This window comes from Schistocerca americana, chromosome 3, assembly GCF_021461395.2.
Source record: "Schistocerca americana isolate TAMUIC-IGC-003095 chromosome 3, iqSchAmer2.1, whole genome shotgun sequence".
Lineage (NCBI taxonomy): Eukaryota > Metazoa > Arthropoda > Insecta > Orthoptera > Acrididae > Schistocerca > Schistocerca americana.
Genome location: NC_060121.1, coordinates 768,280,453 through 768,392,009, shown reverse-complemented (window position 1 = coordinate 768,392,009; position 111,557 = coordinate 768,280,453). Strand labels below are relative to the sequence as shown.

Genomic DNA, 111,557 nt, shown 5'->3' with positions numbered 1-111,557 from the left:
TCGCAAACGACGCAGCTGCTGCTCCCCCAGCCAGAATAATCCAGTAAAGAAACCATTGTACAAATCTTTCAATAAAAGTTATCTTATGTAAAATGCCGTTTCATTCTACCTCATACCTGAGCCAAGGAAGAACCCACCCTGCCCACATTTTGTTAAGAGAGAAAAAGTAATTTATTTAGAGTTTTTCACCCTGTCATTATGCTTTAGAATCAAACGCCCTTTGCAGTAATGCTCATCCCGACAACTGACTAGCATCAAAAGAGAAAACCCAGTTACAATTTGGTGTCAGAGAAGAAACCCTTGGCTCAGTATGAGGTGCGAATGACAGTCACTAAAGATCCACAGTTTGTGTTGTTTAATTTGTGAAAGGATAGAGGTTTGCACAGCAGTCGTAATATTTTCTTTATTTATAAGTGTATTTTCTCTCATAATTTTAAGAGTTTGTTGAAAATATTTAAACATCTTTTTAATTCAGTGTAGTAAAATTGTGTAACTAATAGTTTGTAAAATGATGACACGAAATCGTACAAAGTCAGAGTCAGCACCACAAGCGGTTTCTACTGAGGAAGCTATTCAGAGCTTAGTTCATCAAATAGCACAGCTTAAAAATGATAATATTGCATTATTATTTACACAGTTGTGTGAGGTTAGGCAAACCGGTTCAATTCCCCCCACCCTAGATTCGTCAGCAGCAGCCTTGGTAACTCCTTTTTCAGGTAAACCTGGCGAGGACATAACAGCCTTTTTTGATGATTTAGTAGCAGCTGCAAAGTTAGGATCATGGTCAGATGAACAGCTCTTACAAATGACAAAGTTAAGACTGATAGGAGAGGTTAAAGCACACGTATTATACCATGAAGAATTACGGAATGCTCCAACATTTGAGGAATTGAAGAAAGAATTACTTAAGCGTTTTCAATAACAGAACAGCTGTAGATTTTATAGGGAAAAATTAAACACTATCATTCAGAGGCAAAACGAGTCGTTAGAAAGCTTTGTAGATAGGATTAGAAAAGTTAATATTAACACCTATCAGTTGACAACTAGTGATGAAGCAAATAAAGTTATTTTACAAGAGGCAGAAGATAGAGCTCTGGATACATTATTATGTGGGTTAGTTCCTGAAACGTCCCGTCGTGTCAGGGCAGAGTTTCCTAAAAATTTTGCGGAAGCTGTATCCGTGGCGACGACTTTCAAAGAAATAGACATTGCCACCAGATACAAGGAGAAGCGAAATGTATTGTCAGCAGGAGTACTATGTTTTAGGTGCGATCGACAGGGACATATAGCAAAAAACTGCAGACAACTTCAATGCACTAATTGTCAAACAACAGGTCACACATTCAAGGAATGCAGGTCTAAGAAAGTTTTTGGGAATAGAAATCAGTTAAACTCAAACGGGAACGTCGGAGCCGCCGCCAGGCGTTCCCAATAAAATTTCATGCCATTAAGGCGAATGTGAAGGCGGAATGCTGGTTATCTGATACCATACAGAATAAAGAGGCAAGGATACTGGTGGATACAGGCGCAAACGTATCAATAGCGAGTAATGAATGCATTGGAGAAAAGAAATATGACCCTCCAAGGTATAGATTGAGTGGGGTAGGAGAAGGTACAGTGAAGTCATTAGGATGTACATCAGTGATTTTCTATATTCACGGTGTACAATTTCAAGAAGATGTAGAAGTGGTAACAAAGGTAACTGACGGGTATGACGCGATCCTAGGGCTGGATTTCCTGAATAAACATCACGCTAAAGTCGTCCTCAGAACTTAGCGGAATAGTGTTTCAGCTAGGTGACACCGCTGCAAAGGGCCCGCTGCCGCAAGATTTCCCCAACCGGAAGGCGAAATCAACTACACTGCGTGCAACGTTCTTGAAGGTTGATTCGCGGGATAAGATACCATTTGGCTCAGGAAAACTTTTCTTGATGACCATTAACCCCGAGGTACCTACAGATACAGTGTGTCTAATAGAGCCATTAGAGGAAAATGAGGAATTAGATGTATCCCATTGTTTTGTACGCAGAAGTGCTGCACAGGTTCAAGACGTTGAGGGAGAAAGAAAAGTACCGGTACATATTGACAATTTTAGACTGGAGGACAAAGAGTTGCATGAGGGAATATTAGTAGCTACAGTCAGTACTTTTGAAGATTTCATTTGGTCAGGTATTACTGACGGTCAGAAACCAGACGCCTATAAAACCGCGTTATGCCAGAAGATTGAGCATTTGAAAGGAAATGATAGAGACACGATAGAAGCAGTTTTAGTTGAGTTCCAAGATTTATTTAATGCAGAAGGTCCACTGCCAGCAGCAGATATCACACAGCATAGGATCCCAACAGGAAACAGCTCCCCAGTTTATAGGAAGCCTTATAGAGTTCCGCATCACTTACAGCCAGTACTGGATGAATTTTTAGAACAGCATCTAAAAGATGGAATTATAGAATATTCTGATTCGCCTTATAATTCAAATATTGTAATTACTCCAAAGAAGTCTCCCGATGGTACGAAACGATATAGACTTTGTTGTGACTACAGACATCTTAACAAACAAACTATCTCAGATGTTTATCCTCTTTCAAACATTACTCAAACATTACAGATATCATTGACAGTTTGGGTAACAGTAAATACTTTTCAACAATCGATTTACGTAGCGGATATCAACAGTTGGTAGTTGCACCTGAAGATAGGCATAAAACAGCATTTTCTACCCCTGGAGGTCACTGGCAATTTAAAAGAATGCCTTTCGGTTTGAAAAATGCACCAGCAACTTTTCAAAGACTACTCGATGGAGTATTGCGAGGACTCAAAGCTCAGCAATGTTGCGTATATCTAGACGATATTATTGTATTCTTCAAAGACATTAATGAACATGCTGTGCATCTGCATAACGTTTTTCAGAGATTTAGAAAAGCTAAATTAACATTAAATATGGAAAAACGTAGTTTTGCATTGACAGAGGTTACATCCCTAGCGCATGTCATTAGTGAAAAAGGAATTAAAACAGATCCTAGATTAATTTCGGCAGTTGAGGACTTCCCAGCATCACAACGCGTTAAGGAAGTACAAAGTTTCATTGGTTTCGCAGCGTATTACCGAAAATATGTTCAAAATTTTGCTGAAATTGCCCAACCCTTAATCCAATTATTGAAAAAGGGTGCAAAATTTCGTTGGTCTGAAGATTGTGAATCAGCATTTCAAACCCTTAAAGATAAGTTAACACACAGTCCAGTATTATCCTACCCAGATTATAATAAAGAATTTACTTTATCCCGTGACGCAAGTGGTCATTCAGTAGGAGTTGTTTTGAGTCAGAATATTAATGGCGTGGAACACCCCATAGCCTACACTTCGAGACAACTAATAACGGCAGAAAGAAATTATTCCACAACGGAGAAAGAATTGTTAAGTGTTATTTATGGCATCAAATACTTTAAATGCTACTTGTATCATAGGAAATTCAAGGTTATTACAGACCACGCAGCTTTAAAATGGTTGCTTTGGTTAAAGGATCCATCTAGTCGTCTCACCTGTTGGGCCCTATGTCTTCCCGAAATTGATTCAGAAGAAACCAGGCAAAAAACACACGAATGCAGATTGCCTAAGTCGGAAAATAGCACTTTGGAAGCAACATGGCGAGATATTGAGTACTGGAGAAAGGCACAAGATGAGGATACAGTATGCAAAAAATACGCAACTCAAAAACAATTTTGCTTTGAAGATGGTGTATTATGCTGTAAAACAAAACTTGGACTGCGAATTGAAATAATGGCAGAGGCCCACGACCATATCATTGCAGGACACGGTGGACAGCGGACAACCGAAAGACACGTAGCAGAGCGATTTTGGTGGGAAACCAGAAAGCAGGATGTTGCGCAGTACGTTCGTAATTGCATTGCGTGCGCACAACGAGCTGAACTTTCTCGTTTAAAAATACCCTTACAGACGCTTCCCGAGGCTTCATGTCCATTTCAAATCAGCGGAGTAGGTATCTACGGGCCATTTCATAATACACCTGCTGGTAATAAGTATGTTCTTACGATTATAGGTCACTTTTCACGCTATCTAGCTATGGTGAGTCTCCCAGATCAGCAAGCAAGTACAGTTGCCCAAGCTTTATTTAACAACTGGAAACTTAAATTTGGCGTGCCTGAAGCTATTATCACAGATCAGGGATCTAATTTTAATCTGAATTAATGAAACAGCTATGTCACTTACTAAGAATATGCAAATTACGCACAACTCCGTTAAACCCTCAGTGCAAATGACGCACAGAAAGAGTTCATCGTACAATTGGCAAGATGCTTAGTTATTATATTAACGAACAACATTCTAATTGGGATACGTATTTACCAATAATCGTGTCGGTATACAACGCCAAAACGCATGAAGCAACTGGCATGTCACATTATGAAGTGGTCTATGGGAGAAAAATGCCGTCCCATTTTGATGTAATCAGGCAGAAAAATGGAAAAGTCGGAGAAACCGTAAAAGATTTCTGTCGAACGATGAAGGATGTATGGAAAAAGGTTCAAAAATCTAACACAAAGGATTTGGAACGACAGGAAAGATTAGGTAATGCCCAAGCTAAATATCCAAATTACAAAATCGGCCAGTGGGTGATGCTGTCAACCCCATACATTGCGAAACGAAAGTAACAAACTTCAGAGGTCCTTATCAAATTATTGAGATCACATCACCGGTCAACATTAAACTGCAACTGCCCACCCGAACTACTATTGTCCATGCAAGTCGTTTAAAACATTTTAAGGGCGCTCCAGTTGTAATTCCTTCAACAATAGTGTCTGTTTTTCCGAAGGGTGGAGGAAGTTCTCAGAGAGGAAAAAGAGTGGCCATGTCAGCACAACATACAGACATGGCACCATACAATCTTCGACCAAGGGTGCGAATGTCTTAGTTGAATCATAGTAGACTGTGGATTGTATACAAATGTAAATAATTAATAAATGATAATGATTTATTTTTTAAAAAAAAATGTTGAACGTAGATCACTGGTACAACTAACGTTAATTCATCCTTCCCTCTAAATTATTGGCCAGAAAACGCCATGCAAGCATTTCCTACACAAAACCTATCCTACCTCAATGACTCCCTGGACAGTTCCCTTCTGAAGTCATTAGATATGTTCATAAACTCACAGCAAGGCAAAATTGATGCCAATGTTATGATGCAACATGTCTTAAATTTAAAAAGTAAACACAAAACTAAAATTATAATGCTAGGAACGGGTATATCTGGAACCTTTGTGTTGCTGTTTCTGCTTTGTACAGTTTTCTTTTATTTAAGATGAAAACGTAAGCCAAATAATAATATACCACTTCATCAAATCTCTGTTAACTGGATACCACACTCTTAACTGGTGTACTTCAGTGGTTACTTTTGAGCATTAGTGTATTAATTCTGTTTATCGTACTTCAGTCTTTATTAAACATTCTCATGTTAAAATAAACAATACTGTAGAATATTCTTGCATTAATATAGTGTAAACAGGTATTGCTATGTAATTTTCTAAGTGAAAAATATAGTTTTGTTAATTCATTGTCATCAAGATTTGTTACACTTATTGTAACGATTTATGTGTGAACTATGTGATTCATGAGCGTACAATGCTTTAGTAAAGTGATAACGTACTTTCAACATACTTAATGTGAAGCGTGTGTACTCATCTAAGTCGAGAGTTTTCATTGCTTGTGTTAGTGATTTTGCCGTGTGCAGAGGGGAGGAATGTCGAGTGGTAAACTCGAGGGTGAAATTCTCTGAAGAGTGGAGGAATGTTGAGTGGTACTTAAGATAGGTAAATAAATTAGTGAAATCAATGTGAAGTGAAGTAGAAATTAGAAAATAAATGAAAAACTTAGTTTAGTTTAGAAGAATTGTACAATGGCAATGACCGTGAAGCAGTTCACCTCCAGTGAACTGAAGTGAATAAATACGCGAGATGCAGTGGTCCTGACAGGAGTAGTTTTCAGTTCAGTTTCGGTGCTGAAGACCATCATGCAGGAAGAGACTACATCGTACACAGAAGCACCAAGTCCGCCGCTGTAATGGAATAGCAAGCAGCAGCCACGCCGCCTGAAGACATAAGTTAGAAGGTATTTGAAGTCTGATTTTAACGTACCCGGGCGACGTGAGGACGAGAAGGAGACGGCCTCACATCAGCAGTCACCTGTGAGCTGGGATGAAGATCTGACAGCAGAAGACTAACAAGCTGCAGTCCGTTGTTCGAGTCCGGGACACTGGCCTTGCCCTGACGCGCCGCTCCACTGGCCGACGCACAACACTCTCACACGTGGCCGCATAGAGAGAGCAACACTGGGGCGCCACATCCAAGGTATCACCATCCGATTCACGACTTCGTTCTTAACAATTGAATGGGCCACAGCACGACGCGCGTCTCCAGTCAACTGGGAGAAACGGCGACACGAGATACACACCGCCTGACGCAAACAGACGCCGCCGCTCATGCAAGCAGAAGGCTTCGCAAACGACGCAGCTGCTGCTCCCCCAGCCAGAATAATCCAGTAAGGAAACCATTGTACAAATCTTTCAATAAAAGTTATCTTATGTAAAATGCTGTTTCATTCTACCTTATACCCGAGCCAAGGAAGAACCCAGCCTGCCCACATGTTGTTAAGAGAGAAAAGGTAATATATTTAGTGTTTTTCACCCTGTCATAATGCTTTAGAATCTAACGCCATTTGCAGTAATGCTCATCCTGACAACTAGCATCAAAAGAGAAAATCCCGTTACAGAATCGAGGTATGCAAAACTTTTTTATGTGTACATACCGTCAATAAAAAGGACTGGTTATGACGAATTCACTCTCTGGGACAGTAGCGGATATACTCATCTGCTACAGGGTGAACTAAAACTCTGCCGATAAACCCTCAGAGGTGGTAGTAAACATGTATACTCTAAGAAGCATGAGCGCTTCATTAGCAGAAGAGATGTGTTTCGCACTACCGAAGAAGAACTGGTGATCATAGCTCTTAGGGTATGCACTTCAAGGCCCTTGACAAATTGAACACGTTTTCTTGTTTTGGTCCATAGTACCGTACCTCTGAATAGAGAGCTTGCTATAGAAGGGATATAGCTCTTTGCACCGAAAATGAACGAGTAGACAAAGCTCTTAAAATATGCATCTTAGAGCCCAAATTTGCTGATTTTTTTGTTGTTGTTTTGGTCCATACTGCTACCTTTGAAGGATTGTTGGCTGGTTCATTCTCTATGTCGAATGCAAATTTTCTAGAAAGACGTAAATTTGAGCCAAAACCGTTTAGTATAAAAGATAATTTGATGATACTATAATACCTTACATGAGGACTAAAGATGAAATCGATAACACGTGATTGCGTGGTGTCTGTTCTTCTAGACATGACCAAAAATACAATTCACTGTAATCATAAAGAAGATAAACTAATAAATGTTGACATCAGTTCATCATATTTAGAAAACGTACAAATAAAGGTACGTTTATTAATATAAAACCATTTTATCGGTGTTGTTGTTGTTGTGGTCTTCAGTCCTGAGACTGGTTTGATGCAGCTCTCCATGTTACTCTATCCTGTGCAAGCTGCTTCATCTCTCGGTACTTACTGCAGCCTACACTTCTCAATCTGCTTAGTGTATTCATCTCTTGGTCTCCCTCTACGATTTTTACCCTCCACGTTGCCCTCCAATGCTAAGTTTGTGACCCCTTGATGCCTCAGAACATGTAATACTAACCGGTCCCTTCTTTTTGTCAAGTTGTGCCACATACTCCTCTTCTCCCCAATTCTATTCAATACTTCATCATTAGTTATGTGATCTACCCATCTAATCTTCAGCATTCTTCTGTAGCACCACATTTCGAAAGCTTCTATTCTCTTCTTGTCCAAACTATTTATCGTCCATGTTTGACTTCCATACATGGCTACATTCCATACAAATACTTTCAATACTTGATGTTAACAAATTTCTCTTCTTCAGAAAAGCTTTCCTTGCCATTGCCAGTCTACATTTTATATCCTCTCTATTTCGACCATCATCAGTTATTTTGCTTCCCAAATAGTAAAACTCCTTTACTACTTTAAGTGCCTCGTTTCCTAATCTAATTCCCTCAGCATCACCCGACTTAATTCGACTACATTCCATTATCCTCGTTTTGCTTTTGTTGATGTTCATCTTATATCCTCCTTTTAAGACACTGTCCATTCCGCTCAACTGCTCTTCCAAGTCCTTTGCTGTCTCTGATAGAATTACAATGTCATCGGCGAACCTCAAAGTTTTTATTTCTTCTCCATGGATTTTAATACCTACTCCGAATTTCTCTTTTGTTTCCTTCACTGCTTGCTCAATATACAGATTGAATAACATCGGGGAGAGGCTACAACCCTGTCTCACTACCTTCCCAATCACTGCTTCCCTTTCATGCCCCTTGACTCTTATAACTGCCATCTGGTTTCTGTACAAATTGTAAATATCCTTTCGCTCACTGTATTTTACCCCTGCCATCTTTAGAATTTGAAAGAGAGTATTCCAGTCAACATCGTCAAAAGCTTTCTCTAAGTCTACAATTGCTAGAATCGTAGGTTCGCCTTTTCTTAATCTTTCTTCTAAGATAAGTCGTAGGGTCAGTATTGCCTCACGTGTTCCAGTATTTCTACGGAATCCAAACTGATCTTCCCCAAGGTCGGCTTCTACCAGATTTTCCATTCGTCTGCAAAGAATTCGCGTTAGTATTTTGCAGCTGCGACTTATTAAACTGATAGTTTGGTAATTTTCACATCTGTCAACACCTGCTTTCTTTGGGATTGGAATTATTATATTCTTCTTGAAGTCTGAGGGTATTTCGCCTGTCTCATACATCTTGCTCACCAGTTGGTAGAGTTTTGTCAGGACTGGCTCTCCCAAGGCCATCAGTAGTTCTAATGGAATGTTGTCTACTCCCGGGGCCTTGTTTCGACTCAGGTCTTTCAGTGCTCTGTCAAACTCTTCACGCAGTATCGTATCTCCCATTTCATCTTCATCTACGTCCTCTTCCATTTTCATAACATTGTCCTCAAGTAAATCGCCCTTGTATAGACCCTCTATATACTCCTTCCACATTTCTGCTTTCACTTCTTTGCTTGGAACTGGGTTTACATCTGAGCTCTTGATATTCGTACAAGTGGTTCTCTTTTCTCCAAAGGTCACTTTAATTTTCCTGTAGGCAGTATCTATCTTACCCCTAGTGAGATAAGCCTCTACATCCTTACGTTTGTCCTCTACCCATCCCTGCTTAGCCATTTTGCACTTCCTGACGATCTCATTTTTGAGACGTCTGTATTCCTTTTTGCCTGCTTCATTTACTGCATTTTTATATTTTCTCCTTTCGTCAATTAAGTTCAATATCTCTTCTGTTACCCAAGGACTTCTACTAGCCCTCGAATATTTTACCCAAGAGGACGCCATCGTCATTTATCCATACAGTAAAGCTGCGTGCCCTCGGGAAAAATTACGGCCGTAGTTTCCCCTTGCTTTCAGCCGTTCGCAGTACCAGCACAGCAAGGCCGATTTGGTTAATGTTGCAAGGCCAGGTCAGTCATTTATCCAGACTGTTGCCCCTGCAACTACTGAAAAGGCTGCTGCCCCTCTTCAGGAACCACACGTTTGTCTGGCCTCTCAACAGATACCCCTCCGTTGTGGTTGCACCTACGGTACGGCCATCTGTATCCCTGAGGCACGCAAGCCTCCCCACCAATGGCGAGGTCCATGGTTCATGGGGAAGGTATAAGGCTCCATTTATCGGTATAAATATAAAAAAGTATTCCTTATTTCTATGTTCCACAGAACTTCGCAACTATCTTTATGTCCTTGAGATATTGAGAAGGATATCGTAATTTTGGAACAAACTACGAGAGCCAGTGACTACAATACTGGAGTAGTGGGCACCATTCCTAATAAGATAAAACAAAGACAGGTTAGATAAAACAAAGGTAGGTAAGTATATCAGCCATAGAAACATTCAGCATGGTCACTGTGGTGTGTATGGGCAATATTTCAGACAAGATACATAGTTTATTTCGAAGTACACATATTAATATAAGTTATGTTACCAGGATGTCCTCAGAGATGGAACTGAAACAAACTATAGATAACCAGCAGAATGGTATTGACAATATTAAATATAACATCTGTGGAGAATAATACATGGAATGGATGGGTCACAATATGTGTATCCGATTCAAAGAATATACCACAGAAGTAGCAAGCAGTAAATCTACAGGTATTTTTGGTGAGCATCTGTTAGTGAGTACTCAGTAGGTGCCATAAATGAGAGTTCAAATAATTCCGTAAAGCTCCATAAAGATTATGAGGAGATGCATTAGAAGAAATAGAAATTTATAGCCACCATAAGAGATCGTCTGAAAATTTGTTAAACGAACAGACTGACTGCATGGAAAAACATTTCTATGACTTGCTAGCCAAAACATTGTATTTTTGATGAACTGCTCTTCTGTTTTTACATTTTACAGTTTTAACGTCCTTTTCAACGTAAATAGTTCGGCCTACTTACAAGAACATGGTTTTAACCAAACTCTTCATGACAGATATGCATACACAAAAGTTTGGTTTCATAACGAGTTAGCATTTTATTAGATTTGTGGGAACAGATAGAAACAGATAATATTACATCATTTTTTAGTTTTGCTCTTGCGACTAAGTTTAAAAAGTGGTTTAGTTTTTTGAATTTTACTGTCTATCAGTTTTTAAATAAAGATTGTCATGGAGCCCCTGTATTTGTGTGGCATGATTCTTTTAAAGTCATTATTCTCGTTGTAAGTTCTAAATGAGTTCAGGCGGTACTAATGAAGGAGGCTGTCAACATAGCAAGTACGATGTTTGTGATTAGACACTGCAGTGCAACGACGTCTCCGAACATCGAGTACTGGGCGTTGTACGGCGCTACATTGGCCCACCATTGAGAGGAGCTGCTCCTACCACGACACTAAATTATTAGTGTCTCCATGCAATAGGTTTATGTTCTGTTTAACATATTCGTTGCTCACGAGCAAGGTCACCATGACAATCAAAGTAGGATAACCCAGCGGGTTCAAGCTCAGATAACGATCTTATCAGATCTGGTGAAATACTTTGAATTATTTCCGTTTCTATTAAGAGTCGTACAGTGACGTCACATAAGGAGTATTGCGACAGTCACGGTTTTTTTTTTTTTTTAATTTTGCCTTGTAGCCCTGGCGGATCTCGTCCATGGTCAGTGTTCTTACAGGGCTCCATTTATGAGCCTTGAAGCATCACCACAAACTAACAATATTACGGAGTTAATTTTTTCGGGTATCGTAATTATGATGACTTGTCTTCATTTCATTTTGGAGTGCTACTGGGCTGGAAATGCCCATGCATATACGAAAGTTGTAAAAGCATGATAGTTCGGTGAGAAAGAGTATCTTGTTTATTATTGGTCTAGTGAGGAAGAGGGGTGGGGAAGGGATTACTTGGCGCTTAGACTGTTATCAACATTTATCTGCAAAGGTGTCCTCAGATTTCCTCTGGTGAACGTGTAGGTGTCTGCGGGTTGTGACTGGTTTGCCTAGGTGGAATGCTTCCGTCTTGAATGCTTGATTTGGTAGCAGTGCCTTTGACACAAGTCACCATGCTGGAGGTGATGACATAAACAGTGTGCAAATGTCGCGGTCATTGGTGATGACCATTCTCTAAGCATCATTGTTCGCAGTCGGTATTCACATACAAACATTAGACTTGTTGGCTACTTACAGGTGACATGCTTTGGTGTGGGTTGTTGCAGATACTGGTGCTTATTTTGTAGCGCTATGCTACACTTACAGTACCTTTTGTTAGAAGCATCACAATTTTACTACGATGTCACATAATCTAGTAGTGTAGTGGTAACTTGGCAGGTTGTTTATCTATTTCATTCTGGTATTATACAAATAGGATTTTAGCGATTGCAGTCTTTCTCGGTGTATTCCACTGATGAATTCTTCTTGGGTTATCAGCCACCACTCGGTTGATAACCCGGGAAGAATTCATCCAATAGGATCTTTGTTTCGAAATCCTCAGAATTTTTGTTATAACATCACACAATCTAATGTGGTACAGCGGTTTGGCAGGAGGCTAAACTATCGTGGTGTGGTATTTCTTATACAAACAGTATGTTTTGCTGGAATTTACCACGGAATCATTATTTCGATAACTGTGTACGTTTCTAACACTTACACTGTGGCATCACACCCACTAATAATGAAGTGGTGGCCCAGCAATGATAAATAAATCGGGCCGCTGCTGCATTTTGATTGGCTGTGAGCATCGTGGGCTAGAACTCCCGTAATTGGGAAAAATACGAAAAACTGAGGAAAGTGAGTGAAGAGCAGAATAAAAGTATTTACATATCCGTCTGGATGTTATCTCTACTGGTGCCTTAACTGACATAATATTGAATTGTTATTGACAAATAGACCTCTGGTAATGTCACTTAACATATTTTGTTATTAACAAGTGCACGTAACTTACAACTTTTCCCTGTGGCGCCCACTCAGGTGCTCCAGTTATAAAAGATGAAGGAGGGAAGTCAGTGCTTCAATAGCAATGATAAACAATTCGGACACATGCGGCGTTGTGATTCGCTGAGAGCTCCATGAGGTCGACGCGATGTCTCGAACAGTGGTGTGGATCTTACATGATTGGATAACTTACGATAAATGTGGAAAAATTCGTATGATTATGGAAAACTACGTAAAAATATGAGAATGAATGAAAAGACGTAAAATTGAATAAAATTCGAAAAGATGTGGAAAAATTGCTTAAATACCTAGAATCGAAGACGGATGAGAATAGTTACAAATCTGCCACGGTGTGGTCTCTGTTGATGCCTCGACTGAAGTAATATGCACTCAATTCACTATACAGTGTTCAAATGGTTCAGCTGGCTCTAAGCACTATGGGACTTAACATCTGAACTACTTAAACCTAACTAACCTAAGGACATCACACACATCCACACTCGAGGCAGGATTCGAACCTGCAACCGTAGCAGCAGCGCTATTCCGGACTGAAGCCCCTAGAACCGCTCGGCCACAGAGGACGGCTCACTATACAGTGTCTAATATGTTACAAGTTCTGGGATTATGGATCTGAAGATGGCCATTAACTGGTTGAATATCCTTATATATGTAGAAAACGTGAGCTAGGCAACAATGTGTTCTAAAAGGATACTAGACTCTCAAATATAGAAGACTGCCTCCCACTTCCAGTAATGATGTCAGGTAATGATAACATTATTTTATATCGTAACTTAATTTTCTACTATGTTTCTTGTAAGGTGGATAATTATATGTCGTATACAGTCCACTGTAAATGGTATATATTTCAGAGCCTTGGTCTAGGATCTTATAGACCGAAGTCAGTAATCAAAAATAAATATTTGTTGAAATCTTGACTGTTGAAATCTGGACTGCTTTTTATAGAAATATTATATACGATCACCGTTTGCTGAACGATACCGCAAACAACCGTACAGTCATCAGCTTACTTTTATTTGCTTACAGCATATCACAGGCGTTATTTCAGCCCGGTCAACGTAGACCAAAAAAGGTCAAATGGGGGAAAAATTATTGTAGTCGTAAATTTTTGTACAGTGGTAGGCGGCATGCAACACACACTAAAAATTCTGTCCAGTGGGGTGTGACCAAGTGGTTGGGTGGAGGGTTCGGACTTTTAACTGTATTTTTTATATTTTTCTGTTCTTTTATTTTCTTGAGTAGCTAGAAAACCTTTTGTCTTGGCGAAAATGTTTCTAGTTATGAGTTAAACTACTTTGAATTTTGTACAAAAATTGCTGTTAATTTTTTCTCTATTAATAATATTTTCCACATTGCAGGGATGGAAAAATCGCAGATTAATAAAAATATTATTTGAATAAAATGCAATGATGTTACCCGTTAAATCAAATGCGTTAATAACAAATATTTAATGTGTGTACTAAATCCAAGTGCAGTAGAGCTATATTAAGGGATAAATTGTGCTCTGGGGAAGTGACATCCTGGAGAATACTGGGTGGTGCGTCGGGGTATTAAACACCCGTGAGGAAAGGCCGTCAGCCGGATTGTGGTCATGCACTGCCCTCCTTCATGTCTGTAAATCCCCATTAGTTTTACCCCTATACGTCACAAGAAGTAGCTACAGGGCGTTTCATAAAGTTATATCGACTTTCAACAGGTCGCCTCGCCATGACGGCGCAGAGTGCAGACACGCTTCGGTGGGGTTTATTTTCCAGAAATGTTTTAACACAACATCGAATACAGATATGACTGAATGATAAAGCAAGAAACGCACGTTTGCAGATTCTACGTAAATCTCTGCGCTTTGTTCAACATAGTCATTTTTTAAATTTTCTTCTCGTTATTCTTTGTTTTACTAAATTCAATTTACAAGGATTTCACGCAACAGGAAAGAAAAATATGTTAATTATCAGAACTAAAATACGTAACAAACTGCTTATCACATTTTCATTTATTCAAAAAATTTTAAATGAACAATATTTACAATTAGAAAACAAGGATGGCAAGAGCATCAACAATTTAAATTACAAAATTCAGTGTGGCAGATGAGCTAGCTTTTGGAAAGAAAGTTTCCCAAGATGTGGTGTAATAGCAGAAACCATCACCCGAAATGTTTTGCTTGGATGTAGCTTTGGACGGTGTAGTTTGAGATGCCAAAGCTGAAAAGCCAGTCTCGCACATGCATGTTGTTGCAAAATTAATCAGGATATTAATTGCGTTTTTGATCATCCTTGCTAATATGTATCCACATCTTCAACAAAGACACTTCATTAAATGTACTCTTCAGTGAAGCATCAGACATCAGATCTATAAGTTTTTTCCCTCTTTTTCATTCCAGGAGCATTTATGGATGGATTCTTAATTAAATTAAATGTATCAAAGTCGTTGCTGAATTTTTAGTGTTGCAAGATGATGAAAAAGGCAACCTTTAATCTCCATTGTAACTTTTTCATTCAAAGATAGTACAGTTGCTTGAAACCATGAAGTAAAATGTTGAGAATATTTAGTTTCTCAAAAACGTCTGTGAGATAAGCCGTTTTAAACAGGAAGTCTCCAGTGCTGAAACGTTCTGCCACAGAGTGACTTTTCCCTTTAAGAATCAGATTACCTCATTCCTCAGTTTATAACTTTATTTCTAGTATGCCACTTGAAAGCCATCGAGAATTGCTAAAGAAAGAGCAGTTGAGTGTGTTCACTTCCCATCTCCTTACATAGTACTTTAAAAAGCCTTGAATTTATAAAATTTGTCGTAATAATATTTATTGTTTCCCTAACCGTTTGCAGCACTCAATGAAGTGGTGTGGTAAATTTTACAGCGGTCATAGCCTCCCAATGTACACTCACGTTCAGAAAAAGTAGAACATTGTCAATGGCTAGAGATAGGACGTTCATATTCACAGGACATGCACATTAGTATTTTCTGCAGAAATGATTAGCATCTGAAGTATATCGACCTGCGGGTCCAAGGTCAACATCGATAGCGCGGCACAGCACCACCTGCGGGTAAAATGTGTCTGCGGCTCTGTCGGTATAAACCGAAGGTGATGGAACAGTTTGACTTGAGCAGAAGTGCAGGATGCCTCGCAGACGTATGCGCGAACCGTACCGTCAAATCAGTGAGTTTGAAGGCGTGAGAGAATGTGATGCATCCATCCGGAAAACTGCTGCTCGCGTAGGACGAAGTGTTTGGGCAGTGCAAAGGCTGTGTGCCAAGTTGTTCACGGAAGGCCGTAGAACACGACGAGATGGGTCAGGTCCCAGACCAACCACCGAGAACAGTGACACCTCATCCGAAAGGCTTGCAGGACAGATCTGCGTCCTCCTCGGCTCTGGCTCAACCGTGGAACAGTGGAACACATCGTACACCATCAGGGGTGACAGCCCGTCGCCGTTTGTTACGGCATGTAATACGTGCTCGTCGTCCACTTCTCCGCCTACAATTGACGAATGTGCAGAAATATGCTAGACGGCAATGGTGTAAGGAACGACGTCACTGGGGGCAGAAATGGCTTCAGATAGTGTTTTCGGACGAATCCAGGTTTTGTTTGTTTGAAAATGCCAGGCGCATTTTGTTTCTCCGCAGAAGGGGAAGCAGCATCGAAGCTACTACACTAGCACAAGACATACAGTGCCAGGGGTGTGGCGTGCTGTTGGGTACAACCACAAATCAGAGTTGATGCGTGTCTACGGCACTGTGACCAGTGTGACCTACGCCAAATCCATAGCCACACCTTTTCTGCACGACACCCCAGACGCCATTTTTCAGCAAGACGACCCGCGACCACATGTTGCTGCACGAACATATGCCTTCTTGGTGCAATAGGATGTCAGTCTTTTGCCCTGGTCTGTCAGGTAACCACACTTATCGACAACAGAAACTATGTGGGATATTGTGAAACGACGGATGCAGTGTTGTGACCCAGTGCAAAACCACCAGAGATGAACTTTGGAATCAGGTGAATGCAGGTGTGTGACGTATATAATACGCGAATGGCGTCCTGTGCTATAGCCACAGCACAGGACATCATTCGCGCATTATATACGTCGATACCATCAGGAACGGAACAAGGTATCAGGGTCCACGGCGGACCCTTGCCTACTAGGAAACAGGTCACGTGTTGAAACGAGGTGATTGGAATGCTAATCGTTTCTGCAGAACAGACTAATGTGCTCGTATATATCCTGTGAATATGAACGTCCTATCTCTAGTCATTCAAGATGCCCTGTTTTTTTTTCTGAACATGAGTGTATCAAGCAAAGAGTCCATACTACATATGGAGTAAGGACTTCAAGTCTGGCTTTCAGTCTTGATCATGTCAGAAATGCTTTGGGCTGTAGCTTTTTTCAGTATCGGCTCACAGAAAAGCAATTGCTCTCGAATGTTAAACTCATCGCAGAAATGAACATATGCAATCATAGAGCATCTTTATGAATATGAGTCGCTCCATCCACTTGCAGTGCAAACAGTGGTTACAAAATTTATCGATTAACTGCTCGTGCAAATCGTTAGGAATGTCTTTCTTCTATGCGGTGTGTCATTAGAGACTAGAATACTTTTCAACTGTTGAGCAAATGAGTCGTGAAATATTTTTGATATTATATTAATCGCTGCTTGTAAAACTGTGTGTGATTTTTTGCATTTACGGGTCACATCTTAAAACTGGTAAGAGGCTAAAAGAGTCTTATAACTTATATTCGTTGTTTCAGAAAAGTGTTTTGGGTAGTTAATAAAACATGGACGGTGGGAAACCGGAACAGATCGGCTGATAAGGTAAGAAATGAGCAGGTTCTGCATAGAATCGGAGAGGAAAGGAATACGTGGAAAACACTGACAAGGAGAAAGGACAGGATGATAGGACATCTGTTAAAACGTCAACGACTGACTTCCATGGTACTAGAGGGAGCTGTGGAGAGCAAAAACTAAAGGGGAAGACAGGGATGAAGAGGTTGGCACAGGAGAGGAACTCGTGGCAGGCTGCGTCAAACCAGTCAGAAGACCGATCACTCAAAAAAAAAAAAAGTAAAATAAATAAATAAAACATTTACTTTCATGAAAGAATTCTTCCAGTTTTTACGTTGATTCGGGATGTTTACTTTCAAGATGTACTTTTAACTTGTTAAGCTTCATGCTATCAGCAGCTAAAATGATTAAACAAATTACACACTGCAGATGGTCTTCATAATTGACTGTAGTTTTCGTGAAGCCCAGCAATAAATACTCGTAGTTCTCAACAAACCTTCTCGTTTTCGCCTTTTGAGTATCTCCCACCCCTATGGCCGTAGATCGACCAGTGGTGTCTTCATGTCTGTTACCAGCCAGGAACTGCTTCATAATGTGGTCAAGTCTCCCTCGCGAAGACTGAAAGTCTGTAAGGAGGCGTCGAGATACAAGAGCTAAAGCTTCCACTGCCCAGTAGTTACGGACACAGTCACTGTGCAGCCAACAACTGGCGATTCCGCTGACGACTACGTTGCCCAGTACGCCCGATCATCTGGAATAATGCTAAAAATATCACCGTGGTTTCATTGTTGCTACCTTGTATGGCGTAACATTGACGTCGTGCGAAACTCAGTCCAGATCAAGGACAGATTTTTTGTTCGAAGGAAACGATAAACGTAATTGTTTGTCACTTATATACATATATACCACGTCCCTCTCCCCCCCCCCCCCGCCCCCCACCCTTTGTACACCATTCGCGCCCCCACTTTCTACCTGGAGATCACGCTACACAGTCTGGCAACCACTGCTCCACACTGTTGTTAGAGGTGAAGTTGATTCTCAGTCTTACTACACGGCAGTTGTAGCGTTCTTCCGGGAAAGGTGAATTCCTTTATCGCAAAAACTGTTCGCTATTCAGTTTTCAGGTAGAACTATACCTCACAAGCATTTCTGTCTAAATTCTCTTATGCGAGTGGACAAAATAATTTCACTGAGGTCATTTTTACGCAATGGAGCTACTTTCAGTTTAAGTATGTACTTCTTTTCAGTTGTTAAGTGGTGTAGTGGAGACTTGTCAACAACGGGGGATGTGTACCAAATATTACTGCGCCCGTGCCCCAGGAATACCCTGGAAAAGAGGTACCCAGACAAGAACTGGCGCCATATATGCCGCATTGTACGGAACGTTTACCTCCCAACGTCGGTACGCTCAACATGGTATGTGGTGGTAAATAGGAAGTTCTCAACGAACCAACGGCGGCACGCGATTTATTTGGCAGACGCTCCATTATTTTTAAGCTGTGCAACAGTGGACAGTGATGAACATCGTTTAGCATGTAGTGGGGCGGCTCCGGTGTGGCACTTGGCACGACAGTTATTGGCGTTCCTGTTACGCACCACCCCTCACACAATTTCACCGGACACACTCATTTCCCCCAAGAATGTTATTTTCCCTTCCATAAAACAAATGCAGTGACATGGGTACGAGGAATGGTTGTGGGCTACGTCTGCAACGAATCGGAAAAGGACCAGATGGATTTTTGGCATTTTCTTCTGGATGTACACGCGAAGCTGCAGTAGAATAAGAAATATAGCCAAGACTTCGCTAATTATCTGCGGCGGACATTTACCGACCCCAGATGGGGTGTGACTGGTGAGAGATGGGAAAGACGAAGTAAACCAAGACAGACATCGATCACACTTAACGGAACCTTAGTTAATTTTTGAAAAAAACGACCCAGTCTTACGCCAACGTCTGGAGAACGGGTCGATAGATGGCTGTATTGTTCTATCGAAGGTCGGGCGTTGATCAGGTAACGCCCCCGACTTGAATTTCATTCCGTTGCTAGAGGAGCATGTTTCTTTTGTATTTGTACTATCAGCAATGTCGTTATGTCATTTTCATTTGGAAATTTTCAATTTTATTCATTCCCTTATTTAATTAATTTGTAAAAAAATATGCACATCAGTGGCATAAGCACTTCAATGGCATAAATTTTTTTTCCCCAAACAATAAAAGTTTTTGTGAATGACTTACAACCAACAGTTGAGACAGCGATGGTGGACAATAATTATTAATCAGATGACTCAATCACTTTTACTTCGTATTTATTTTTGTATTTTGTATCTTTCTATGTAATATAACTGTAAGATTTTTGGAATAAATGAATAAGATCACTTAAAAAAATGTTGGTGGAGCACTTGCCTGAGAAAGGCAAAGGTCCCGAGTCTCGGTCTGGCACACAGTATTACAAAAAAAATAGCGGTAACGTCTTTGACTCATAAACAAAAAAGTCTTCGGTCCCGCGTTCGCATCCCGCATCTGCTTAAATTTTGATCATTAATCAGCAATGGCGGCCGAAGACTTCCGGCATAAGAAGTCACCCTCATCCTGTCAACGGCCTTGTCAAAGAGGGCGGAGGAGCGGACAGAGGATCAGGGCACTCTTGTCCTACAGTTGGGAATCTGCCCATAAAGGCGGAAGAATCAGCAATGATCAGCGGTATAATGATGCAGAAGATGAAGAGAGAGAGAAAGTCTATGAGGATATTGAAAGCGTAATGCAGTATGTAAAGGGGGATGAAAATCTAATATAGTCTCGGGGAAGTTGTAGGGGAAGGAGTAGAAGAGAAGGTTACAGGAGAATATGGGCTTCGGACAAGGAATGAGAGAGGAGAAAGACTAACTGAGTTCTGTGACAATTTTCAGCTAGTAATGGCGAATACCCTGTTAAAGAGTCACAAGAGGAGGAGGTGTAATTGGAAAAGGCCGGGTGATAAGGGAATATTTCAGTTAGATTACATCATGGTCAGACAGAGATTCCGAAATCAGATACTGGATCGTAAGGCGTACCCAGGAGCAGATATAGACTCAGAGCACAATTTAGCAGTGATAAAGAGTAGGCTAAAGCTTACGACATTAGTCAGGAAGAATCAAAACGCAAAGAAGTGGGATACGGAAGTACTAAGGAATGACGAGATACGCTTGAATACAGCAATGTGGAATAGATCAGTAGGCAGTACAGTTCAAGAGGAATGGACATCTCTAAAAAGGGCCATCACAGAAGTTGGGAAGGAAAACATACGTACGAAGAAGGTAACTGCGAAGAAACCATGGATAACAGAAGAAATACTTAAGGTCACATAAGGCAAAGGGATAGATAACATTCCATCAGAATTTCTAAAATCATTGGGGGAAGTGGCAACAAAACGACTATTCACGTTGGTGTGTAGAATGTATGAGCCTGGCGACATACCATCTGACTTTCGGAAAAGCTCATCCACACAATTCCGAAGACACAAAGAGCCGGCAAGTGCAAGAATTATTGCACAATCAGCTTTAAAGCTCATGCATCCAAGTTGCATACAAGAATGATATACAGAAGAATGGAAAAAAAATGAGGATGCGCTAGTTGACGATCAGTTTGGATTTAGGAAATGTAAAGGCACGAGAGGCAATTCTGACGTTGCGGTTAATAATGGAAGCAAGACTAAAGAAAAATCGAGACACGTTATAGGATTTGTCGACCTGGAAAAAGTGTTCGACAATGTAAAATGGTGGAAGATGTTCGAAATTCTGGAAAATGTAGGGATAAGCTATAGTGAGAGACGGGTCATATACAATATGTAAAACAGCCAAGAGGGAATAATGAGAGTGGACGACCAAGAACGAAGTGCTCGTATTAAAAAGGGCGTAAGACATGGATGTAGACTTTCGCCCATACTGTTCAGTCTGTACATCGAGGAAGCAATGATGGAAATAAAAGAAAGTTGAGGACAGGAATTAAAATTCAAGTTTAAAGTATATCAATGACACGATTCGCTGATGATATTGCTATCCCGAGTGAAAGTGAAGAAGAATTACATGATCTTCTGAACAGAATGAACAGTCTAATGAGTACACAGTATGGACTGAGAGTAAATCGAAGAAACAAGAAGGTAATGAGTTGAAATGTGTTCAAATGTGTGTGAATTCGTAAGGGACCAAACTGCTAAGGTCATCGGTCCCTATGCTTACATTCTACTTAAACTAACTTATGGTAAGAACAACACACACACACCCAGGCCAGAGGGAGGACTCGAACCTCCGGCGGTAGGGGCCACGCAATCCGTGGAGGGTAATGAGAAGTAGTAGAAATGAGAACAGTAAAGAACTTGTCATCAGGACTGATGATGAAGAAGTAGATTAAGATAATGAATTCTGCTACCTAGGCAGTAAAATAACCAATGACGCACGGATCAAGGAGGACGTCAAAAGGAGACTAGTTATGGCAAAAAAGGCATTCCTGGCCAGGAGAAGTCTACTAATATCAAGTATCGGAATTAATCTGGGGAAGAAATTTATGAGAATGTACGTCTGGAGTACAGCTTTGTATGGTAGTGATACATGCACTGTGGAAAAACCAGAACAGAAGAGAATCGAAGCATTTGAGGTGTGGTACTAGAGACGAATGTTGAAAATTAGGTGGACTGATAAGATGAGGAATGAGGAGGTTCAACGCAGAATCGGAAAGGGATATGTGGAAAACACTGATAAGGAGAAGGGACAGGATGATAGTGCATCTGTTAAGATATGAGGGAATGACTTCCGTGGTACTAGAGGGAGCTGTAGAGGGCAAAAACTCAATAGGAAGACAGAGATTGGAATACATCCAGCAAATAATTGAGGACCTAGGTTGCAAGTGCTACTCTGACATTAAGAGGTTAGCACAGGAGAGGAATTCGTAGCAGGCCGCATCAGAGCAGTCGGAAGACAGCTGACAAAATGAAGTGATCTTTTATATAAAACACGTTCCCACAAATAATGGTTGAGGAGCATTTAATATGGAAGTGTAATGTTGTCAGTTATTGGGTGATAAAGGGATTGAGTTGATAAACGTGACATTTAGTTGCTGTCTGTTGTCGACAGTGTGCAGTAAAGCTGTGTAAGCTTGTTGTAAACACTTAGTGGTGAATTAATGAAGGGCCAGAAAGCTACTGCGCTTCTCTCACCATTAACTGTGTTACTGCTAGACTGCATAAATATCTTCCATCGAGGAACTGCTGGCACTTGTAGAGTGGGCTGCACTTAGCGCAGCCACTCAACATATATCCGCAGTATATCTTGCAAGTTGCTTGTGAAAACGCCTGCTGGGATAGTACTGATCATGTTCAAGTCTAGAGCGGTATTCTACTGTAATGCGTTGCCTGACTTATTAAAACACCTACGTGACCTGCTTCTGTTGCAGAGAGGGCCAGTTTCAGTCTCTGGGCCTCTTCAGATGATGCAAGAATTGAGACTGAGATGATGCAAGTGATACTACTCATGCTGTGAAATATACTCATGCTCATAAATTAAGGATAGTGCTGATTTATGGTGAAACAATACTTTGGTGGGCGATTTGCGGGTTTAAATCCCCTCGGGGTATGAATAAAAATCTCTCGGTGTACATGCCGCGTCAATTCAGGATAAAACTCCAAGCTTTCGACCACTACCTCCATGATCGTCGTCAGGGCTAAAACGGACTGTCATGAGCTAGCGAGGCTCCCACTTTTATATGCAAAGGACGGCTTCTGATTGGCTGGAATACGTCATAGCAACAGCGATATGGCGCGTAGTGAAGGCCACGGCCCATGCTCAACTTTCCCCTTCGCCCTCTTCATCTTCTTCATCATCGCCATTGCCATCGCCCTCATCATCTCTGGCGCCGACTCCAGCACCGGGACCTGCGCCTCCACGCCACCTTCCAGTTGATTCTATCCCCACACCTCCTCCGCTGCCGTCAAACGCCCCAGTGCCACTCCTGCCTCCTCTGCATCTAAAAAGGCTCCGCCTTGTCCCCCTTCCACTGTCCAGGATGCCATGGATGTCTCGCCACCTGTCCGTGCCTCCTCCTTCTCCTCCTCCCCCTCCTCCTACCGCTACCTCCTCTCCTGTCCTGATCCCTCCCTTCTTGAGGCCCGGAACCTCACTGTCTTCGTTCGCCAGCATTTTCCCAGTGCCCCCATCTCCCTCCTCACTCCTTGCCATGATTTGGTCCTCATCTCCTCCACCAGCCCTACCCTTCACACAGATCTCCTTTCCCGCATCCCTGTCACCCGCTTTGGCCCTAATGCCTCCCTCACCCCTGCCCCTTCCCCGCCTCCCTCCCACCAACTCCAACCCCTGCTTCGCCCGCCGACCCTCACCGCCGTGATCACTCAGCTTAGTCCGACGATCATGGAGGAGGAGGTGTTGGTGGAGCTCAAGGTGCAGCCCCATCTGGAGGTGCGTGCAGTTCGCCATATCCACAACTCAGCTGGCCCCACCCGCTTTACGCGGGTCTTTTCCGAACATGCCCCCTCCATAGAATGTCTCCTGAAGGAGGGTGCCCTTCTCTTTCACCAATGCTACCAAATTGACCCTTCCCGTTCCCCTCCTCAATCCCTCCGCTGCCAGAGGTGCTTGCGGTATAATGCACACCTGACGTCTGAGTGCCGCAAGGCCCCCACCTGCCCGGACTGTAGGTAAGCCCACTTCTTATGGCAGTGCCCCAATCTCCAGTCCCCCCCTCCTGTAATACCTGTAACCTCCCTCATCCTACTTACTCCCAGAAATGTAAGGCCCGACCCCCTCCTACCACTCCTGAACTCACCGTTCCTGTCTGCCCTCTGGACGCTCCCAGCCCCTCCCGGCAATTCCCTTCACCCACCCCCTACCGCTGAGGACATCATCAGATTCCTCACCATCGTCCTTCAGAATGTTCACCCTTTCCAGCGCCCCCACACCCTCCAACAGATATCCCTCGCCGCCTGTTCCGTTTTCCACCTAAAAATGTATCCCACCTACTCCAGCAACCAGGCCCATTTTACCTTCTCCCGTCTTGAAACCCTCGTCTAAATCCCTGTCGTGGCGCGACAGCACCATATCCTTTTCAACAACATCCGCTCCCTTCCCGCCGACAAGAACCTCTTCCTGCACATCCTTGCCACCCACCGCGTGGATGCCTTCCTTCTCAATGAAACCTTTCTCCAACCCCACCACACCATCCACACTTCGCTCTATCTCCTTCACCGTTCCAATAATCCCCTCCCGATTGCGCGTGGCGGAGTTGCCATTGGTCACCACCGCCAGATCCCAGTTCAGCTCCAACATCTCCTTTCCGACCCTACCGAACACCTGATCCTTAGTCTTTTCTTCCCTGGCCTTACCGTCACCTGCACCACCATCTATGTCCGCCCTAACGCCCCTATTCCCTTCGATTTCCTCTCCCACATTGACCGTACCTTCTCCTCCTACGTCATCGCCGCCGACCTCAACATCCATAGTCGTCCTGCCGCCCAGTTACGGCGGTGGCATCGGTTCCTCTCCTCCCTTCAAGGAGACCTCATCCCCATCCTCCAGCACACCCATCCCAAATCCAACCCCACTCCTGATGTTATCCTTTCCTCCCCTCTCCTCCTTGGCCGCATAACAGTGGATGCCCTGGAGCCTATTGGTAGTGAACATCTCCCTGTCCTCCTCACCGTTTCAGATGGTCGTAGCCTCTGCCCCGACCCTCGTGATGACCCTTCACCTACCACCACCCTGACGATGTTACCCATGCCGCCTCCTTTCTCCAGCAGACCTTTTCTGAGGCCGTCGAGGCCCATGTCCCTACTGTCGCCATCCACCCCCACCATCTTACCTTACCCCCACAGGCCGTCCTCCTCCTCCGTTAATCCCGTTGTCTCTACCGTGCCTTCCTCCACACGCATGACCCGAACACACTACGATGCCACCGGCAACTCCAGCGACACATTCGAAATTTGCTCGATGCCACAGGCAACTCCAGCGACACATTCGAAATTTGCTCACGGCTAAGAAAAGCCGGGACTGGCGACAGACATGCACCTGTTTAAATGCTACCCTACCTATAAACTCGTCCAAGTTCTGGTCAGCCTTCCGTCGCCTTACTGGAACTAAACCCTCCCCCTACTATCCTCTTCTCCATGATGATCACCCCTTCCCTGACACCTTTAGTAAGGCCAATCACTTTGCCTCCTACCTCTCTGATGTCTTTTCCATCCCCAATGATCCCCAGTTCGATTACTCCCTCTTCCCGGACGTCTGCGATCGAACTGACACCTGTGTCCCTCCCCTTGCACCTGGTTTTCAGTACTTCGACAACATTGCACACATGGAACTCAATGCCCCTATCACTACACAGGATCTCATTACTACACTCCGCACAAAACGCAACACCGCTCCTGGTCACGATCGTATCACCTACCATCACCTCCGTGAAGCTCCTGAATCTTTCCTCTCCACCCTGTCCAGGTTCTACAATGTAGTCCTGTCCACCGGCTACTACCCCGACCTGTGGAAAACCTCCCATATCCTGATGTTCCTTAAACCTGGTAAACCGCCGTCTGCTGTCTCCTCCTACCGACCCATCAGCCTTACCTCGGTCTTCAGCAAGGTCCTGGAATCTATCTTCACCCGATGCATCCACCAGCATCTCCGCCAGCACTGCCTCCTTCCCGTTACCCAGTGTGGCTTTCGGCCGTCCTTCTCTTCCGCTGACCTTCTCCTTCCCCTCATGCATCTCCTTTCCGAACAGCTTAATTCCTGTTGCTCCACCATCTTCCTCTCCCTGGACCTCGAACGTGTTTACGACTGCGTATGGCATTCCGGTCACCTCTTCAAGCTCCAAACCTTCGCCCTTCCCATTAACTACGTCCGTCTGATCGGCTCCTTTCTCTCCCACTGTCCTTCCTACGTCACCATCCATAACACGGATTCCGACACCTTTTTTCCCTCCACTGGTGTGCCCCAAGGCTCCATCCTCTCCCACCTTCTGTAGCTTTTGTATATGGCTGACATGCCGCGGCCGTCACCCCCGTCCACCTTCTGCAGTTTGCCAATGACACATCCTTCCTTGCCCTTGCCCCCACCCTGCAGCGTTCCCAACACCTTCTCCAATCCCATCTTGACCAGTTCACCGCTTGGTGCAACCAGTGGTTGCTCAAGGTCAATCTCTCCAAAACCCAGGTGATCATTGTAGGCAAAACCACCCCTTCCTTCCACCTACTTGATTTCTATCTCACCATCTATGGCTGTCCTATCGCCCTCACCCCCACCCTTAAGTACCTTGGCGTTACCCTCGACCGTCGCCTCTCCTGGACCCCCCCATCTCCGGACAATCTGAGCCAAGGCACGCTCCCGACTCCATCTCCTCCAGCTCCTTTCCGATGGTACATGGGGTCTGGACCCCTCCACCATACTCCACACCTATAAATCCCTCATCCGCCCTATCCTTTGTTACGCCCATCTGGCCTGGATCTCCGCCCCCCCTACCTTTTATAAATCCCTTCAAATCCTGGAACGCTTAGCTCTCCGCTTCACCTACTGCATCCGTCTCCCCTCCCCCACGCGGGTCCTGTATGACCTCATTCTGTTCCCCCACCTCCTCCTTTGCCTTGAAAGGATACGGATCCTGTACACCTCCCATAAACTCAATCCTCCTCACCCGCTTGTCTCGCCCATCCTCTCCCTCTCCCGCCCGCTGCTGCACCTGTATTCCCATGTCCCACCCGGTCTCCATCTCTCCACCCTCCTTACCCTCTCCCAAGGTGGCTTCCGCCAGCTCCCCCTCCCTGATGATGTCCTCCTCCCCTCCATCTACCCCTCCTATCAACTTTGATCCTCCCCCCCCCACTTCCTGTGTCTTTTCCTTTAGGCACCCTCCCTCCCTTCTCTCTCCTTTTCCCCCATCCCCCTTCCTCCACCCCTCTTCCCCCAGGCTTCCCCTCCCCCTTCCTCCCTTCCCCCTATCTCCCCTGCCTGTGGCATCTCTGCTCTCCCCTCTCCCTCTCCCACCCCCCCCTCCTCCTCTCTTGGCAGGTCCCCAGACTCGTACACGCTCAGTGGACATTCGCGCGCCTGATATTATCGCCATCAGTGTCTCGTGTGTGTGCCTTCGTTTTGTGTTTAGTGTTCTTTCACCGTCACGCCACCACTGTTCACGTGTGACGTCGCAGTCATCCGTGTTATGTGCGCCGTGTCAACCAGTGTTAGTGTTTTTTCTCATCCAGTGTGAACGGCTTCATGTTTATTGTTTTTCGTGTCTTCAGTTTTTGCCCACCGTTTTTATTGTATTATCTGTGCCACCTATATGTCATATTATTGTACCACTCACGGCTGAAGAGCAGCGTAATATGCTGCTGACAGCCCGCCTTGTATAAGGTGATTAAAATAACAATAAAGAAAACAAAACAGCCACCTCAGATTTTTCCAAATACCTGTATTTCAGGTGGCACTGGTGCTCGATGCAGTGGTCGGCAACGCTTCTTGCAGACTGGCCAACGTAATTCTTGCCGCATTCGCAAGGAATAGTATAAATTCCCAGCACTCTTAAGCCGAGACTATCTTGGACTGGTCTCAACATTTCCTTAATTTTCCTAGGTGGTCGGAAAACTGGTTTTATTCCTTGCCTCTTTAGGACTCCGCCTATCTTGCTTGTTGTAGCACCGCAAAAGGGAAGCCGCGCTATGTTTGGTCCTCTTCTTGTATATGGCCGGCATCGTGTCTTACTTTCTTGGACAATACTGATTTAATTTCACCGGCAGAATAACCATTCCTCTTGAAAACAGTCGTCAAATGGTTAATCTCGGGACCGACATGGTCCTTGTCGGAAATAGTCCTGGCTCTGTGTACTAAAGTATTCAGCATAGCTCTCTTCTGAGACGGATAATGGACGCTGTGGCTATGCAGATATAAGTCTGTAGGGGTTGGCTTCCTGTACACAGAATGGCCCAGTCGTCCATCTGGCTTTCGCTCCACCAACAAGCCGTATGAACGACTGGGCCATTCTGTGTGGAGGAAGCCAACCCATATAGACTTATATCTGCATAGCCACAGCTTCTATCATACGTCTCAGAAGAGAGCTATGCTGAATACTTTAGTACACAGAGCCAGGACTATTTCCGACAAGGACCATGTCGGTCCCGAGATTAACCGTTTGACGACTGTTTTCAAGAGGAATGGTTATTCTGCCGGTGAAATTAAATCAGTATTGTCCAAGAAAGTAAGACACAATGCCGGCCATATACAAGAAGAGGACCAACACATAGCGCAGCTTCCTTTTTGCGGTGCTACAACAAGCAAGATAGTCAGAGTCCTAAAGAGGCAAGGAATAAAACCAGTTTTCCGACCACCTAGGAAAATTAAGGAAATGTTGAGACCAGTCCAAGACAGTCTCGGCCTAAGAGTGCCGGAAATTTATACACAGTACATGGTCATTGGAACAGTGGTCCCAGGTTAAGGTCACGGACGAGTTCAGGTATAGTTTGACCAATCAGTGATTTTCGCCGGGTTTTCATCTGATGTGAACCAGGAACCAGTTACCAACCCCTTAATGCCATTGAAAGGGACCTGTGTGGAGGTCGTGGTTTGATGGTGTGGGGTGGGATTTTGATTGGTGCACGCATACCCCTACATGTCTTTGACAGAGGAACTGTAACAGGCCAGGTATATCGGGACGTCATTTTGCCTTTTCAGGGATGCAGTGGGTCCCGCCTTCCTCCTGATGCATGATAACGCACGGCCCCACCGAGCTGCCATCGTGGAGGAGTACCTTGAAACAGAAGATATCAGGCGAAAGGAGTGGCCTGCCTGTTCTCCTGACCTAAACCCCATCGAGCACGTCTAGGATGCTCTCGGTCGACGTATCGCTGCACGTCTTCAAACCTCTACGACACTTCAGGAGCTCCGACAGGCACTGGTGCAAGAATGGGAGGCTATACCCCAGCAGCTGCTCGACCACCTGATCCAAAGTATGCCAACCCGTTGTGCGGCCTGTGTACGTGTGCATGGTCATCATATCCCAAATTGATGTCGGGTACATGCGCAGGAAACAGTGCAGTTTTGTAGCACATGTGTTTCGGGACGGTTTCCTCAACTTATCACCAATACCGTGGACTTACAGATCTGTGTCGTGTGTCTTCCCTATGTGCATAAGCTATTAGCGCCAGTTTTGTGTAGTGCCACGTTGTGTGGCACAACATTCTGCAATTATCCATAATTTATGAGGTTGAGTGTATATTCCAGCCATGGGCTGCACACACAGTGAAATCAACATTGTCGAATACATATTGACAACATGTTATACTTGGGGCAGGCTCTTCAGTGTGGCAGACTGTCGACAACTCCAGCTGTTGAGCTGTTCTGATCGCACATAACACTGCCGTTAACAACTGCAAATAAGTATCAACTTCGGTCAGTCAAACTATCTGCTCACATAACAAAAATGGACAAGAAATCCGGCGCCAGTATTGTTCGTCTGCAAAGTGAACATCGAGTAGCACACTTGGGGGGGGGGGGGGGGGAGGGAGCACAGTTGGCTTTCCTGGAAGAATGGTACTGCTGTCGTTGTGCTATTGGTGAGTCATATCTGTGTTCCACTTCACTTCCTGTGACGTAGTGGAGCAGAGAGAGTGCTTGGTCTTCAGTTTTTCGGCCTCAGAGAGCGCCAGTAAGCGCAGTCACTTACTGCTATGGTGAGTTAACAATACTAGAGATTCACTACTGGTACCAGGAGTTACGGACAACAAAGGATGGAATATAAAAGAAATATGACTTGAATTCTAAGGCAGAGACATTTTAGACTACTCCAGTGACAGTAAGGGTAGTAGTATTTGCTTCTTGAATATACGAGGAGCTAATGAGATTTGGTTCATTCAGTGACAGCATTCAGGGTGACCCAAAATCTGCTATCATTTGAAAACGCATTATTTCACGGAAAAATGCAAGTAGAGAGGTAAAACTTGAATCACGGGCTTGAAATGACATGGGGTTTTATTAAAACCAAACACGAGTGCGAAATCCGGCTTTGACCAACAACACGTCAGTGACACCACTTGAGCGTTTGACGTATGCAGATGTGTCACAGAATCGCATTATTCCTATCCTGGCTGATAAAGAGCTGCCGAAGGGTATGACTTTTATGCAGAATGGCGCAGCAAACCATACTGTTACATTTGTGCAAGATCTCTTGCTCACATTGTTTGGCGACCACCATGTGCTGTGCCACGCTTCCTTCAAGCTTGGCCTCCAATGTCGCCAGGCCACAGTCCATGTGACTAATTATTGTTTATTTACCTGAAGTCACAAGTACAGTACATCGTGATCACCCGACCTCATTAGGGATGTTAAAAGACATCCAATAGCAATTTATCACCATATATACTGATATACTGTACAGTGTGCTTCACAACATCGTTCCTCGGCTACAGGTATTGTTGATGAATGACAGTCAACATGCTGAGCATTTGGCATAAAGAACATTATATTTGATATAAACCAATTTTTATGCTAATTATTGCCTTTGTATCATATACAGTGTCATCTATTGGTCATTTTATGCCTTTTTTGTTTCAATAAATCTACATTATTACGTCAAGTACTGAATTTCCCAACTTTAACAGACTTTTGAGACAGTCTGTATTTTGGCATGGTATGCGAAACATTGATTTATGTTATCCTAACCGAATATGTAATCACAAGATTCACATGTCTGCCAGCACACACGTTTCAGTCATTCAAAACTACAGCGATATACTTCATACAGCAGCACACAACCAGTTAGTTTTTTAGCAAATCTGTTTATAACTGTGTGTAATTAAGATGTCATTTATGAACTCTTAAAGGTCCTGATGAAGTATCATCAATGGTTTCACGATTTCGATAGTCGCTCCCTTACATGGAATATACCAGTTTGCACAAAACAAACGCACAGAAAATAGTGACTGTCGAGACAGAGGTACGCCACGCCGCAAGTCTCATTGATTCTTTAGTTTACTGGGTCGAGTGAGCCACGTGAACAGCCATCGAGTCAGCTTGTAGAGGACAAACGCCACCGTGGCCGCCACAGCCAGTATGAAGGCTATGACGTCGAGCAGCAGCAGCTGCCACCAGTGCAGGTCGAGGGCTGCGCTGCGCAGGTGGGGGGCCCCCTGGTGGCGGATCACGTACTCCACCCACCACACCGCCCTCTCCAGGGACGTGCTCTGGTGCTCCCGGTAGATGGCAGAGAAGCGCTTCATGTTCTCCTGGTAGCTGCAAATGGAAAGGGAATTGCATTTGGACAAGTCATACAGCTGTGGCTGTGCCAAACAGAACTTTTTAAGAGTGATCTGTATAGAATATTTTATCAGATAGAATCAATGAATGTTTATAAAAACTGAGTGTGACTTTTTTGAAAATGTCTGCCTATGTCAGTAACACAATGACGACATCAAAACACCATTTGGAGCGAATGGTCAGTGAAATTTCGCGCATATAATAGTTTACACAGAACAAAAACGCAAAATACCAGAAATTTTGGGGGCTTTTGACAGGTATCTGCATGAGAGGGTTTCTTGACGGTATCGCTTTCAGGATACTGAGCAGGAACTGACTAGCGATAAATTTGCCTTAAGAATAATCAACTATACCGCAGAAACTGAAACACAAAAGCCAGTTTATTTAGCACCCTTACACTTTATTACACGTTTGGGTAACCTGCACACTCACAAAAAGAATCAGAATGCTGTGGAGTGGCACTACATGATATTCATGGAGGCCATTGTTATTGTATTGCACAATTCATCAGTGCCCTTTGGGTACATATAAATCTTGTCGCATTTGTGGTAAATAATCGTGGACTCAGTCAGAAAGAACTGTCCCACAAACTCAGTGAACACTAATCGGTAATAACAATTTTCATTAGGATAACACTTCTTTAACCATTGCACATAATGGTGTTCACTATTTTGTAGGTTCCACATTTAAAATATTTCCTGGAGAACTGAAGATATACAAACCCAACACAGATTTTCAAGTCAAAATCGAAAGACTTCGTTCTGCGTCAGTCCATTTATTCTGTATACGTATTCCTCACAATAGCTTACAACTTAGTACTGTCAAGTGTTATTCATTGTGTATACTATTGTATATATTTATTGTTGTCATATTCATCATTTCTGATTTCTGAATTTGCATATCGCCCCTCTCCATATTATGCTATGGTTGGTTCCATGATGTATTATGTTATGGTTGGTTCTGTGATGAAGTAACATGGACACTTTAGCCCATAGAATCTGATGAATTAAATTTGCGTGATGTGCGTGATTTGCGTACGTATTAAGTTACCAAATATAAAAATCAGCACTTGTACATAATACATTGATGATAGTATCCATCACTTCTACCTCTCTAGAGCAACTAAATCGACAAAAATATTAACTACATTTTTCATCATTAAAACTGTATGAAACTGCTTTGTCATAAGCAGGTTTTTGAATAGAAAGATGCGAAATAACACTAATGACATAACCGGAGCCTACCCTTGTTGCCCTAGAGTGCTCATCATATAATCTACATATCAGAGGTTGAAAGATTGCGGATATTGCTGCTGTCATGTTGACTTAAAAATCTGATTCCACATCGGTTGCTCACCAGAAGTCCAAGAAGTTAAAGAACGTGACGGATTAAGATTTAGTAGTAACAGTTTATGAGTGCAATGGCTGGATCTAAAGTTATAAAACTACCGTAGGCTAATGCAGATTATCAAAAGTAAGTATAGACTACGGTAGTTTTCATACTAGGCTTGGGCAGTTAAGGTCCTACCTACCTGTAAGTAAATGTGTGTTGCGTGCATATCGGACGTTACCTCCTTTCGACCGCTCTCTTAACGTATTCGATCGGTGAGTTTTTAGATTCCCCTGAAAAATCGGAAGTGGTGATCAGTCTAGAGACTGAGTGGGAGCATACACTGAGGTGGTAATAGTCATACGATACCTCCTAATTTCGTGTCTGACCTTCTTTTCCCCGCGTGGTGCGGCAGCTCCACATGGAATAGGGTCAGCAAGGTGCTGCAGGTCCTCTGCAGGAATACTAAGCGATGCTGCTGTGTAGTAGTTCCTAATTGCGAAAGTGATCCCAGTGCAGGGTTTAGTACACGAAATGACCTCTCGATTATGTTCCATAAATGTTCGACGGGATTCATGGAGAACGATCTGGGGGGCAGGGTCATTCGCTCGACCTGTCTAGAATGTCCTTCGAACCAGTCGTAAACAATTGTGGCCTAGTGACAAGGTGTGTTGTCATCCATAAGAATTCCATCGTTGATTGGGGACATTAAGGCGACGAATGGCTGCAAATGGTCTCCAGGTAGCCGAACATAACGATTTCCGCACAACAATCGGTTCATTTTGATAAGAGGTCCCATTCCATGCCACGTAAACACAGCCCGCACCATTACAGAGCCACCACCAAGTTGCACTGTGCATTGTTGACAACTTGGATCTACGGCTTCGTGGGGTCCGCGCTACACTCCAAACCTACTATCAGCTCTTCCCAAAGGAAATCGGGACTCGTCATACCAGGTCATGGTTTTCCAGTCCTCTAGGCCCACCCGACAGCGTCACGTGCCCAAGAGAGGCGCTGCAGGCGAGACCGTACTGTTAGCACCGACACTCTTATTGGTCGTCTAGTACCATAGCCCATTAACGCCAAATTTCACTTCACTGTCCTAACGCATACGTTTGTCAGATGCCCCAAATTGATTTCTGTGTTTATCTCAAACAGTTATGATTGTCTATTAGCACTGACAATTCCTCACAAACTACTCTCGGTCGTTAAGTGCAGGTTGCCGGCCACTGTTCTGTCCCTGGTGAGAAGTAATGCCTGGTCTTTGGTATATTCGGCACACTCTTGACACTGGGAATCACAGAATACTGAATTCTCTAATAATTTACAAAATGGAATATAGCATGCGTCTTCCTACAGCTACATTTCGCTTTCAGAATCTGTTAATTCCTGTTGTGCGGTTAGAATCATGTCGGGAACATTATCACGTGAATCACGTGAGTACAAATGACAGCTCCGCGAGTATACTGCCTCTTTATACCTTCTGTACTAGATACTACCGCCATTTGTGTACTTGCATACCGCTGTCCCATGAATTCTGTCTTCATGATGTACAAAGGACAGCATAATCTTCTTTTTTTTCTCTTTGAATCATCAGTATTCTGACTGATTTGATGTAACCAGTCACGAATTCCTCTCCTGTGCTAACCTCTTCACCTCAGAGTAGCACTTACAACCTCTGATGCCCTGGAACTTACACTGTCTGCCAAAAGAGAACTCTTACTATTCTGTCTCTTCTTCTTGTCAGTGTTTTTCCTCATATTCCTTTTCCCGCCGATTCTGTGGAGACCCTCCTGATTCCTTACCTTATCAGTCCAACTAATTTACTTACGCAGCATCAGAACTCAAATGGGTCGATTCTCTTGTGTTCTCGTTTTCCCATAGTCCATGCTTCAGTACCATAGAATGCTGTGCTCCAAACGTACATTCTCAGAAATTTCTTTCTCAGTTTAAGACCTATGTTTGATACTTGTATACTTCTCTTGATCTGGAACGCCCTTTTTGCCACTGCTACTATGTTTTGATGTCCTCCTTGCTCTGTCTATCGAAGGTTACTTTGTTGCCTAAGTCGCAGAATTCCTTAACTTCATCTACTTCGTGATCACCAAACCTGATATTATGTGTCTCGCTGTTCTCATTTCTGCTACTTCTCATTCCCTTTGAAACGTCACAGGTTTACGCTTCATTTAACTAACTGATTAATTTCTACATGTTTAATAATTCATTTTACGCCGAAAGTGTCCTTTCAATGTTTCGCCTAGTTAATTAACCTCTGGATTCAAGAATGCTTCCGTGTATATTTTTTCTTCTGTTGGTATTGTAGTGGGACGCGAAATTGAAGCGTCACCCATCCACCAGTGTCAGCCCAGTTTGCAGGTGAATATAAGTTTAATTTAGTGTTTTGTTTATGTATTTTGTAATATTTGTAACGGTTGTGAATTATCTAAACGTTTGTATTTATTTTTATGTTTTATGTACGGAGAGGGCGGCGCAACGAACGGAGACAGAATCTTCACTGCCGAGGCCAGAGAGAAAATTGCTGGCCACTATACGTCGCGGGTCGACAGCCAAAGAGCAACAGAAGATCCTGAAACCGAGTTGTTGCATCGTGCTTCTAAAAACTGAAAAAATAAGAATTTGTAATGTTTCTACAACAATGACGTCATAGAAAGTTTAATTATGTTGTAAATGTTCAGTCCTATCTTGTCAAGGCTCAGGTTCACGTCTATATGTAGTATATATGAAGATAATAAACTAGTGTGTACTACAAAAGTTTAAATACGTGTTCCGATAATTTATTTATGAAGAATTATATTAAGGAAGGATTACTGATTTATTTGACGAGATTATTACTTTTTGACAACATTCATCGCGAGTTTGAGTCTTAAAAGTTTATTCGATGTGGTCTTAATATTTATTAAAGCAGATAACTTGCTTTAATATAATTTCTGAGAAGAAACAAACGACATCTAAATTGAAAAAAGTTTGCGCAAACCAATTGGACTGAGTGACGTAATTCTGCGCATACGACTCAAAGGATGATGTTTTAATTACAGTTTCGTTCAAGAACCATTCAGAGACAACTTTAAAAAGAGTTTAAATAATTTTGAAGTGTTTTGTAACTGACGTTGGTGACGATGTCTGCGCATGGTCATATGTCAAAAAAAAAAAAAAAAATCGTTTATACAAAACTGACGTCGTTACACTACAGTATCACACCTCCTCTCTCATCCTTTCATCCCGTGATGTATGTGGACGGATAAACGTAATTATGTATGGAATATATAATAATCTGGGTTAGTCAAAGATGGTAGTAGTAGGGTAGTTTAGCACCAACATAACAACGTGAGCAGATTCGGCAATAGTTCGCGATTCCAAAGATAGTGGGGATGAACAAGGCAGAGTTTGTGAGGTTCTCACTGAGGTCCTACCCCCACCACCAGTTTTTTTGAACTATTGGCGGTTGGTCCTGCAACGCGCCATGTGAGGACACTCTAGGGCCGCCGATTGAACGAGACGGACGCAGGGGTGCGGCGCTCGTAATGGATGGTGAGAAAAGTTATTCATAATGTAGGCCTTTTGGGGTAACATTGATTATGAAACATGTTCAGGTGTGAATTAATACCGGGAAACGTTTAGCGATATTGTATTTGTAGAAATTTTTCAGATTAATGTTTTTCAACTAGCGGACTTGGGCGCGAGGTGATTGAGGGCATGAACCAACGGTTCTTGTTCTTAGGTCAATAGCACATAGGTTCATTAATGTTTCATTTGTTGCATAGTTTAGTTCCAGATACTAGCAATATAAATTTCCCATGATTCAACGATTTATTTTACTCGTTTCTTTGTTGTCGAACTTGGCCACGTGTTGCCAGCATTCATAACGGTAGTCACTAGATTTGCCTTTCGTTAATCATAGTATGAATAATGGAGTCATGAAGCCTGGGCTGGCTTGCTCACGTTGCATTGCGGTTGCATAATATGCGGTTTCAACATGAACTTATCCGCATGGTACTGCATGTGAAGTAACACAAGTAATGTTTGAGAGTGTGAAAGGTGGTATCCTTCCCTTCTCCGCGCGTTAAATAGGTGTGACAATAACTAAATAGTGTTAAGAGGCCACCATTCAGTAACATTCATTTTTACCCATTTCAATCATTAGTGGATGTAATTGACAACGAAGTGTTGTCTATGTTTCCGGTACGACGAGATGCAAGAGATAGTGAGTGCTTCATGAAGGTTTTGTCACTGAGAGTGGTAGTTTTCTTAAAATATAATAGACTTCATGTATGTTTTGTCACAGAGAGTAATAGTTTTATTAAATATTATCGAAGTAAATCAGAATGATAATTGAAATTCTCTCTCAGCGTTATTTAGTATCCTTCATCCATACCACTGAGATAATGATCATATTCTATGAATTTTCAATCCAGGCATATCCATTGTTTGGATTATGCACTTCATGCGACTAACTGAAATCATAGTATCAAAAAAAAAAAAAAAAAAAAAAAAAAGTCTTACAGTCCCTAATGTGCACGTATTGTTCCATCTCAATTCACCGTTGTTGCGTTATCCGTTGCTTCATTTTTAAATGAGAATACTATCTTTCCTAGCGGGTTCGATTACCCACATCTCAATTTATCGGGCCTAATTGAAAGAATTAGACACATAGCGGTAGAAATGGGAACCATGGAGCAGTGCGTCCGCTTGTATTAAAGGGAGACACTTCTCACATGAAAATTAATCAGCTTAATAAACGAGGGGTAAACTTTCACTTTCGTCTTTTTTTTATTTACTCTCAGTCCAGAATCTGCACTCATTAGACCATTCATTCCATTCAACAGATCCTGTAATTCTTCTTCACTTTCGCTGAGGATAGCAATGTCATCAGGGAATCATATCATTGATATCCTTACACCTTGTATTTTAATTCCACACTTGATCCTTCTTTTATTTCAATTATTTATTTTTCGATGTATAGGTTGAACAGTAGGGGAAAAGACTACAGACCTGTCTTACATCCTTTTCAATCCAAGCACTGCGTTCTTGGTCTTCCAATCTTGTTATTCCCTCTTGGCTCTTGTACATTTTGTATATTGCCCATCTTTCCCTACAGCTTACCCTGAATTTTGCCAGAATTTCGAACATCTTGCACCATTTGACAATGACGAACGATTTTTCCACATCGACAAATCCCATGATCGTGTCTTAACTTTTCTTTAGTCTTGCTTCCATTATCATCCGTAACGTCAGAACTGCCTCTCATGCCTTTAACTTTCCTAGAACCAAACTGATCGTCATGTAACTGATCCTCAGTTTTCTTTTCCATCATTCTGTATATTATTCTTACCAACAACTTGGATTCATGAGCCGTCAAATTGATTGTGTGATAGTTCTCGCACTTATCAGCTCTTACTATCTTGGGAACTGTGTGGATGACGCTTTTCTGAAAGTCTGATGGTATTTAGCCAAGCTCATACATTCTACACACCAATGTGAATACTCGTTTTGTTTCCACTTCCCCCAGTGGTTTTAGAAATTCTCATGAAATGTTATCTATCTCTTTCGCTTTATTTCATATTAAGTCTTCCAAAGCTCTTTTAAATTCCAACACTGGATCCCCTATCTCTTCTATATTAACTCCTGTTTGTTCTTCAATCACGTCATCAGGTAAGTCTTCCCCCTGATAAAGGCCTCCCACTTATCTCTTCTGTCTTTTGCATTTAACAGTGAAATTCCCATTTCACTATTAATCTTACCACCCTTGCTTTTAATTTCACCGAATGTTGTTTTGATTTTCCAATACGCTGAGTCCGTCCTGGCGACAATCATTTCTTATTCGCTTTCTTCATGTCTTTGATGCAGCCATTTCACTTAGCTTTCCTCCAATTTCTATTTATTTCATTGCTAAATGACTTATGTTACTGTATTCCTTAATTTCCCTGAAAATTTTTGTACTTCCTTCTTCCATCGATCAAGTGAAGAATTTCTTCTGCTACTCAGGGCTTCTTATCAGTTGCCACCGTTGTATCTATGTTTCTCTTTCCAACTTCTGTGATTGTGTCGGCGCGGTTAGAGGTACCATATCACGGACTGCGCAGCCCCTCCCGCCGGAGGTTCGAGTCCTCCCTCGGGCATATGTGTGTGTGTGTGTGTGTGTGTGTGTTGTTCTTAGCATAAATTAGTTTAAGTTACTTTAAAGTAGTGTGCAAGTCTTGGGACCGATGACCTGAGCAGTTTGTTCCTTTAGGAATTCACACACATCTGAACGCTCTTTTGATTGCATTTTTTAGAGATCTCTATTCTTCTTCAACAGAAAATCCTACTGAGCTACTCCTTACCGCATTATCTACAGCCTCAGAGAATTTCAAGCGTATCTCTTCATTCCCTAGTACTTCTATATCCCACTTCTTTACGTACTGATTCACCCTGCCTAATCTCTTAAACTTCAATCTAATCTTCATCACTACCAAATTGTAATCTGAGTCTACATCTGCTCCTACGAACGCCTTACAATACAGTATTTGCTTGCGAAATCTTTGCTGACCATGATGTAATCTAAGTGAAATCTTCCCGTATCTGCCAGCCTTCTTCAAGAATACTTCTTCCTCTTGCGATTCTTGAACAGAGTGTTCGCTGTTACTAACTGAAATTTATTGCAGAACTCTATTAGTCTATCATTTCTCTCATTTCTAATACCAAACCCATATTCTCCTGTAAATCTTTCTTCTACTCCTTCCCCTACACCTAATTCCAGTCACTCATTACTATTAGATATTCATCTCCTTTTACGTAGTGAATTACCCGTTATGTATCCTCATATACTCTCTATCTCTCCAGCTTCAGCTTCCGACGTCGGCATGTATACCTAAACTACTGTTGTCGGTGTTGGTTTGCTGTCGACTCTGCAGAGAACAAGCTCACTCTCCGCCCTACCTTCCTAGTCATGACGAATCTTGCTTCCGAGATACGATTTTCTGCATTTGTTGGTGTCACCCTAAACTCAGCTGGTAAGGAATTATTGTTTTCTTTCCATTTCACTTCACTGACTCCATTATTTCTAGATTGAGCCTTAGTGTTTCCCTTTACAGATTTTCTAGCTTCTGTACCACGTTCAGGCTTGTGATATTCCACGTCCAGACTCGTAGACCGTTATCCTTTCGTTGGCTACTTAATCTGTTTCCCATGGTCACCTCCCCTTGGCATTCCCCTCCTGGATATCCCAAAGGGTGACTAGCCGGAATCTTTTGCCACGATCATGATACTAGTTCAATTACAGGCCGTATATCCTGTGGATACATATTATGTGTCTTTAATGCAGTAGTTTCCATTGACTTCTGCATACTCATACAATTATCATTGCTGATTCTTCCTCCTTTAGGGGCAGTTTCCCATCCAAAGGGCAAGATAGTGCGCTGAAACCCTGTCCGCTCCTCCCTTCGCTTCTACAAGGCCGTTGGTAGAATGATGATGAAGTCTTCGACAACCATTGGTGATGATTTTTAATTTACGGAACGTGAGAATCCATCGGAACTCTTCAGCATACGCCACCGTTCGGAGGTTTGGAAACTGTACAATACAGCGGCCATCGAAAACACGACAGAAGCCACGTGAACTTCTTAGGAATCACTATATCGTAACGCAGTGAGATCACCTTCACAAGTGTAGGCTCTGTCCAGAACCCATAAAAAGTGTGACACAGGAACCTATACAGAGATAAGAAAAAAATTGGAGGACAGCATCTGAAACACGTAATGAAACGACCATGTCCGTATCTGCGACCTCACCTCATAACGAGTCTAGTCTCTCGAACACCACATCATCAGTTTCACGGCGCACTCCTACAACCATTTCTGAGGGAGATGAAGTCGTCCCTAGAGCTGTTTATGATTTTGGATCCTCCTTATCAATGCTAGAGATGCAATGCTGGATGAAAGCTTTTCATTTAATTGATCCTGCCTACGAGCCACCTAATCGTCAATGTATGAGTACAACATTGGTACCGCTTAATATCAAAGTGTTCATGCTGTTGTCGCAGATAAGATTAAGCGATCAAATGCTATCGTTTTAAATAATGATGTATGAATACATGTCCCTGACACCAAGTGATTAATTTCATTGCCACGACACATGAAACGACTTTTTTCAGGAGTACTCGCTCTGTTGAGTGCGGAGAAAGAGTACAACATAGCATCACAGGCCTTAGGACAGTATTTCAAGACATACGGGACGAAAAGTCCATAGCAATGATCACCGACAATGAGAGAAATATACAGGGTGACTACAGAATAGTGGAAGAACAGTACATGCGTATAACATGTGTAGGATGTTCTGCTAATAGCATCAGTCTCCTCATCATAGACATAATGTTTGCACCTGTCAATCAAACAATAATCAAAGCATTCAGATTCAGTCATGTATCACATGCTCTGCTGGAATCGAAGCAGACAGAAAAGTACAGGATTTCGGCTCTAACTTTGAAACTTTCGCCACCAACATGCTGGAGCTTTAATAGGTTTTGAGAGCTTGATAAAGAACAAAGACGCTACTTTAGAATCCATTGTTTCCCCTTCAATTTGTTTAGATAACACTGTAAGAAGTGCTGTGTCAAAAGAGGAGACATGGGGGAAACTTGATCAAGCGACTCGCTTACTGCGACCAGCTTCTACTGCCACCACTCAGATTCAGCCTAACAATGCCCTGTTGTCAGATATGCATCGTCTCTTTACAAAAGTTGCAGTAGAGATGGACCTTATAAAAGAAAATTGGTCAATGCTATCTCCAAATGACTAGCTATGTATGATTCCTGAAATTATAAACACAAAACAACACCCACTTGCCAGCCTATACATGCAGCGGAAAATCTGTTAGATCCATAGCATAAAGTGACTAATGTCTATAAAAGGCTTGCATTACAGTTCATCAGCTCTGTGTGCGATTGTATGAAAATGAAAGATGGCGTGTGCTAGCTAATGCCCTCAATTTAGAGCTTGAGATTCTTTCTTCTCCTTAGATGGTGTGCGATCAGCTGGTGAGTTTGGCTCACGTTGTACCTGGTGGAAAGGATTGTGTATATGTCAGCCACTGATCCGTTTTAACATGCAAACTTCTCAGTGTACCACCCTCCACAGCTGCAAGCGAGCGCAGTTGGTCGTCCCGTCGGAGGATCCATAGTACAATTAGAAACAGGTCTTCTCCCGCAGCAACCGAAAAGTTAGTTTCTGTGCAGCTGAGCTTACGTTATATGGAAGAAAGTCAAACTGTGTCTTCAAAAAATTTGGGAATCTCCACTGAGTATCCTAGAATTTATATCGAAGACACTGATAGTAAGACGAAATAATGTTATTTTGAACCGAAAATTGTAAGTTTTATTGGGTGCCAGTGACCCATGTCATGATCACAAGCAGCTGTGTTTGGTGATCATTATTTTTGAGTTTCTGATTAATTTGTTTAAGTTGTTGTATTTTGTGTTGAAAAGTATTCTGCAAATTTGAATTACTATCTCTAAAATTTCGGGAAACCTACTTTTATATGATTTGAAAGAAACAATGTTAGTTACGTTATGTACACAGGTACATAAAGTAACATTCATGAGTGCTTTTCACTGTGTTTGCTCATATATATTTCACTTCATATCATGAAATGTGTATACATATATGAAAAAAAGGCGAGGTTGGAGTAGGGCCCACCCACTGTGGGTTCCGTATAAACTTAATTCAGCCTGGGAATCGAGAATCTTGACGATATTTGCCTATTATCGACATTGATACTGGCAAGACATCGGTCGCAAGGATTCCAAGTGTTCCCAGAATGTTTCAATTTTAAGTTTGAATTCGGATGACAAAGGAATATTTTTTGTGTGATATTATCACAAATTCACAATTTTCGGGTTTTTCGTTTGATTGCACCGTGAAACTTTGCTTCTTAGTAAATTTCGTGATTCTAGGTCACAGGGAAGTAAATGTAGGTCTTAATGAGTGACTTTATATCAATACATGTGATATAAATGGCCATATTGGTTTGGTAAACTAACTTAGAAGTCAAGTGACCATAGACCTTACATATGCCACAAATTTCGAGTTCATACGTCTCCCCGTTCCTGAGAGAAATGAGAGTTAATAGATGGACTGACGGACAGACAGTCTGATAACAAATGACAAAAAATTATTTTTTACTGTGATATAATTATAAATTAACAATTTTCAGATGTTTTCCTTTGGTTTTAGTGTGAAACTCTGCTTCCTCCAAAATTTAGTGACTGTAGGTAGACGACAGTACTCTGCAGGTTTCGATGGGTGAGTTTGCGAGTATCAAATATGTGGCAGACATGGCGGTATCCTTTGATTGCACTGACTTAGAAGCTTCACATTGTTACACCGACAAGGGACCGTAGACTTTAATGTGTGATATATTTCAGCTTGGTTTGTCTGCCTGTTGCTGAGGAAAAGCGTTTTTAACAGCCGGACAGACAGACTGACAAAAGAGTGATCCTGTAAGGGTTCCATTTTTACTAACTGAGATACGAAACTCTAAAATTGTAACATTTTAGTTCTACGTAGTTATCCTATAATGGTACGATACAGCACTACTCTAGCTGTAGCCCGTTCAACAAAAGACTAGAAAGTAAAGAGACGAATACTGTAGGTTATCAAGTTGTTCTATGTTATAGTGGTTCTCGTGTCCTTCGCTTCCTCACTACATTACACATTTTATTGTGATCTACACACTTCTATACTGCAACGCCCTAAAACAAAACTTTTGTAGGCATTACAGACATTTGTTTACTCTTGCAAGCTAACATCCTACTGCCAAAAGCAAAATATATTATTTGCATTCTTATAGTTTTGTTTACACAAAATAGTTACATGCACAGTATTTATGTGGTCGAAAATATGATCAAGATCAGCAAGCAAAATACACCTAAGTAGTTATCTAGTATGACTACGCAGCTATAAAATAAAATTGAAACATTTAACGTTAAGAGGTGCGATTTTTCGTTGAAGGGATATTTTTGTAACAATTGCAGAAACTTATAGAACTGTCTGATACGATGCACAATTTCAGTTTTTATATTGTCTATACGCCCATACAGAGAGAGAATACGGAGAGAGTTAAGAAAAATTCAGATTAAGATTACTAATAGACACTTTCGATACGGCACTAGAAGTATCGTTTTTTCATTAGATATTGCTAAATCCGTCACATGTCACAATGAACGGTCTCTGAAGCACTTGCAACTGAAGCTAACTAATGCTTTTCTTAGTAACGTGACAAATACGTCACGATAACTTTGTTAATAACACAGCTCAAAAACGTCGTTTTGGCATATGAATACGGGGCTAAACGAGGATTCATATAGAACTTTATGTGGTTTGGGAGCTGTGTGATGTGATGAGGACAATACTTCAAACATATTCAACTGGAATCACAAACGAAATGTCTTACTAATACACTGTTACAAATTGAAGCTAACGGCCTGGTAGTTACAGGAGGGGTGCTGATGACCACGCCGACGGCAAGCGTATGGCCCACTGTCACCATATCTTTGTCTAGCGACAAAATATTGCTCTCAAGTATTATACAGAAAAATTTTCCGATTGCAATGGACATACATAACAAAAAGCTATCACTTTGCGTCTGGACGCCACAAGTTCAGTGCAACATAGCATGGTGCTGCGTAAACACTTGCTTTTAATTTTAATTTTATATGCAGTGATTACAAAACCACTTTGACAACACTACTGGTAAACAAAAGGTGCTACAAACATCAACAAGACGTCGAACAGTAGCGGAACTACACAATGAATACAGTCTGATGCAGGAAGACCATACCGTAAACGTATCAAGAACGTTGATGCTTGGATAAAGGACTCAGTCAAATTAATCAGAAATGAAAGTATTTCAAACTTAAATGTATTTTGACATGAATATGCAATATCCTATACCCTTATCCATCTCTTAAGAGTATTTGTGTTTAGATACGTAAGCTATTTCTGTGCTAAATTAAACATTATTTGCAGAATGAAAGAGAGGAGGTACTGGCGGAAGTAGAACTGTGAGGATAGGTCGTGAGTCGTGCTTCGTTAGCGCAGTTGATAGAGCACTTGCTCGCACAAACAAGGGTTCCGAGTTCGAGGCTCGGTCCGGCACACAGATTTAATCTGTCAGGAAGTTTTTTAAACACTATTATTTCCCACAGAAACAAATCTCCAATTGAGACGGTAGTATTGTAAACTACGTAAGTGCGGCGTAAAAGTCGATAGCACCACTCAAACGAGCAGGAAAAATAAACTTATAAACTTTGATTTGATACACAAGACATATGTATGCGGAAGTATCTACTTAGTTATCTTATTTTTTTATTTTAACAAATGTTCATGATGATAGTAAGTCATCAGCTGATTAATGTTTATCGTATTATATGACAATGTTTTGTAAGGTCGGAAATGCCGTAGGGTGACGCTCATTTCAATATGTGTAATATAAGAAAACCCTTGTAATTTGAAGAATGGTCATTTCAACGTAAATCTGCACGAAGTTTGTGAACATAGCTAATGTGACGCGGGTTCCCGACTTCTGAAATAGGCAGCACGTCTGAAGAATCTTGCCATTACAAATATGAACCATATTTTCAAGTGTTCAAGTAATCAGGACACTATAGTACTATTACCAAATACGAGGAGCTGGAAGGGAGATCAACATCCTTGTGCTACGAACTACTGGAGAACTAAAAAACAAATTTCCTCACCTCTTGTCTTCCAGAACTGTCTGCACCGCTTCCAGAACACTGTCCTTGGTGATGTCTTTTAAATCCAGCCTTCGTCCAACGCCTAAACTGACCATCTTTTCAATATTGTAAACCTGGTCTCCTAGGAAAGGAATCCCAACGACGGGCACAGAGAAATAAGCTGCCTCGTTCCAACTCTGTAGTCCTCCCTGAGTGATGAAGAGACGTACGTTCGGATGAGCTGCAACAGTACAATGACGTCACTTATCCACAGTAGTCTCTACGCTCGGCAACCTCGCTGGCCGTTACAGTGGAGGGCGTCCGCACACTCACCCAGCACGTCCTGCTGCGGCAGCCACTTGGCGGTCATCACGTTGCCGGGCTGACCGGGCAATCGATCTGCTTCCCATTTCCAGAGCACACGCTGCGGGATTCCAGCGAAAGCGTCCAGGAAGGCGCGGACTGTCTCTGAAGGCATGGCACTGCTCTGCACGTTGGAGCCCAGGCTGAAGTAAACCACGCCGTCCCTGGCACCGTCCAGAAAGTCCCTCACGTCCTGATACACAGATGCGCTTCACATGTGACACTAACATTTAACATTTCAAAAGCCATAAAGCTATCCTATATGATGCCAAAAGTCTCCAGAAAAATATTGTTGTACATTTCAAGAAATCCAACGGTGTATGACGCCGCTAATACAGCGTCCAATCTTCAGTGATGTGTTTCTACTAGCGAATTGTCCGCCCCCAGTAGCTGAGTGGTCAGCGTCACAGAATGTCAATCCTAAGGGCCCGGGTTCGCTTCCCGGCTGGATCGAAGATTTTCTCCGCTCAGGGACTGCGTGTTGTATTGTCCTCATCATCGTCATTTCATCCCTATCGACGCGCAAGTCGCAGAAGTGGCGTCAAATCGAAAGACTTGCACCCGGCGAACAGTCTACCCGGCGGGAGGCTCTAGTCACACATTAGCGAATTGCGCATTGAAGAAGGAGTGTTCTGTTTCATCCAAATCATGGCAAATATAGGCAGTTGACACCCAGCGGTCAGGTCTAAGAATGTTGTTGCTGCAGTAACAAAGTACCAGGAGGTTATAATTAAAGTCCAGCTGCTCACAGAGGTCCAGCTGGGCTGTAATTATCGAACTGCAGCGAAACTTTGTAGATAGTCTAACGCGTTAATGCGTAACCGATTTACTATTGAAAACATAATTTCCAATTTTGTCAACCAGGGGAAATCAGGCGCTGTGAACTGAAGAAACATGCATAGAAATGTTTCCGTACGTAATGGGTTAACAAAGGGACGTGGACAGGAAAGGTCAGACAAGAGTGAGTGGCATAATGTTGATTTTATTATTAACTGCTGTTTACACAGTTTGCTGAGAGATGTTAACGAGAAGCTGTATCCGTAAAAAGCGTAACAATAGCTGCTCGCAGCAGTTACGGCGGAATCTGAGTGACGTGTCGCTCCTGTGAACTGCTTTTCAGATCAAGTAGAGATAGAAGGCGTCCCCGGCAAATGGGTTCTTTTGGATATCCCAGAGCGAAAAGTCACAGGTATTGACACCAGGTGATGTTCCAGGCCCTGCATCTGGGAATCTTCTGGAAAAGCCACGTTTGTGGAAGGCTGCATTAAGCAGATGTTCCACTGGACGAGCGACATAACGTGCAGATGTCACGGTACACCTGGCTGGCCCTACGTGTGTATTCTCTTCAAAGAAGAACGGGCCTAGAATAAACCTCTTTGTAAATCCACACCACACAATCACATACAGCAAATGAAGTGGCTCTTCGTGACCAACACGACGTTCAACAGCAAACCAAATTCGCCAATTTTGTGTGTTAGTACTGTCCTGTACAGTGAAATGTGCCTCTTCACTCCACAGAATATTGCCTGGCCACACGTCATCAACTTCGATCCATGACAGAAACCAAAGAGCAAATTCAGAACGTTGTTGCGGATCTTGAGGTATCATTTACTGCACCATCTGGATCTTGTATGGGTATCAGTGTAAAATAGACTGAAAAGCAGGAGAGCTTCTGTGAAGTTTGGAAGGTAGGAGACGAGGTACTGGTGGATTTAAAGCTGTGAGGACGCAGCATGAGTCGTGCTTGGGTAGCTCAGTTAGTAGAGCACTTGACCACGAAAGGCAAAAGTCCCGAGTTCGAGTCTCGGCCCAGCACACAGTTTTAATCTTCCAGGTAGTTTCATATCAGCGCACACTCCACTGTAGAGTGAAAATTTCATTCTAGAGACTGAAAAAGATTCTGTACTGTTGTCCATTGGATGGACAACTCTCGTGACACTGCACGAGCAGTAACACTACCCGGGACGTATAGCATGGTCAGTTACAGAAACAGCAACCTGGTAAATAACTTCCACCGGGATAGGACGTCTTCCTCTTCCAGATACCACACCAAGCTTCCCCGTATTTTCGAATGTTTCTATCACCTTCTTCAAACCATTTAATGGCATCGGGCCTCTATTCAGACCTTTCAGTCGGCGAATATCAATGTAGCGATGTAATAGCTGCCGTTCACGTAAAACAGTTTCACTAATAGTTCATGGCCTCTCTTCTCAATAGCCATACCATTCACTTATGCTATGACTGCCTAATGGCAGCGTGGATGTCGTACTATCATCTGATGGCCACAACTGAAACTAATTTGTTTTACAGCGTTAATCGGTTCCACGTTAACGCATTGGCATACCTACCCAGTTTCGCTGCCATACGATTATTACGGCCTACACTGGGCCTCCAGGAGTAACTTCACTTTAATTATAACCAACCGGTGTGAACGATGATCTTCACTGATGGTTAACCACGGCTAAATATGTATAAACGATTAAGCGGACAGGATCAGGAACATTACAAGATTCTTTACTTGACGGAGTTGTTATGTAGAGCATTATTTAGTCATTGGACAACTGCAAGAAATATCAGAATGACGTCAAAACTTTCACTCGATGAACAGCATGGCAGCTCTCTCGAAACACTGATAAACGTGATATAACGCGTACAACAAAGAGGAGGAACCGACAGTATCTGCTTACAAGACTAGTGACAAACATCTGGAGCACATCTCATGGTTATAAGTCTTTAGGGGTAATACTAACAAGTGATATCAATTGAGAGACTCAAGTAAAATCCGTATTAAAGAAAGTGAGTGAAAGATTTAGATCTGCTTGAAGGGTTAGTAAATTATGTATAGGACGCAAGTGCGACCTATTTTACAGCGTTGTTCCAGCGTTTGGATTTCATATAAAGCAGGCATGGCAACAGGCACGAAACGAATTCAGAGACGTTCTGATACGATAGTATCAGATCGTTACAGCTCATATGAAAGAGAAACAGAAATGCTAGGGTAACTTAAATAGGAAACGCCGGAAAAAAAGACGTCATATTTCTCACGTTGGACAAATGTAAAATAATCTCTTTCCAAAGAAGAATATGCGACTATTAGGCTGCCAACGTCATACAATTGATGCAGAGATCATGAGACTAAGTTAAGTAAGATTGGGACACTTACAGAGATCATTTTTTCATCGCTCAGTACATGAATGGAATAAAAAATCGATACTATTGGCAATACGTGAATACGTGGCCTCTGCCATGTGCTGTACAGTGCCTCAAGGAGTATATATGCAGATGTGGGATATATCACTGGAGCTCGTTATATGGCTCCGATTCAGATCAAAGAACATTTTCACGAAACAATTCTTCCCATATCATACGATGGTGACTAGACTTGTCAAAACGATGGGTAAACATCTAAACATACCACAGTATGCAGGAAATCTTTGTCTTTTCTAAATGTAATTTAATAAAAAAATTGATAACTATTATCACGACACAAATAGTAAGCCTCACACAACGCAATCTAGGCATGAATGTCTGAGCAAGATACACTATGTGATCAAAAGTATCGGGACACTCCCGAAAACAAACGTTTTTCATGTAAGGTGCATTGTGCTGTCACCTACTGCCAGGTACTACCTATCAGCGACCTCAGTAGTCATTAGACATCGTGAGAAAGCAGAATGGTTCGATCCGCGGAACCCACGGACTTCTCTGTTTCTGAAGTGATAGAGGAATGGAAACGGGAAGGGACACGTACAGCACAAAAGTGTACAGGCCGACCTCGTCTGTTGACTGACAGAGACTGCCGACAGTTGAAGAGGGTTGTAATGTGTAATAGGCAGACATCTATTCAGACCGTCACACAGGAATTCCAAACTGCATCAAGATCCACTGCAACTACTATGACAGTTAGGCGGGAGGTAAGAAAACCTGGATTTCATGGTCGAGCGGCTGCTCATAAGCCACACATCACGCTGGTAAATGCCAAACGACGCCTCTCTTGGTGTGAGGAGCGTAAACATTGGACGACTGAACAGTGGAAAAACATCGTGTGGGGTGACGAATCACGGTACACAATGTGGTGATCCGATGGCAGGGTGTGGGTATGGCGAATGCCCGGTGAACTTCACCTGCCAGTGTGTGTACCGACAACAGTAAAATTTGGAGGCGGTGGTGTTATGGTGTGGTCATGTTTTTCATCGAGGGGGCTTACACACCTTGTTGTTTTGCGTGGCACTATCAAAGCACAGGCCTACTTTGAAGAAAAGGAAAGGGGTGGAACCGACGATTCAGCTGCATCAGGGCTTTATGCAGAATAGGTGACGACGATTGAAAATTTGTGCTGGGTCAGAAGACAAACTTGGGATCCCTGACTTACTAGGGCGTTGCGTTAACCACTGCTCCACACTGACACAGTGCTCATCGTAAATGAATGCTGCCTGATTCACTTCCACACCCATTGTGTGCCACCTGTCCACAGTCGCCATCCATGTTCTACACAGTCAGTAATTTTTAGATTCCCACTGGATGTCGAACAATATTGTGCGTCCGCATTGAAGATTGTGGTTTCATTGGCGACCGAGGAAAATCAGTTATATGAATGCATAATGTGTTTTCTTTCTGACATGTCGAAAGAACAGACACCGCATGAAACCTGCAGCTATTAGTTCAGATAATATGTATTACACCTGCAGATTCTCCAAGGTGTCTATTCATTCAGACATTTCCAAAAGTACAGACACCACGAATTCATATAACTGAATCGTTTTGATGGTCAGTCAATCGACAACCTTCAGTGTGGAAGCACAATATCATTCGATCTCCAGTGAGAATCTAAGAAAGCGACGATGGAGGACTGTGGATATGTGGCTCTCGGTAGGAGTGGGCGTCACCTGGGGAGCATGAAGAGATAGTTCATACATTTACAATAAGGACTGTGTGGACGTCTAGTAAGCTGGAGATGCCTGGTTTGGCTCCCCATTCGGCACAATTTTCACTCATTTCTGCCGATTCAGCATAAAATCTCGATACTAATGATATCATCAGTTCCTTCTTTTCCTTTTTTTCTTCCACCTTCTCTTTCAGTACACATAATTTGTATCATAGTTACAGATTCCGCGTGGTGTCTGTTGTTTAAGTTATGTCCAAAAGAACAGACATTCACATAATTGTGTCACCTCGATGTTCAGTGAATCCACAACTTGCAGTGCAGGTGCACAGTATCGTTCGACCTCCAGTGGGAATCCTAAAATTAGCAAGCACGGATGACATGGATGGGGACGGCGGACAGGTAACCATCAGTCGGAAAATGTGCCGAGATACTCCGTGCATTTGTGACAGACACTGTGTCTCGATAATGTGGTTAAAGCATCTGCCTAATGAGCCGAAGATCCTGGTCCAGACCACATTTTCACTCGTCGCCCCCGATTCCGCATAAAGTCCCGATGCAGCTGATATCATCAGTTCCTTCCCTTTCCTTTGCTTTCTCCCCCTCCACTTTCGAGTTGCATAATATGTATCACAGCTGCGTATTCTGCACTTTCGGACATGTTCGAAAGAACAGACACCATGCATTCATACAAATGATTCGCCTCGATGGGAAATTAATCCACAACCTTCAATGTTGATTCACAATATCATTCGACCACCAGCGGGAATCTAAAAATTAGCGAGTATAGAGGACATGGATGGGGACTGTTACACAGGTGGCACTCGGGATTGTGACTGAGCTGGGGAGCTTGGCGAGGTGGTTCGTGCATTTGCAGTAAACACTGTTCCCGGATGGCGCTGTGGTTAACGCTACTGCTCAGTGTGCAGGAGATCCCAGGTTCGAGTCACGGTCTGGCACACATTATTGACTCGTCGAGGCAGATTCTTCATAAAGTTCTGTTGCAGCTGATATCATTAGTTGCTTCCCTTTCTTTTCCTTTGTCCCCCCTCCCCCTTAAACTAACATTTCATTTTTTTCCAGTGTCCAAACAAGGAACGGTATTAAATATTTTATTTGAATAGATTTAAAAAAGCTATAAAGGTTCTTTCATTGAATTAAACTACACTTCCTTACATTTCGCTGACCTGTTATCTGCTAGTGACAATTACAAGTACAGTAACAGTGAAAACGTGTAATTAATTTAATATAATTGTATTTATGGCTGACGTTAATTGTAAGAAATTTAAGAAAGACATATGCAGTGATTAGACAAAGAAGTTATGGGCACAAAAATTTGTTGCAAATACAAATAATTATTTAAGAAAATAATGTTCAATGGATTGACTAAAGTCCCAGTTTATAAAATACGTTAACTAAGGGATATTATTATTGTTAAAGCTATAGCATGAACCGAACGTTTTAATACCTCTTATACTGGCAAACATTACATCAAAGCAAATTCAAGAAATAACTCGCCACCCAGCTTCACTTTCCACTTGTCAATTCCTGTGTCACCAAAAGAGCTCGATAAATCTACCACAAATGATGTAGCCAAGTCCTTGTTATGGAAACTTTATCACAAACCTGCCAAACATTTTAGAAGTTTCCTACAAAAATAAGTTTTACAGCAAGTGTAAGCTTTATCAAAAACCATAACATCTCCCCACAAGGAACCTGCAGTACAGAAGAACAAATGTGAGTCCTCTCAACTTCCATACAGAATATACAAGTAGGATCTCTGAGAGCAGATTTGGAGAGAATATTTTTGAACTTTGGCCAAACTAAGTTTGCTTTGAGTTCTAATATTGACTTTGAGAAATATCGAAGAGAACTTAGAGATAATTCAAAGTAACGATAATGGTTTTGCAGTAGGAAATAGCGGTCTAGAATGAAAATTTTCATACTAGAAACATCCCCCAGGCTGTGGCTAAGCCATGTCTCCGCCATATCCTTTCTTTCAGGAGTGCTAGTTCTCCAAGGTTCGCAGGAGAGCTTCTGTAAAGTTTGGAAGGTAGGAGGCGAGATACTGGCAGAAGTAAAGCTGTGAGTACCGGGCATGAGTCGTGCATGGTTAGCTCAGTTGGTAGAGCACTTACCCGCGAAAGGCAAAGGTCCCGAGTTCGAGTCTCGGTCCGGCACACAGTTTTAATCTGCCAGGAAGTTTCAGGAAATAGTGGTATTTGCCAACAATTCCCTACCTACCCTTTTTTATGATGTTTGCACCCATGCTAACGTTGAATTCATATTACTACTGACCTGTACTACTGAGCTTGTATTGTCACCTATAAAATATTTACATCTAATTCATTATTCACAGACCCAGTGCTCTATGTGATAAATACTATCTAGCAATTAATTTAATACCATAAGAGACGTATTAAACTTTACATATTTAGTAACTTCATTTTTACTATGTAAATATTATTGACACACTGCACATTAATACATAACTTTTATTCTTCATTACCCTGCACTTCTTATTTTAAGCTAACATTCCTCGAATTCACATGTACTGGTTCATTTCTTTATCTGTGTCACAACACACAAATTGCAGTACAATTCCTGTCATTATACATCTGGTTCCTCATGTCAGTGGTGATTATCTTTGCTCTGTAGCATCTTCATCTGCAATCTTTATACGTTGTCAATTCTTTCTCATGTGTAAATAAGTCCATGAATTTGCGTGTCTATATTTTAGCTCATCATTTTGTCCTGGTGCTATTGAAAGAAGAAAGTAAGATGAAACCTAGTTCTGCAATACAACTTATTGCTTTAGCGCTATACCTATAGAAGAAACTTCAAAAGTAAAAAAAGTAGAACAACGTCACGATATGTGCATGAGTCGTACATTTATTCTGTGTTTTTACTTTCTGGACAGAAGTGACGTACGTTTTCACTTACAGTTACTGTCATTTAAAATACTCTTTCATATTGGATCATCATGTAGGAAAAAATTATTACAAAAAATGAACCTTGCTCTTTCATAAGTGTTTTAGATCATACCTCGCGTACGACCATTCGAAAACCATATCTCGCCTTTCATGACCGCTAATGACTGTTTGTAATGAAACGATTTAAATATATCATCAGTGGTCCACAGATCTGCCGTTTTCTCATACAGATCCGGTTGCCCTCAATTTAATATCTCTTGAGGCACTTGCTTTCTAAGTATATAGTTTTTCAAGAACGTAGCAGTTCGAAAGTGTGCAAAAATGGAGAGATGGAAAGCCGTAGAAAGAAATGGATGACATTATCAAAGCGTTTACTGGGTATATGTCAGGACATTTGTTGTGCAGAATGTGCTTATGGATGTTAGATTTGAAGCAACGCCTTTCCCGAGTTGCAAAAAAGAATGAAACTGTTAGGTCTTCTACGGTCTCACGCCGTTTTCTTCCTTTTTGAGACCTAAGTAAAGGCATTAGAAGATATGCGGATGACTTTGCTACTGTTATATGGAAATTGAAATAACATACATTTTATAACACAGAAGTGAGTTGCGAGAACTAAATAAATATGTAATATTTTCCCAGTAAGCCGTTAACGTTTCTTTAGCACATTATTTTACGGCTCTCAGCCATTTCTAACGTTAACACCTGACTCCGACGAGCAGCATCTCACATTTTTTGTATTACATTTGTAAATACCTTTGGCAGCGGCTTCCTCTCCTTCTGGATGTGGATTCCAGTTAATTCGACGATATTTGGCGTGTTCGGCACAGGGTAGCTCACGCTGAAGTGATTGTTGACCAACATGAGGCTGAAATTGTAATCCATTTCCTTCACGGTAGGTGGGTTGGGACCGGAATACTTCTTCAGTTCCTCTTCCTCTTTCCCATACAGAACTGTCTCTTCAACATCCAGCGATCGAATTAAGATGTAAGCGTTGTACATTCTCTGCCAGAAGGTCATGTGGTCCGTGTATCCGAGATTATAGTCGGGGATGTAGGAAGGATTAATTGGACTGCCGAAAGTCTTCCGATTAAGTGACGTAATTCCAAGAGAAGTGTATCCAATTAACGGTGGAGACCCCATTTTGTGCGCTAAGCCATAATAGCAAGTGAATCCGAATTTCTCTATGATGAAAACATCGTACTTCTGCTCCAATCTGAAAGATAAAACATAATTTTCATGACATCTTAACAGGAAATGTTCAACGAAGAAATCAGTTTATACGTATAATATAAAAAGAAGTAATAGCATGGAACTCAAATATTAAGTAGGAACATCGTTCCCACACATGTCTAAAACTGAGGAAAGTAAAATTTTAATGTTCAGGGTCACTAGAATCATCGGTAGTGTTGTTGACTTCTTTTAACTTCATGCATCAACAATGGTAGTTAACTAAGCGACGATGCGAAAGAATGACGTCTTCCTGCATTTGAAAATCTATACTGTGAAATTAAATCAATTAATTAAATAAATAAAGGAAACACATTGTGGACGATGCTATACACATGACGAACAAATAATTGGCGTGTAGTAAAGGTGTGAGATTCGATGTGTGGTGCACACAGCTGCCGATGTTTATCTCGTTGTATGGTATACACTATAAGCTGTTACAAACATGTTTCCTACTTCGTCAAAGAATATACATGAGACGAGAATACATTACCGTAGCATTTATGTTGCATGCATAACGATCGTGATCCATTAGGTATCATCTTCTCGATAAAAGCATCCTCTACACTTTCCGGTTCGTTATCTCCAGCTGCATACATGCATGTTTCTTTTGCGTGTTTTATAATGTTGAAGACTTCCTTTAGCATTTCGTCTGTTTGCAGAGCTACAGATGAAATTCATTTCCTTTTTTATTTTATCATTGTTAGAATAAGATCTACTTTTCTCATTTATTTTCTGAACCATCGTTTGTTTTCTAGCTTTTCCTAGCAACTCTCAACATTCACCTCTTGATTTTCCACCACCAGCAGCAGAAGGGCTATATGTCTTCAGGCACAGTTTGTTTAGATTTGCGACATCAAGTCAGCAGCTCAGTGCTCTGCAGATGGTGTCACAAGCGATGCTCACTTTTCGATGACATCATCATAAACGCTTATCAGTGACGTCTCACGCCATGCCCCTATTTCAGACACGTCATATTGCGGCAAATTCGTAAAATACAAACAACATAGGTAACTTGTATGTATGTAACATGTTAACTCTCGAGCGGGCGCGCCTATGTATAAAGTGCACTAAACAAGATAAAATAGTTTTCCAGCGTACCATTGTTGTTTCACAATGGCGAGCTGTACCTGATCTTTGGTTATTGCTTCAGCTAACACAATGACATATTGTGTTATCGTACATCCAATACAAAATAAACAGCAACCTAGCTCGGGAAAAATTTATGATTGGTGAAAGAAAATGACACACGTTACGAGCTAATACGACAATCCCAAAATGATGCAATTGTCTACGGGATAATGAGTAATCGAATAAGCTGTTGGCTGGGATCCGACGCAGCAGTGCTGTTTATTGCTTTGAATGGGTCATTAATGTGGGGAAACGCCTGTCCCTGGCAACACAGTAGTACAGCTGAAGTTCGTTTCATTATTGTTTAATGAAACACTGCTTTAGTGAAAGTTTTTTGTCGTTGTTTAATTAAACTGACATTAAACTATGATTTGGCTCTTACAGGATTGCGTTGATAACATTAAGACAGTTATTCTTTACATATGTTCAAAGCACACCATACACACACTCATGTTATGAAAATCATTGTGCAGACTTGAGGGTTAAATGTGGAAGACTAATTAAGAAAAAGTAAGCATCACCTGAATTACGTAGAAATGGAGCCAAGTTAAAAGATATTTGCATGTCGAAAAAAACCGTTTTCTTCACGTTAACTGCATAAGCTAGTGCCAATGAGCAGAAAGTGAAACACGTACAAAACACTTGAGGCATGCAATGAATAATCCTATAATAACAAATTTATTGCAACCAAATAGTCATAAAAGTTCAAAGTACAATTATAATTATACAAGAAATTAGAAATTTCACTTATTGTGGTTTGCATAGTGAATTATTGGCCATGTCCTTTTGGTACAGAGCTCTACATGGTAACGTTTGCATATTTGATGACTCAGTTTACACTCACACGTTGCGTTTGGTTCATGATATGATGTATTGTTGCAAATACGGTGGTGGAAACCTTGGACTGCCATTCTGGTGATCACATGTTTCATTTCGAACTTTTACTTTGCCCATGTTTGGTCAATCATGGCACCTGTGCTGTAAAATTCTGGAGGTACGTCTTCGGTTTTTTCCTTCAATGTTTTTTTGTAGGCACTCGAAGCACTGGTGTTGGGTAGCATCATGTTTGTCCATGGACCTTCAAAGACGGATGGTTCTCCCACCAGTAGGTCTGGAAGTGTTGTTTTGGACACTCCAGTTGCTGTCCTTATATAGATCGCCTTTACTCTTTCTAGTGTAGTTAGGTTTTTCACTGTAAGATGCGGTCCTATAATTTCTATGCTGTTCGTCAGTATTGGGGAGATTTTGGCTCTGAATAACGCCACAGCTGTCTGTAGGCTGATGGACCTAATGTAGTCTGTTTCATGGATTGCCATTATTGCTTGCAGTGCCTTCTTTGTTACGTGTTTTGAGAAACTCTTTGCAGTTGTTTGTACTATAATCCCTAAGTACTTTATGTCTAATACGATTTTCAGTTTTCTCTTCTGTATGAAGATCTCAGCTGATACAGGTGCTCTTCCTCCATTTCGGAGCACCATCGTTTCTGTTTATGTCACATTTATTTCAAAGCCATGTTCGATTCACCAAGCTTCCGTATCGTTTGTTGTAACTTTGCAATGTCTTTTGCGTCTATGACAACGTCGTCTGCATATGCATATGAGATTACACACTCCCTTTGGCGTATGCATTAAATTTCCTCAGCTGCAAGTATACATAACAGAGGAGTCAGTGGATCTCCCTGAATTTACGCCGTTTGATTCGAGTGTCGGCTCCGAGAGGGAGGGGTTGACCGAGGTCCACAGCAGTACTGCACTTATGGTTCCTTTCCATATGTTGCTTTCACTTAGAGTTTCCTCCAGTAATTTGGTCACTAATTTTCTGTTTATAAAGTCAAAGGCTTTTGTGAAGTCTATAAATACTACACAAAACTTTTCGGCTTCAAGGGCTTCCCAAATTCTCTTTAGCAGGAGTTCTATTACAGTCAGAGTTAATCTTCGTTTCCTGAATCCCATTTGGCTTTCGGGGATGCGTTCGTCGATTGTTTGCTTTATTCATTCTGTTATTATTGTTGTGAACACTTTCAAAGGTAAGTTTTCTAGGGCCATGTCTCTTTGTTTCCTAAGTTCCTTAGGGTCTCTTTTCCCATTATATGGCTGTCTCCACTGTTCTGGAATGGAGGCTGTTTCTATTCATTTATTGTACAGTTTTGTCCACATTGGCGTTAGTAGCTGAGTAGTGTCTATTAAATATTCGCCATAAAGTCTGTCAGGGCTGCAGCTTTTTCGTTCTTGGTGCAGTTAATGGCATCTTTGATCTCTTCCGTGGCCAATGGGACACATTCCGTAGTTATTTGGGTCATTGTATCCTGTATGCCCTCTGGTCTCGCTTCCAGTCCTTTCTTGTTCAGTATGTTGTTGATGTGTGTCCCCCATTCTTTCATATCGATGTAATGTTTGAACTTTGTTTCTATTCCTAAAAAGGCTTTGTACAAAACGAACTGGAAAAACCCATGACTGTACAAAACACATATTGACCATAATACTACATTAAGCAGGCAAGTACATTAACGAATAGTTACCTGGTATTACTGTTCTGTGAGTGTCAGCTACTGGAAGATATAAGTGTCACAATGTTAGTATCATGTTTCAACTGACACCTAAAATATGACTGAAATTGAGTACTACAATGATAACTGCACATCTGAATGCATGAAGATACTGGTGTTTCAATAGTACATCTACTTGAGGCTGTGTTACTGGTGGTACATAGAAGGACCCTTCATCACCTCATGTTTTTAAAAAATTTCGCTACTGCTTCATGTCGTAAGTTATCATTTTATGGTTAACGAAGATACTATACCATTTTCTACACTAGAAACAAATAATTGATGTTACTGACAAGCTAATATTTCTTATTATTACATTTAATCTAGGAGTACTGGAGATTATGTACAATATCAACTTTTGATGAAGGCTGTAACATTTAGCGATGAAAACTGTCTTTCCAAAACACTCTGAAACGTTTATGAATGTATTTCCCTTCCTTTCTGTAATCAACAGTAGTAATCAGTACCACATTCGGAACTAAATGACACTTCACCCCACCATACTGTGTCACACTAAAATTGTAACAAATTTCCCTATACATCGTCAGGTTACAGCAGAATTGTGACGAAATATTCCATGCATTGCTGTATTTACATATCACATGTAGATGCCATATACTGACCTTAAAGTGATTTATGAGCCTGACTTATTCCCTTTCCATGGGGAAATAGGAAGCGAATACAAGCTTTGTTGTAGGAATGGTTTACCAACATATTTTGAATCTCTGTCTTATCCCACCACTGTCTTTGTCAATATTATTTTGTATCTAAATATTTGGTATTGTAAAGTTCTCCTTATACATTATAAAAATATGCAGCTTAAGTAATACATTGCTATCAACATAAAGTTGAAACACATTCTTCCCATTCTATAATGGCGCTTGATAAGTTCCTTTACCTGTGACTATGTTGTGTGCTTACATATTTCACATATTTGGTGTAATTTATTAGTTAGTTACCGGTATATGAAATACAGACTTTAAATCATTTAGTGAGGCTTGGCATCATACTTCGGGTAGGTATCAAGCCTTTCTAGAAATTTGTTTATGTACATTACCTTGAGTAACACTAAACCATTTGTAATGAAAAGCAATAATTGCCAATCACTAATAATTATTACATATTTCTAGTGTGTAACATGATACATTATCTTGCTTGTTAATATGGAGCATAACAGGAAAACTAGAAAAATCGTCAGTTCATGTTAGTTAATTGTACAACCCATCAATAACATAGCCTTAGATGAAACTGAATTTTAGATGCGGGTGTACCATTGTAACGCTTGGAATAATCATAATGGTGTGTGTGTGTGTGTGTGTGTGTGTGTGAGAGAGAGAGAGAGAGAGAGAGAGAGAGAGAGAGAGAGAGAGAGAGAGATGGGGGGGAGAAAGAAAGAGCTACTGATCTATACTTGTGACAAAAGTGGAAATAACATTGACATAAACATGTGGCTTACGTATTTTTGCAGTTGTTTTAGACTTCGAAAGAACATTGTGACACTTGACAAGCATTATAGAATAATTTAGATGATGAACGTATTTGAATGTCTGTTCTGCCTTACACCATGTATGGTACTGAGATCGATCTTCGTATGTTCACAAATGTTGGTCAGCCTGTAAGTTCATGACGTAAAAGTAATGTGCACTTGTGCGTTCATATACGTGTGTGTGTATGTTTTGCTGACGTACTTTCCATGTGCGAATTATACTTTTATGTAATTCCTTGAATAAATACTTTTGAATATAACGCAGAAAATTACATATTTCAGATACCTTTTGGCTTGGCTGCTGCGGGTTACATTACAAATGGCTGTTTCGTTTTAATGATACGTAAAGTACTGGTATGACTGGCGCTTTGTCTTTACATACCAGGTAAGAAACTACACTGTTGTTAGCTGGAAACAGGAGGTCATGTGAGTGCAGAATTACAAATATTAACTGGGATAATGTCAGTGTCTGGTATTTCTCGAATTTTTTTAGATTTTTTAGAAATTTGTTTTTGCTTCCCCACCATCTTGCGTTTTTGAAATTTTACATCAGCACAATCTTCGATTCCACAATTACCGTGCCGCCCAAAAAAGACATCTTGAACTTGATGTAGTTCCAAACGACTGTTGCACCAACATGTGTAGACTGCAGATTGCCTTAACTCGTTGTTTACTTCGGAGTCGCTATAGCATTGCTGCTGAAGCGTTATTTTTTCTGTTACTTTTGGACCATGACTGGCAATATCCAGCTGTGTGATTGATTCTAAGTCTGATGCAGGTAATAACTGATGTCGTTTTGCAGAGATAAAACTTTAGGCATCCACTGAAACGTCATACAACAGAAGAAAACCAAGTTCATTCCCACATATAAAGGAGAATTTCACGGATATTTTAACACTAACATTTAGCAATACTTATAAAATATTTTTTTATTTTTTATAGCACAACAAACAAGTCTAGGCTGAACTTACTTCATGAACTCTTTCATCGGTTCCAAACCAAACTGAAATTCGCACCCATATATTCTCATACCAAGAATAAATTTAAGTAAAGCCACAGGAGACGATGCATCAGGGAAGTCATTGAAATCTATCATATCTCTGAATGCTTTAAGGCTTGGTGAAATGTCTATTTCAGAGTAGTTTGCAGTAGGAACCTGAAACAAGTAGGGAAATGTTAGTTGAGTTAAGGGGATGAGAAAATAACAGTCCTCTATAGCCCGACAGCATAATGAACATAAAATGTTTTGTAAAGTTTTATTCAATAGAAACAAAAACGTAACTTATTCACTATATTTGTTTCCGGATTTATTCCTTTAATACAAAGACTAATATTTCTTTGCATTATAGCAGGAGAACGTCGTTTCTTAATATATCTAGATTTCCTCATTTAGTGTCATTCACAATGTCTAATGTGAACTTGATGTAGTTCCAAACGACTGTTGCACCAACATGTGTAGATTGCAGATTGCCTTAACTCGTTGTTTACTTCGGAGTCGCTATAGCATTGCTGCTGAAGCTTCAGATGCTGTGAAGCTATGACCGATGTGACCACTAAGGTCATTTTCACGTATTTAGAAAATTTTATTTTTGAAACTACAGAAGAAAATTCGTGATGCATAATGATGGGTGGGCAAGGAGGCGAGAGAATTGAGTCTTGCCTGCAACTTCAAATTCTGGGAATATGTGGTGCATCGTGTGTAGAAGTGTTTGCCCAGGGTGATGCTGCTACATCTTGTGGGAAACAACTGCTGGTTTATTGTCAGCTAATTGTAGCTAAGCATACAGTGGCATTAAATTAAGATAACTGATAAAACATATACTTTTTTCCAAAACAATGGAATCCATCCATGTTATAGGCAATCAAACTACATTCACTGTATGGCTGCAAAGTACCACTTTACTTACAATATTTGGATCTTACTTTAATGTAGTTTGATGAAATTTCTCAATCAAGTATAGTCAACCACAGTGTGGTTAGACAGTGGGCTCAGCCTGCACAGAGCACAGTACAAGGCAGCTGACTGGATGTTCAGATGCCCCGAGTTGAACTCAGAGTTCTCAGAGACTGGCTGGAGCTTCAGGCAGTGGCACCCAATGGGTGGCCTTGTCTCAGCATGTCCAGTTCCAAGTCTCGAAGCTTCAGGACCAGCTGATGGCTGAGTCTGTAATGACAAAAGTCAGCCCACCCCCATGTCATTAACTGAGGAAACGCCGTGTTGAGCTGCAGCGTGTACTGGATCAGTGTTGTAGAATTCTGTGGTAGTACAGCTACAGAATTTTATAGGTGGCTGGCCTGCATACCGCTTGACAGTTTGCGATGGCCTTCCTCAGGCCAACGTCACAATATAGCCTCCCTCATGCCGAGCATTCCGTCCTCCGAATTTCTAGGCTACTGCTGAACCTGTTGACTACTGTAGCCACCTAGCACCACAATGTCTAAATTTTTTCACTCTCTCTCATATCACTATTTACTATTCTTACACTAGAGCGCTGCATCTGCTTGGAGAAACCGCGTTTGTAGGGCTCGCCGCTTGTGACTCGGTTCACCTGCATTTGCAGCGTTCGGCAGTTCAAACCCAACTACGGCAACCCTGATTAAGGGTTTCTGTGATTTCCCTAAATCGCTTCAGGCAAATGCCAGGATGGTTCCTTTTAAGGGGCACGGCAGATTACCTTTCCCATCCTTCCCTCATCCAATGGGACCGGTGACCTCGCTGTTTGGTCCCCTCCCCCAAATCAACCAACCAGCCAACTCCCTTCTTGCAGTGAAGAACCTTGCCCACATACGTCTGAAATAATACAGTAGCAGTCAGAAGTTCGATACTTGCTGCAATATCCGTAAAGCCTCATTCCCCAATATCTTGACTGGGTAAATATTCTGGCTAGTAAAAAGAATTTGCTAAAAAAAAGGATTTCGTAAAATATGTTAAATACTGCTATAATGCGCACTTCAGCAACAAAGTCCAGTGTACTTTTCGGACTGAGGGAGCCCAGCTTCCTTTCTCTGTACCTCCCTCCCGACTTAGTTGTTCTCAGAATTGTTATCTCGCCATTAACAAGCAACGTACTTCAGTTTTTTTTAAATATAAGTAGAAATGTCAAGCCAGTTTTGTTGAAATATTCTTGATAAGATAATGTTTTAACTCTGTTTGCGATTCGTGACTTCTATAATGCTGTATGGGTAGCATTTTTATTTCCACTTGCTACACAAGTTAACGACGTCATATTCCAAGATAGGATGAAAAGCGTATATCAGTGTACAGGTCAGGCCTGAAGGAAATAGTATAATTTCACTCTATTAGATATTGAAGTTAGGTGATGTGCTGGCTGTCACTAAACATCCCTAGACAAAGGAGGGGATGAAAATGTTGACATTGTATTTGCCAGTATACACACAATTAGTGTATTACAGTCTACAGACACACTACGTCGACTGACATTAAACTTGTACCTTCTTTGCGATACATTACAAGGACAATAATAATTTTAAGTCATCAGAATATAATTGTTAGCAAATGGAACTGGTCATCAGGGTTAATGATAATGTTTGGCAGACATACATTAATTCTTAAACAAAACAAAAAGATGCTCCACGAAGGAATTATCCGAATGGGGTGGGAACAGAAAGATGTGATGTACCTGCACAGTAAAACAATTGATTACAATTTCAGAAAAAAGGACTATGCACTCCGAATGAATCATCTGACTGTGATGGAAATCGTTAGATGTTAAGTTACATGTACATACAAACAAATGATCACAAATTTATAAAAACTGGATGACTTATTCAAGAGAAAGAGCTCAAATAACGGATTGATCCACCTCTAGCACTTAAGCAAACTGTTATTCGCCTTGGTATGGAATATCATTGACTGGAGTAGACCAGTGTTCAGTGGTGAGTCCTGATGACTAGTGAAGACGAGTCTGGAGAGGACACAGACAGGGTTGGGGTACCAGCACGCCTGTTACCCGTATTGTGGTCCTATGGTATGACGTGCCACTTCTTTTTATAGCAGGACACCTCTGACTGTCATCTACAGCACTCTTACAGCACAATGGTACGTCGGCAATATTGTGTTCCATTCTGTTGCTCTTCATGGCAAGCCGTCCTGGGCTTACTTTTCAGAAAGATAATTCCCAAGGCACATGGAGATACTGCGACTTGTCTTTGTACTTGCCAAATCCTACCTCGCCTGTAAGTTCGCCGGAACTCTCCCTACTTTAGAACATTTGAAGCATTATGGATGGGGCCGTCCAACCAGCTCGGATTTTTGACAATAAAGCACGCCAGTTGTAGAGAATTTGGGACTATATCCCTCACCTGGACATCCAACAACTGTATTAATGAATACCAAGCCACATAACGGCTTGTGTATGGCCGAGAGGTGGACCAATGTGTTACTGACCAGCTCAGCTTGTGAAGATCCTCATTTAAAATTATTATCTAACTTTCTTTGAACTGTATAAATCTTCAAAATACTTCAAACGGCCTGGGTGAGGTCCTTCGGTCATTCTCGGTTAAACTGAGCGTGTTTTAATTAAAATTGTGTGATTAACATAATACAATGCAAATGGATAGTTGGCATTCATTCATCAGTTGAATTTCGGTATTCACGGCGCCAATCACCATGAAATATCTCTCAGTCTATCTCAGGAAGACTGAGGAAGTCTTGAATGTTTATAAAAATTAAGGCAGAGAGTGCTGATTGACTTACCCGTATGGGGTGGGTGGTGATGAAGGTGACCTGGTGACCACGCCTGGCCAATTCCAGCAGTACAGTCCTCAACGGCAACTGGTGGCTGATGGATGGGGTCGGCACAGCTGCCAGGATCCTGGCACCCAGACACCTGTCACCCAGCGTCAGCAGGTAGGCAGCTGCCAGCAGCAATGTTGTCCTCATAGTCACCACCTAGCAGTGGTGGTTTAAAAGAAAGCGCTATGTACATCACCAGTGACGAACATATAGTAAGCTCACATAACAAAATATATGTTTCTAAAAGCACTGGGGATGGCTTGGAGACTTGTTGATAGTATAGAACCAGTAGCATGTGCCCATGTGATCCTGTCGGCTGACGTAAATCGTGGCATTGAAGAGTTATGTGTCTGCTAGTTGCTTGTATGTAATCAATATAATAAGATGAGTCAATGCTGTAAGAGATGATCATTCGCTCACATACGCCACAAGGAGGTAAACTATCGATTATAAAGATCTAGAGTGCAGGGGCAGTGAGACTGTGGCCCTAAATTAGCAGCGAGTGGTTGTTGTGATGGCGTAGCAAAGGATAGTAGACTAGGAGTAATATTGGCTGAGTTTGTCCCTTTCACCGTGGGTTGACTATTAGTAAATTGTTAATTATACCAATTAGCGATATAAAGTATTTGTTTTTACCAAAAATTGAATGTAAAAGTATGGAGTGCCGATTGTACATGCTCACGTGAATTGCACCAATCAATGGATTACAGTGTGGATTGCATGTCCAAATTACTACAATAAGGTGTGACAATATTTTGACGTATTAGACCTGTGATGAGCTTAGATGTGAATTAAATGTGGTACATGAAAGTGATGTCTCCCAGTGTGTTAATTCTCCTTAACTACCAGGTCACCATCATAAAGGTCAAAGGCCACGCTGCTAGAATATTCCAGATTTCAACAATCAGGATTTAAATGGTGGTGTTATATCCATATTGCAGGCGTGCTGAAGATTATTACGCCAGCGGGCGCTTGCGACACCCAGTAACGCCTAACATCAAATACCGTTTAACTGACAATTGTTTTAGTTTTCTGGCAGGATTTATAGAAGAGGTTTTGAGCTACAGGTAAGATCGATATATTCGTAACCACATGTTTCAGTGCTGTTACAGGCCTTTATTAAAGCAAGTGTTACAAAAATGTATAGTGAGGAGAAATGGAAATACTGTATACTCATAGCAAAGAACAAGACATCCAATTAACAAAAAAAATGTCGTGAACACATATCAAGAATCATACACTTGGTTCCTCTGGAGAAACTCTTCAGTCATTACAAGTCACAATGTTGTGACCGTATTCCTGCAAACTACAGCCAAGGGGATTTCACAACCATAGACCGCTGTTGCAAGTCGTTGTAGTTTTTTTTTTTTTTTTTTTTTTTTTTTACCACCACAAAGGTAGCACCTTCCACACCTTCTAGCAACTTCATCGTTACTTGTGAGGATTAATCGATAGGGTGATAGAAATTTTGGATGTCCCTTGGTAAAGTAAAGATTTAAGCCCTTTCTTTCAACTGACTCTCCATTAGGGAGACGGCGACGTCTGTGAGGTATGTTCTTCTTATGAACCATTTATCTGGGTTACTTGCGAAGAACACCACTTGGGAATTAATTCCAGCAATATCCAAGTATCGGTACCGGAAAGATAAGGCCAAGGGCGATCTTTTTCTTGTCTTCTGAGTGGAGTTGGATGTACACATGTAATCAACAGTATCTACGCCACCTTTCGCTGCATTTTAGTCCGTATTTACAACAAACTATGCTGCAGAACTGTCTGTTTCATCAGTTTCCTGCACTGACGACAGAAAAAGCGCAGGATTGTTTCTTTTCGTTTGGGACGAAACAAGACAGATCTTGAAATCTGAAAAGACAGTTTCTAGTTTCTTGCCACCCGTTTGGCAAAAATGCGGAGGAATTTCCTTCTTTTTCTTTTTCCGTGTCCCTATGAAGGTTAGCATATTTTCTAGAAGATACTGCCGTAAAGGATAACTTCTATAACACTTGTCAGTAGGTGCATTCCTGTGAGTGCCCTTGATTGGTTTATCTAATCTTTTCACAATATGCATATACTGGTTAGATGCAAAATACGGTCCAGCAATCTGTCTGCATCAGTATACTTCAAAGCTACAAATGTAAAAAGATTTGCTATCACACATTGCGTAAAACTTCAAACCATACTTGATAGGGTTATTGGGCACGTACTGCACACAACCACAATGTCTAGAAAACGAACAAACATTTCGTCTATGGTTGTGAAATCCCCTTGGCTGTAGTTATTTCTGTAGTTGTTCAAAAATGCAGAGTGGAGATCGCAGATGGCAGCAGTTTTGTTAATTGCAAGCAGCTCTTGTCTCGTTGAATTATCATCAAACCTCAGTGACTGGAGCAAGAACAGAAAGCGCTTGTAGCTTAATGCAGTCCTGACAAGAATCATTCCTGTGCACTTGACGTTTGTGTGTCCTTCTTTTTGTACAGCAATGAGAAACAGTTCTCCTAAGAGAGCCATTATTTCAGAAGCAGAAGTATTTCTGCAGTCTCACTCTCTCGCATAATTCACAGACGATCTCTTGTTGGTTGTATTGGTGTTCGCAACAACACAATCAATTATCTCCAGATCAAAAAAATTGTCAAAACTTCGTAGATAAAGACGAGTGGAGTGAGTGAAAAGGTTTTCCCTTTTTTTGTCTTCTGGCTGGTTTCATGCGACCCGCCACATTCAATTCCTGTGCTAAGATTTTCATCTTAGACTTGCAACACACATCCTCAACTGTTTACTTATTTATTTTACACGTCTAGTTTCGTAGGACCAAATTGAGGAGCAAATCTCCTACCTCAAGGAACGTGTTAGTACATGAAATTACAACATAAAAGTTATAACATATTAAATAAATGTTTATAAACCCAAAACAAGACAAGCCATAAGTTTAAGTAAACACAATCAACAATATAACATAAGAATCAGCTTAATTTTCCAAAGAACTCCTTTACATAATAGAAGGAGTGGCCCACAAGTAAAACCATCAGTTTCGATTTGAAAGTGCGTGGCTCACTGCGAAGATTTTTGAAGTCTTGTGGTTGTTGTTGTTGTGGTCTTCAGTCCTGAGACCGGTTTGATGCAGCTCTCCATGCTACTCTATCCTGTGCAAGCTTCTTCATCTCCCAGTACCTACTGCAACCTACATCCTTCTGAATCTGCTTAGTGTATTCATCTCTTGGTCTCCCTCTACGATTTTTACCCTCCACGCTGCCCTCCAATACTAAATAGGTGATCCCTTGATGCCTCAAAACATGTCCTACCAACCCATCCCTTCTTCTAGTCAAGTTGTGCCACAAACTTCTCTTCTCCCCAATCCTATTCAATACCTCCTCATTAGTTATGTGATCTACTCACCTTATCTTCAGCATTCTTCTGTAGCACCACATTTCGAAAGCTTCTATTCTCTTCATGTCCAAACTAGTTATCGTCCATGTTTCACTTCCATACATGGCTACACTCCATACAAATACTTTCAGAAACGACTTCCTGACACTTAAATCTATACTCGATGTTAACAAATTTCTCTTCCTCAGAAATGATTTCCTTGCCATTGCCAGTCTACATTTTATATCCTCTCTACTTCGACCATCATCAGTTATTTTACTCCCTAAATAGCAAAACTCCTTTACTACTTTAAGTGTCTCATTTCCTAATCTAATTCCCTCAGCATCCCCCGATTTAATTTGACTACATTCCATAATCCTCGTTTTGCTTTTGTTGATGTTCATCTTATATCCTCCTTTCAAGACACTGTCCATTCCGTTCAACTGTTCTTCCAAGTCCTTTGCTGCCTCTGACAGATTTACAATGTCATCGGCGAACCTCAAAGTTTTTATTTCTTCTCCATAAATTTTAATACCTACTCCGAATTTTTCTTTTGTTTCCGTTACTGCTTGCTCAATATACAGATTGAATAACATCGGGGAGAGGCTACAACCCTGTCTCACTCCTTTCCCAACCACTGCTTCCCTTTTGTGCCCCTCGACTCTTATAACCGCCATCTGGTTTCTGTACAAATTGTAAATAGCCTTTCGCTCCCTGTATTTTACCCCTGCCACCTTCAGAATTTGAAAGAGAGTATTCCAGTCAACATCGTCAAAAGCTTTCTCTAAGTCTACAATTGCTAGAATCGTAGGTTTGCCTTTTCTTAATCTTTCTTCTAAGATAAGTCGTAAGGTTAGTATTGCCTCACGTGTTCCAACATTTCTACGGAATCCAAACTGATCTTGCCCGAGGTCCGCTTCTACCAGTTTTTCCATTCGTCTGTAAGGAATTCGCGTTAGTATTTTGCAGCTGTGACTTATTAAACTAATAGTTCGGTAATTTTCACATCTGTCAACACCTGCTTTCTTTGGGATTGGAATTACTATATTCTTCTTGAAGTCTGAAGGTATTTCGCTTGTCTCATACATCTTGCTCACCAGATGGTAGAGTTTTGTCATGACTGGCTCTCCCAAGGCCACCAGTAGTTCTAATGGAATGTTGTCTACTCCCGGGGCCTTGTTTCAACTCAGGTCTTTCAGCGCTCTGTCAAACTCTTCACGCAGTATCATATCTCCCATTTCATCTTCATCCTCTTCCATTTCCATAATATTGTCCTCAAGTACATCGCCCTTGTATAAACCCTCTGTATACTCCTTCCTCCTTTCTGCCTTCCCTTCTTTGCTTAGAACTGGGTTGCCATCCGAGCTCTTGATATTCATACAAGTGGTTCTCTTCTCTCCAAAGGTCTCTATAATTTTCCTGTAGGCAGTATCTATCTTACCCCTAGTGAGACAAGCCTCTACATCCTTACATTTGTCCTCTAGCCATCCTTGCTTAGCCATTTTGCACTTCCTGTCGATCTCATTTTTGAGACGTTTGTATTCCTTTTTGCCTGCTTCATTCACTGGATTTTTATATTTTCTCCTTTCATCAATTAAATTCAATATTTCTTCTGTTACCCAAGGATTTCTACTAGCCCTCGTCTTTTTGCCTACTTGATCGTCTGCTTCCTTCACGACTTCATCCCTCAGAGCTACCCATTCTTCTTCTACTGTATTTCTTTCCCCCATTCCTGTCAATTGTTCCCTTACGCTCTCCCTGAAACTCTCTACAACCTCTGGTTCTTTCAGTTTATCCAGGTCCCATCTCATTAAATTCCCACCTTTCTTCAGTTTCTTCAGTTTCAATCTGCAGTTCATAGCCAATAGATTGTGGTCAGAATCCACATCTGCCCCTGGAAATGTCTTACAATTTAAAACCTGGTTCCTAAATCTCTGTCTTACCATTATATAATCTATCTGATACCTTTTAGTATCTCCAGGATTCCTCCAGGTATACAACCTTCTTTTATGATTCGTGAACCAAGTGTTAGCTATGATTAAGTTATGCTATGTGCAAAATTCTAAAAGGTGGCTTCCTCTTTCATTTCTTCCCCCCAATCCATATTCATCTACTATGTTTCCTTCTCTCCCTTTTCCTACTGACGAATTCCAGTCATCCATGACTATTAAATTTTCGTCTCCCTTCACTACCTGAATAATTTCTTTTATCTCGTCATACATTTCATCAATTTCCTCATCATCTGAAGAGTTAGTTGGCATATAAACTTGTACTACTATAGTAGGCATGGGCTTCGTGTCCATCTTGGCCACAATAATGCGTTCACTATGCTGTTTGTAGTAGCTAACCCGCACTCCTATATTTTTTATTCATTATTAAACCTATCCCTGCATTGCCTCTATTTGATTTTGTATTTATAACCCTATAATGACCTGACCAAAAGTCTTGTTCCTCCTGCCACCTGTCTTTTGGTAGCTTATTGAAAATGGATGTAGCAGTATAGTGTACATATTTCTGCACAAGAATCAAGAACTGCGATCCAAGTGCAGATTCGGCTTCTGTTTAGTATTATATCCTTATTCTTGGGAAGAAGTTGGCATTGTTAATAAGAAACGACACTAAAGAATATATATATTGGGAGGCCAGTGTCAGGATACCCAAACTAGCGAACAGTAGTCGACACAACTTTTGCCCGAACTGCCCATTTCTCAACCGAAAATATTCTTTGAGATGGGAAGAGTTACCCCAAAATATAATATCATACTACATAAGGGAATGAAAATAACCAAAGTAGCCTAATTTTCGTGTAGAACGATCACTTACTTCAAATATAGTTCGAATAGTAAAAATGGTGGCATTAAGTCTTTGAACAAGATCCTGAACGTGGGCTTTCCATGACAGTTTACTATATATCTGAACACCTAGAAATGTGAACTGTTCAGTTTCACTAATCATATGCCCATTCTGTGAAACTGAAACGTTATCTTTTGATGAATTGTATTTTGGAAACTGTAAAAACTTAGTCCAACTGTGATTTAGCCTTAATTTATTTTCTACAAGCCACGAACTTATATCACGAACCGCACAATTTCAAACAGAACCAAATTTACACAACATCCTCTATTACCAAGCTAGTGTCATCACCAAACAAAAATATTTTAGAATTACCTATAATGCTAGAGGGCGTATCGTTTATATAAATAAGGAACAGGACTGTCCCCAACACTGATCTCTTGGATACCTCCATTTGACCGTGCACCATTCAGATCTCATGTCATAGCCAGCCTCAACACTGTGAATAATGACCTTTTGCTGTCTGTTGTTAAAGCATGAGGTGAACCAGTTGTGAGCTACTCACCATTTTCCATAGTGGCCCAACTTCTGGAGCAATATTTTGTGATCAACACCATCAAACGCCTTAGTTCAATCAAAAAATATGCCTAACGTTCGAAACCTTTTGTTTAATTCATGCAGAACCTCACAGAGAAAAGAGAATACAGTATTGTCAGTTGTTAAACCGCTTCTAAAGCCGAACTGTGCACTTGATAGCAAATTATGTGATATAAAATGATCAACTGTCCTTAGTTCACAGCCTTTTCCATATCTTTAGCAAACAATGATTGCATATAAATAGGTCTAAAATTATCTGCCTTACCACTTTATCCCTTTTTATAAAGCGGCTTCACTAATGAATACTTTTATCGTTCAGGAAACTGAGAATTCTTAAAGGAAAAATTACAAATATGGCTAAGTACAGGCCTAACATGCTCAGCACAGTACTTAAATATTCTGATAGCCACCCCATCACATCCACGAGGTTACTTGGTCTTCAGTGATATAATTATTGACTCAGTCTCCCCCTTGCCAGTATCACAGAGAAGTATTTCAGACGTCAGTCTTGGAAATGCATTTTCCAAGAGAATAACCTGCAGAAACTAAGTTTTTATTTAATTCACCAACAATGCTCAGAAAATGATTGTTAAATACTGGAAACATATCCGACATATCAGTAACAGAAATAATTTTAGTACGAACTGACTTTATGGCATTGACCTTGTGCAGTTGACCAGACACTTCCTTCACAACTGAACATATGGTTTTAATTATATCCTGTGAATTAGCTGTTCTATTTGCATACTACATACTCTTTGCCTTCGTAACAACATTTTGAAGCACCTCACAATACTGTTTGTAATGGGCTAATGTAGCCTGATTCTCACTGCTTCTGACATTCTGATATAATACCCACTTTGTTGTACATGATACCCTTATCCTATTAATCAGCCACACAGGCCGCCTTTTACTGCTAGTACCCTGTATAGACCATTCTAATGGAAAGAAACTCTCAAATAGCTTGAGAAATGTGTTATGGAAAGCATTATATTTGTTATCTATGTTACCGACACTATAAACATCCTGCCATTCTTCTTCCTTAACGACGTTTAAAAATCTCTCTGTTGCCATTGGATTAGTTTTACTACATAGTTTGTAATTATATATAACGTTTGTTTGAGTACAAACGCCTTTTAGTGTTAGAATTTGAGCATCATGATCTGAAAGGCCATTTACCCTTTTACTGACAGGATTCCCATCTAGTAATGAAGAATGAATTAAAATATTGTCTATGGCTGTTGCACCGTGGTTGGAAAAACACAGTCTGAATCAGATCATATGAATTTAGGGAATCTTCGAACATCCTTTTTCTTGCACAGTCACAGAAAAAATCAATAGTGATGCCATCACATATAACTAATTTTTGGTACTTCGTATAAGCTAACCACAAATCCTCTCTAGCTTGAGCAGAAGTATTCTGAAGTCAGAGTTAGGGGACCTATAAATAAGTACAGGTAGATGTTTGGTTTCACTAAATTCAACTGCTCTGCACATCATTGAAATACCTATTCAGTGCAGTGCCATTTTACATCAATGGAATAAAAATAAACACTGTTTTTTACATACATGGGCACTTCCTCACTCTGCAAAGAACTTATTGAAAAACAGCCAGTGTGTATCATGGTAAAGGAAGCCTCTGAATTGTCAAATTATTTATGTGGTGTTCCGATGTACCAGTAATGTCAGTCTCAAGACGTATAAGCAGTTCACTAACTTTACCTATAGTATGTCTTATATTTTGATGAAATATGATAATTCCTCCTCTGAAAGCAATCCTTTGTTAGAGGGACTTCCTTTAAGCAAATATACCTTTCACCTGACTTCAATTCAAAAAAGGTGCAGCTCTAACAGCAACTACTACAGGAATTTTCCCATGAGTGATCCCACCACCACCCACTACACTGCTACCTATAACCTTTGCCAGCCTCCCCTTCCAATACCAACTCAGGTGCAGGCCACGCATAATCGAAACTGATCTATTGATAGACACAACTGAAACCACTGCAATGTGAGTTATGCCCTCCACCATCAGTGCCTTCTCCAGCCCCACGTTAACACGCCTGACAGCAGCATTAAGATGAGGCCGATCAAGACGCTGAAATAGCTGCATGAAATGCACATTAGTGGACTTCTTTACCAGGTCACCACCTACATCATATTCCCTGTCCCTATCAAGACTGTTCCCAGCTTCACCTACGATCACTACCTGATCCTCTTTGGTAAAATTCCTACATAACTCCGCTATGCTGTCAGTCACCTGAGCCAAACACGCACTAGGCTTCACATTTCTGGTGACCTGGTATTCACTACTCAACACTTCTTGCAACTACTGGCCCACACCTCTAACATCCGAACTACCTATCAGCAGAACCTTCTTCTTTCTGTTAGAGTTTGCAGCTGACTTAGGTGTCATAACTGCTGAGGACTGCTGCATGATTCCTATACCTGCATCTACGAGAGGCTCCTGTGACAGTTGGTCAAATATTATGCACATGCGCCAAGAACAATTGTCTGAATATCTCCTCCTCCTAGCTGCCTTCTTACTAAATGCCAGTTCCTATTCCCCAGCATCTTTCACACTCCTCAACCTATCTAGTTCCCCCATTGCGTCTTGTAACTGCATTTGAGGGGCACAGATCTCACGCTCATCCTCCTCTTTTTGCTCCAACGTCTCTCATCCTGTACAATGGTACCATCTACGGCTCCCTCTAACACTGTGGAAGTCATTCCCTTATGTTGTAACAGATATCCTGTCAATCCGTCCCTTCTTCTTGTCAATGTTCCTCATAAATTCATTTCCTCGCCGATTCTGCAGAAAACCTCCTCATTCCTTAACTTACCAGTGCACCTAATTTTCAACATTCTTCAGTAGCAGCACATCTCGGGTGCTTCTATTTCCATCTGTTCCGATTTTCTCACAGTCCATATTTCACTACCATACAATTCTGTGTTCCAAACGTACATCGTAGCAAATTTTTCCTCAAATTAAGGCCTATATTTTATATCAGTATACTTCTCTCGGTCAGATGTGCCCTTTTTGCCAGTGATAGTCTGCTTTTATGCCCTCCGTGATCCATCCATCACGGATTATTTTGCTGCCTAGACAGCAAAATTCCTGAATTTCGTCTACTTAATGATCACCAAACTTGATATTAAGTTTCTTACTGTTCTCATTTCTGCTACATCTCATTACTTTCTTCTTTCTTCGCTTTACTCTGAATCGAAATTCTCTTTTCATCTGACTGTTCATTCCGTTCAGCAGATCCTGCAATTATGCTTCACTTTAACTGCGGACGATTACGTCATCAGCGAACTTTATCATTGCTGTCCTTTCATCTTGAATTTTAATTCCACTCTTGAATGTTTCTTTAATTTTCATCACTGCTTCTTCTAGTACCGACTGAACAGTAGGGGCGAAAGATTACATATCTGTCTTGCACCCTTTTTCATCCGAGCACTGCGTCTTGAGTTCCAGTCTTACCGTCCGCTTAGTCCTCGTATATATTGTACATCACCCATCCTTCTTTCTTGCTTACCCCTACTTTTCTAAGAATTTCGAACGTTTTGCAGCACTTCATACTGTCGAATACATATTCAAGGTCGATAAATACCATGAACATTGTCTTGTTTTCCCTTCAGTCATTCTTTACTACTAACAACAATAATGAGGCACAGGTAGCAAATGTGTTTAATACTCATTTCGTAGATGTAGAAGGAAGCCTAGGGATAAACAGTTCAAGAGAAAAAAGTCACAGCAGTATGATGGAAATGTAGTTCCCATAAAATTGAATCATACGAATGTGTCATGAACTTCTCCTTTTGAAATTAAGGAAATTATACATTTTTTTTATTTTGAGCTTTTCCTCATTACAGAGGCTTATCTCCAACATAATAATTTACCTGGAAATGACAATACAAACAATAAACGTTCTTAAACTATACTCTCAAAATATTTCTCCAGGTGTTTCGATCTTGCGTGTCCTCTTCCTCTGCGCCCATTCTCCTCATTGTGTGCTGTACATTTTGGAGCCAGGTGGTCACAGGTCGTCCTCTTCTTCTTCTCCCCTCCGGTTCCCACTCCAGTATCAATTTTGGTATTCTGGCTTCCTCCATTCGTCGTACATGCCCGTACCACTGTAATTTCTTCCTATCCACTACGTCATATATTCTTTCTTTTATTTCCATTCTCCTTATTACTTCGGTGTTCCTTATCTTTTCTTTCCTGGAGATTCTTGCCGATCTTCTCCAAAAGTCCATCTCTAGAGCTTGTAATTTTTTAATGTGCTTCATGTTAATTGTCAAGGTCTCCGTTCCATACAGAACCACACTCTCTAATATGGATTTGTATATTAATTTTTTAGTTCTGCTCATTACATTCCTGCTCCATAAGACTGAGTTAAGCATCAATGACCCTCCGTCCGCTACTAATTCTTTTATTGATTTCTGAGTCTGATTTTCCCTCGATTTCTAAAATGGATCCCAAATAACAAAAAGTGTTTATCTTTTTGATTTTCTTTCCTTCAATGTAAAGCTCATCTGAATCATTAGTCAAGTATTCTGTTTTTTGGTAATTAATCTTCAAACCCCAAGTTTTGTATGCAACTGCTAGTTGATTGCACATATACACTCCTGGAAATTGAAATAAGAACACCGTGAATTCATTGTCCCAGGAAGGGGAAACTTTATTGACACATTCCTGGGGTCAGATACATCACATGATCACACTGACAGAACCACAGGCACATAGACACAGGCAACAGAGCATGCACAATGTCGGCACTAGTACAGTGTATATCCACCTTTCGCAGCAATGCAGGCTGCTATTCTCCCATGGAGACGATCGTAGAGATGCTGGATGTAGTCCTGTGGAACGGCTTGCCATGCCATTTCCACCTGGCGCCTCAGTTGGACCAGCGTTCGTGCTGGACGTGCAGACCGCGTGAGACGACGCTTCATCCAGTCCCAAACATGCTCAATGGGGGACAGATGCGGAGATCTTGCTGGCCAGGGTAGTTGACTTACACCTTCTAGAGCACGTTGGGTGGCACGGGATACATGCGGACGTGCATTGTCCTGTTGGAACAGCAAGTTCCCTTGCCGGTCTAGGAATGGTAGAACGATGGGTTCGATGACGGTTTGGATGTACCGTGCACTATTCAGTGTCCCCTCGACGATCACCAGTGGTGTACGGCCAGTGTAGGAGATCGCTCCCCACACCATGATGCCGGGTGTTGGCCCTGTGTGCCTCGGTCGTATGCAGTCCTGATTGTGGCGCTCACCTGCACGGCGCCAAACACGCATACGACCATCATTGGCACCAAGGCAGAAGCGACTCTCATCGCTGAAGACGACACGTCTCCATTCGTCCCTCCATTCACGCCTGTCGCGACGCCACTGGAGGCGGGCTGCACGATGTTGGGGCTTGAGCGGAAGACGGCCTATCGGTGTGCGGGGCCGTAGCCCCTCTTCATGGAGACGGTTGCGAATGGTCCTCGCCGATACCCCAGGAGCAACAGTGTCCCTAATTTGCTGGGAAGTGGCGGTGCGGTCCCCTACTGCACTGCGTAGGATCCTACGGTCTTGGCGTGCATCCGTGCGTCGCTGCGGTCCGGTCCCAGGTCGACGGGCACGTGCACCTTCCGCCGACCACTGGCGACAACATCGATGTACTGTGGAGACCTCACGCCCCACGTGTTGAGCAATTCGGCGGTACGTCCACCCGGCCTCCCGCATGCCCACTATACGCCCTCGCTCAAAGTCCGTCAACTGCATATACGGTTCACGTCCACGCTGTCGCGGCATGCTACCAGTGTTAAAGACTGCGATGGAGCTCCGTATGCCACGCCAAACTGGCTGACACTGACGGCGGCGGTGCACAAATGCTGCGCAGCTAGCGCCATTCGACGGCCAACACCGCGGTTCCTGGTGTGTCCGCTGTGCCGTGCGTGTGATCATTGCTTGTACAGCCCTCTCGCAGTGTCCGGAGCAAGTATGGTGGGTCTGACACACCGGTGTCAATGTGTTCTTTTTTCCATTTCCAGGAGTGTAGTTAGCATCCTCCCCATCTTGTGCTACGACTACTTGATCATCAGCAAATAATAAATGATGTAGGTAAACTCCATCTCTTATTTCTAATCCCATACTATTACATTTACGAGACCATGTTCTAAGGCTAATATCTATATAGATTTTAAATAATGATGGTGACATGGGACAGCCCTGTAAAAGGCCTTTGCTTGTTCTAAATTTCTGTGAAAGTTTATTACCAACTTTCACTTGGCAAATGTTATCTTTATACATCTGTCGTATTATTTTAATCAAGGAAGGGTTTATGTTTGCCATATGTAGTGCTCTCCAAAGTAATTTTCTTGGAACAGTATCATACGCTTTTTCTAGATCTACGAAAATTAATCCTATACTTTTTGATTTTTCCCTATGTTTCTCCAAAATCTGTCGTAATGTGAAAATATGGTCTACACATGATCTCCCAGCCGTGAATCCACATTGTTCTTCTTGGGTTCTAAAATTTTTTTCCAGTTTGTTTTTAATTACTTTCGCAAAAATTCTCATTAATGTGTTTGTAACACAAATTCCTCGATAGTTTGAACAAATTTTGCGATCCCCTTTCTTAAATATTGTATTAATGTAACCTAGCTTCATTTCGTTGGGTATTGAATCTCCATGTATCATTTTGTTGAAGAGCTGTGTTATCAGTTTCACAATTTTGTCACCACCATATTTCAGACACTCCAGATTGATATTGCCTGGTCCCGGTGATTTACCATTCTTTCCTGTTCTCAACGCCTGAAGTACTTCACTTTCTAAAATATGGATCTCATCATCTTCATGTCCTTTATCTTCCCCTGTTCCTTCTTCTAGATATTCTTCTCTGTCCTCATTTAATAATTTTTGGAAATACTCTTCCCATTCCTTTTGTGTTATCAGTTGAAGATTAGTTTTGCTTTTTGTATCCTGTCGAAGCCCTTTCAATACTGACCATGCTTCTTTTGCTCTCCCAAATCCTAATTTGCTATTCACCTTGGCACATGTTCTTTCCCATGCTTCATTTTTTGCCATCCTTATTTTTTTCGTCACTTCATTCTTCTTGTCCTTGTATATTGACCTTGTTTCTTCTGATTTATCATTCAACCACTGAAGGAACGCATTTCGTTTTTCTCTAATGAGGACCTCTAGTTCCTCTGACCACCACTCTGCTGCACGGTTGTGGTAGCTATCTTTTTTACCCAACACCTCTGTTGCTATGATTTTCACATTAGCTTTTATATAGTCTTATATTTCCTCTGTACTTCCTTCAAATGATTCAACCAGTTTCCTTTCCATCCTCGCCGCAAAGAGTGTTCTGATACTTTCGTCTTGTAGGCTGTCAATATTAAAAGGTAAATTTTCATCTTTCTCAGTCTGGTTCGTTTTATTTATGTTACTTGCATCACTCCTTGCATTCTTCCATGGCCAGAAAGACTTCATTTTACCTAGATAGTGGTCTGATCCACACTGGGCTCCTCTATAAGATCTGGCGTCTACTGCCTTGAAACTACTTGTTTGCCTAATGATAATATAATCTATTATAGAACGAAGTTCTTTGGTGTTCTGTTGCCAAGTATATTTATGAATGTCCTTATGTTTGAAAAATGTGTTGGTAATTTTTAGATCAAATTGTTCACAAATTGCAATCAATCGTTCTCCATTGTCATTATATTCGTCCTCTCCATGTTTTCCTACTATTCTACAAGATTCTCTAATTCCTACCCTTCCATTCAGATCTCCCATGATAATCAGTTCGTTTCTTCTTGGGATTTTTTCAATAGTCTCCCTGAGGGAGTCCCAAAATGTATCTTTCTCCTTATCTTTTGTGTCGTTCGTGGGTGCTTATACGCCAATAATCACAACTTCCCTAGCAAATAATGTCATTTCAACAGTTATTATACGTTGATTGATGAATGTCCAATTTGTGATTCTTTCTTTCCATGATTTTTTTATCATAATGGAGACTCCTGATTTGGCTCTTACTGCTTTTGATACCCCACTCCAGATATGTACATAATTATCCAGTTCTTCTTCTTTTTTGCCTTTCTTCTTTGTTTCAGAGAGTACGGCAACATCCATGTTGAACATGTCAAGTTCTGCGGGGAGTAAATTTATTTTAGTGGAAATACCTTGCACATTCCAGCATCCAAACATAATTTTCCGTTTCTCATTGCCAGTTCGTCGTCCAAAGTTCCAATTTTTCCGAGGCATATTATTAGGTTTTTTAACATTTTTGTGTTTTTATGTGAGTGAGGAGCTGGCCCACTGCACAACCCTCAACCTGGGGGACCAGGTAATTTTTACTCAAGGTTTTCTTCCTTTAGCCTTTGATAAGCCAATATCATACTACAAGGCAGCAGTTGCTAGTTTTGATCCACCCCGGGTATTTTATTTCCCCGGTTCCCACCATATCTGGTGAGCACTCCCCTATCCGCCACCTGGGGAGGCGCCCGATGGGAGACCAGCAAACTCCACACGGAAAATTACACATTCCAGCATTAAAAAAAATCTTCTAATTGTGATAGAGTTTCCAATAGAGTAATAAAATTTGTTCCAGTCTTATCTAAATACGTAATGCATCACTAACTCAAGGCATTTTTACAGACAAACAGAAAGATGCCGTTGTTAAAATCCTCTTAAAGAAAGGTGATAGTCGCGAGGGGTAGCTGCGCGGTGTGCAGTCTAGGGCGTCTTGTCACGGTCCACGCGACTCTCCCCGTCGAAGGTTCCAGTCCACCCTTGGGCACGGATGTGTCTACTGTCATTAGCTTAAGTTAGTTTAAGCTAGCTTAAGTAGTGCGTAAACTTAGGGACTGATGACCTCAGCAGTTTGGTCCCATAAGACCTTACCACAAATTTCCAAATTTGCAAAAGGTGATAAGAGAGATGACAATTACTACCAATTTGATTCACTGCTGCCGTCATTCTCCAAAATTTTTGAGCAGTTGATGTATTCTACGATAGTATCTTACCTTAGCAACAATAGTATCCTTAGCAAAACACAGTTTGGGTTTCAGAAAAGTTGGTCTACTGAGAATGCCATTTACACATAACCAACCAAATTTTACGAGAGCATTAAATAATAAAATAACACTTGATGGTATTTTCTGCGACATCTCTAAGTCATTCGACGGTAGTCTCCTAGACAAATTGACGTTATATGGGATTGATGGTATAGTCAACAAAAAGAACGCAAAAAGTTGTGCTTAGTAATGGAAGCAATGTAGTCCAAGGACATAATTTTGGCTGGGGAGTAATTACATATGAGGTTCCCCAAGGTTCAATCATAAGTCCACTACTGTTCCTCGTATATGAAAACGATCTTCTAATATATAGCAAACAGAATAAGTTCTTCTTGCAGATGACACTAGTATGGTAATCAATTCAAGCAGACACCCAGAAACAGAAGAAATGGTAAACAAATTTCCTAAAAATATCTGGTTTTCTGCAAATGGTCCCACGGTCAATTCCAGAAAGACACAACATATACAGTTCTGCACATCTAGAGTGGTAAGTGTACCACATGGCGAGGAAATAATAAATACGATGGAAATTTCAAAATTCTTAGAGATCCATATCGATGAGTATTTCAACAGAAAAATAAAACACATTTTGTAACTCGTAAAACAACTTAGTTCATCCAGATTTGCGTTTAGAATCATTCGAAATCTTAGTGAGAGACAAATCAGTTAGTAAATATATATTTAACATATTTTCATTCAATAATGTCATATGGAATTATGTTCTTGGGTAATTCATCTTTAAGAAATAAAGTCTTCACTGCGGAAAAACTTGCTGTAAGAATAATATGTCGTGAGCACCCACGATCGTCTTGCAGCCATCTGTTTAAGGAGTTGGGCATTTTCACTACTTCTTCACAGTATATCTATTCCCTCACGAAATTTGTTGTAAATAATCCACTACAGTTCAAGACGAACAATGAGGTACATAATTACAATAATATTGAACTTCAACTTCAGCCTACTCTATATCATTACTAAACTGGGATCTGAGTCTATATCTGCTTCTGCGTAGCCCTTAAAATCCAGTATTGGATTTCGCAATCTCTGCCTGACCATCAAGTAATCTAACTGCAATCATCTCATATTTCCCGGCTCCTTCCGAGTATAATTCCTTCTGTTTTGATTCTTGAACAGTGTTCGCTATTACTAGCTGAGATGCGTTGCAAATCTCAAATAGCATTTCTCCTCTCTCATTTCTACTACCAAGCACATGTTCTCCAATAGCACTTTCTTCTACTCCGTCTGCATCCTCATTCCAGTCTCTCATGTTCATTTAAGTTTTCATCTCCCTTTACATCTTGAATCACCCGCTCGATATCATCATATGCTTTCACTATCTCTTTATCCTCTGCTTGAGACATCGACATGTATACTTGAACTATTGCTCTCGGTGCTGGTTTGCTGTCGATTCAGATAGAGCAATTCAATCAATGGACTGCTCACAGTGACTCACTCTCTACCGTAACTTCCTAATTACAACAAAAGCTAACTCGGCTAGAATATTTACTACTACTGTTGATATCACCCTACAGTCTTCACCATGGTATCATTCCAATCTCAACTACTACTTCAGTTCTTAGAATCTTTTAGTGGCAGGCTGATTTCTGTACAAACTGCGTATAACCATTCTCTCCCTGTACTTTATTTATGTTATCTTGAAATTTTCAACGACAGTAGCCTAGTCCACACTGCTGAAAGATTTCCCCAAGTCTGCAAATGCTATAAACCTAAATCTGCCTTTCGTCAACGTGTCTGCTTTGACATTTAAGAAATGAAATAGACAGTAAGTACAAAATGGTTGACCAGAATTGATTCGAAGACAAATGCAGGGCTGCAGAAGGAAGCTTAACTAACCTATAAGTAAAAGAGGCCCATGGTGAAAAGAATAGCACATGTAAGAATATCAAGAGTTCAGACAGCATGCAAGTTCTTAGGAAAGAAAAGAAAACTAAAAGAGGAAGATAGAGTATACAAGGAAAATGAACTTCATGTCAAGGGTACAGAACTTTTCTCTGTTTTTACGCTTTTCATTCGTTTTCCCAATCAATAGAATGGGCAACTTAACATCCGGCACACGACAGAGTCGCGCTTCGTTTAGGCTAAGGATTCCAGCAGTTTGACAGGGAGGCAGAGGGAAACCCAACTGAAAACATTTGGGAGGGGTGTTCCAGTTTTGGCTTTTGTCCTATGACTGAGGATACCTTGCGAAAGCCTTGATCAGAACCAGAGGGAAATACCTATTTCAGATTTATTTCTCAGGTAATGCACACCATTCTCAGAGACAAAAATGTGTCTGTGTGTGTGTGTGTGTGTGTGTGTGTGTGTGTCTTATGAAGAAGGGCCACCAATACTGTAGAAGGTGAAAGAGAAGTAAATGAAAATGAGGTGGTAGATATAGTGCTGTGAGAAGGACCTGACAGAGCATTGAATTTCTTAAGTCGAAACTATGCCCCTGTAGTACACCACATCTCCTCAGAATTAATGTATTTCTTGGGAGAGCCATCCATATCAAACTTTTTCCGTGATGCGACACTCAGTCTTAAAAATAAGTTAATAATTTCAATCCAAATATGGTAGCTGCATTGCTGACAGGTGTGAATACTACCGCACCATCAGATTAACAAATCGCAATTGAGAAATAATGATGCCGATTATTTGCAGCAGAGCTGAAAAATTGGTAGATGCCGATCTTAGGGTGGATTAGTTTGGGTTTCAGGAAAATGTAGGGCAAAAAAGCAAAACTGAGGACGATGCAGTGTTCGACGAGGGCGCAGGCTCGTTGCATCGAACTTCTTAACAACACAGGCACTGCAATACCATATTTCACAGCCGATGCCAGGCAGAGAATTTCAATGAAATTGTCCCGACCCTGTACAGGAATTACGTAATGTGTATGAGAGCGGGTTGTGACGTATGAACGACGATGTATGGAAGTGTGTGTCTGGTCCTGAGTTGTACACAGGTAGCCAAAGTGATTAAAAAAGGTGACTACTAGCGTATATTGGGAAATTTGGGTTCGAGTCCCAGTCTGGAATAAATTTTCATTACCTTAATTCCATTGTATAGCTGATGGTTTTTCTTATTCGCAACTGCGAATACATTTCATGCAGAAAGTAATGTAGTCCTGAAAATGGGAATTCTGCTAAGATCAAATGAAGGTTTAAATTATACGCGTGGAAGTGTGTCTGGATAGCAGAAGTCATTCACCCTGCCTTTGGCAAGGGAGCAGCACAGATGTCCTGTCTGCATCCCTGCTGAGATAACGTGCATGTGGTGGTGTTGTGGTTTACGGTTGTCAACATGCAATTTACTTCTTTGTCGCAGCATGACATTATCATAACGAAAATCGTCGTTAGAGTTTAGTATTACGACCGAGTATGCGTGACCAAAAGTGTTGGAAACTGACCAGTTCTTATGAGGTGACATTTGTGGCAGTCATTAACATGGCCTGGTAGGGATTGACTTCTGCATCGTGAGTGGAGCATTCTATGCGAAATTGGTGGACAATGCGGCTTTCTTCAATAAGATGAGCTACCTTCAATTTAGACATTCAGCTTGACACACTGGCATGTCTCGGTCAGAGGACGGTCCCTGTGTCTGAGGTGTCAGCAGAGATGTTGATCACGGCTTTGATACCCAATGACTCCACGATAGCCCATAAGGCGGAAAAATTGGCGTACGTTCCAATGTACTCTGTTGAACACATGCAGATGCCATGCCATCATAATTTACGATCGTATAAGGCAAAGACATGTTTGGACTGAGGGCAAGAGGGACATCTCTGATTTAGCTGTTTGCAATGTTGTATCGTGCAGCCGCTGCTAGGGCAGAAGAAGATGTCGCCTGATCTGACAGCGTTTCTGTTAATGTACATGAGGGCCCTGCAATCTGTACCATCTGATATATGACCAACTATACTTGCTCCAACGGCAGGGAAAACATGTGTGATTCTGCTGGGTGCCAGGGCATGTAGGAATATGGGGAAATGAACAGGCCAGTCGGGCTGCCAGTGAGGCCTGCAGAGTGTGGCACAGTGTCCTATTTCCATTCAGGCTGTCGTTTCTGCACTACATAGGAAGTTCATGCAGTTGTGGGATGAGGAATGGCTGGTGGTAACGGACAATAAGCTGCGGTTGGGGAAGTCAACTATCCAGCCGTGGCGTTCCTCCTGCATGTTGTTCAGGTGGGTGAAGTTATCCTCACACGTCTTAGAATTGGGCGCTGCCCTCTTACACACGGTTTTTTACTACGGCAAGAGCATCCTCCATTTTGTGTGGGTTGTGGCGTGCAAATCTGTGTGTGACATATTTTAACAAAGTGTATTTTATACCGTGATGCAAGGGTAGACGCAAATATCAGTGGGGACCTGGCCTCTGTTTTACCTGATGATGAGACGAGTGTGACTAAAGGTTTTTGATGGAGGTTTTAGTGTATTGCAGTGTGGCTGGCTCATTCCGATTTTATTCTTGCCGTCAGTCAGCCAAGTCCATCTGCTATTTTGTTTTAACACCACTTTCTTCCTGTTTAGTTAATGTTTTAATATTGGCGTCCCGTGTTTCTGTGCGGATATGCACATACTTTTCCAACTTTTGTTAAATTTATTTTCCGTGCTGTTTTACACTCTTGTATGGTGCATTTCACCGACACTCGTCACAAACTGTTCTTGCGCCGGAGCTGAAGACATTGCTGTCGTGCGCCCATTTCAAAATATTCTCTCCTATCCTTTCGAAATGACGATTGAAGAAGAGAAAGATGGTGCCTTGCCTCTCCTTGAAGCCGTAAAGCAAACGGATGTCTCAGACATACTGTTTAATGGAAACCCACCCACACGGATTGATACCTGCACGCCTACAGTTATCACCATCCGTAGCAGAAACGTTCTGTTTTGAGGATCCTGGTGCATCTAGCGGAAGCCGTCTCAGTCACTGAAAAACTGCTGAAGCAACGGATCCGTTTTCGTAAAATATGCAAGGAAAACGGCTAAAACAACCGCCAGATTTCACAAGCCATCTTTCCGAAAACACGTAAGCAGAAGGACCACGAGGAAGATTCTAAGAATCCTGCGTTTTTGCCTTCTGTGTCTCAGTAAAAGGAAATGTTAGCCATCTCCTAAAGACGCATAAAATACATTTGTTCTTCAGCGCTCCAACAAAAATTCGACAACTCATGAGCCTGTGAAAGACGTCGTTGGCCTCATAACGCCAGGAATATATAAAATACCGCTTGGGTGTGGACAGTTTTATGTCGAAGAGACCGTGCGTACTATCGAACAGCGCTGTTTTAATCACCGGAGATGTCTGCATCTTTGGTACCCCGAGAAATCAACGGTTGCAGAGCATGCTCTAGAAAACGGACGTTGTATTGCATTCGAAGAGACATGTTACCACACGGATTAACAGTTTATGGGATAGCATGATAAAAGTGAGATAAAAATTTGTGACAACATCCTCAATAAAGACGGCGGTCTTGCAGCTAAGCACGGCTTGGGACCCGGTCATTGGAAGGTTGAAGCGGGCGTGGCTGGCGCTCGACGAAAACAGTACGTTATATGGTGCTGGAACTAGCGCCAGTGACGTTACAGAAGGTGAAGAGTACTCGGACGAAAACTCGTCGATTTAGAACCACTTGACCCGACTGGAAGCTCGAGAGAATTGGTTAAGAAGCAGTTAAAACGACCGCTCGAGCAAAGCGGCAAATGTGAGTGCGTGTCCCGGTTCAGCACAAATTTTCACTTGTCAGCACGGAATTTTATTCAGTGTCCAATCGCTTAAAAGAAAGTTTATATGTTAAGAAGTATTTTCGGAAGGTGTTATGCGTCGAGTGTGATCTTTTACAAGACAAGAAGGGGAGCTTTTGAAACGCGACAGAAGAATGTTTATGATTAGCAGGGTAGTTCGAATAACTAACTGAATCTTAAACTTCACCTCAGCATTACTCCAGTGAAAACGAGGTCCTCAGGTCTGCATGGATAGCATTGTTTAATTTTCACAATTTTTGTTCCGTGTAACTGCTCGGGAACTTGAGCTGGTGGTTGCTGCTGACTGCTGACAAGTTTGAACCACCGGTGATGGTGGCCAAGGCGGACTTACGACGGACACGACGCCTGGAACTGAGCACTTTCCACACTGTGAGTTTGGCGTACTGAGGGTCCCAATTTGGAATCGATGTGAAGCCTTCCGCACAGAACCCAAGTCACATTTGCTGCCGCTTGGCATTGCTATGGCTGGCAGACCAAAAATGTTGGGCTGTTATATGGACTCTCCACTGTTACATTGTCTTCGTGCCAAAAACTTGTGTTCGATATCTGATTAACCACTGAAGCACCAAATAAACTGGTATAGACATGCGTATTCAAATACGGATATATGTAAACAGGCAGAATACGGTGCTGCGGTCGGCAACGCCTTCGTAATACAACATGTGTCTGGCGCAGTTGTTATATTATCGGTTACTGCTCCTACAATGGCACATTATCAAGATTTTAGTGAGTTTGAGCGTGGTGTTATGGTCGGTGCACGAGCGATGGGACAAAACATCTCCGAGGTGGCGATGAAGTGGGGATTTCACGAGTGTACCGTAAATATCGGGAATCCGGTAAAACATCAGATCTCCCAACGTTGCTGCGGCCGGGAAAAAGATCGTGCAAGAACGGGACCAACGACGACTGAAGAGAATCGTTCAACGTGACAGAAGTGCAAATCTTCCGCAAATTGCTGCAGATTTCAATGCTAGGCTATTACCAAGCATCAGCGTGAGAACCATTCAACGAAACATCATCGATATAGGCTTTAGGAGTCGAAGGCCCCCTCGTGTAGCCTTGATGACTCCACGAGCTCGTCAGCGCCGACTTTGGACTGCTGATGACTGGAAACATGTTGCGTGGTCGGACGAGTCTCGTTTCAAATAGTAGCGAGCGGATGGACGTGTACAGGTATGGAGACAACGTCATGAATCCATGGATCCTACCTGTCAGCAGGGGACTGTTGAAGCTGGTGGCGGCTTTGTAATGTTGTGGGGCGCGTGCAACTGAAGTGATATTGGGCCCCAAGACGTCTACATACCACTCTCTGATAGATGACCCGCCAGATTAGCCGAGAGCGCTAATGCGCTGCTTCCTGGACTCGGGTAGGCGCACCGGCCCCGGATCGAATCCGCCCGGCGGATTTACGACGACGGCCTGGATGTGGTTTTTAGGCGCTTTTCCACATCACCCTAGGTGAATACCGGGCTGGTCCTCACATCCCGCCTCATTTACACGGCTCGCAGACATTTGAACACTTTCGTACTATTCCATGGATTACACTCGTTGCAGACAGTTTGGGTACGCGGTGGCGGCAGGAAGGGCATTGCCAAATCCCATTAACCATGCCGACCCTGCTTAACTGCGGGAAAAGTAAAAAGCGAACGAAACGACTCTCTGATCGATGAGATGACACGTATGTAAGCATCTAGTCTGATCGCCTGCATCCATTCATGTTCATTGTGCATTCCGATGGACTTGGGCAATTTCAGAAGGACAACGCGACCCACCTCACATTCAGAATTGCTACATAGTGGCTCCAGGAACAGGAACACTCTTCTGATCTTAAACACTTCCGATGGCCACCAAACTTCCCAGACATGAACATTATTTAGCATATCTGGGATGCCTTGAAACGTACTGTTCGGAAGAGATCTCCACCCCTCGTACTCTTAGGGATTTATGGAGAGCTCTGTAGCATTCATGGTGCCAGTTCACTCCAGCACTATTTCAGACGAGTCTATTCTGAGGCACTACTGCGTGCTCGCGGGGGCCCTATACGATATTAGGCACGTGTACTTGTTTCTTTGGCTCTTCAGTGTAGAAAGATCTGAGCTCCAAGCTGTAATGTGTCGCAATTCCGAATTCCTTGGCGAAGGGATTTTCAGTCGTGTACACAGATATCGCTTTCTTTAAGTTGAGGGTATAATTTTGTGTATGTAATCATGTGATAATACGTACTAATAGAGTACACTGCCACTGGACACTGGAGTTATCCTGTTAGCCAAGGCGTGTGTGTCACGATAATTCTCGTGAGAGTTGTCTTGCACGAAAGTGATACATCTGCCCAGTATACGTCATTCGACACTGAGTTGGAATTTCGTGTGCAGTTTGTTACCAGTGACAGAGATCATCCTTGACTGGTTCGGCAGTGATCGTTCTTGACCAGTCCAAGCAAGTTCTTTAGCTTCGCCGGTGGACGAGAGACCCATTTCCAGGGACGAAATAGTTCCGATTCTTGACGAATTTCCTCTAAAGTACGTCAAAATGTCTGTGATAGTGCCATCGCCTTTTCGTGGTATTACAAAGACGGGATCCGCCTTGGCTGCAGTGCACGATGAATTCTCTAAATACCTGTTCTGTTGGAAAACTACCATGAGACGATGCAGTTGTTTCGTTATTATGTAATACATGGTAAGTAGAGAGCACAATGTACTCCCATGTTGTTAGAGGGTTAGCCGGCCGGAGTGGCCGAGCGGTTAAAGGCACTACAGTCTGGAACCGCACGACCGCTACGGTCGCAGGTTCGAATCCTGGCTCGGGCATGGATGTGTGTGATGTCCTTAGGTTAGTTAGGTTTAAGTAGTTCTACGTTCTAGGGGACTTATGACCACAGCAGTTGAGTCCCATAGTGCTCAGAGCCATTTGTTAGAGGGTTACCAACTGTAGCATGCAAACGAAGATCGGTGTGAGTTGGCATATGGCAGGAGCATCGGTGACCTTATACAAGTGCAGAAGACAATAATTAAGTTCCTAGTGGGGAGTGTGTTAGGAATCATGTTTGGACCAAAGACTATGGTGTATCAGACGGTTTTCGATACAAAACTGTGTTTTGCCGGTACATTGTGCAGCAGCAGTTATTATTAACTATTTAACTACCAGACTTTAATGTGAGAAATTAGGTATATTTCCACCTGCGTAAGGACGAGGGGAGCTACTAACACAATCTCTACGTTCTATAGTATCTGGGTACCAAAATTCTCGGGAATAGATATTATCATTTGTTAAATAGAACTTTAATAAGAAATGACTGCCGGACCTTACTACTGCAATTTAATTCAAAACGATATTCTTGTCAGTTTTTGACGGATTGGTACATTACTGAGAACTGCTTAGGGCATGACGTGGCACAGGGAAGCGCAAGTTAATAGAAGAAAGACAAACATGCGGTCACTGTCGTTTTCGGTGACTTTCCCAGGGACACGTTTCATAGTATCAAGTGCTCCTTCCATGTCGTGAACACTTCTTGCTTTCAGCGCTGGACCTCAGCAACGCCTCTACTCGTCTCCGATCTTTAGAAGTAGCAACGAGCAATTAGTGGCTAGTTAGACTACTGTTCGGCGTTGTCGAACGGGTCGAGACACGGAATGAAGGGGCGCTTCAGCGAAACATGCCAAAGCCAACGAAGCTGATAAACGCGCAGCACCGACCCTTTGTTGCCTGTATCAAATCATCGGTCGATTGCTCTCAAGAGATTGTAGAGTCCCTAAGTGAATCTACTTTCCTTAGAATTCCAACGGTCGTTTTCGGACTCTGGCAAATACGTCAGAGACATGCTTTGCACCTTTTCCTATATTCAGTTGGCTGAAATGGTCGTATTTATGTCACTGAAATGGATGTATTTGTTTTTATTTATCCAATATCAATTCTTCGTGCTGGCTATTTCTATCTGAATGTGGTAAATAACTTGTCGTCCCAAAATAAAATCGCTTCCCAGTAGGAGATGTGTTGATTTTGTGGCAACACTGTGAGGCTTCATTTTATGATTATTATTTTTTTCTTGAACTGCTAATCTGTCTTCGTTCCATGAATATTTTTATGAATTATGTTAACTGCCCTGAGCGTATATTTCATATATGAGCCAACCGGAATTCCTCCTTCAGCCGGTACTACATTTACTGCTGCAGCTGTAAGCAGCCGAGGAGCTCATGGTGACGCACTCGGCCTAACTTGAAGAAAGCAAGAAGGACGACCAGCAATAAAAACCTCTGTCATTAAACCTGCCGCCACATCCTATGCGCCATTCGAACGAAAAGTTCAGACGTGTAACAACCTTATCCAGCGTCTGGAGCAGCATTATCTCAAGCTTAAGGTAACTGATGGTGTAGAATGACAACCATTTTTGTTAGCATATGCAGGTCCAACTGTATTTAAACCCCTTCAGAAATTGTCGCCTATTTGTGAACCAGTGGCTCCCTCTTACCCTGACCTTAAAGAAATATTTTGAGAAGTCAGATCGCAGCTATGAAGAGTGGATTACTTGATTACAGGGTGTGATTCGGGAACGTAAATTTTATTGTGAAAGTGATCAGCGTAAGAAATCTTTTGCAGAATCACTTATCTGCAAACATGCGTGTCGTGGACTCCGCTGACTAATTAAAGAAGAAATTGCGTAGTCTAACAAACCCGTCCTTCCAAGATTGTTTGTCTATGATTTGCGCATATTAGGAAATGCACGTACCTGCTGAAGCAGTATAGTGTGCCTACGCTCACTATCCATCATTTGTAAACAGCCGGCACGGCAAAGCAGGCTGCAGAGCCAGACCCGGAAAACACAGCCCGTGCACGCTACAGTCAGAAAACAAGTTTAAATAATCCCGAATAAGAATACTGTTCACAGTGTGGTGCAAACCACAAATGAGACGATTGTTTCTATAGCAACGCTCTTTATAATTACTGTACCAAGACTGGACATACGGCAAAGGTGTGCAAAATGAACAAGAGACAACAGCAGCAGAATCTCAAGTATTTGACAATGCTTAGTAGTGAAAAGTCAGTTACTGTTTATAATGTACATATGAAAATGCAAAAACTTTCACAGACGAAAAGTGAATGCCATCTTTGCTCGCCATAAAAAGGTGTTCAATGTAATTCTTCGACTTAAGAAAATGCCGATCAGTTTTGAAACTGACAGGGGATCGTTAATTTCAATCGTTAAGCTCCAGGCGTGCCAAAAATTAGCAATGCCAAAGTTCACAGTTGGAGTTACAGCAACCTGGAGATTCCGGTGAAAGATCAGTTTTCAAGGGTAAACAATTTACGACACATGTGAATTTGTAGGTGTAAATTTAAATAAAGCAACGAATTTATTCGAACTGGATTTCGTCAATGCTTCCGACTTCACCATCGATGAGGGAGCGAATCTGCTACAAACTGACGCCCCGCCTGGAAAGTTGAATAATCTGTTGCAAAAATTTGATGACATTTTTCCGAAGCAACAGGGAGCATCAAAAGTTATAAAGCACTCTTTACGCTGAAGCAGAATGCGGTGCCGATATTTTCCAAAGCACGCATTCCTTTTATCGATTCACGGTTAAACAAGTACACAAAAACTCTAATTTAATTGCCCAACTTTTGCCTCAAGGTCCCACTTCTTCTAAGAGCAAATGCATCTGGTCACGTCTGCATACTGATTTTGCAGGACAGTTTCTCGGAAGCTGATGGTTCATCGACGGTTCCTCCAAACTCCCATTTGTGATCCAAATGTTATCGATATCCTGTGCAAGGTCTATTCAGGCTTTGTCAAATTCTTTCTCTATTGAAGGAATGCCGAAATTTATTGCTACTGATACCAGCAGACAATTTTATTCTCAGAGACTTAAACAATCTGCGAAATTACTCCCGGATTCCACAATTTCATTCCGAGGCCAACAGACTCGCTGAAAGATTCATATGCTCTTTCAAGGAGCACCTGATGAACTTGGCACAACAATACAATAAAGAGAATGCTTTAATCACTTTTCTATCGCAGTACACAACCACTCAAAAGACACACAATCTCCAACGGACAAACTCCACGGACATCTGCATTGAACTTTAACATAAATTTTAAAACCACTCCTGCATCCACTTGCCAAGCCTCGACAAGACTCGATGCAATTTTTTCCCAACTGATTCATCAGGTTCTCACACTACTATAGTGTAAGACAATGGGAAAAAGAAAGGGGGACGAGGCAAAATATCCGGCAGTTCGGCACTGTTATGTTTGAGATTCAGTGTTCACATGGAATCATAATGTGCCATAAAAATTAAATCAGGCCACACTACTCTCGCATGCATTTAGGCAGAACCAACAGGCTTTTTTCTTCTTCTGAGTCAGACTTACTTGTATATACAACCTCCACCTGAGGGACCTTCCGATTGAGCCAGCAACCATCCCTGCCAGTGCCTCCAGCATGGGGCCTCAGATGCATCCAGTCTGGGCAAACCAGTGGAAGCAGACATGACGCCTCCCACTTCATACCAGTCAGTGGACGTCTAAGTAGCGAAAACTTGTCTGGCCACACCTTCACCACGATTTTCTTGCGTTACCCGCGGAGCCCTAGATAAATGCGAGGGGAGTAACATATGTACACATGCTGACAAGTAAGGAAGCAGGAGGCTAATGAAGCTAGTCAGCTTCAACACTTTATCTCTCTCCCCAGGGAAGAGGTGTTGTGTACCAAGCAAGAGGTACATAACCAATACTGTGAGAGATCGCCACCACAGAGGTACAACCACTCCCCTGGTGCCCCTCGGTTCTATGTAGCAGCCTCCAGATGGCACTCACATACGTGGACACCTTCCTGCTTCCACCCTCCTACCTTCTGTGAGTTGAATATGTACAGTGATGCGGACAGCTGATCTAGGGATCACTGTCAACCACAGACCACTAATTCCACCTTGCACTAGTGAATATGGAAATTCTTCTTCCGACAGACCTCAAAACACGACACTCCAAGACACACAGTTCAAAACCAGCAGATAGACAGTTCAGTTCAGAGCTGACAGCCAGCTCAGCACAGTACTAAAAAAGCTAGCTTCCGATTTAGCAGTCGCTATTTACAGAGAGCTGGGACCACCCACACAGTGTCTGCAACCCTGCTATCACTGCAGTGACACTGTCACAGACAGCGAAGTCATGTAAATATCATTGTATTAGGCATGTTACATCCAACTGTACTAAACGTAAGTACTATATTGCAACTCTTAATAAATTTTATCGGTTATTTTCTTATTGTGTTTCCCCATTTGTTATAGTGCCACCCTGTCAGTCAAGTGTTTAACTAATAAGCGTACAATCAGCCACCTTTAAGAAACAATTGAAGAGAAAGTCTTTTCTACTACTGTGAATGTTTGGGGTAAATTAATACTAGCATTTAGTTACTACAACCAAAGCATTGCCATACGAGCTCTGTTGTTGCCGTATAAAGAAATGACTGTATATAAGTGAACTCTACCCATGGTTGTCGCAAGAAACCGTTGTTCATGAAGGGACTGACAGAGAACTGTGAGTTTCTTCTGTCTTTTGTTTTAACTATGCCACAGTTACGACATGTTCATTTTTTTAGTAGTAAATTTTTCTTTGTTTGATGTCAACACAGTCCTAGTTAATGTTGACTGGGATGTTTAATTCTAATAGTCTAAGTGTTGGGGTGTACGGAGAACAACTCTGGAAATATAGCTTCTTGAGAATACTTTTTACGTAAAATATAAACGTGTCCAAAGACACTTGAATTTGCTCTCGTATACTAACACACAGCATAGGACTTACAGCAAGCATAATGTATAAAGACGTCAGGAAGGTAATGCCTCTGAACATCTTAACGTCAAAACTCTTAAAGACTTTTTAAGTAAAACAAACGTTATTTACGCCCTACATCTATATTCTTCACGTCTACATGTTTATTTCTCAACACAGTCCCCTGGTTGAACACATTTCCCTAAACGGGAGAGCAATTTGCTGATAGCGTCATTAGAGACTGTTTATTGACGAAGCCAGAACCTCACCTTTGCTTGCACCGCTTCACCTCTATGAAAGAGAAGACCTTGAAGGTGTAGTTTAGGTTAAAGAAAGAGATGAAAATCAGATAGGGCAAAGTCGGAACGGTATGGTGAATGATCGACAATGGTGAACCCATGGCATCAGATTGTTGCACATGTCGCAGCGGCTGTGTGTATTCTGATATTTTCATGCTTAAGGAAAGGAAGCACCGTGTGGGGACGAACTGTTCGAATTCGAACCCTCAATTACAGCATACGGTTTCTTACGCATCGACATAGTTACGTTACGTAGCGCTGTACTACATACTACAAATCGGACCCCTTAGCGGCAGATGGCTGCTGGTACGTGGAAACAGCAATGTGATTGTGAACAACAATAAGTCACTTGGGATAGCCAGTTATAAAGATGTTTAACAAATTTTTATGTCAAATCACAAATTCTGGAGTGACCAACAACATTGGTACATCTCAACGATTTTATAAAGGGTCCTTGAATTTTAACGTTTTTCTTGGGTAAAGAACATGGTATTATGAGAAAGGAAGCTATGATTTATAACTGTTGGATGGATGGCTTTTGACCTATGGAAGACTGTATAAGTTTACTGAATGCCCGTATCCACTGTGCGACATCATGTGTTAGAATGATCAGCAGAGGATGATAAACGATTTGTACTGCAAGATTAAGTTAATACGGTAGCATAACGATCACTATGATGACTGGATGAAAAGTAGTTGCCTCGCGTGATTAGCCGAGCGGTCTAAGGCGCTGCAGTCATGGACTGCGCGGCTGGTCCCAGTGGAGGTTCGAGTCCTCCCTCAGGCATGGGTGTGTGAGTTTGTCCTTAGGATAATTTAGGTTGAGTGGTGTGTAAGCTTAGGGACTGATGACCTTAGCAGTTAAGTCCAATAAGATTTCACACACATTTGAACATTTGAAAAGTAGTTGAAAGAGGCTAGATGAAACCATAGCAAAAGTGTATTACAATCAGATGTTAAAACTAATATACAGTGCGTTCTTTAATCAAAGACACATGCAGTATCCATTTTGCAACAGCAAAAGTTAGCATTATCACCATGAGGTGATAAATGATCTGTATTACAAGATAAAGTTAAGAACCTAGCGTAAGGTCACTACAGTTTTAGTGTGACATTGAAAGGCAGTTGAAAGTGGATAGCTGGAAGCACAGCAACCCTCATTTCTTACTGCATGAATGTGCATTAAATTCAGATGTGATAATTACTGTTTAATATGTTATTTCAGCGAAGTGTTAAGCAGTTTCAGCTGCGTGACAACATACATAAATCATCACCAAGTGGACAGCTATCTGTAAGTTAGATGAATAGGACCAATGAGCCAGTTACATGTGTTTTTTACTGTTACAGAAAAATAATATAGACAGTGTTTTTGTCCCTTTAAAGTGATATTTTACTTTGGTACAAAGATTGAACTGTATTCGCCGCCAAGTGTATCTAAATCTGGAGCTTTTAGTGGTAGTGCCAGTGAGTTTCGTAAAGTTTTAGAAAAAAAATTATTTACACACATCAAAAATTGTTTTGCATCACCCCAGTTCCCAGAAATCCTGAAGATAGACGTTCACTTTGGATATTGTATCAGTGACACAGTCCCTTTGACTGTTCAAAGATGTCACTAAACCAGCGCAAAGATGTAAACAACCCTGCATCAGCAGCGCCTATTAGTCGGAAGGGGTCCTACAGCCGATCAGTTCCACTCATTCCACCAGGAAGTAGGTACACGGTCCGTGTTATCTGTAGTTCAACCATGCCTAGACGGTCAATACCGCCGTTCGATCGCGTCCGCATTGTTACTTTGTTGCCAGGAAGGGCTCTCAACAAGGAAAGTTCCCAGGCGTTTCGGAGTGAACCAAAGCGATGTTCTTCGAACATGGAGAATATACAGAGAGACAGGCAGGAACTGTCGATGACATGCCTCGCTCAGGCCGCCCAAGGGATAATATTGCAGTGGATGAGCTCTACCTACTGATTATGGCTCTAAGGAATCCGACATCAACACCACCATGCTGAATAATGCCTTTCGTGTAGGGCGTCGTGTTACGACTCAAACTGTGCCTAATAGGCTGTATGATGCACAACTTCACTCCCGACGTCCATGGCGAGGTCCATCTTCGCAACAACGACACCAAGCAGCGCGGTACAGTTTGGCCCAACAACATGCCTAATGGACCGGTCAGGAATGCCATCCTCTGACCAATAGTGCAGCCATATCGGCAGCATATTGGCAAGGCATTCGTCTTCATGGACGACAAATCGCTACCCCATCGCGCGCGTCTTCTGAATGACTTCCTTCAGGATAAAGACATCGCTTGACTAGACTGTTCATCATGTTCTCCACATATGAACCCTATCGATACATTGAAAACGGCTGTTTATGGGCGACGTGACCCACCAACCACTCTAAGGGATCTACGCCGAAATGCTGTTAAGTAATGGGACAATCCGGACCAACATTGCCTTGATGAACTTGTGGATAGTATGCCACGACGAATACAGGCATGTACCAATGCAAGAGGACGTGCTACTGAGTATTAGAGGTACTGGTGTGTACAACAATCTGGACCACCACCTCTGAATGTCTCTCTGTATCGTGGTACAACAAGAAATGTGTGTTTTTCATGAGCAATAAAAAGGGCGGAACTGATGTTTATGTTGATATCTATTCCAATTTTTCGTACAGGTTCCGGAACTCTCGGAACCGAGGTGATGCAAAACCTTTTTGATGTGTATATTTTGAAAATAATGCAGACAATTTTTGATTTCTTTAAACTGTTATTTTACTTTGGTGCTAAATCGAAATTTCCTCTGCGAGCAGAGATAAAACTTATCTCTGCGAGGAACTTTTCCAACTTCTGAGACTCATAGAAGCATAGCATGACTTTTGTTACAATCAAGCAGCTACCGTGTTAATGTAAGTGTCATTTAAGTTAACATGTCGTTCATACTGTTTTTGGTAGCTACACTTGCGTATTACGAAAATCAGCAGCTTAAGTTAATTATACACAGCATCAAAGATCACTCAAATTACATGTCATTTTTAGTATTGGTTGTTGTGCTAAAGTGTTGGTTCATGTGACGCCAATGGTTAAAGATGCCATAGCCCTTTTCTTGGACCTAGCTCTTGTTATTATTTAGTAATTATAAGGAAGGGTGGTATAATCTGCAGGCCTTTTAGAGATCTTTGGTTAGCACACCTCCGATTGGTAAATGTCATAGTCTTCCTCAGTATGGTAACCACAGTCCATGCCTGTTCAGATATGAAGTACACCGGACCATGCACGAAGTGCAGCAGATATAAAGCCAGTCAGCAGAGTCAATTATGTCTTCCTCGTGTAGCACATCTTGCATAATTTTCTACCCCTCTTTGTACGGCTGACAGCGAGATAAAAATGTATTGGAAAACTTCTAAAAACTTGTCAAGAAGTCAACGTTCTTTTTTGTCTCACAGGTGGAACATATCCTTAAGTAGGTCTAAAACTGAGGGTAATATAAAGCTATTAACACTGTCACTAACATGAATTATGTACGCGGTCATCTGGCCATTAATCTGTGAATTGTTTTTCCATGATGTGTTACGTTTTTCCCCCATGAAATGGTGCATGGCAAAGTGATACATCACTGAAAAAAGTTGTTCAAATGTGTGTGAAATCTTATGGGACTTAACTGCTAAGGTCATCAGTCTATAAACTTACACACTACTTAACCTAAATTATCCTAAGGACAAATACACACACACCCATGCCCGATGGAGGACTCGAACCTCCGCCGGGATCAGCCGCTCAGTCCATGACTGCAGCGCCTGAGGACGCTCGGCTAATCCCGCGTGGCAGCCCCGAAAAGTTTCTACAAACTTCGGGTGATGAAAGTTCGAACATTTTACCACCAGTAACGTAGCGTCAAGTGGATCTAAGACTAAAATACTAATATCATTATATATTTAAACAAATACTACAGACAATTTAGACGTGCAAAGAACACTGTGGCAACTAAATTGAGGGTCTGGTGTCGTGTCTTAGGCATCATTGATATCCTAAACTGTGATTAACACAATTAATGTCAATAAAGTGAGCCATGTATGTTCTGTACCGTGACAGAACTAATCTTTACGTGTTTTGATAAGTATTACAGACAGTTTTTGGTTTCAGTAAAGTGCTATTAAACTTTGGTACAAAGATCGAACTATAGTTGCTGAGTAATACACCTTAACCTGTAAGTTACACCGGTTGTGCTAATAGGGAAGTCACATATAAGGTGAACATTAATAAAACCGACAAACTGCAGGGACGGATTGCTGACTGGAAATGGACGAAGAAAAGTCCTACGAACATGTGTCTGGAAATGCATCGTTGCAGGATAGATAGCGCTGACGAATGAAAGTTCCTATGACCATATGCCGTGTGTTTCTTGCTTGTTGCAGGCTGTGTGTTTGACGCAGCATGCTGTAAGCAGCAGAAAGGCTCTGCATTCACGACGGAAACAAGCCGAGGTGGTGTCTGTGTGTGGCCAAGCAGATGGAAACGGTCGAGGCATCACGGCAATACCAAAACAAGTACACTCACAGACACCAGTCGCATCACACAACATTTCAAGCCCGTTTTGGTCGTTTGTGTGATCATGGGCACTTTCAAACAGACGAACGTGCAGTGAGACGGCGGACTGTGGGTCACCCGATCTGGAGAACCGGTTACTACAGGATATTTGTACTTTCATAGAACAATATTACAGACAATTTAGATGTGAAAATAACGTTGTGATATGTAATTTGAGGGTCCATTGTATCTTAACACCAAGTGGGAAGTACAGATCGAATTATAGTCGTATCTGAGTGCTAATTGAGGATACAAGGAAACAATACGACCGACATTGGACTATACACTGTTTCGTTTTAATCGCTATTAAAATACTGGGCTGTGATTGAGAAAGCAAAATGTGTGCGTATGTGTGTGTGTGTGTGTGTGTGTGTGTGTTTGTGTGTATTGAATTACGAGTTCTCTGATTGGCCTAGTCCCAAGAAAGTGGCATAACTTATGACTGGTGAGTGGAGAGGAGGGCAACAGGTGCGTTTGAAGGTGGAAGAAGGATGGAAGCAATGAAGTGGAGACGTAACATATTTTGCCCTTGGCTTCGTATGTAGGCAACTGAAAGCTCAAATGGAAAGTTATATCCCGAATTGCAAATGCATTTTTACTCTTCTTTTCCTCAACTTTCCGTGAGTTTTCTTGTAGCCTTAAGGCAGGTAGGTGAAAGCTCATATGCTGATAGGTAGAGCTGTATCCCAAGTAATTCGTTTAGAACTCTTAATGTTGTTACAAGATTAGTAAGAACATCTGTTTAAAGGTAAGGAAGAAATCTCAACTTTATGAAGTCGTGAGTTGAACAGTCCGAGAGATATTAATATATTCTATCATTAATTCAAATAGAACTTTCATTCATGTTCATGCAGTTAACAAAACCAATGTTTTATAAACTGTCCTCAGTCAGGAAAAGACGATAAGATTTAGTTAATCGCCTAGGAAAAGTATTTAACGAGAAGAAACGATTTTTGTGTCTTGATTTTCATTTCAGATTTACTGTACACGTCGATTAGTTAATGTTTACAGTTTATTTGAAAGGACACATATAACTAGTCTTGACTTTTAAAGCAGGAGGACATTGAACTCAGGCACTTAATTTCGGATTCAAGCGCTTTTTTTTCAAATATTTTCAAGAACGGCACATGACATCCTGAAAAGGTAATGGTACAACGTGAGTTGAATGAATGGAGTCCCTACTTCGATGTAGTTCTGAGGTAAGTAAGTGATTTATCTTTTACTCAGTTTCCTTAAAGCACCTGGAGGTATTATATATTCAGTGATGAAAGATTTTGGAGCCAGAGCTGTATCCTTAATTTAGTCCTCGAGACAGTGCTGCTTGTGACTGACCATATTTCTTGCGTTGGTTTCGATGTATTGCTAATGGGACTGAGTGATTCAGTTGTTAGATCGGGAGCCGGCCGCTGTGACCGAGCGGTTCTAGGCTTTTCAGTCCGGAACGACGCCGCTGCTACGGTCGCAGCTTCGAATCCTGCCTCGGGCATGGATGTGTGTGATGTACTTAGGTTAGTTAGGTTTACGTAGCTCTAAGTCCAGGGGACTGATGACCTCAAATGTTAAGTCCCATGGTGCTTAGAGCCATTTGAACCATTTGTTAGATCGGGGTACAAAACATAAGCAAATTTCAGATTAATTTTAGCTTATTGTTAACCATAAGTCTTCATTTAGGTGACTGGGAATATTTGTCGTTCACAAAAACAACTGTCTGGTGGAGCTTTTAGTTTGTGTTGAGCAGACGGTTCGATTACTTGTACAGTGTTCGCAAAGCCAGTCTCTATTCGAACATCCGCCTACTTTTGACAAGGAGCACTCTCATTCATAAGACAAAAATGATAATAAACAGCCCTATAGCATTACTCATTACTGTTAGTTCATGAATCACATTCATGTGCTCACCCAGTTTACAACAGAACAAAGTCACCCGGTCAACGACCTATTTACGTATTCCAGTTGCATAGCAATTTCTTATATTATTGTTATTCGCCTCTTCTCTCGTGTCACTCAGTGAATGGAGCGAGAAGAATTGATCGTCCCTGTGAGCCTCTACACAAGCTGATATGTTGCTCCACAGCCAGAATGTATGATGCAAGCAGCAGAAATATCTTGCCATCTGTCTCAACTACTGAGCCTATAAACACTAGCTACAGGCAGAAGGAAGATTTAGATCACCTGTGTAAATGTGCACTTGTTTCTGTATCATAATCGTGTTGATTAAGAGAACCGGTTACACATGTAACAAGCACGCCTTTAGCCTTCTTCGTATCTTGTGTCAGGCCAATCCGATGGAGATTCAAAACATGATTTCGCAACAGTTCACACAACAGTGTTTTATGAAGTTTCCTTAACATACACGATTTTATATATTGAAGATTGTTTCGCTTTGACTTTACCAGCCATTGATTTCGCATGGGCGTTTCACTGACACTATGACCGAATATTATATGTCATTTCATCAATATGTAATATATACTGCACATCCTCATTCACGACGAGTTACAATCAAGATCGCAGAGAGCAATTTGTTCTAAATTTCCTCACTATTATCTAAAAAAAACTCGTGTTCCTGTCTTCCTTGATCCCGACCGCAAAAATCTCGCGTAAAATTTAGTCGTTAGGCTACTGTGTGGTAGTAGCTTGATGCCAGGACGAGCGGAGGTACACCGGGGACGCTAGAACCCGAACTCCAGAATCATTACAAATCGAAAAATGGTGTTAGCAGCATCGCTGCTAGCCGCGGACCAGGTCTGTCGCCTTCTGGTGCCGCTGCACTGAGCCTTGATATTGCACCGAGTTCTAACAATTGTGCAGATTCTTAACTGCTCTGCTACCAGCCTCAAACCTTCTATAGTTCTGCATAAATTCACAGGAATTACGCCTAATAGCAAACACTGAAAACAGTCCACTACGTTTTATGTTCAGGAATCACTTTGTAGTCTCAGTTATCCCTTGCCGTATGCGAAAATTGTCTCATTACTGACACTATAGTATTCTAAGTCATTCATCGCAAACAGAGCGTCTTCCTTCACCGTTAACTCAAAACTGCTTCTCCCGGATAGGAAGTCGCCGAGTCCCGCTTTCCATTCCTAACTAACATTTTCTGTGTAGGATTATCACTTTAGTTGTGTTATCTACGCGATGTACCAGCTATTAACGAAACTTCAACCGTTACAGAAGTTCAGTTAAAACCGTCCCCTACACATCTAAAAGGAACAGACTTCATGTTTAGGCAACACAAACTTAAAATACAGAAAAAAATACAGAATAGACAAGCAAAACTGCACCACACGTTTTGGAAACTCAAATGGGACTAAGCAAACAAACTACCTGTTACAGCCTAAGTATCTGTCTTACCTGCTTACGAGCGTCCGACGAAATCGTGCTACACGCTTACTAGGTCCCCTGCGGCCAAGTCTTGCTCGTGGTATCGCTTCCCAGCCTCGCTACTGGCTTGGGCAGGTAGCGAGCACATGTGGACAGAGCTGCCTCTCTTACTATCACTTATCTAGATAGCGCGTTACATCACGGTGCCGCGTATACGTAGAACAGCTTTCGGTTTAATCATGCCGCCAACAGCCTTTGTGTCAACAGTGACTCTCTCGGAGAATTCCTTGAAACATTGTCTCACTACCCAAACAGAAATTTAATACTTGTCCTGGGATACTTCTTGAAAAACCAAGTGTAGCTTTACGACGAAACAACCAAACTCAAAGAAGCGACGTGGAAATCAGATCTTCAGGTTTCCAATAAAATGAGGACGAATGGAAACATAATATTATAGCTTTAATTTTTTTCCAAGTAACCTCCATCAGAAGCGACTTCATCATGGCATCACTGAGGCGAACAATTCAATGCATGGTGGTTGAAAACAGATGAAAACAGATATTTCACTTTCAAACTCGTGTCAGCTGATAACATTCATAAACCAGATACTTGAACTTTATTGATAAAAATGTCAGTTGACATTGAGGAGTGTGTGTAGTCTTAATGTATTGCACCTCCTTTATTACGCAGAAATTCACGTACATACAAACCATAACTGAAACTATTTTCAAACAACCCGCGTGATGGGACTGCAGGTGCAGTAATTTGATATTTACACAGTGTTTTGGCTTCAGGCATAGGGGAGTTGTCACTCTGAATGTTTTATGAGGATTTTTCAGAGCAAATTTGTGTTGCTACATTTGATGAGGTGGAATATGTAACCACATATGCAGAAGAACTCTGCTGCTTGAAAGTAGTCCTTCACATTCCTGACGACTGAATAACTTTCTGTAATAGTATTGACGAAACGTAGGCCAATTATCAATAACACTGCAGTCCCAAGCAAGTTAATACCTGTGGATCACAAATAGCGTGCTTAAGTGATTTCTTATGCCAGATTCTTGTTGAGTAAATAATGTTATAAACAATACTGTAACAGATTAATAAAAGTCGCAAAAAATCTAAGAGTGTGAACATATTGTCCGAAAGTGACACATCAGATCACAAAATAAAGTCATCACTGAATATTGTAAAAATAAAACATGGAAAGACGCCATAAAACATTACTTTATGTGTGTTAAAGAAAGTGGGTGCACTGCAAAACGTTCATGTGTAGCAAATATTTTCAGTAATTACTTTTTAAAAATACGATGTAAAATTATGCTAATAGTTCAGAGAAGAGATCAAAAAAGTACACTGTACAGACGAACCAAAACCGAGGACATTTCGTGAATTAAAAATTAAACTCTCATCCTGGTTTGGAATAAAGAAAATCATTATGACTCTTCATTGGGTGAATAATATCTCTAACAAGACACTGAAAATTTGTGGACTTATATTATGTAATGTTCTTAGTCACGATGCATTCTTAAGTCAGGGTGTCTTCCCACACAGAACAGGCCTTTATGAAAATGGCGATTCCCCAGATTATGGCAAATACCGCCCACTGTCACTTCTTATTTCACTTTGTACTGTTTTTGAGAAGGTAATGTACTCCAGGGCGGTCACCCACTAGTATAGTAATGACATACTTAACTATTCATAGTACGGATTTCAGATGGGGTCATTCTATTGAGTCAGCTATTTATATATTTACTGAGCTTATAAGAAAATCTTTAAATGATAATATATAACCAACTGGGATCTTATGTGGACTACCAATGGCATTTGGTAGTGTCACTCATTATATTCCATTAGGGAAGTTAAGTTTATTTGTTTAAGTAGTTCAGCAAATGCCTGGTTTAGTTCTTATTTAAGAAACAAAAGGCAGGAAAGTACCTTACACTATCCGAGTAATGCAAACAGGGAAGCCACATCATCTGCATGGTACACTGTGTGAGATCGTTGGCCAACTACTACGTTAATAATCTTTCTTTTTTTTTTTTGCAGATGATACAACTATTGTTGTGAAGCTAAGCAAATAAAAATCAACAGAGAATGTACTTAATGACGCTTTTTGGAAGTTACTAAATGGTTTCGCACATATGGACCAGGTTGAAACTTTGAAAAAAACGGTATCCATTCGGATTTGTAGTGTCAAAAAATAAAAAAATAAATAAAAAAATACCTCCTACTAAACTAGTACACCAACAAGAAGTAACAAACAACGTAGGAAACAGACTATCCTTAGGTGCATATGGCTGAAAGCTTAAACTGGAAAAACCCCATAGTAGACCTGCTAAACTGGTAGTTTGCTCCTTTTTCCATAAAAATAATAGTTATTTTCAATGATGTAGACATCAGTAAATTTACTTATTTTGCATACTTTGAGTCGTTGGCGTCTTGTCGGCTAATATTCTGGGATAACTCTTCGCTTGAGCAAAAAGTATTCATTCTCCAAAACAAACTAATTAGAATCATGTTTGCAGTTCACACATGTACACCTTTCAAGTATCTCTTTAGGCAGCTGAGAATATCAACTGCAACCTCGCAGTTCATTTGTTCACTTGTGAAATTCGCTATTAATAACCCATCTAAGTTGGAGAGTAGTAGAGTTATAACCAACAGCAAAAGCAAAAATTATCTGCATTACCCTTTAATGAATCTCACTGTGGCACAGAAAGCGATGAAATAAGCAATAATAAAACTTAATAGTGTACGGATGACAACGGGTACCAAAGTATTTTGGTATGTAGATTAAAGGGGTTTCCAATTAAAAAAGCCATTTACACCATAGAGGAATTCTTGAACAGAGACAATAAGTTATTTAAAAAAGTTGCAATTGACCAGCATTTAGCCACATAAAATTATTTTTACTTATTCTTTTTCTGTCATATATAAGCGTTCTATATTTGTTAAGTTGATGTGTGTCAACATCAAAATGTTTATCGTGACGTCAATCTATAAAACAAGGAAATACCTGTCATCAACAAACAGATTTCAACGTATGGGGGGAAAACTTATTTGCGACTATTAATTGGATTTTTATTTTCTAGAAAGTAGGTCAGCTATGAATAGCATAGGGGAAACCACGTTATAGCAGTCTGCCTGCAGGAGAAAAGCTTGGTTGTCTTAGCTATGAAAATCTTCCCAATTATTTTGAATCCGGGCAGCTCTGTGACTGTGATTTCACGTGCAAATATCTGTGTGACGCGTCACTTCAGGTAGCCGCAGGAAATCGGCGCGGCAGCGGGGATGCTCCAGCAATCAATGCAATGGCGACGGAGGGCCAGCAGGCTGGTGCGACCTCCTATCTGACGTCAGTTTAGTTTAGTTATGTCACGTTCCGTTGATCATTTTCACGATTATTTTATCGATATGATGTGGAACAAGTCAGATTACAGTATATAATATTACTGAAATTTTTGGATTTACACATGCAACTACCCACGACAAAGACAGGCCGTGGCGCGTACGTCACACCACGTGACACTTTAGGCCTTATGAGAGCTGGCAGACGTCTTCGGCGTGGAGCTAGCAGTAGTAGTAGTAGTAGCTTTATTCATCCGTAGATCTCTTTTTACAAGAGTATAGGACATGCAAAGTATTTACAAGTTTAGATCAATTTAAAATAAGCCAAATCGTATACACATACATTTACAGACTTCTAGTTAATCATTAGATTTACTGCTGGTGCAAAATAAGTTTTTTTTACAAATAAATTATTAAATAATGTAATGCCACACTGTTCACTCATATCTCACTATCAATCACTGCACACACTATACACACATTGTTTCATAACACTTCACTCACTACACTCACAAACACACACACACACACACACACAAACACACACACACACACACACACACACACAGATACTGGTGATCTCTGTGCCATTTTCTGTACCGCAACTTCCCATTTGCTATCCCGAAAATACAGAGTCAGCATCCCTCCAAAATGAGTGACATGTTGAGCTCGCCGGCCGAAGTGACCATGCGGTTCTAGGCGCTGCAGTCTGGAACCGCGAGACCGCTACAGTTGCAGGTTCGAATCCTGCCTCGGGCATGGATGTGTGTGATGTCCTTAGGTTGGTTAGGTTTAACTAGTTCTATGTTCTAGGGGACTAATGACCTCAGTAGTTGAGTCCCATAGTGCTCAGAGCCAAGCTCAGAAAGAGGAAGAGGTGTTAGTTTTGTGCTATGCATAGCTTGGGGGTAAATATTTCTTGAAAGGAAAAAAGAAGGAAAAAATAACTTAAGGTGAAGGTGTTACGTGGAATGTTGGAAGTTTTATAATCATTATTATTATTATTATTTATTTGTATAACATTTCTTTATGAAACCCTTACTCTGTTTTATCTAAGTAATCCTTCAACATATAACATGTATTGCATAACAGATACTTTTTAGCTGCCTTTTTAAATAAGTGTATTTTTGCAAATCCTTTAATCTTTTTCAGTAATTTATTGTACAGTTTTATTCCTTGGTAGAAAATGCTGTTTTGAGTTTCACATTTATTTTTTCTTGGTAAATGTAAGTTAAGTCTATCTCTTGTTGCATGGTCATGGACAGAGCTGTTTGTGCAGAAATTACCAACGTTATTTTTGATGTGTACGACTGACTGATAAATGTATTCACATCGAGCAGTTAAAAGCTCCAGTGTTTAGAACAGATCTTTACAATGAGCTCGTCTAGTATTTTTGGTTATTATTCTTAAGGCTCTTTTCTGGAGTATGAAAATTGTGTTCATATTTTGTGCATTTGTTCCCCAAAAAAGGATGCCATAGCTTATAATTGAGTGTACATATGAATAATATGTAACTAAAAGTCACTGCATGTTACACACTGATGATGGGACTTTAAGGGCATAAAATGCTGATGACATTCTGTCTGCAAGTACCTTTGTGTGTTCACACCACTTCAACTGAGAATCAATATTCATTCCTAGAAATTTTTGTTACACAGTCTATAGATGTGCCATCTACATTTAATTTAACATTGTCATTTTCCCTCTTCAAACTGAAATTCATGGCATTAGTTTTCTTTATGTTCAAAGTCACTTTATTGCTTATTGACCAATCAAAAACTTCGAGAGTTTCATTTGCTTTCTCGGCAAGGAGTTCACTTGTTTTCTCAGTGACTATAATATTGCTATCATTAGCGAAGAGAATTTTTTCACCATGAGTAACGCTACTGGGAAAGTTATTGATGTATAACATGAATAATATCGGTCCTAATATGCTACCTTGCGGAACCCCTATCTTAATGAATTTTGATTCTGATAAGGGTTTTACTAAATGTTTTGAGCTATTTGAAGCATGTGTTATCTCTACTCTTTATAACCTATCTGTTAGGTATGATCGCAACCAATCATTTTGTACCCCTTTTATTCCTAATGCTTCTAATTCATTTAATAGAATCTTGTGGTCGACTGTATCAAAGGCCTTAGAAAGATCCAAAAATATGCCTGTGACACATTCCTTTTTATCAAGAGCTTCAAGTACAACTTTTGTGAATTCTACTATGGCTGACTTCGTATTTTTGCCACTTTGGAAACCAAACTGTGATTTGCTTAAAAGATTGTATTTATTCAGGTAACTCACTAATCTCTTTTTCATAATTGCTTTGTCTTCTCCATTACCTTTCTTAAGCAAAGGTACAACTCTTGCCTGTTTTAACTGCTCTGGAAATGACCCTGATGTGAAGGATTCATTTATTATTATATTTGTATAATCCCTGTGCATTCTTTCAGTACACACATCGGTACTTCATCTAAGCCTACTGGCTTTTTATTTTTTAGTTTTTGAACAGTTCTGTTGACTTCATTCTCTGTGGTTGGAAGTAACATCATTGTGTTTAGTGCAACATTATTTACAGGTGTTATATTTGTTTTGGGGAATTTTTGCTGTAACTTCTCTGCAATACTTGAAATATGCTAGTTTACACAGTTTGCTAAGTGTTGTGGATCATTTATTACCTTATCCTCCTCCCATAGCAGTATATTATTCTGCATTTGTTTGCCTCTCCCCGTTTCCTTTTTTATAACATCCCTGGCTGCTTTGCTTTTATTCTTTGCATTTTATATTGTTTTGTCATTAAATGACTTTTTTGGACCAATCTACATTTCTTATAGATCTTTTTGTATCTATGATTGAAATTTAAGGATACTGGATCATTGCAAATCTTTTTCACGAAACTGAGATGTTTAAGTGTTTGGGAGGACTGCTTAATACCTGCTGTTCTCCATCTGTATTTGTGAGATGTTGATACAGACATGCATACCTTTAGGAGAGGCCTTTTCAAAGTTCAATTTAAAGAATGTGGAGGATTTTGAGAATTTCATATTCACATTGTTTTCCTTATACACTTCATCCCAGCTTTATTTTTCTAGTTCTTTTGAAAAATCTTTTATTTTCATTTCTGATAGATGTCGTTTGAAGGCTTGTAGTTTAGGGAATGATTTTACTGCCAGCCGGTGTGGCCGTGCGGTTCTAGGCACTTCAGTCTGGAACCGCGTGACCGCTACAGTCGCAGGTTCGAATCCTGCCTCGGGCATGGATGCGTCTGATGTCCTTAGGTTAGTTAGGTATAAGTAGTTCTAAGTTCTAGGGGACTGACGACCATAGATGTTAAGTCCCATAGTGCTCAGAGCCATTTGAACCATTTTTTGAACCTGATTTTACTGTTGTTATTTGATAGAGATGGTCTGATAGTCCGAGGTCTTTTATAGCTACATCACGTTTTTCCTTGTCCATATTTGTGGCCACATGGTCAATTACTGATGTTTAGTAACCCTTGTTGCAATATTGACCAATAGGGGCATGCCAAAACTTCGAAAGATGTTTATGAAGGTGCTGCTGGTTTCATTTGTGATATTAGTGTTGATGTTAATGTCCCCACACAGATTTATGTTGACCTTTGTACTTGAGACTTTATCTACAACTTCTGTTAACTTATTCAAGAAAGTGTTCACAGTACCACTGGGATATCTATATACACACAAAATGATTAATTTTGGTGCTATCAAGCCCTATTAATTCAATAGCTGATATTTCAAACTGTTTGTCTTCATTTACTGTACTGAGGTCATGTCTGGATTTGAACTGTGTTCCTTTTCTGATATAAATGCATGATCCTCCACCCCTTGAAGTAGTTCTGCAGTAAGAGTTTGTCTTTTCATAGAATGATAATACTACATGTTGAATTTCTGTAGCTCTAAACCAGTGCTAAGTAATACAAACTACTGTGAAGTTCTAAGATTGGAGCTCAACTTCTAATAGTTGTATTTTATTTTTTTATTGATTGCATGTTTTGATGTAGGATTGTTGAGTCAGTGAAATGCCCCATGTTACTCTTTCCAATGGTTTGTTTTTCTATGTAACATCTGGTATATTGATATTTGAAGTGTTAAAATCTGTTTTTTTAGTGATTTTTTCAGTATTTTTTAAACTGCTGGAGATACTCTTTAGGCAGGGAAACCTGTTGTCTGGAAGTATCCTAAAAAAGACCTACTTTTCCTACTTATGACAGCAGGTTATTTAACCATGTGTAACCCGAGAACCACCCCCTATACTTTCATGAATCAGCTGTATCAATCTTCCCTTCACAGTCCTAAACAGGTGTAGACCACGCCTAGTGAAATCCCATCTTTTGATAGTCCTGACGGGCACCAGAGAAAACAAAGTTGGCTGTCCTCAGAACCATCCCTAACCCACACTGATTTGTCTCACAGCTCCATCAAGGTGTGGTCGATCATGACGCCAGAACAGCTCAACAATGTGTACTTTGGTGCCATGAGTCAGTGAAGCTATCTTGACCAGGTCACCACCTATGTCATATGCCCTATTACTGTCCAAACTGTTTCCCGCCCCACCCACTATCAATACGTGGTTCTCTTTTGTAAAGTCCTTATATAAAAACCCTAGGTCCTATATCACATGACGTAGCCCTGCATTCGCTTGAAAATACTGGTGGCCTGGTACGCTGTCCCTAAACTTTCTTGTAACTGATGGCCTACACCTCGCCCACCGCTACAACCTAGTAGCAGCACTTTGTACGTTCCTAGGCTTCTTGGCCTTGGTTGAAGTGTACTGCATTATGAGTTTTTTTCTCTGCTTCCTCCAACTGTGGCTGAAGGGCACAGATTTTCCTTTCCTGTTCCCCAATCAAAATGTTCCTATTGAATATTCTGCAGTTCCGGGAGAGAGCCTCTTCTGTTCTCCAAACATTCTCCCCACTGCATCCCCCCCAGCGAAAATATTTCCTACAAGATTGGCAACAAATCCCTCTACTCACTACCCTATAACAGCTCACACATTTCTCATTCATGGTCAGTTTAGAAGAGTAATTAAGCTTAAAGAATGTTTTAAATTTGTCAAGGACGCGAGATTGGCAGTGTGTAAACAAAAGACGACACAAACTAAATATTTGTCCTTCTCACTTCATTTTGCAGTCAACATTAATTTTATACAATTTAAACAATATTTTTAATGACCTGCGATATTTCCATCCCTGCAAGCGGAAATTATTAGTCCTAAAGAAGAAATAACAGGAAGTACTCTGTAGAAAATTTAATGTAGTTGAACTTCTAATCGGGAAACACGTTCGCTAGAAGCCCGGTTTTCGAGTAATTCAAGGCAAAAACAGGACCGTTAAAAACCTCCCACTCACATCTCACCGGTCAGGATTTTTAGTGTGTTACGTGGCGCTACCCCCTACCACTGTACAAAAATTGGAGACTACACGAATTTTTCCCTTCATTCGACCTTTCTGATCTTCGTTATCTGGGCTAAAAGAATACTTGTGATATCTTCTTCTTCTTCTTCTTCTTCTTTTGCTTGACCCTTTGTTCCGCAGTTTGCGCAGGGTCGACACAGTTACAAACCGATTTGGCATGGTTAATTCGAAGGGGTGGCCAGATATCCCTTCCTGACGCCACCACGTACCCTCGGGACAGAATCAGTGTACCCCAGCTGTCTG

The 111,557-nt window shown here is 41.4% G+C and overlaps 1 protein-coding gene across 2 annotated transcripts; it reads right to left on the bottom strand.

The window, feature by feature from the left end:
• Nucleotides 1-30,858: 30,858 nt before the first annotated feature.
• Nucleotides 30,859-102,667, bottom strand: LOC124607358 (UDP-glucosyltransferase 2-like). Of its 2 annotated transcripts, none has more exons than XM_047139659.1 (7): nt 102,565-102,667; nt 64,946-65,140; nt 61,200-61,384; nt 54,593-55,052; nt 45,995-46,217; nt 45,683-45,902; nt 30,859-31,581 (listed from the first exon to the last, which is right to left on the bottom strand). In XM_047139659.1, the coding sequence occupies exons 2-7, from the start codon at nt 65,129-65,131 to the stop codon at nt 31,305-31,307; spliced, it is 1,551 nt and encodes a 516-aa protein (XP_046995615.1). In that variant the 5' UTR covers nt 65,132-65,140; nt 102,565-102,667; the 3' UTR covers nt 30,859-31,304. The 2 variants fall into 2 exon arrangements, with proteins under 2 accessions (XP_046995615.1, XP_046995616.1); XM_047139660.1 differs by lacking the exon at nt 102,565-102,667 and adding an exon at nt 91,287-91,317.
• Between the last annotated feature and the right edge of the window lie 8,890 nt (nt 102,668-111,557).

Excerpts from the sequence above, each read along its gene's own strand:
- LOC124607358 (XM_047139659.1), bottom strand. The coding sequence starts at position 65,131 with ATGAGGACAACATTGCTGCTGGCAGCTGCCTACCTGCTGACGCTGGGT. Across the intron at positions 61,385-64,945 it reads TCACCACCCACCCCATACGG|GTTCCTACTGCAAACTACTC; the intron begins GTAAGTCAATCA and ends TACTTGTTTCAG. Across the intron at positions 55,053-61,199 it reads CCGATGAAAGAGTTCATGAA|ATTGGAGCAGAAGTACGATG; the intron begins GTAAGTTCAGCC and ends TTTATCTTTCAG.